General features: G+C 45.1%; 1 protein-coding gene across 6 annotated transcripts; it reads left to right on the plus strand.

Moving 5' to 3' along the window:
- Positions 1–39,854: 39,854 nt before the first annotated feature.
- Positions 39,855–112,479, plus strand: WIZ (WIZ zinc finger). 6 transcript variants are annotated; one of them, XM_073653895.1, is made up of 13 exons: positions 39,855–39,987; positions 52,498–52,836; positions 52,949–53,006; positions 54,828–56,353; positions 61,846–62,079; positions 91,723–91,848; positions 96,191–96,454; positions 96,832–97,581; positions 100,886–101,239; positions 102,077–102,919; positions 103,024–103,380; positions 106,799–106,988; positions 108,294–112,479. In XM_073653895.1, the coding sequence occupies exons 2-13, from the start codon at positions 52,608–52,610 to the stop codon at positions 108,451–108,453; spliced, it is 5,091 nt and encodes a 1,696-aa protein (XP_073509996.1). In that variant the 5' UTR covers positions 39,855–39,987; positions 52,498–52,607; the 3' UTR covers positions 108,454–112,479. The 6 variants fall into 6 exon arrangements, with proteins under 6 accessions (XP_073509996.1, XP_073509997.1, XP_073510001.1 ...); XM_073653896.1 differs by having other exon boundaries at positions 106,802–106,988; XM_073653900.1 differs by lacking the exon at positions 100,886–101,239.
- Positions 112,480–144,179: the final 31,700 nt, after the last annotated feature.

The raw sequence follows: 144,179 nt of genomic DNA on the forward strand, positions 1-144,179 counted from the left end.
GTTTCTCTGGGTCCATTCGCAAGCCTGTCTGGGAGATAACATAGCCCATGAATGGAAGAGAGGTCTGCTCGAAGAGGCACTTCTCGTATTTAGCATAGAGGTGGTTCTGCCTGAGCCTAAGCAGGATCTGACGAACATCCCTCCGGTGTGTGGGAAGATCCGGAGAGAAGACCAAGATATCGTCCAGGTATACCACCACGCAGGAGTAAAGAAGATCACGGAAGATGTTGTTGACCAGTTCTTGGAAGACGGCGGGAGCATTGCAGAGACCGAAGGGCATCACACGGTACTCATAGTGACCGTCCCGGGTATTGAATGCCATCTTCCACTCGTCTCCCTGCCGGATACGGACCAGGTTATATGCTCCACGTAGATCCAGCTTGGAAAAGATCCTGGCGCCTTTAAGGCGGTCAAACAACTCGGAGATGAGTGGCAGGGGGTATTTATTCTTTACCGTGATCTGATTGAGTCCTCTATAGTCAATACAGGGGCGTAGCGAGCCATATTTTTTTTTGACAAAGAAGAATTCGGCTCCAGCCAGGGAGGTAGACTTCCGGATGAATCCCCTAGCCAGATTCTCTTCAATGTACTCAGACATGGCCTGGGTTTCGGCCACAGACAACGGGTAAATACGGCCACGGGGTGGAGTGGCGCCAGGTACCAGGTCGATCGGGCAATCATATGGCCTATGAGGTGGCAATGTCTCTGTTTTTTTTTTACCGAAGACGTCAGCATAGGGCCAGTAAGGAGCTGGAAGACCGGGTAAATTAGCTGGGGTAGGTGGTGGACGAACCGGTACCAGGCAGGTCTTATGGCAGTCTGGCCCCCATCGGAGTACTTCACCGGATTGCCAGTTCAACACGGGTTCATGTGTCTGGAGCCAAGGTAGGCCTAGCAATAGGGAGTGAGAGAGTCCGGGTAGCACATGGAAGAAGATTTTCTCAGAGTGCAGCATTCCCACCTGCAGGGTTATAGGTTCCGTGACGAGCAGGATGGTCACCGGAAGGAGTCTTCCATCCACGGAGGCGACTGACAATGGTTCAGCCAGAGACTTGGTGGGAATACAGTATTTCTCAACCAGGGACTGAGAAATGGGGTTACCAGCAGCTCCAGAATCCAGGTGAGCGAGTTCAAAGTGACGGTTCTCTCCCCAGGAGATAGAGACAGACAAAGTCAGGGATGGAGAGGGTTTACTTTTGTCTAGGGCGACCTCTCCGAGCAGTCCTAGACACTGGAGTTTCCCGGCCTCTCCGGGCAGGAACGGATCAGGTGCTCCTTACTGCCACAATAGAAACAGCTCCCCTCGGCTCGGCGCGACTCTTGGCGAGATTTGACCATCTTGGTCTGGTCGATCTGCATGGGCTCGGGTGAGTGCGCCCGGGGAGTGACAGATGAGGAGACAGGTCTCTGGAAAGTAGGAGCAAGGCGGGGAAACCTTCTCTCACGGGTGGTCTCTTTGCTGCGCTCTTGAAACCGGATGTCAATCCGGGTAGCCAGCTACACCAGGTCATCCAGGGTGGTAGGAATGTCCCGACCGGCGAGCTCGTCTTTAATCCGACCGGAAAGGCCCTCCCAGAAGACGGACACCAGGGCCTCGTTATCCCAGGCAAGCTCAGAAGCGAGGGTGCGGAACCGTATGGCATATTGGCCCACGGTGAGACTCCCTTGGCGGAGACGTAGCAGAGAGGAGGCTGATGAGGTCTTACGTCCTGGTTCATCGAAGACTTTCCAGAAAGCAGTGAGGAAAGACGACAGGTCGGACACCAGGGGGTCCCCTCTCTCTCACTGGGGATTTAGCCAAGCCAGTGCCTCCCCAGTGAGATGGGACATGATGAAGGCCACTCTGGCCCGGTCGGAGATAAACTGATGTGCCAAGAGTTCAAAGTGCAGGGTGCACTGGTTTATGAAACCTCGAGCCAAGGCGGGGTCTCCACCAAAACGAGGCGGTGCAGAAAGCCGGGGACCGGGACCGGATACCATGGTATTGATGGGCAGCGGTGCTGCCGGGGTGCGAGTCGTGCAACTAGAGGCGGGTACTGGTGGAGCAGTCAGTGTGTCCAGGCGGGAGTTGACATTCCGCAGGTGGCTCAGGATGGGATCTCTGACGGGAGACTTCGTGGTATAGGTCAGAGAGCGAGGGAGCTTGGGTGCCACCGGGTTCCATGGCCCGAGCAAACTGTTACGGGTCCGGGTTGTGGAACCTCTGTGCCGTGGTGCAAGGAGGGACCCAGAGGGGCGTAACTAAGTATCAACCCGAACTGACCCTGGTCGGACGGCGGCTAATGACTCCGTGACCAGGGAGGATCCGGGCAGAGGTACTAGGTGCTACTCTGGAGACGACCTTGTAAGAGAGCAGGTGGCTCCCACGGGTCAGAAGGCAGGGACTGACCGGTAAGATGGATGGACACAGCAAGCAGGCGGAAGTCTCTGGTTAGCTGACGGGTGGTCACGGTACGTGACAGCAGAGCAAGTGGTAGTCTCTAGGTTTACCAGGCAGGTGGTCACAGCAAGTGACAGCAGGAGCCTCCAGGTAGGCCATCAGGTGGTCACGGCAAGTGACGGCCAAGCAGGCTGAAGTCTCTAGGCTAGCAGGCAGGTGGTCACGGCAAGTGACGGCCAAGCAGGCTGAAGTCTCTAGGCTAGCAGGCTGTTGGTCACGGCAAGTGAAGGCAGAGCCTCCAGGTAGGCTAGCAGGTAACCGATGGGTAGCAGGCGAACGCTCCCAGGTGAGCGGGTTAGCAGGCACGGCAGGTAGCAGGCGGGTAACTGGCAGGTGCTTCCTGGTAAGCAGGTGGACTTGCCCATAGACAGACTGGCGGATGACCGGAGGCAGACTGTCGGGCTGGAGAGAAGACAAGCTGGCAGACAGGACTGGTAATCAGGCTGGCAACGGGACCTGAGGGCTCTGAAGCAGAGGTAAGTATACTTGTGCAACAACTTTTGCTCGGGCACCTCCATTTTGGAGGAGGTGCCTTAAATATGGGAGGTCCTCCGGCAATTGGCCGGGGACTCCTTAGGACGGCGCGCGCGGCCCCTTTAAGAGAGGAGGAGCGCACGCGCGCCCTAAGCACAGTGCCCGGTCACTGCAGGAAGAGGAGCGCTGGAGGACGCCGCGTGGGGAGCGGGGAGGTGAGAGGGACGGCGTCTCGGCCTGGCAGGAGCCAGAGACGCCGATGCTACAAATATCCCTTTAATGTTAGTAAGAGAACAGTTCATATTAGCTAGATGAACAATGCTGAAATCCGATGGCCTGAAGGAAATGAGGAGATCATGACAAGGAACCGGGTAAAACTTCATCTGAAGAATCCTGCAGTAATAATCTGGGAGTTTTCAAGGACCCAAGACTGGGATTAGGCTATGTGCCCACGATGCGGAAATGCTCCGGATTTTTTCCTGAGTGTTTCTGCATCTCCCTGGCATAAAAAACGCATGCGGATTACGCATGCGGATTGTGCATGCGAATTGTACATGCGCTTTTCCTGCCAGGGACATGCGGATGTGAAGCGTTCTTCACATGCATTTCCGCATGCGGGTTGACAAGCCCTTTCCAAGCGATTTTAGCATCACTTGGAAAGTGCTTGACAACTTGGTCACACTATATAAATCCATGCAACCGGCATGGATTTATATAGTGAGACCGAAAGAATGGTAAAAAATAAATATTATACTTACCTTCTGATGGCCCCCGGAGTCTTTATTCGATGCGTCTAAGCTTGCCGGCAGCTCGCGGTACACTGAAGGACCTGCCGACGTCAGTGGTCGCATGACCCGTCACATGACAAAATGACGTCACCGCAGGTCCCTTAGTCTACTGCGAGCTGCCGGCAAGCAGAGACAAGCACAATGGGGGCCATCAGAAGGTAAGAATAATATTTATTTTTTATTTTATTCTTTTTTTTACAGCTATTGTACCCGGGTCTGGAGGAGAGTCTCCTCTTCTCCAAACCTGGGTACCATCCGCACATTGAAACGCATGGAATCCGCATGTACAGATTCAGTGATGTGGATTCCATGCTTTCCGGAATTGCCGCTGCGGAAACGCTAAAAAAAAGCATCGTGGGCACATAGCCTCAGTCACAATTCCATCAGTGACTGCAGCGGTTGATTCGGAAGGAGACACAGCGGTGTGGTCAGAGCACTAGCCCAGGAGATGTTTCTTTTTTTTTTTTTTTTTTTTTTTTTTTACCTCTTTCATCCTGTTAAGAGGGTAAACTCCTTTAAGCTCCCCTTCACATTTCAGTGTTTCCACTAGGTGAGGTGACAGTTTTCACACGTACTGGAGACACTTACACACCCATTATAAAACCCTCTCTGTCCACAGAAAATCGCGGGGACATGTCCAATTTTGATCCAAGAGTTGGATCAAAATTGGCAAGGCAAGTCTATTGGTCCGTGAAAAAAATCGGACCATACTCAGATAACATTGTCAGTGAAGTCTGATTTTTACGGACTGTCAGAATGGGGAAGGTGGAGAAATTATTACTTTTTTTAATTTCTCCACGTATGAGAAAACCAGATGACACTGCCATCAGAGTCTGATCAGAATACTCGGTCCGTTTTTCTCATACGTGGAAATATCAGACGTGCGAATGAGGCCCTACAAGTCATTTTTACAGCCCATTACACGCTGTGGAAAGAAAACTAAAAAACTTTGGTAGAATTGTGACCTTTTTTTATCTTAAAAGAAAAAAAAAACATTTTCAATCCACTTAGAATTTATTTTCTTGTTTATTTTTTTTTATACATTATATGGTAAAGTGAATTGTACCTTTCTAAGCTAAAACTCGTCAGACAAAAAATATACATATGTATGTGTATAGACATATCTCTCTCTCTCTACATATATATATATATATATATATATATATATATATATATACACACACACACACACACACATCTATATATAAATATGTATATGGTTATGGTTCTTCGAAGAATTGGAGAAAAAGGTGAAAGTACAACAAAGTGCATGGGAAAGGTTAATAAAGATGAAGCTAATTACAGACATTTGCTCTTTGTACTCCACTCAGCTTTAACTAATTACTGATTAAGTAGAAAAAAAATCCTAAACTTCTCCTTGAGTGAGTTGACCTCATGTTCCCAGGACATGGATGAGACATTTTGTAAGGTACAAATATTCACATTGGTGAGTCCAAAATCAACATCATGAAGAATTGTGACGTCTTTTTAGGGAGGAATTCCCACACTACAGATTTTGTTGCTGAAAATTTATGCAACTGAAAATTGTTCCCTTTCACCGGAATGAAATTGTTTCCGATGAGTAGTACAGTTGTGTAAGTTTCTGCAGCGGGCCTCGTTCACACATCCCATGTCTTTGTATCTGTGGTTCTCACGGATAGCCCCCGTGCCTGTCATAGTCTATGGGGCCATTCACATGTCTGTGATGTTTCACGGACCGTACAATCCGCACAAAATTGCGGAGACCTGTCCTATTTTGACGCTGGATCAAAATCGTCAGTGCAAGTCTATGGGTCCGTGAAAAAAACTAAACAGTACTCAGATGACATCTGAGTGAGGTCTGGTTTTCACTGACTGTCAGAAAGGAGAAGGTGGAGAAACTTATTTTATGTTGTTTTCACGTATGAGAAAAACTGATGTCACTCGTACCACATTGATCAAAATAATCCGTCCGTTCTTTTTGTACATGGAATATACTGAAGTGAATGAGGCCTTAGTGTACATGTTTGTGAATCACTGCTTATGCCAGTGAAAAGTTATATATTTATATATATATATCTCCTTATTGTATACTGATGGTATATTCCCTCCAATCTGATCTGCTTTGGACTTTCCTCAGCACATAAATTGTGCAGCTTTGTAGAGGATCTCATTATGGAAATGCTACGGATTAGCCACTGATAAATCCCCAGTGATTTGGTAAAACCTCATCCAGAATGCCGCTATTGTATCGTGCTGCCGATTTTTGTAACATATTTTCACATGGGTATATCACTTAAAAGGATGTTCGGACATTTCAGGAAAAAAATATTTTTTCTTTTTTTTTCCAGCATCGCAGGTTAGCCACAATCACTCGTCTAGGAATGAGCTGCAATATCTGGTACAGCCCAGAGAAAAGTATGGCGCTGTTAACGAAAAATGGATGTTTTTTATTCTGACCTAGGAAATACTGTTTTGGGCTTTGTGCATACAGAGTATTTTAAAGGCGTTTTCGTAGTGTAAACTCTCGAAATCCTAATCCAAATCTCAAAACTCCTCTAAAACTATTTGGAGCAGGTTCTGCTCCAAAAAGACTCCATCTGCAAATACCTCTAGAATCGGATTCAAAATCTTGTATGAAAAGAAGGCACATGGAGCCATAATAAGTCTGCGCTGGTGAGACCACATGGTTGCAGCAGGCTGCGCAGCGGCAACTACTTCCTCCTGTTGGCCAAAGGCTGCATGATCTTATTTCAAAGTAGAGCGGCCATTGGCCAACAGCAGGAGGGAGAAGTTTCTGCAAGACAGCAAGCTGACTGTGTCTACGCCTTTAAAGTTCATTCAGACGTCCCTGCAAGTCGGAACGCGATGCTCCGACTGGCCAGTCTGTGCATTAGCGGTCCGCGCTCGTATCGAATTGTCAAGGACTTCTGAATAAGCCTTTAGGCTAGGGATTTTAATCTGAGACTTGGATCAAAAGGTAACATGTCTCTGTTTTTCTTTTTTTGTGGATACTCGGTTCACAAAGAAAATGCACAGTTTGGGTCAGCGGCGGAACCTAGCTGCTGATCCAATCTGTCAATTAATCAGAAGCGCCCCACCGTCAAGAAAGCGGGTAGCCAGGAGTCAGTGGAGCAGTGTGTTCTTAAAGACAGAACATGGGACAAACCCTTTAAACAGCTGAAAAAAATAAACGAACAAAAAAAGGAGCGCCAGCCGAAGAGCACAGAAAGCCCACACGGGAAGTTGGGGAGTTGAAAGACTGAAGCGCTCCAACTCCCCGTGTGGACCTACTGTGCTCTTTGTCTAGTGCTCCTTTTTTTGTTTGTTTTTTCAGCGGTTTTACAATATGGCGCCTGATTAGGATGTCCGGAGCTGGTAGCAGCAGGCTGATTGAGCTGTAACAAAGTTGTCCACAATCAAGATATCTATTTAGTGTGTTTTGTTGTTTTTTCGTCCCCTCTTCCTTCCTCAGAAGCGCTCCTATTGAGCATTTTTCTTGCTTTTTACTTCAAACACTTTAAACAATCACTTTATTTTACAAGGTAACAGCTGTGTAAATCGCAAAATATCACAGCCATTGCAATCAAGCAATTGCTCGTCAAATCTACACCCAGCTTTACATTCACTCATATTTTTGAGAGACTCGGCTCAATTCATCATTTGGATTTTTTAAGTTACTTTTTTCTTTTTTTGTTGTGTTATATTCATCGATTTTTTTTTTTTTTTTTTTGCGCCAAACTATTCAAAAGGAGTTCATGAATTTTGCGCAAAATCAAAAAATGTTCATTTTTTTTTTTTTTTTTTTTCCTTTTATCTTTTTTGTGGGGGACTGGTAGATACTCTTTGCACAAATATTTAGAGTCTTGTTAGAAAGTTGAAATCAAAGAATCATCCGCAAATATGTGGAAACCAAAAAATATACCCACAATAGTGAACATAAAAAAAACAAACAGGGTAACACATGAATAACAGATTTTGAAAAGGTGCAAATTAAAAGAACAAATAGGTGCAAATCAAAAAAACTGCTGAAAAACTATATAAAAATTAGACAAAGAGAGGGCGCAAATGCCGTAGTGGATTCAGCCCTATATTTTAGTTTTTGCCTGATAATTTTCATCTTCTAAGGGTCTGTGAGTTTTTTCACCTTGAAAAGAATTCCATTAAAATATGGATGGGAGAGTCCTGAGCCAGATGTCATGCACCATGTTAATTAAGTTGTTTAGACACTTTTATACGTCACCCATCAAGGGGCATCACTTAAAGGGGTTGCCCAGGCTTAGGGTTGAAGTCTGCAGTCATTGTATATGACTGCAGACTTGTGAATCCTCACAGCGCGCACACTGTCAGGATTCTCTGGTGACTGTTCTGGGAGCGGGTGGGCACATGACTTCAAGTATATGATTTGCATACATGCGTTCACATGCCGAATAGACTTGCGCAGCTTCGATCAATACAAGCTGGAAATGTGTAGTAACAATGTTATCAGAAGTATGAAAACCACGTACTGGCAGTCACATGAATGCCCATTTTTGGTACTGGAGGATCCTGACAGCGCCCAATGCGTGCTGTGAGGATTCACAAGTCTGCAATCACATGGAGTGACTGCAGAATTGAGCCTTAAGCCTGGACACCCCCATTAAGATCCCTCATAATGAACCAAAATGTGGACACAAAAAAATGGTCTACACTAAGTTTTCCAAGATGTGGTATAAAGTCTAAAGATGCCAAAAATTCATGATCCTCGTGAGCCACTCTGATAAATTTTGCTCTTCTTCTTGTAATTCCAAACTGCTTAGATTTAGAACACTATGAATAGATGTGCCCCAGTGTATCTATGCCCAAGCTATACACAAGATCTTCATACTCAATGGCAATCATCAGCGGGAGATGCATCATGCACATTGTCATGGGATATTGAAGCAATGGAGCAGCGTTTCCTGGAGGGATGAATCCTTCTTCACCATCTGGCGATCTGATGGATAAATCTGGGTTTAACAGTTGCCAAGAAAATGTCTCATGAGACTCATGACCAAAAGTGTAGTGCCAGCTGCAAAGTCTAGAAATCTAGTTAAGAAAGAATAATAGGTCTTTTTCATGAGCCCCTTACTTTATATTCTTACCAAGCTTCTAAGTATGTGGGGGGTATTAATGAAGGAGTTTACTTAGGTGCCCCACAAAGAAAAAGGTTTAGGGCTCACTTACACGAGTGTATAAATAGGACGAATGCAATGCGAGAAAACATCGCATTGTACTCTGACCAATGTTATTAAATGAGTCAGTGCTGATCTTCGAGTTTTTCTTCAGCTCTAATCGGACTGAGGAAAAAATTGCAGCATGCTGCAATTGACTGCATATGTGCGGCCCCGGCCGGGCCGCTGCGGTCACGGTATTGGCATACGGTGGTCCGAGTGCTGGTATGGTCCGACCGGGGGAGCTCGTCAGTCTTCATCAATTGTGGGGGTTAATAATAAAATAATAAAAAGGTTTGTGACGCCAGTTGGGATGTTCGGCCTGGTATGGCCGGGCACTGATGAGGGCCCCTGGGAGTTAGGTGGTGATGAGCATCCCAAACAGGGCTGGCACCCAGGGGAGTTTTGAGCAGGAATGGCACAGCAGGAAATAATTAGCTTTAGACAGAGTAATAACCAGTTTGTACCTTTTACTGGAATTCTGCACACAGTTCCAGAAGCTTCTATGCAATTCACATACAGGGTTTTGGACAGACCTGCATGGTGGGGGGTCAGATTCTCTGCTGTGAGGTTGTGTAGCCTTTCTGCTGCTAATTATACCTCTGGTAGACGATTCCTTGTCTCCCCAGGGGTCCAAGGTGAACAGTTACTGGATCTGTGATCCCTTCCAGGGAGGAGACAACATGAATCCTGTTAGAACACTCATTTTCTCTGGCTGCAGTGTCTTTGACTCCATGCAGTTGCTGAGCTCCGAGGAAAACACTTCACTGCTCGTTATATAAAGACCAGCAGACTCAGTTTAGCACAGACTCTGGAAGTCTCTGTGCTCTAGGGACTGGACCCTGCTTGTACATACAGAGAGTACACTTCTCTCCCTTGCACAGAGAACTCCATGATGCTACTTTCTTACTCATACTACAACTACTCAAGAACCTCCTCCACTCTGAGGGATCGTGCACAACTTCCTGGTTTGGTAAAAGTGCACAATCCTCCAATAAGGGATCGGGTAACAATGTGTGGATGTAATGAAAACAGCAGAGAACTTACCCTCACCATAAATGGCAATACATATGAACCACATTATACATGCAGGCATTTTGTGGCGCTATAGACACGGGCGCCATATTCCCCCCTAGTGAAGAGTAGCACGTCCTCGGGCTACTTAGCCAGTAGGCAGTCCATAATAAAACAAAATAGCATTAACCTAAACATATATAAATAGTTGTATTAATCTGGTCGTGGATTACAGCCTAAAACCACTCCTGCGGGGCATACAGACCATAATATAGAATTCACTGCACTGGCTGTTTTGGATGTCTCCTTGACAAAGGCACGATGTACCAGGCTCCTTTCAGTTCATAAGTCCTTACAAGAGTTCTTGTATTAAAAGAAAGCGTAATGGCTGCTGAAATCTCACATTAGTCCACGTGGGCACATCTTATTTTTCAACATTTTCATTAACGTTACATAAAGCATAGTTCAACATAAATACAAATCAAATATACTTATTGGTGTTCCTTGCACTATGAATCAATTCTATAGCGAGAAGGGTTCTGTCCCTGTGTACTACGCTGTGATTTGTGCAAAATTGGAAGGCTAGGCAATTTTCTACCACTCTTTGAACTTACCTCAGGTATGGCAGGCTGACCGCTAGCAGGGGGCAAGTTTTCTGGGCTTTGAGCATGCAAAGCGTCAGGGGCTGGCATAAGCTGCTGCTCTCCTTCAGAAGGGTTTGGTGTCTCTGGTAAAGACCGTTGTGGAAACAACATCACTGGGACTACTACCGCATTGTCGACTTGCAGCCAAGAATGAGGAAACTCACCTAGGATGGTGCAAATCTTTGTCAGTCTCTTCTATTTGCTGAGGGACTTCCCTAGTTTCAATTCTTTCACGCAATTGGGCTGGACATATTTTCAGATTGTCCCGGGATACAGGAGTACACGTTTTTCCGCCGTCTTTGGAGATGGTACACACTCTGCTGTTGCCATGGTTAGATGGTAGAATAGTGTAAGGCTGGGCCTCCCATTGGTCGTCCAACTTGTGGTTTCTTCTCTTTTTCTTCAACACTTGTTTACCTGGTGATAGGGGGGTTGCCAGGGCATGCCGATTAAACTCTCTTTCCTGTCTTTGTCTAGATGGGCAAGACTCTGTTCTACACATTGCTGAACCTTTTGATACTGCAGGCCATTGGTTAATTTCTTCCAATGGTAGGATCTATAATAAATTGATGACCAGATGATTACATTTTTCGCAAAGACTGTTGCCTTGTGGGTGGTATGGTTTGCTTCTGATCTTTTTACACCCGTATATGGAGCAAAATTCCAGAAAGACTTCTGCCTTGAAGTCTGTCAGCACTTGATCTGGGTATCCATGAGGTCTACAGAAATACTCTTGAAATTACTTTGCAGTGGTTCTTGCCATTTGGTCTTTCACTGGAACGACCACTAGGAAACGAGAATAATGGTCGACTATGGTTAGAGCATAGTTATACACTGATTGGCTTGGGGATAGTTGCACATAGTCTAGGGCCACTAGCTCCAGAGGTTGCATAGTGATGATGGACTGCAAGGGGGCCTTTTGACTGGTGGGATTCTTCCTTCTAAGATTACATGGGCCGCACTCCCTGCACCACTGTTTGATGGACCGTGTCATGCCAATCCAGAAGAAGCGGTCGCGGATGAGAACTTCTAGCTTTTTCCACCCAAAGTGTCCTGCTTGGTTGTGATAAGCTTCTAGGACCATGGGCACATCTCTTCTTGGGACCATAATCTGCCATACCAGGTCATGCTGTGGGTTAATGGCTCTTCGGACCAATTTGCCTTCATAAGTAAACAGCTTCTTTCGCTCTTTCCACAACTGTTGGGTGTCTGCAGATGCATCCCGAGCTGAAGATGAATTTGCTGCACCATCTTTGACATTGCATATAGCGGGGTCACTGCTCTGCGTCTCTTCCCAACCATGGTGGGGTAGCGGATTAAGGGACTCTTCTTTGACGGCTAGACTCCTCCCTGTTAAGCGGTTAGAGCCCTGGAAGACATCCTGGCTGTGGAATGCTGGCATCTTTATCTCCTCCAGGCCAACCAGATCTTCTTCTGAGTCAGGAGGATTCGGCATGCGGGACAAGGCATCTGCATTCGCGTTTTTGACACCAGCTCTGTATTTAATGACGAACTCGTAGTTGGATAACCGAGCCATCCATCTTTGTTCCAAGCCGCCAAGCCTGGCGGTATAAAGATGTGTCAAGGGATTGTTGTCCATGTAGATGGTAAATTTGGAAGAGGCCAAATAGTGTTTTGAACCTCTTGGTCACTGTCCAAACGACCGCCAAGAATTCTAATTTGAAGGAGCTATAACTGGCAGAGTTCCTCTCAGTAGGACGAAGCTTCTGACTCGCATAGGCGATGACTTTCTCTGTACCCTGCTGTTCTTGCGATAGGACAGCCCCTAGACCAGTGTTGCTTGCATCGGTGTGGAGGATAAATGTCTGATCATAGTCTGGATAAGCCAAAATTTCCAATCCGGTGAGTGCTTGTTTTAGGCTCTTGAATGACTCATCCAATATAGTATCCCACTCCACCAGGGGACTCTTATTCCTGGTCTTTTTGGACTGGCCACTAGGAGGTCTTGTAGGGGGTTGCCAATTTACTAAAGTCCTTCATAAAGCGTCTATAGTAGCCCACTAGCCCCAGAAATTGTCGGACCTCTCTGATGGTGGTGGGTACCTGCCAGTCTCTGATGACAATCACTTTATCTGGGTCTGGTGCGACTCTCTCTGCGCCAACTACATGACCTAAATACTGTACTTTGGGCTTCAGTAGATGGCATTTAGATGGCTTTAAACCGAAGTTGGATAACGCCTCAAACACCTCTGCCAAGTGTTGTAGGTGTTCTTCCTAGGTCCTGGAATGTACAGTAGCGCCGTCTCAAAGTTCTTATGTCCAAGGCAACACTCCATAAGTCTCTGGAATGTCCCGGGTGCATTACACAATCCAAATGGCATACAGTTAAATTCACATAGCCCCATAGGAGTAGTGAAAGCAGTCTTTTCTTCATCAGCCTCAGCCATGGGAACCTGCCAGTACCCGCTGGTTAGGTCTAGAGAGGCGAAGTACCTAGCCTACTTTAACGCTGCGAGAGTCTCCTCTATGCGCGGTAGGGGATAAGCGTCCTTGTGGGTGATTTTGTTAACCTTTCTGTAATCTACGCACATATGCATTGTACCGTCTTTTTTTCTAAGTAACACAAGGGGAGCTGCCCAAGGACTGCAGCTGTCCCTGATTACCCCTGCTTGTTTCATTTCTTTTAGCATACTTTTTGCACACTGATAATGAGCGGGAGGTATGGGACGATATCTTTCTTTGATAGGTGGATGATCTGCTGTGGGATATTATGTTGGATGCCCTTTACCTGTCCAAAATCCAAGGGGTGCTTACTGAAAACCCGCTCGTACTCCTGGATCACTCTATGCACCCCATTTTTCTGATGTGAAGGAGTGGAGTAAATGCCAACATGCATCTTTTGAACTCAGTCCTCCAACGGAATTAAGGAGCCGTTGACTCGGGACGGAGCCAAGGGTCCTGCAGCCAGAATATCATTTTTGCTGACTGTAAACAGTTTGGCTACAGTTGCATAACGGGACAAGCATGCTTCTTCTTCCCCACAGTTCAGGACACACACTGGTACCCTGCCCTTTTTAACATCAACAATCCCCCTGGCTGGCATAACAGTAGGTCGGCTGTCCGAATAGACTGGTTCTAATAGAGCCTGGTAATCCTGGCCCGATACCTATGGCGGCTCTGCACTAGATGAAAGTCTCACTCCTGAGGGGAAGCATAATGGAGTTGGGATCGCTCACCCTTACGCTACCGATCTCTCCACCAGCTATCTCAACCTGCTGTTGCTGCACGAGAGCCTTGATTTCTTAATTTAGAGCATACTTCTCTTTGGAAGGGGCGGAATCTGCTATGTCTATGAGTAAATTCCCCTCTTTCCACATCTACTACCACAAGGCCTTGACATTTAAGTTCTACCCTCCCCACTTTAATGACAACCTCTTTGTACCCCACCTGTGTCAATGGTTGACCATTACTTGCTATTAATGACAAGTCTCCATCAGGGCGTCGGATGAAATCAGCATCAGCCCAATATCTCTGGTACAGTGTGTGGGGCATTGTGGTTACCTGCGAACCAGTGTCCAGAAGGGCAGTGAAGGGGATACTGTCGATTACAACTGTTATGAATGGAAAATACAGACATACTTCCTTCACCAGTTCGTTGGACCAGACTGTCTTACTCCCGGGGGCTGGTCCGCTCCCCCAGGAGTCACTCATTTAAAGGACACTCTCTATCAATATGACCAACCTTGTCGCATCGTCTGCAGATGGGTCGTCCTGTGCGGTCAAATTATTCAGAAGATCTCCTGCCAGTGCGGGTCAGCTGTCGCTGCCATGGTGGGATCATCCTCTGCTGTTGCCATGGAAGATCATCTGGGCTGGAGGCTAATTGGATCCTCTCTGTGAGGGAACAAGCCTGGAGAGTCTGCACAGTTTTACAAAAAGCAGCCACACTCTTAGTCAGTTAATGTACTTGTAGCCGTAAATCTGCAGAAGGATCATCAACTTGGGTCTGGGTATACTGTACCTCAGGCACTTGGGAGGAGGACACAGCTCCGTGGTGGTACATAACTGCTGGGTGTTTAACTGGCTCACTGCAGACATAGGTGGATTCTCGTAATATACGGATGGATCTGTTCTTAAACTGAGCAAAGTCCATATCGGGGTTTTGAAGCAACATCATGCGCAGCTGGGCCTTACTGGAATCAGACCAAAGGCCCTCAATGAACTGCTCTTTCAGCATTTTGCTTTCATCTTGTACACTGTCAGGGTCAATACACCTGATGGCCCGCAACGCCTCCTGCAGATTAAGTGCTTAGTCTCTAACAGTGTCTTGTGCTTTCTGTCTACAACTGAAAAATCACATCTTTATTTCTGAGGCAGTAGGGGTATCAAAGGTATCTCTGAGTTTAACAAAAATGTCTTTTACAGTCTTTTTATAAGTAGCTGGCCAAGATTTGACTTCTCTTTGGGCGGTGCCATTGAGCTAACTCGTAAGTATGGTAACTTTCTGCTCTTCTGACATGGGGTAAAGTTCAAACAGACTGCCCAGCTTCTCTTTGAAGTCGCTTAAGGTGTGTGATTCGCCTGTGTACTGTGGCAGCCATGCTGCACCCGGTATATAAGGCATAGTTAGCAGCAATATGGGAGCCGCAGCTGCTGCCCCACTAGGGTTGCTGGGATTAGACATTTCCCCACTTGTTAACCCCTGCATGGGTGTGACTCACTGCTCCTGTTGCTGTGGTCTTTACTCTGATGATGCGTTTTCCAGTGGGATTCCGGGTAGCCGGACCTCGAGCGGTGTGAGCTAGCAGTGCTCCACCCACCACGAGTCCCGCCACTGAATGCACAGCCGATCACCGGAACTCCCTTGCTGCTGCAGGGACTTGAAACAAAACAGAGGTTCCTTAGAATAGTTAGGGTCCTTAGGCGCACAGGATCCTGTTCGTGACACCAGGAAAGAGTCTGTGGGGCCCTGGCCGGGCCGCTGCGGTCCCGGTACCGCTGCACGGTGGTCCGAGTGCTGGTATGGTCTGACCGGGGGCGCGCCAGTCTTTATCAATTGTGGAGGTTAATAATAAAATAATAAAAAGGTTCATGATGCCAGTTGGGATGTTCGGTCTGGTATGGTCGGGCACTGATGAGGGCCCCTGGGAGTTAGGTGGTGATGAGCAGTGCCAGATGATTAACCCATCCCAACCAGGGCTGGCTCCCAGGGGACTTGGAGCAGGAATGGCACAGCAGGAAATAATTTGCTTTAGACAGGGTAATAACCAGTTTGTACCTTTTACTGGAATTCTGCACACAGTTCCAGAAGCTTCTATGCAATTCACATACAGGGTTTTGGACAGATCTGCATGGTGGCGGTTCAGATTCTCTGCTGTGAGGTTGTGTAGCCTTTCTGCTGCTAATTATACCTCTGGTAGACGATTCCTTGTCTCCCCAGGGGTCCAAGGTGAACAGTTACTGGATCTGTGATCCCTTCCAGTGAGCAGGCAACATGAATCCTGTTAGAACAGTCACTTTCTCTGGCAGCAGTGTCTTTGACCACATGCGGTTGCTGAGCTCCTGGGAAAACACTTCACTGCTCGTTATATAAAGACCGAGCAGACTCACAGTTTAGCACAGACTCTGGGAATGGACCTGCTGGCTGGACCCTGCCTTGTGCAGCTTGTACATAGAGTACACTTCTCTCCCTTGCACAGAGAACTCCATGATGCTGCTTTCTTCCTCATAGACAACTACTCAGGCACCTCCTCCCCTCTCTGAGGGATCGTGCACAACTTCCTGGTTCGGCAAAAGTGCACAATCCTCCAGTAAGGGATAGGGTAATAATATGTTTATGTAATGAAAACAGCAGAGAACTTACCCTCACCATAACTGGCAATACATATGAACCCAGGGGCGGACACAGACTGTAGTGGGCCCCTGTGCAAGAATTTTTTTTGCCCCCCCCCCCCTGCCCTTTATAGGGGGCATGAAGGGCCCCCCCGTGCATCTCTCATCCCCCCGTGTATCTCTTATTCCCCCCACTCCTAGTTAATTAATTGTATTTAAAAAAAATAAAACTTGTTATACTTACCCCCAGGGCCGGCTCCAGGTTTTTGTGGGCCCTGGGCGACCGTTTCAGTGGGCCCCTTTAACACATACCACGACTCATGTGACGCGCCCCTGGGCCTGTGTCGCGCTGCGTTGCGCACGCGGGAGCTTACCCGGAGCCGGATCTGTTTAGGGTTGTAGTCTCGTGGCGGTGACCCGGTCCGTGCCCAGGGAGTCAAACTGGACGGCAGTCTGTTAGCGGTAGAAAATGGTTGATGACTACGCCACCCGTTGAATGCAGCCAGGGGGGCTGCTGCTGCAGGGCAGACCGCTGAGGCCGGTGGAAGGATGGTGCAGCGTGATAGTATAACCCCCAACGGGAGGGGTATGGCCTCAGGCAGCCGACGTGGATGATGGGGTTAGCAGGAACCACTCAGAGACGGTATGGTAGCGTTCAGGGTCTTTACTGGTAACAACGATAGACCCTCCCGGAGTACTTGCTAGCGAACGGGGCCTGGTCAGTCCTTGAGCAGATGGGATCTCCCCTGGCCAGGCGTAGTTGTAGGCCTCCCAAGCTGACTGTACTCTTCTGGCTACCTTGCTAGAAGCTGATGTAAGTAGCCCATGTCCCTGAGTGTACCGTGTGGTGCTCACCCGTATGGCCGGTGACTCGGGGCCTTCTAATGGCTTCCGCTCCACGATGGCGGTGCTGGTCCCACGCGTGTGACCGGGCCTTCGGGCTTCTGGGCCAGGGGACCTGAAATCCCCTGCCTGACGGATTCTGCTGCTGGGTAGAAGTTAGTCCCCACAGCCTCGGACTCCGGGTCCGGTAAAGAATCTTCTTAGTCAGGGCGAGCTCTTTAGCTGCCAGCCCCTGACTCCTTGTGACTCTGCTGCTTCCAATGCTGCTCTTGTCTCTACTCTTCCTGGACTCACTAACCCTGCCTCAGCCCCGGGTTTATACAGGGGAAGCTCTTCCCCTCCCAAGGCTGGGCAGGAGGTGTGGCATGCACAGGATCCCTGACCAAAGGACCTCCCACCTGCTCTCAGACGTAATATCTCTATCACTGTGACAACCAGACCCCTGGGGTGTCACACATGATGCACAGATAACGCAGAGAAATATATATATATATAGCACAATGCAAAGATTTCACTTACTACATTACATGAGAGATATCCTCAGCGCACAGTGCAGACAGGACAGTATAGTCCTCCATACAGTATTATGGCCCCCATATAACGCTCCATACAGAATACTGGCCCCCATATAACGCTCCATACAGAATACTGGCCCCCATATAACGCTCCATACAGAATACTGGCCCCCATATAACGCTCCATACAGAATACTGGCCCCCATATAACGCTCCATACAGAATACTGGCCCCCATATAACGCTCCATACAGAATACTGACGCCCATATAACGCTCGATGCAGGCTGCCCCCCCCCTTATAATGCCCCATGCAGGAGGTCACACACCCACCCTCCTTATAATGCCCCATGCAGGATGTCAATTCCCCCCTCCCCCTCTTATAATGCCCCATGCAGGATGTCACACCCCCTACCTTCTAATGCCCCATGCAGGATGTCACACTTCCCCCTCCCTTGTAATGCCCCATGCAGGATGTCACTCCCCCCCCCTTCCCCTCTTATAATGCCCCATGCAGGATGTCACACTCCCCACCCCCATATAATGCCCCATGCAGGATGTCACCCCCCCCTCATATAATGCCCCATGCAGGATGTCACCCCCCCCCCATATAATGCCCCATGCAGGATGTCACACCCACTCTCCCCCCACCATATAATGCCCCATGCCCCCATACATGAAAAAAATAAAAAAATCCAATACTCACCTCACTTCTTACCTGCTGCTGTCGCTGCTCCGGACTCCAGCGTCGTCCGCATCTTCCCGCCCTGCACTGTGACAGGTCAGGAGAGATCGCGCGCGGTGTAAAGACATCACCGCGCCCTCTGACCTGAGACGTCACAGTCAGAGGACGCGGAAGATGCTGCGGAGGCACGGGGAGGGGTAAGTATTGTGCCGGCGCCGTCACATGAGCGCAGGTACATCTCCGGTCATGTGACGGCGGGGGGGCCCCATGAGGAGACGCACAAGAGGGGGCCCCGACCGGCCTGGCCCCATGCTGGAGTCAGGGCAGTCATGCCCTGATGGCGGCCCTGCTGGAGGCTGGAGGGGCCCCCTCTCCCTCGGGGGCCCCCGTTCAATGAACCGGCTGCACGGGGGGTAGGTCCGCCCCTGTATGAACCACATTACACATGCAGGCATTTTGTGGCGCTATAGACACGGGCGCCACACTTATATCGGGTGAGACTCGGCAATGCAAGTCTATGGGTACGAGAAAAAAATTGGACAGCACACGGACCATGTGTATGCTGTCCAATTTTTACGTACACATCTCAAAGTACAGTAAATTCACAACCAGAACCCTCAGGATAGATATAGATAGATAGACATTATCTATCTACCTAATACCCCCTACATATAATAAAATTGCACCCTTTAGTGCCTTTCATGTGGCAATAAAGTGTGTTTAACCTTATTTAACCTATTAAATATATTTAAAAAAAATGATGTGGGATCATTTTTGATAACCAGCAAAGGTAAAGCAGACAGCTGTGGGCTTATATTATCAGGCTGGGAAGGTCCTTGTGCATTTCCCAGCCTGAAAAAGACAAGCCCGCAGCCACCCCAGAATTGGCACATCACATTAGATGAACCAATTCTCGTGCTTTGCCCTGCTCTTCCTGATTGCCCTGGTTAGATGGCAATTGGCGTAATGGTAGTTGGGGTTGATGGCAGCTGTGATTTGTCAAAAATAGGAGCTGCCATCAAGTCCTGGGGTTAGTAATTGAGAGGTGTCTATCAGACACCCCCATTACTAACCCATTAATATAAAATTAAAACACACACACACACACACACACACAACAAAACACTTTCTTTGAATAAAGACTCCCCCACATTATCCCTTGTTCACCAATTTATTGAAAAAAAAAATCCCATGCAGGTCCACTGAATCCAATGTAGTCCAGAAATGGATACCTGAAAAACAAAAAAAAAGACATAAATTGTCATGGAGATATTAAGAAGAATATTAAGGATTTCTCTCTTTCCCTGAAACCCCTCTTCATCTCTCTCCCCTATACCATTTGTCAAAAGACCAAGAGCTGACACCTGGACCATCTGCACCTATGCAAATTAACACACAGGAGAAGTGCCTTGTAGTAAACAAATGCTAGATGCTGCCAACCTAATTAAAATGTGAGGGAAGTTTCCTCTGACACAGACTTGTGATAAATGGAAATCTAGCCAAGGAAGATTAGTTCCCGGGAATTCAACAGAGCTCTGCAGACGTCCAGAGCAGATAAAAAATATGGAATATCTCAAGTTCCATAATTCTGATGGTAATGGGAACTATGTTTTTAGTGGCAGGGTCAGCCGGGGAACAGTGTGGATGTTTTCCCGTCACTGTAAGCCCCTCCGGGGGGCTGTGGCACAAAAGTAACAAAATAGCAGACCGCAACTATGTCATGTGTGGTCTCTAAAGGAAGGTAAATTCATAACATAAAAAAATGGTATTACTTCCGGGCTTCTGCGATCAACGAGTTATCGCAAAAGCCAGATATTGTAATAAAAATATGAAGGCTGGAGACCAGCCCCCGTGATGTCATCCCAGGGGGTGTGTGGGCAGGTCTTCCCTTAGGCATAAAAGAATCCACGGAGGATGGATGAGTACTCCTTGCCGGGAGTATATATTTATTATAGCAAAGGGTCACGTTCGAGAACGGTCAAATCTGGAGTGCCTCTCCTCCACCTATACTGAGTCGTCCCTGCGAACTGTATAGTAAGTTTCCTCTTAAATCCTGTTTATTTTGCGTAACTGCATACTCTGTAGTAATTGTCCCCTTTTGTAAAATTTTGCATATTTTTCCTAAACATTACCTCCCTTTTGGATTATATATAAAATTTAATAGTTCTGTTTCTTTTGCTCTGTAATCGTTCCCTCCCCCGAAGCCATACGCTACCAGAAGGCAGGCGTCTGACCAGGCCTGTATTATTTTTCCAATCTGGCTGGTGGTGGCAGCGAATAATAATAATTAGGCTGTCGTAGAGCTGGCAGTAACCGTACTGGGGCATATACACATATTCCATGTGTTGTAATCCGGAGGTGTGACGCCATACGCTTTCTGCTTGCTTGCCGATAGCTACGTAGTGAGTAGTCTGGATCGTGTGCTCGCTAATCCCTGACGAAATCCTGACAGAGTGACGGCAACGGTAAGATATTGTGTGGTCTCCCCGGTGTTGCCCGTCGCTGTGAAACCCTGACAGAAATAAAAACAAGAGACCAGTCTCTCATTCACCATTTTATTACCAAAAATGTTCCCATGAAGTTCCGATGTAGTCCATGTTTCCCGAATCTGGCTTTGACGTCTGTAAATAGCAGTAAAGTGACCGCTATTCACAGGCACCGGGTACTGACAACAACGCTCATCAGAGCCGCCGGTTCTCACAGACTGCAGACTTATATGGCATCCAGAGAGTTCTATTTTGGCCTCATCTGACCAGGCTACATTCTCCCAGTATTTCACAGGCTTATCTAAATGTTGTTGAGCAAACTTTAAATGTGCTTGAGCAGGCTTGGAGTTTGAGTGCATTAATTATTGTTTCTTTGAAACAAATGTACCTGCTGAGTCCAGGTCTTTCTGTAGCTCTCCACAGGTGGTCAATGGATCTTGGACAACTCTTCTGATAATTATTTTTACTTTTCTGTCTGAAATCTTGCAGGCAGTACACAGTTGTGGTCGGTTTATGGTGAAATGATGTTGTGACGATACATGGTAAAATCTTAATCATGCCAGACATACTTTTTGATGCCAAGAGCAGCATACCTTTATTTTTATGTTGACTCTAATCAGTGTTCTTCTTTAGTTGATTAACACAGACTATTATTTATATAACCCTGAATGTTATCTGATCTTTGATTCTGAAGCAATGATGTGTATTTACAAGAACCCCTGTGATACAAACTATGTAAATAAATTAGCTAGAACAATGAATGTTTGCTAGATATGTTAAATACAATTGTATGGTATTTGTCAGTCAATCTTGGGGGATGGGCTGTGGATACTCAAGCCCTGTGGAATAATAACATCCCTAAATCTTAACCTGTGGATGTGCATTTATAAAGGGACATGTGTTTCTGTAGGAGAGATTCTTGGGACAGAGATTCAGAAAGACTTTAGAAGGAGAATGAGAGACACTCTTCAGGACAGCAGAGGAATTGCATGGCATTATCCAAAGAGACACAGATTTGTATTCTACATGATTCTAGTCTAAGGATACCGGCCCTGACTGGAAAGATTTGGATCTGCTCCATTGAACCATCAGAGAGAGACATGGATACATTTTGGGGAGTCCAGGAGAGGACAAAGAAGTCACCTGGCCCCATGGATATGTTGTTTTGAGGTGGCTAGGAGGGACCCACCAGTCACCTAGAACCCATGGAGACATTTGGAGGTGCCAGGAGGGACCCACCGGTCGTCTGGCCCCATGGAAACTCTTGGAGAGGCCAGGGTGAGACCATTGGGTCTCCTGGCCTTGTACCTCAATGAACTGCTAGCTTCCTAAGCTTGCCACTACCCTCTCTCTGTGGGGGCCCGCCAGAAGCAGGGGGCCAATGGTTGAGGTAGTCGGCCCTGGAAGTCTCCAAAGTCGCAGCTGTTCTATCCCAGGCAGGCGGAGAAGGAAGGGTGAGACTGTGTAATGTTGTACCATCTTGGGTACTAGCTAGGACTGTTCTGTGTGTTTATTGTCCGCTTTGTGGTTCAATAAAGTATTGCCACGCTGTTTCACCCTCACCCTGCATTGTCTGAGTAGCGTTACGCCCACGGAAGAGCCCGGGTCTTCACAGATGTTTTTTCCACTTCTAGATTATGGCCCCAAAAAATCTCACTGGAACCTTATGCAGTTTATAAATTCTTCTGTAACCAATGCCATCAGTATGTTTTGCAACAATAAGGTTGCAAAAAGTCTTGAGACAGCTCACTGGTTTTAACCATGACAAGATGTTTCTTGTGTGACACCTTGGTAATGAAACACCTTTTTAAAGACGATCACTTGAACCAGCTGATATTATTTTTCACTAAGTGGCAGGCCTACTTTCTAATTACTGATAGATTTCAGCTGGTGTCATGACTTTCCATGGCTTTTTGCTCCTCTCTTTCTTCATGTGTTCCATGCTTTTTCCCTGTGACATCTCTCATTTTTACACATAACTTAATTTATGGACATCTATGATTTGATTTCTTTACCTGTGTGGATTGGATTGGATGGGTTGGTACTGACATCTAGTGAGAATTTCATGTCAATAGCACCATTAGAAATATATCTGCTTAGAAAATTGGTGATTTGTTCAATACTTATTTCACCCGCTGTATGTGTGTAATATATATATATATATATATATATATATATATATATATATATATATATATATATATATATATATATATATATATATATAATATATACACACAGTACAGACCAAAAGTTTGAACACACCTTCTCATTTAAAGATTTTTCTGTATTTTCATGACTATGAAAATTGTACATTCACACTGAAGGCATCAAAACTATGAATTAACACATGTGGAATTATATACTTAACAAAAAAGTGTGAAACAACTGAAAATATGTCTTATATTCTAGGTTCTTCAAAGTAGCCACCTTTTGCTTTGATGACTGCTTTGTACACTCTTGGTATTCTCTTGATGAGCTTCAAGGGGTAGTCACCGGAAATGGTTTTCACTTCACCGGTGTGCCCTGTCAGGTTTAATAAGTGGGATTTCTTGCCTTATAAATGGGGTTAGGACCATCAGTTGTGTTGTGCAGAAGTCAGGTGGATACACAGCTGATAGTCCTACTGAATAGACTGTTAGCTGCTTTTTTCTTGCCATAATACAAATTCTAAGTAAAGAAAAACGAGTGGCCATCATTACTTTAAGAAATTAAGGTCAGTCAGTCTGAAAAATTGGGCAAACTTTGAAAGTGTCCCCAAGTGCAGTTGCAAAAACCATCAAGCGTTACAAAGAAACTGGCTCACATGAGGACCACCCCAGGAAAGGAAGACCAAGAGTCACCTCTGCTTCTGAGGATAAGTTTATCCGAGTCACCAGCCTCAGAAATCGCAGGTTAACAGCAGCTCAGATTAGAGACCAGGTCAATGCCACACAGAGTTCTAGAAGCAGACACCTCTCTTCAACAACTGTTAAGAGGAGACTTTGTGCAGCAGGTCTTCATGGTAAAATAGCTGCTAGGAAACCACTGCTAAGGACAGGCAACAAGCAGAAGAGACTTGTTTGGGCTAAAGAACACAAGGAATGGACATTAGACCAGTGGAAATCTGTGCTTTGGTCTGATGAGTCCAAATTTGAGATTTTGGGTTCCAGCGACCATGTCTTTGTGTGACGCAGAAAAGGTGAACGGATGGACTCTAAATGCCTGGTTCCCACCGTGAAGCATGGAGGAGGAGGGGTGTGATGGTGTGGGGGTGCTTTGCTGGTGACACTGTTGGGGATTTATTTAAAATTGAAGGCATACTGAACCAGCGTGGCTACCACAGCATCTTGCAGCGGCATGCTATTCCATCCGGTTTGCGTTTAGTTGGACCATCATTTTATTTTTCAACAGGACAATGACCCCAAACAAACCTCCAGGCTATGTAAGGGCTATTTGACCAATAAGGAGAGTGATGGGGTGCTATGCCAGATGACCTGGCCTCCACAGTCACCAGACCTGAACCCAATCGAGATGGTTTGGGGTGAGCTGGACCGCAGAGTGAAGGCAAAAGGAACAACAAGTGCTAAGCATCTCTGGGAACTCCTTCAAGATTGTTGGAAGACCATTTCCGGTGACTACCTCTTGAAGCTCATCAAGAGAATGCCAAGAGTGTGCAAAGCAGTCATCAAAGCAAAAGGTGGCTACTTTGAAGAACCTAGAATATAAGACATATTTTCAGTTGTTTCACACTTTTTTGTTAAGTATATAATTCCACATGTGTTAATTCATAGTTTTGATGCCCTCAGTGTGAATGTACAATTTTCATAGTCTTGAAAATACAGAAAAATCTTTAAATGAGAAGGTGTGTCCAAACTTTTGGTCTGTACTGTACATAGAAAAGCTAGTAAGAAACAGATAGCAAAGCTGTGTTTGGTCTTAACACGTATCATGGGCCTGGTTGGATCCGATAGCACCAAAACCATCTCCCAAAAGTTGTGCCCTCCAAAGCTGGGTAGCAGGGTCCTAGTGTGAGGGACCAGCCGATACCCTCTACAGGTCCATTTTAGGGTCCTGGAAGTGTGCCCAAACTGGGCACAAGAAAAGTGTCTTCGTTGGTGGAGCAGTGGAAGAACTTAGGAGAAACCGAATTATCAGCTCTCCTGCTGGAGCCGAGTGTACAGTGCTATTGACCAATGACCGGAAACTTAGGCAATGGCAGAAAACTAAAGCATGAAAATTCCTTAATTTATTGAGAGCAGAAAGGTTTTTTTAGCTAAAGGTAAATTGCAAACTTTCTTGTTTTTACAAGCACTTTCAAACTTTGCGGCACACGGACAGATTTCTCCTCCTTTAGGTACGTTCACAATAATGTATTTTTGATCTGTGTGGCATAGGGACAGCACATGTGTTAGTTCACAATACATTATTCCACATAAAATAAGGGTCTGTGTGAGAAAAAAAATTTCAGCATGCGCTGATCTGATTTTAAGATGAGACTCCTCTTTATATTTCAATGGGTGTGCAAAAAAACCCCAGATGCAATACAGACACCATACTTTTTTTTCAATGGATCCAATGTGATTATTAAAGAGGTTGTCCACTACTTTTACATTGATGGCCTATCCTTAGGATAGGTCATCAATGTCTGATCGACCAGGGTCCAACTCCTGGCACCCCGACCGATCAGCTGCTATCGGGGTCGACGGCGGCCGCTGATAACAGCTGATCTGCAGGGGTGCTGGGGGTCGGACCTCGCCCGATCAGACATTGATGACCTATCCCAAGGATAGGCTATCCATGTAAAAGTAGTGGACAACCTCTTTAACATACACTGTGTGCAGAATTATTAGGCAAGTTGTATTTTAGAGGATTATTTTTATTATTGATCAACAACTATGTTCTCAATCAACCCAAAAGGCTCATAAATATCCAAGCTTAATATTTTTGGAAGTTGGAGTGTGTTTTTTTTAGATTTGGCTATCTTAGGAGGATATCTGTTTGCGCAGGTAACTATTACTGTGCCGAATTATTAGGCAACTTATTAAAAAACAAATATAATCCCATCTCACTTGTTTATTTTCACCAGGTAAACCAATATTAGTGCACAAAATTTAGAAATAAACATTTATGACATGCAAAAACAGCAACCAAAAAAATTAGTGATCAATATAGCCACCTTTCTTTAGGATGACACTCAACAGCCTTCCATCCATAGATTCTGTCAGTTGCTTGATCTGTTTTCGATCAACATTGCGTGCAGCAGCCACCACTGCCTCCCAGTCACTGTTCCTAGAGGTGTACTGTTTTCCCTCCCTGTAGATCTCACATTTTATGATGGACCACAGGTTCTCTATGAGGATCAGATCAGTTGAACAAGGGGGCCATGTCATTATTTTTTCTTCTTTTAGACCTTTACTGGTCAGTCACGCTGTGGAGTAGTTGGATGCATGTGATGGAGCATTGTCCTGCATGAAAATCATGTTTTTCTTGAACGATACGAACTTCTTCCTGTACCACTGCTTGAAGAAGTTGTCTTCCAGAAACTGGCAGTAGGTCTGAGAGTTGAGCTTCACTCCATCCTCAACACAAAAAGGTCCCACAAGTTCATCTTTGATGATACCAGCCCATACCAGTACCCCACCTCCACCTTGCTGGTGTCTGAGTCGGAGTTGAGCTCTCTGCCCTTTACTGATCCAGCCTCTGGCTCATCCATCTGGCCCATCAAGAGTCACTCTCATTTCATCAGTCCATAAAACCTTTGAAAAATCAGTCTTAAGATTTTTCTGGGCCCATTCTTGACGTTTTATCTTATGTTTCTTGTTCAAAGGTGGTCATTTTTCAGCCTTCCTTACCTTGGCCATGTCCCTGAGTATCACACACCTTGTGCTTTTTGATACTCCAGTAATGTTGCAGCTCTGAAATATGGCAAAACTGGTGGCGAATGGCATCTTGACAGCTTCACGCTTGATTTTCCTCAATTCATGGGCAGTTATTTGGCGCCTTTTTTGGCCAACACGCTTCTTGCGACCCTGTTGGCTATTTGCCATGAAACGCTTGATTGTTCGGTGATCACGCTTCAAAAGTGTGGAAATTTCAAGACTGCTGCCTCCCTCTGCAAGACATCTCACAATTTTGGACTTTTCAGAGCCTGTCAAATCTCTCTTCTGACCCATTTTGCCAAAGGAAAGGAAGTTGCCTAATAATTAAGCACATCTTATATAGGGTGATAATGTCATTAGTCAACACCCCTCCTCATTACAGAGATGCACATCACCAGATTTACTTAATTGGTAGTTGGCTCTCAAGCCTATGCAGCTTGGAGTAGGACAACATGTATAAAACGTATCAAAGTGATCAAAATACTCATTTGCCTAATAATTCTGCAGACAGTGTAGATCACTGCACTTAGCCTTGTATCAATTTTTTTTTTTACGATTGATGTATAAAAATGGACGCCATAAGGATATCAAAACAGGGTGATTTTTCATACGCTGATGTGAAGAAAACCATACGCCTCATTTAGACGTACATTTTTTTACACACGTGTTGTGTCTGAATTTTTCACACAGATTGAACATGTACCTATAAGGCCATGTTCACACGTTCAGTATTTGGTTCGTTTATTACCTCAGCATTTGTAAACCAAAATCTAGTAATCAGAGAAAAGTATAATAGAAACACGTCACCACTTTTGTATTTATCACCCACTCGTGGTTTTGGCTTACAAATATCGAGGTAAAATACTGACCAAATACTCAACGTGTGACTGTGGCCTTAACAGTCTGTGGGGTTTGTTGACACGTGTTTTTTTTTTTTTTTTTTTATATCAGCATCACGGATCAAACTCATCCATTGAAATCAATGGGTCTGTGAAAATATGGACTGCACACGGAGGCCATTCATGTGTCTTTCTAGCGCTGTCTGTTCACAAGGTCATGTTCACAAGTTTCCTATGACTAAGTGCTGTAAGGCAGCGCTAGTCATCATCCTGGGGGATACTCGCTGCACCGGGTAAATTAAGCACACGTGCAATGTCCTTCCGGTATTTTCTCAATACAGCAGTTTATTATATTATCATAAACCGCATATCACACAGTCCTTCTTAGTTTATCACTGGCATGTTTACACACTTAACATCCGGGAGTCTCTCAAGTAGCAGACAGGCCCAATTGGCCCAAGTTACAGCCTTCAGCAAGGTACTACTATAGCAATGTCTATATAAGTGTCCATATAACAAAGTGTATTACCTTTGCCGGGTTTAGTTGCTGCAGTCCATTTAATCCGCCACCACTGTGGCTTTAAGGTTTTCCCAGGTGGGGGTCTCTAGCCGTCGTCCCGTCTAAGGCTACTGGAATGTTTCACTCACACCCATCCAGTCTGCGCCTTTACGGACTCTTCACCAAGCCGCTGCCTTCCAAGGCCACTGGCATCTACACAAGATCCAGCCTCGACCTTTCAGGCTGCCAGGCTTCACGGTATCATGGTGTCCCACACACACGGGGAACAGGCCTCACGCCCAACACACCGAACACACCTGTCTCCCATCAAGCAGGGTTTATATATGCATCCCGTGCACACACACACACACACACACTGATAGGACCTTGTTGATGTCACAGTCATGTGATCAGACAGACATTCTGTGCACGCAGGACCTGTGCTATGTCACAGTCATGTGACCAGTCACCTGAGGGGGAAGGTACATGGTCAGGTAAAACACATCCTGGACCATTACCGTAATGCCAGCAAGTCGCTGCATTACAGTGCGTAGTGTACGCCAGAAACTCGTAAGGCAGGGATATCAAACTCAAACACACAGAGGGCCAAAATGAAAAACTTAGACAAAGTCACGGGCCAACCAGCATACAGTATAATGGGCCCCACATAGTCCTCCATACAGAATAATGGGCACCACATCGTCCTCCATACAGAATAATGGGCCCCACATAGTCCTCCATACAGAATAATGGACCCCACATAGTGCTCCATACAGAATAATGGGTTCCACATAGTCCTCTATACAGGATAATGGGCCCACATAGTCCTCCATACAGAATAATGGCCCCATATAGTCCTCCTTCTCCTCCAAAACCACCTTCTCCACCGTATTCTCCACCATTACGGAAGATCAACTTTCCTATTTACTCTCCAAATCACACCTCACCACCTGTGAACTTGACCCAATCCCGTCCCACCTCATCCCAAACCTTACCACTATCTTCATCCCAACCCTAGCCCACCTCTTTAACCTGTCACTAACAACTGGTGTCTTCCCCTCATGCTTCAAACATGCCTCAATCACACCCATCCTCAAAAAGCCCTCCCTTGACCCTTCCTCTCTGACTAGCTATCGCCCCATATCACTTCTCCCCTATGCCTCAAAACTACTGGAACAACACGTCCATTCTGAACTGTCCTCCCACCTCTCCTCCTGCTCCCTCTTCGACCGCCTACAATCTGGTTTCCGACCGCACCATTCTACTGAAACTGCACTGACTAAAGTCACCAACGACCTACTAACCGCCAAATCTAAGCGACACTACTCCGTCCTCCTCCTCCTAGACCTGTCATCTGCCTTCGACACAGTAGACCATTCCCTCTTACTACAAACTCTCTCATCTCTCGGCATCACAGACTTAGCCCTATCCTGGATCTCCTCATACCTAACAGACAGAACATTCAGTGTCTCCCACTCATGCACTACCTCCTCATCTTGCCCCCTATCTGTCGGTGTCCCCCAAGGTTCAGTCCTAGGACCTCTGCTCTTCTCCATCTACACCTTAGGCCTGGGACAGCTCATAAAGTCTCATGGCTTTCATTATCACCTCTATGCTGATGACACACAGATCTACCTCTCTGGACCCGATATCTCCTCCCTACTAACCAAAATCCCACAATGTCTGTCTGCTATTTCATCCTTCTTCTCTGCTAGATTTCTAAAACTTAACATGGACAAAACAGAAATCTTTCCGCCATCTCATTCAACCCCCCCAACTGACCTATCTATCAATGTCAATGGCTGTCCACTCTCCCCAGTCCCTCAAGCTCGCTGCCTTGGAGTAACCCTGGACTCTGATCTCTCCTTCAAACCACATATCCAAGCCCTTTCCACTTCCTGCCGACTACAACTCAAAAATATCTCCCGGATCTACACATTCCTCAACCATGAATCTGCAAAAACACTAGTGCATGCCCTCATCATCTCCCGCCTCGACTACTGCAACCTCTTGCTCTGTGGCCTCCCTTCTACCACTCTTGCACCCCTCCAATCTATCCTAAACTCTGCTGTTTGACTAATCCACCTGTCCCCCCGCTATTCCCCAGCCTCTCCTCTCTGTCAATCTCTTCACTGGCTCCCTATTCCTCAGAGAATCCAGTTCAAAACCCTAACCATGGCATACAAAGCCATTCACAACCTGTCTCCTCCATATATCTCTGACCTAGTCTCCCGTTACATACCCGCACGCAACCTCCGATCCTCACAAGATCTCCTTCTCTACTCCCCTCTTATCTCCTCTTCCCACAATCGCATACAAGATTTCTCCCGTGCTTCCCCCCTACTCTGGAACGCTCTACCCCAACGCATCAGACTCTCATCGACCGTGGAAACCTTCAAAAGGAGCCTAAAGACCCACCTCTTCCGACAAGCCTACAACCTGCAGTAACCACCGCTGCATGACCAGCTCTACCCTCACCTAATGTATCCTCACCCATCCCTTGTAGATTGTGAGCCCTCGCGGGCAGGGTCCTCGCTCCTCCTGTACCAGTCGCTGTCACATTGTGTTCAAGATTATTGTACTTGTTTTTGCTATGCATACCCCTTTTCACATGTAAAGCGCCATGGAATAAATGGCGCTATAATAATAAATAATAAATTAAAAAAATATAGTCCTCCATACAGAATAATGGGCCCTTCATAGTCCTCCATACAGTATAATGGGTCCCACATAGTCCTCCATACAGTATAATGGGCCCCACATAGTCCTCCATACAGAATAATGGGCCCCACATAGTGATCCATACAGAATAATGGGCTCCATATAGTCCCCCATACAAAATAATGACCCCACATAGTCCTCCATACACAATAATGGGCCCCACATAGTCCTCCATACTGAATAATGGGCCCCACATAGTACTCCACACAGTATAATGGGCCCCACATAGTCCTCCATACAGTATAATGGGCCCACATAGTCCTCCATACAGAATAATGAGCCCCACATAGTCCTCCATACAGAATAATGGCCCCACATAGGGCTCCATGCAGAATAATGGGCCCCACACAGTCCTCCATACAGAATAAGGGGCCCCGCATAGTCCTCCATATAGTATAATGGCCCACATAGTCCTCCAAACAGAATAATGGGCCCCACATAATCCTCCATACAGTATAATGGGCCCCACATAGTCCTCCATACAGTATAATGGGCCCACATAGTCCTTGTCAGGGGATACCCAACACACACAGTCAGGACGACACCGGGGAGATCACACAATATCTCACCGTGCCGTCACGCTGTCCGTATTCCGTCCGGAGTCGCGAGCACGCGATCCAGACTACTCTCTACGTAGGTATCGGTAAGCGACCAGTGAGCGTATGGCTCAACACCCTGGGTTCCACAGCCTGGAATCCATGTTTAACGCCTTCCGTACGGTCACTGTCAGCTTCACGATAGCCCAATTATTAATGCTCTCTGTCACCACCAGCCGAGTTTGAAATATAATACAGGCCTGGCCGGACGCCTGCGTTTTGGTAGCGTATATGGCTTCGGGGGAGGGAACGATTACAGAACAAAAGAAACAGAACTATTAAATTTTATATTTAATCCAAAAGGGAGGCAGTATTTAGGGAAAATATATACAAGGATGTTACAAAGGGGACATTAAAATACATACGCAGTTACATAAAATAAACAGGGCAAAAAAGTGAAACTTACGCTATAAAGTTCGCTGCGACGACTCAATATAGGTGGAGGAGGGGCGCTCCGGTTGGAATATGCTGTTATTGAACAGGACCCGTTGCTTATAATTCTTATTCCCCCCCTGGCAATGAGTCCTCCTCTCTTCTCCATAGATTCTTTTATACCTCAGGTGAGATCTGGCCACACGCCCCTTGTGGTGACATCATGTGGGCCGGTCTCCAGCCTGTACATCTTTATTAGAAACACTAACTTCTGCGATAACTCATCGCTCGTTGATCGCAGAAGCTTGCAAACTGCGCCATTTTTTCCATAATGATTTTATCCTTATTTTGATATCACACTTCGCATAGCTGCAGTCTGCCATTCTGGTGTTTTTGCGCTGCAGCTCCCTGATTTTGGTTACAGCCCTGGAAAAGTACCTACACATTCCTGGGCTGATTTGGTCACTACCCATTTGGGTCTCGTTATTGCCGGACGTATGGAACTCATAATATCTCATAATTCATATCGGAGTCATCATGTCTGCAAATTCCCCTTTGAAGCTCGGGGAGCAGCTTCAACAGTTACACGCAAATTAGTGCAATCCTGCATTTTAATTACCTCCTGCAACTTTCAGGGACAAGATGCTTACTTCCTAATGAAGTTATAACACTCCTTGGCTGGTCGTATTTGCATAAACTATTTACCAGGCGTGGGTTAATTGGGGCTTTTGTGCTGAGCAGAAGGGGAATTAGGGAGGGGGGTGAACATCTACGTCAGGCAGATATGGAAGAACATTTTGCTGATATTTATATTTTCCTTACAGTCCTCCATACAGAATAATAAGCCCCACATAGTCCTCCATACAGAATAATGGCACCACATAGGGCTCCATACAGAATTATGGGCCCCACACAGTCCTCCATACAGAATAAGGGGCCCCGCATAGTCCTCCATACAGAATAATGGGCCCCACATAGTCCTCCATACAGAATAATGGGCCCCACATAGTGATCCATACAGAATAATGGGCTCCATATAGTCCCCCATACAGTATAATGGGCCCCACATAATACTCCATACAGTATAATGGGCCCCACATAGACCTCCATACAGTATAATGGGCCCCACATAGTCCTCCATACAGTATAATGGGCCCACATAGTCCTCCATACTGAATAATGGGCCCCACATAGTCCTCCATACAGAATAATGGGCTCCACATAGTCCTCCATACAGAATAATGGCCCCACACAGTCCTCCATACAGTATAATGGCCCCACATAGTCCTCCATAGAGTATAATGGGCCCCACATAGACCCCCATACAGAATAATGGCCCCAAATAGTCCTCCATACAGAATAATAACCCCACATAGTCATCCATACAGTATAATGGGCCCCACACAATCCTCCATACAGAATAATGGCCCCACATAGTCATCCATACAGTATAATGGGCCCCACATAGTCCCCCATACAGAATAATAACCCCACATAGTCCTTCATACAGAATAATGGTTCCACATAGTCCTCCATACAGTATAATAGACCCCACATAGTGCTCCATACAGTATAATAGGCCCCACATAGTCCTCCATATAGAATAATGGCCCCATAAAGTCCTCCATACAGAGTAATGTGCCCCACATAGTGCTCCGTACAGAATAATGGTTCCCACATAGTCCTTCATACAGGATAATGGGCCCAACATAGTCCTCCATACAGGATAATGGGTCCCACATATTCCTCCATACAGTATAATGGCCCCACATAGTCCTCCATACAGGATAATGGGTCCCACATATTCCTCCATACAGTATAATGGCCCCACATAGACCCCCATACAGAATAATGGCCCCACATAGTCCTCCATACAGTATAATAGGCTCCATACAGTATAATGGGTCCCACATAGTCCTCCATACAGTATAATGGTCCCCACATAGTCCTCCATACAGTATAATGGTCCCCACATAGTCCTCCATACAGAATAATGGGTCCCACATAGTCCTCTATACAGAATAATGGGCACCACATAGTCCTCCATACAGTATAATAGGCCCCACATAGTCCTCCATACAGTGTAATGGGACCAACAGAGTCCTCCATACAGAATAATGGGTCCCACATAGGGGTGGGGGTTCTGGTGTCGAGGGCCAAATAAAACCGCCCTGAGGGCCAGATTTGGCCCATAAGCCAGAGTTTGACATGTGTGGTGTAAGGTTTTATCCTCATGAAGGATCTGCCTGTTTGTTAATCTTTTTATTAGAAATTATTTTATTTTATGAATGTTAGTGCAAGAAAATCCTTTTCTCTTCTTCGGTTCTGTGCTCACAGGACAGTATTTTTGGTCGGAGTAATGTCCGTGATAAAAACCTGCATCACACGGCCAATGTCCTTCGATGGGGCTGTTCTGAGACCCGTGTGAAATAAACAGTAGCGTGCAGCCGTCTTCTCCGTATTGCCAGATGACATTCGCCCGTCTGTGGCTGCGCGAAGAAAATCTCACCCGATACAGGTCATCCATATAAGATCCGATTCTTTATGGATACATCGCAATTATCAACCCAGGAAACGGTAGTTGGTCTTGTACATTTTCTTCCCTACTGATGTATAAAGCCACGTTCACACGTTCAGTATTTGGTCAGTATATTTACCTCCGTATTTGTCATTATTTTACCTCAGTATTTGGTCAGTATATTTACCTCAGTATTTGGTCAGTATATTTACCTCAGTATTTGTCATTATTTTACCTCAGTATTTATCATTATTTTTACCTCAGTATTTGGTCAGTATATTTACCTCTGTATTTGGTCAGTATATTTACCTCAGTATTTGGTCAGTATATTTACCTCAGTATTTGTCATTTTTACCTCAGTATTTGGTCAGTATATTTACCTCAGTATTTGTCATTATTTTACCTCAGTATTTGGTCAGTATATTTACCTCAGTATTTGGTCAGTATATTTACCTCAGTATTTGGTCAGTATATTTACCTCAATATTTGTCATTATTTTACCTCAGTATTCGGTCAGTATATTTACCTCAGTATTCGGTCAGTATATTTACCTCAGTATTTGGTCAGTATATTTACCTCAGTATTTGTCATTATTTTACCTCAGTATTTATCATTATTTTTACCTCTGTATTTGGTCAGTATATTTACCTCTGTATTTGGTCAGTATATTTACCTCTGTATTTGGTCAGTATATTTACCTCAGTATTTGTCATTTTTACCTCCAGTATTTGGTCAGTATATTTACCTCAGTATTTGTCATTATTTTACCTCAGTATTTGGTCAGTATATTTACCTCAGTATTTGGTCAGTATATTTACCTCAGTATTTGGTCAGTATATTTACCTCAATATTTGTCATTATTTTACCTCAGTATTCGGTCAGTATATTTACCTCAGTATTCGGTCAGTATATTTACCTCAGTATTTGGTCAGTATATTTACCTCAGTATTTGTCATTATTTTACCTCAGTATTTATCATTATTTTTACCTCAGTATTTGGTCAGTATATTTACCTCTGTATTTGGTCAGTATATTTACCTCAGTATTTGTCATTTTTACCTCGGTATTTGGTCAGTATATTTACCTCAGTATTTGTCATTATTTTACCTCAGTATTTGGTCAGTATATTTACCTCAGTATTTGGTCAGTATATTTACCTCAATATTTGTCATTATTTTACCTCAGTATTCGGTCAGTATATTTACCTCAGTATTCGGTCAGTATATTTACCTCAGTATTTGGTCAGTATATTTACCTCAGTATTTGTCATTATTTTACCTCAGTATTTATCATTATTTTTACCTCAGTATTTGGTCAGTATATTTACCTCTGTATTTGGTCAGTATATTTACCTCAGTATTTGTCATTTTTACCTCAGTATTTGGTCAGTATATTTACCTCAGTATTTGTCATTATTTTACCTCAGTATTTGGTCAATATATTTACCTCAGTATTTGGTCAGTATATTTACCTCAATATTTGTCATTATTTTACCTCAGTATTCGGTCAGTATATTTACCTCAGTATTCGGTCAGTATATTTACCTCAGTATTTGGTCAGTATATTTACCTCAGTATTTGTCATTATTTTACCTCAGTATTTATCATTATTTTTACCTCAGTATTTGGTCAGTATATTTACCTCTGTATTTGGTCAGTATATTTACCTCAGTATTTGTCATTTTTACCTCAGTATTTGGTCAGTATATTTACCTCAGTATTTGTCATTATTTTACCTCAGTATTTGGTCAGTATATTTACCTCAGTATTTGGTCAGTATATTTACCTCAATATTTGTCATTATTTTACCTCAGTATTCGGTCAGTATATTTACCTCAGTATTCGGTCAGTATATTTACCTCAGTATTTGTCATTATTTTACCTCAGTATTTATCATTATTTTTACCTCAGTATTTGGTCAGTATATTTACCTCTGTATTTGGTCAGTATATTTACCTCAGTATTTGTCATTTTTACCTCAGTATTTGGTCAGTATATTTACCTCAGTATTTGGTCAGTATATTTAACTCAGTATTTGGTCAGTATATTTACCTCAATATTTGTCATTATTTTACCTCAGTATTCGGTCAGTATATTTGCCTCAGTATTGGTCAGTATATTTACCTCAGTATTTGGTCTGTATATTTACCTCAGTATTGGTCAGTATATTTACCTCAGTATTTGGTCAGTATATTTACCTCAGTATTTGTCATTATTTTACCTCAGTATTGGTCAGTATATTTACCTCTGTATTTGGTCAGTATATTTACCTCAGTATTTGTCATTTTTACCTCAGTATTTGGTCAGTATATTTACCTCAGTATTTGTCATTATTTTACCTCAGTATTGGTCAGTATATTTACCTCTGTATTTGGTCAGTATATTTACCTCAGTATTTGTCATTTTTACCTCAGTATTTGGTCAGTATATTTACCTCAGTATTTGTCATTATTTTACCTCAGTATTTGGTCAGTATATTTACCTCAGTATTTGGTCAGTATATTTACCTCAGTATTGGTCAGTATATTTACCTCAATATTTGTCATTATTTTACCTCAGTATTCGGTCAGTATATTTGCCTCAGTATTGGTCAGTATATTTACCTCAGTATTTGGTCTGTATATTTACCTCAGTATTGGTCAGTATATTTACCTCAGTATTTGGTCAGTATCTTTACCTCCAGTATTTGGTCAGTATATTTACCTCAATATTTGTCATTATTTTACCTCAGTATTGGTCAGTATATTTACCTCAGTATTGGTCAGTATATTTACCTCAGTATTTGGTCAGTATATTTACCTCAGTATTTGGTCAGTATATTTACCTCAATATTTGTCATTATTTTACCTCAGTATTGGTCAGTATATTTGCCTCAGTATTGGTCAGTATATTTACCTCAGTATTTGGTCTGTATATTTACCTCAGTATTGGTCAGTATATTTACCTCAGTATTTGGTCATTATTTTACCTCCAGTATTTGGTCAGTATATTTACCTCAATATTTGTCATTATTTTACCTCAGTATTGGTCAGTATATTTACCTCAGTATTTGGTCAGTATATTTACCTCAGTATTTGTCATTATTTTACCTCAGTATTGGTCAGTATATTTACCTCTGTATTTGGTCAGTATATTTACCTCAGTATTTGTCATTTTTACCTCAGTATTTGGTCAGTATATTTACCTCAGTATTTGTCATTATTTTACCTCAGTATTGGTCAGTATATTTACCTCTGTATTTGGTCAGTATATTTACCTCAGTATTTGTCATTTTTACCTCAGTATTTGGTCAGTATATTTACCTCAGTATTTGTCATTATTTTACCTCAGTATTTGGTCAGTATATTTACCTCAGTATTTGGTCAGTATATTTACCTCAGTATTGGTCAGTATATTTACCTCAATATTTGTCATTATTTTACCTCAGTATTCGGTCAGTATATTTGCCTCAGTATTGGTCAGTATATTTACCTCAGTATTTGGTCTGTATATTTACCTCAGTATTGGTCAGTATATTTACCTCAGTATTTGGTCAGTATCTTTACCTCCAGTATTTGGTCAGTATATTTACCTCAATATTTGTCATTATTTTACCTCAGTATTGGTCAGTATATTTACCTCAGTATTGGTCAGTATATTTACCTCAGTATTTGGTCAGTATATTTACCTCAGTATTTGGTCAGTATATTTACCTCAATATTTGTCATTATTTTACCTCAGTATTGGTCAGTATATTTGCCTCAGTATTGGTCAGTATATTTACCTCAGTATTTGGTCTGTATATTTACCTCAGTATTGGTCAGTATATTTACCTCAGTATTTGGTCATTATTTTACCTCCAGTATTTGGTCAGTATATTTACCTCAATATTTGTCATTATTTTACCTCAGTATTGGTCAGTATATTTACCTCAGTATTTGGTCAGTATATTTACCTCAGTATTTGTCATTATTTTACCTCAGTATTGGTCAGTATATTTACCTCTGTATTTGGTCAGTATATTTACCTCAGTATTTGTCATTTTTACCTCAGTATTTGGTCAGTATATTTACCTCAGTATTTGTCATTATTTTACCTCAGTATTGGTCAGTATATTTACCTCTGTATTTGGTCAGTATATTTACCTCAGTATTTGTCATTTTTACCTCAGTATTTGGTCAGTATATTTACCTCAGTATTTGTCATTATTTTACCTCAGTATTTGGTCAGTATATTTACCTCAGTATTTGGTCAGTATATTTACCTCAGTATTTGGTCAGTATATTTACCTCAATATTTGTCATTATTTTACCTCAGTATTGGTCAGTATATTTACCTCAATATTTGTCATTATTTTACCTCAGTATTCGGTCAGTATATTTGCCTCAGTATTGGTCAGTATATTTACCTCAGTATTTGGTCTGTATATTTACCTCAGTATTGGTCAGTATATTTACCTCAGTATTTGGTCAGTATCTTTACCTCCAGTATTTGGTCAGTATATTTACCTCAATATTTGTCATTATTTTACCTCAGTATTGGTCAGTATATTTACCTCAGTATTGGTCAGTATATTTACCTCAGTATTTGGTCAGTATATTTACCTCAGTATTTGGTCAGTATATTTACCTCAATATTTGTCATTATTTTACCTCAGTATTGGTCAGTATATTTGCCTCAGTATTGGTCAGTATATTTACCTCAGTATTTGGTCTGTATATTTACCTCAGTATTGGTCAGTATATTTACCTCAGTATTTGGTCATTATTTTACCTCCAGTATTTGGTCAGTATATTTACCTCAATATTTGTCATTATTTTACCTCAGTATTGGTCAGTATATTTACCTCAGTATTTGGTAATTATTTTACTTCAGTATTTGGTCATTATTTTACCTCAGTATTTGGTCAGTATTTTACCTCAGTATTCGGTCAGTATTTGTAAGCCAAAACCAGGAGTGGGTGATAAATACAGAAGTGGTGACGTGTTTCTATTATACTTTTCCTCTGATTGTCCCTCTCCTGGTTTTGTTTTACAAATACTGAAGTAAAAAGCTGAACAAATGCTGAGGCAAAAGTACTGACCAAATACTGAGGTACAATACTGACCAAATCCTGAACGTGTGAACGTGGCCTAAAAGTTGATGACATAAGGACAATATTATGATAAAATCTGCCGTTTTCTTTCTGGATTTATATTGGACAGTATTTTTTATACACGAGTGTAAACTTAGTCTAATAATAAACGGACGCACGGTCCAGAAATTGATAAAAATCGAGTCCAGCGACGAACTACAGCCCATTGTTGAGGTTTTAGGACACATTCACAAGTAGTCTTTTATGGGGAGGGGGTGTTTTTTTAGGAGAGGAAGGATGTTTATTCCATTTTATACAGAAAACAACCAGGTGTAGTATGCTACAGGTGCCGGCTTTTTTGTACATTGACATTTACTGCTCCATGGTGAAGTCATACAAGTGACTAATGAGCTCCATGACTGTAATAAAACACTATACACTATGATAGACCCGAAGACCCTGGCGCTGCACATTGCACGTTAGCCACGCCTACTGCCTTGCCTCCTTCAATATGGCGACGTGCCCAGGTCAGCGTCGCCGGTGACGTCACTTTCTTGCGCCCAGTCTGTATTCTCCAGCTCCCCCCTTGTCTCCTGTCTCCGGACGGATCGTCTTGTACCGGAGCCGCTCTTAAAGGGGCAATGCAGCGAGATCGAGCCCCGACACCCGGCCTGGGGGGTGAGACACTGGGTTGTAGAGTGGGAGGAGGTATAAGAAGGGGCAAAACTGCTACTTTAACAGCTGTCACTAGGGGGAGGGGGAAGGAATTGTGCGGGGCAGCAGGGCAAGTGTTTATCCTGAGCTGCCGGCATGTGTGCAGTCACTGATAACTGCTGTTCAGGGGGCACCTGTGCCAGATGTGCAGTGGTCCTGAGCCTGGCACTTATTAATGGAGTGTGATGATGAGGGTGATAGTTGTGTCTGTGCCAGGGCTCATACCCATCATCAGTGCAGGAACGGTGCCAATTTTGGAAATTTGTAATTTTTAAAAAAATATATATATTTTGACAGTTGTACTTTTTACAAAGTTTGTTGTCAGAGATCCGGCGGATCCTGCGTGGGTGATATGATTTCACGCGGCCATATAATGGGGTGCGTGGTATGGTCTATGCTGGTACCTTTAGTTCTACCGGATGATGGAGACCTGTTATGATCTAAGTCCAATGCAGTTAAGCATCAGGTCTATAGCTACTATAACGCTGCCATATAGTGCTACCTGAACCATAGTGTGTACTAAATTATTTACCCCCCCCCCCTCGCCCTCCCATTGCAAAATTCACAAACTTTCTGCTGTTTGTTCTTATTTCATTGGTTTAGTGCAATGTGAATAGGACGTCACAACTAATAAAACAAAACAAGGTTTCTCCAATTTTGGCCCCAAAATGCCACTTATACTGACTACTGTAGTCTCCAAATTATTCCATTCTTCATGACAAGCGTCTTTAGTACTTACTTAGCCCCTCTGGCTGTTGTGACCTGTTACAGACGTGATGGTTAAGCAGACGCCAGCTTCTGGCAGCGTAGCTGAGGAATCCTCGCCCTTTCCACTTGGGCAGTGAGTGGCCTCCAGATCACTAGTATTTTTTGGTTGCCAATAGTAATCCAAAAAGGACATAAGAGGACAAGGAAACGGATAGAGAAGGACACAAAGACATTGAATGTTACAGCTGGAAGGAAGGAGAGTTCACAAAATAAAGTTCTAGGAACACCGGCCACACTACCTGGACCTGGAGGAAAAAGGAAGCTGCCGCCGGTGGCCACCAGGTTCCTGAGGAGGCAGATGCTCAAACACCCTCCAGTGACTGCAAAAGACCGGCCGCAAGATCTGGTGGTAGCAGCGCTGAGGTTTCTCAGTTTGCACAGTAAGGAGCATACTAAACATTGAAGGTCTCCATGTCCGAACTGCAAGACGTCTCCTTTAAGGACCCAAAGCACAAGAAAAGTCATATAAATAAGCCACAGAAGCTTTAGGGTAAATTAAAACCGCGTCATTATCTGGCTTTCAGTTTCAAAAATGTCATTTTTTTCAAGCAGTAGACTTCTTTTTATTTTTAGCATTTTTTCGGGAGTTTCCTGAGCACTTTTTTTGAACGTCCCCACCCCCGGCATCTTATTTTGTCAGGTATTTTCTGCACATCTTTTAAAACCATTAAAGGGGCTGTCCAGGTTTGGCACAAAAGTCTGCAGTTACTCTATGTGTGAATCCTCATGTTGCGATCTGTCAGGATTCTCCGGGAGCAGGTGGTCATGTAACCACAAGTATGCGATATGCAATACTCAGCCACAATCCATCTAGACTTACAAGTGTATTGAGTGATGCCAGATACGTCTAGTCAGAATGTGGCCGGAAGTATGCATGTCACATCCTTGTGGTCACACGTCCACCCGGCACTGGAGAATCTTGACACTGTGCGCTGTGAGGACTCACAACTCTACAGTCACATAGAATTTTTGGTCTATAGATCAGCAGTATGTCTGGGGAGGAAAAATGAAGCGTATTCTGAAAAGAACACCCTGCCTACTTGGGGAGCATCTCAGTAGCTCGGTGATGCCTACAGTGAATCAGTGCGGTGGCTTGGTAATGCCTACAGTGAAGCATGGCATTGGCTCAGTAATGCCTACAGTGAAGCATGGCGGTGGCTCGGTGATGCTCTCCCACAGTGAAGCATGGTGATGGCTCAGTGCTGATCGTGGCTCATTTGCATTTTCTGGCACTGAAAACCTGAATGTGGAGGTGAAGATGGATTCAATCAAGTATCACAAAATCCTAGGAAAAATCGCCCTTCTTCTGTGAGGAAGCTGAAAGTTGGGCAACATCAAACCCCCCCAACAGGACAATGATCCCAAAGGATCTCACATTTCACCAAGGCTTAGTTTCAGAAAAAGTCCTGAAAGTTTCTGGAGTGGTTGTCACAGTCGCCTGACTTGAACCCCATAGAAAATCTTTGGTAGAATTTGAAGAAGACGATTGTAGCAAATCCAAGAATATTAGTGACTTGGAGGCCAATGCCAATGAGGAATGGTCTACGGGAGTTGGTGTCTGGCTATGCATTACATTTGTAGCCGTTTACAACAGCCAGAGGTGCTCTACTAAGTATTATAAATGCTAGTTATGAAGGGATGAATAATTCAGAGTCTGCAGTAGTCAGTTCTTGGCATTTTGCCCTGAATTTGGAGAAACTACTTGTTATATTGGTTGTGTTGAACTATTTACATTGTTCTTGATTCATTGGTTTATTACAAACAGCAGAAAGTTTGTAAATGTTGATGCTAAATCTAATTTGCAATGGGAGGTGGGGCGGACTGTGAATAATTTTGATTGTCCACGTCTGGGCACTATTTTTTATTTTTCAACTTAAATAAATGCATGTATTCTGGGCTAGAAATCATTTTTGCATTACAGTTTGAAAGTTTTGCACCGTTTGGCTTCTACAGGCTTTTTGTTTCCTTGCACTTTCAACCCTTATGTGGTCATAAATCAGAAAAATAAGAGAAAAACTCTCCCATTTGACCGTTGGAATGAGCTCACTGATGGATTGCCAGTTAATTCATTCTGCAGCCTGTAATACAGTACAACACATAGGCCTTAGAAGGCAGATTGAGCAACATTCTTAATGAAACCCAATTCCAAAAATACATGTAAGAAAAAAAATAATGTTGGACATTCCGAACCCATTGGTCATCATCTAGATGTTGGTTCTTTAATATAGACCCTAATGTCTGGCCATGACTTATATGTTGGTGATATAGATGCTGAAACTGGTATATTCTATAAAAGTGGTAATGACATGGTGTAAATTACCTCTAATCAGTTGAAGGTTCACCTGTTGCTGCCATTTTTTTTCTTATTTTCCGATTTTTAAAATGCTAACTTCTGGTGGCTTATAAGGTAAAGGGAGTATGACTACAGGATCTGACTACACAAGGCGTGTTTGTAGTCTGTCACCATGGAGACTCATAGCGCCACATAGGAGAACAAAGCGCGCTTTAGTATGTCAGAAAAAAATGTTTTAATATAATGTAAATACTCAAAAAGTGTAGGTGACTTTTCAGAATAGCTGTCTTGTGTGTTTTTCCCTTTACGGGCTCTAGCATTCATTTTCAGTTGTCTCCGAGCTGGTGAGTGGCAACTAGCTACTGTGATGCCTTCCATACACAGTACAAAAAGACAACAATGACTCTAGCTCTTCTGTAGCATGTTCAGAAGACGACATTATACAGCAGTACTGAGCAGTGTAGATATGAATCCAGCACTGGGATAAGATCAACTTTTATTAGAAAGCAACAGTATAATCTGCCTGTGTCTCTCACTGTCTACTCCGCTCTATTCTCCCCAGCCCTTTCCATAGACTTCAATAGGCAGCTGTAATCTGACCCCTCAGTGAGCTTACATCTGTATTATTTAGACTGAAGGCTCATTCAGACATCCAATTTTCGTGTACGAGTTCTATGCCTCACCGACTGCTAGATGGGCCAAGATAGAAAACTAATTCTGTTTGAGTGTTTTCCGAATGTCATCAGTTTGGATGAGAAAAACCAATGACTCTAGGAGGAAACTGTGCACAAAATCACTGATTAAACTAGGAATGTTTTTCTGGTACATGAAAAAAGGGACGTCTGAATGAGCCCTTAGACAGAATTTTAGTTTTTTTCTGAGTGAATGATGAGTTCACGAGGAGAAGTGGAGAAATAAGTATTTCCTGTGATAGGATATATTTGCTTGACCTATTATTGATGTATGTAAGGTATATTGACACAGCAGTGACTATTTAAAGAAGTTGTCCACTACTTTTACATTGATGCCCTACCCATAGGATAGGGCATCAATGTATGATCAGCTGGGGTCCCGCACGCGGTCAGCTGTCATCGGTGGCGGCGGCCGCCGGCCGGAAGTGCTCACCTGCAGGGCTCCGCCGTCAAGTGGTGGTGGCCGCTGCTGTGTACTGCAGATCCGCCTCCCATTCAATTGAATAGGGGGCGGATCTGCAGTACACCGCCGCGGCCACTGCCACTTGACGGCGGAGCCCCGCAGGTGAGCACTTCCGGCCGGTGACTGTTGGCACCGATAACAGCTAATCGGCGGGGGTGCCACGTGTGTGACCCTGGCCGATCATACATTGATGCCCTATCCAACGGCATCAATGTAAAAGTATAGAGAAATCTATGGAAAAAATGCCAGAAAATATACCACACTTACCAAAAATGCTACAAAAAAAAAAGCAAATGAATAGAGACTTTGGAATATTTGACTGTAGAAATTGGGGGAGGAGAACAAAAAGTTATCTGGAAAAAACCAAATGACAAGTGTCATAATCCCGTGTAATCAGCTTAAAAGTTGTTTTCCGTACATTAAAGGGAACCGGACAGCTGATACATGCTGCCTGTGTATGATCTCAGCCATGTATGGTTAACTCTGAAACACTGTGGTGTTTCAGAAAAAAGCTTACTTTAAAAGCTGCCGAAGACCAATCGGACAGATGGGCCCCCTGTGGCTTCTCCCCACCCACTACCAGTGATTGACAGGTCTGTTCCTGCATTAGTGTATAGGGAACAACCTCTTTACTCCAGCGTAGCAGGCGGGGAGAAACCACCAGGGACCCGTCTGTCCAACTACTCTCCAGCGGAGCTCCGTAGTCTGTGGTTCTTAAACTTTGTTTTTTTCCCGAAATGCTGAGTCCTACCACTGGGACCCCCACAGAACGGCAAAGCGGGGAACCTTTTATCCCCATAAAAATGTAGTAGTAGTGCACGTGCTCCACCGCCGCTCCATTCATTCCCTATGGATCTGCTTAGTTCTGCACTCTGCTTTTTTTCGGTAGCCCCTTAGGCTATGTTCACACCATGTTTTTTTTCAGCGTTTTTTTTATGGAAATTTACAGCTGCGTTTTGCCGCACCAGCACAGTCTATGAGAAACCAGAATTCTCTGTTCACACATCATGTTTTTTTTTGTTCAGGATTTTTTGCTTTGCATGTTTTTTTTTGGTAACTATAGCACGTCACTTCTTTCAGCGTTTTTTTCTCCCATAGGAAGTAATGGATGGTGAAAAAAAACGCTGAAAAAACGCACCAAAATTTGTTTCAGCGTTTTTGATGTCAAAATAGAATGTTTTGTTTTTTTCCACAGAACTTTATGTACATGCGTAAAAAGAGACAGATGGACAGTGAAAAAAAACGCTGAAAGAACTCACCAAAAACGCATTAAAAAACACCAAAACTGCAAGAGAAATCCTGAACAAAATGCCCCTGAAGATCAGGTTTTGCTGTAGAAAATTGACGCCTAAAAACATGATGTGTGAACATAGCCTTAGAGCATGAATGTTGGGGCAGTTGGGGGTCCGACCTGCCGCGCTACTTTAACTGGGATAAAAATTCCCGATCTGTCAATCAGTGCGGGTCCCATCAGTCAGACACCCACCGATCAGCAGTTAGATCAGTAGTTATCACCTATCCTATAGATATATCTCTTTAATAGACATTGGGTGAGCCCTTTTATTATAAGTCGGGTTGATAACATGTAGTATTTCTATCATCGTGGATTAATTATCATTTAGGCCTCACTAATAAAAATTGTCTAAAAAAATAAATAAGTAAAACCTGTCTTTTTTTTTTGTAGCAACCAATCAGAACTAGGGTTTTATTTATTGAGCTGCTCTGAAAAACATGAAAGCTGAGGTCTAATTGGCTGCTGTGGGCAACAAGAACAGTTTCACTATTAAGCAGCTTTGATCAACGAAGGCCCAGTAGGGTAGAGTTATGAATCCTGTCTGTTGCCCATAGCAACCAATCACAGCATGGCTTTAATTTTTTGAACTGCTGTGATAAAATGAAAGCTACTCTGTGATTTGTTGCTATGGGCAATAAAGACTTGTTTTTCATTCAGATAATTTTCATAAATCTGAGTCAATGTGTTTGTTTCCCGGATAGCCAGCACCACTGCTGGATGGACTGTCTTCTGTACACTTTTAGCTTCATTCTAGATGCCACTTCTAGTTATAGGGTCTGTACTACAGCAACAGGACTTAGAACTCCCCACAGTTTTATATACATATTTAGGACACCACAATTTAAAGGCGCAGTCAAAAAGCCGTATAAACCGGGCCAAGATCATACCGTAGTACACGGACTGGCCAGCAGCTCTCCTGACCCGAGCTTGACTGCTTCATATATTTCTATGCGGCTGTCGGGAGAGCCACCGGTCAGTCCGAGCATTGCAGTCTGATCGTGGTCTTATTTATACGGTCGTCTGACTGCCCCTTAATTCAGTGGAACCATAGGGGGCACAGTTCATGCAGTCATGATATGGACGATAAATTGTGGTCGACAATATGGCCAAAAAATGGTCATCTCGCCTCTCAATCTTGGCGCTTTGATGACATATTCCTGCTGACACATGACCATGTATAAGACCTCGTTGAAACGTCCGTGTATGAACGACCGTGAGTCTTCCAACCCGAATGCAACAGTCTCATCTATGCCTATATGGCTGTCAGGTGACCTGTGGCTGGTCCGTACTCAGACTTTGATTCAGAGACGCCTGAATTTTGCCTAAAATGGACCATTGTTTAGTCCATCAATCTAATTGGCTTCATTGTAGCACTTCTTTAGTTTAGTCATCTGCAAACATGGTCATTCCACCAATTATGGGGCTGGATTGTGGAAGAATAAGATAAAGGAACTTCATGGGGAAAAAAAAATTCCCTTGCTCCCTAATTTAGGATAGGTTCCTATATATATATATTTTTTTTTGGAGGAAACCCATAAGGTGAAATGATCCACCTAAAGCCCCATGTGAAAGCAGCTTAATAATATTGATTTATTAATAAGACTTGTGTAATACCACGAGTAAATAGTCAATGATATTTGACTGGATGACCCTTGAAGTTTTGCACTTGGGCCTAAGTGAGGAACGCTGTGTTTTGGAACAGTAGCTGGGGGGTAAATAACTAGCAGTTGTAGAGAGGTCTAAAACAGGTAAAGCCGGTTTCACACAATCCAGTGTTCATGGACCATACCAAGATCGGAATATCCGGCCTGACCACACGGTCTCCTGTCCTAAGCTGCTAATCGGGAAAATTGACCATCTCAAACTGGCCTAACCCTGGACTTTCCAATTATGCTGGTCATACACTTTAAATATCTATTGACTGACAGCTATTCCTTCCGATTCCCCATACACAAGCACATTTGGCTCTATTTTCAAAAAGAAAATCAGAATATGCCACTTCGAGAGACCTCTGGTGGTGGTGGTACGTCACTTCAGTATTGTCCAAAATTATAGAAAGACAATTTCCCCCCCTCCCCCGTGGAACCACTTGTCTTGTTCACTTGTCCTGCATTGATGACATGCCAAAGCTTGCTCACATTAGCACTAAAACCAATTCTTGTCCTCGGTTGTCTTCTGCCATACATGCAAGTACCATTTCAGAGGCCAATGATTGTCTGCAGTGGTCACGTGCACATGGATGGAATGTCGTCACTGCAGGATGAGTCAGTGGGACCACCGGAGCAATGGTGGAGAAGTGTTGGAGGATTTACAAGATGAAAATAAGTAAGTTAGTCCTAATTTTACCACCTTCCTGCCTTTTAGTATTTTCTTTTCTTTTTTAAAGGGTTTTTTAAAGGTTTTTTTTTTTGAGGTTATCGATAGGAGAGGTGATAAAGAAGGTGGGTTTGGGTTGAGCGGTCCCACAGGAGTGAACGGAGTGCTAGTCACGCATTCGCGTTCCCTCCCCAGTAGCACGCCGGTGTTGGACCCTGTTTTCGATTTAACATATCCGACCCTTCTTTCCTCCAACTTGGATTCAGAACACCACCATGCGGATTAGATGGTTGGCCAAAATAAGTGGGTTCAGACAAAATATATTTAATGTGTACAGCCATCTTCGGAGCTAAGTATTGGACGGTGGTTTTCTTTGGTGTTTTTTTGAGCCCCTGTGTCATGTACCATCACGGTAGTAGACCCAACAGTGTAAGAGTTGTAGTAAGAATGTTCTACTCAGAATTTCCATTATTCTTGAGTTTAGTGCGAAAGGTTCTTCATCTTCCTTTTGTGGACGGCTTCTATTTATATACAATGGAAAGGAGATGACGGATGGAAATGATCTGCACTTAAAGCACAGGATGTCTACACTGATCTTTCGTGAGGGGCATCAGAGTTCATCCATGAGATTGCCACTTCAGAAATTAATGGACTGCTTTCTATATGCATGGCTACTTCTGTGAAATGCGTTTCAATAGCTAATGTGTGGATAGCATTCCTGGCATGACCCAAGAATCAAACAATACTTGCAGTTTTTTCCTCATTCCTAGTGCTGAATCATCTAGTCTAGATAAGTCTATAGGCCAGCATTTTTGTAAGGAGCCTTAAATTGGACTGAGACCAACCCCCTCCCCAACCACTAAAAAGAAGGCTCCTTTGTTCTAGTAGTCTTGTGGGTCTCTGGATCTAGAGCTCTTTGGAAGATGAATGTTTGATGTGGCCACTTGAAGGATATGTTCTTCAAACGTAGCTCCAATCCTATGTTTTAAAGGGAACGTGTCATCAGAAAATAACCCATATAGACGTGTGTGTGTGTGTGTGTGTGTGTTGATAAAATGGTGATGTCACAGCTCACCTCTGCCCCCCTCCCTGCATAATGACCTCTGCACAGATCACCAAAAACACATTCAAGTCTCCCATCCAAGTTAATGAACCTCTCCAGATTAATGGTCCATGTGGCGACTGTAAAGCGTATTTCTGAATCCTCATAATCATGGACATTAAAATATATAATAAAGAACTCTACCATCTGAAAATGTATTAGAAAAAAAAATACTTTTGGTCTAGTTTTAATTTGTAAAAAATAAGCAATTGCTATAGCTCCCAACGGCACTCTGTGTCCTGATGAGTTGCAGCCAATGGGTTATCATGGCTGCTGGTGTTGTGATGAAGGCCCTGATGGCTGTCATCTTGGTACACCGGCTGAGCTTCATAGAAGACCATCATTTATACTATTTACTGCTATACCGTGGTATTACAGTATATACCGGACAAGCAATGAATCGTATTGGGTTCAAGACCCATAAGGCGACTAAAATAATTTTTACCTTTTAATATATATAAATGTTTAAATCGCCCCACTGTTCCCTGTTCAAAACTAAAATAAAAAAAAATATTTATCGGTCATGTCCAATCGATCAAAACTATTATAAAATAGTTTAAATCATGTATTAAGGCGGAAAAGAAAAAAAAATCCCGCTTTTCAGTCAGCGATCAAAATATAGTATATACACTGAAATGGGGGGCAGCATGGTGGCTTAGTGGTTAACACTGCAGCCTTGCAGTGCTGGGGTCCAGGGTTCAAATCCCACCAAGGACAACATCTGCAAGGCGTCTGTATGTTCTCCCCGTGTTTGTGTGGGTTTCCTCCAGGTTCTCCGGTTTCCTCCCACACTCCAAAGACTGATAGGTAATGTAGGTTGTGTCCCCAATGGGAACAGTGCCGATAATGTATATAAAGCGCTATATAAGTGAGTAAAATAAATAAAAACATCAGCTCAGCTTGCAAAAAACAAACCCTCACATGGAAAAATAAAGTTACTGGTCTCAGAAAATAGCGACACATAAAATTCCTTTTTTTTGAATTGAGGAGGTTTTTTTAGTCATTTAAAATATAAAATAAAACCTTGAAAGTTTTGGTATCGCTGTAATAATTTTGACCTGAAAACTCATGTTACCGCACAATGAATGCTGTAAAAACAAATCACAAAGGCAGAATTGTTTTTTTTTTTAACAATTTTTCTGCATTTATAATTTTTTTTCCCTTATTTCAGAACATTGTATGGTGGCAATCAAAACTATAAGGCTATGTTCACATGTTGCGTTTTTGCTGCATTTATTAATGCAAATTTTAAGCTGTGTTTTACAGTAGCAGAAAAAGGTAAGAGGTTTCAGTAATCTCATGCACACACATTTTTTTTTTTTCTGACTGATTTGGAAAACTGCTGCGCTTTTGCAAACTGCAGCATGTGACTTCTTTCTGCGCTTTTGCAGCGTTTTTTTCACCTAAAGAAAGAAATCAATAAAGTGCAAAAACCTGATGCCTACATTTTTTTGCTGCGTTTTTCGTGCAAAAACTTAAGGAAGTTGCATCATCAACAATAAAGAGACAATAAAAACGCAGCAAAAATTCAGCAAAATTTGTTTTTTTTGAAGCTTCTTCTTTACTGCCAAGAGAGGCAGGTTTTGCCTGCGAGAAAAAAACGCAACGTGTGAACAATAGCCTAACTCCTCTCACCTAAAACAAACTTCATACAGCGTCCAACAGAGAAATAAAAAAGTTACAGCTCATGAAAGGAGAGGGGAAAAACAAAGCAAAAACAAATAAATCGACAAGTCTTGTAACGGGTAAGGTGTAGATAAACCTTTACATGTTGGATATAGTGGAGGCCCTTAAATTCCTTGGTATGTGGTTTGGGTCCTAGTTAACAGTGTACCGGCCCAATAGAAAGTCTAGGGTTTTGTATGTCCCTATGTGCACAGTCGTGCAGGAACTGGGCGCATCAACACAGCGGTTTGAGCGATATGAACCAAGAGAACTATGAAGGAACTAATGATCCCAATGAGATGTAAAATATCAATCTTTATTATATATAAATTTTAAAAAATTTAACAACAATATATGTATAAATGTGGGATAAAAACGGGCTGCAAAGACCATCAAAGTATAGCCAAATTGAATTGTCACATACTCATAGTATAGGTTGATTAAATTAAACCCTAATATTGTCTGTCCCCTAAGTTGGCTGCAAAAAATAAGCCACTCCAAAATGCTAGATAGTTTATTTTTTCAGTATTATACTGTAACCTAATACAGTGGCATGGGAAATGTCATAGATATATAGACATATCAAATACCTGTAGTCAAGAGAGTGAGTATATCTGGTCTGCTTGTGAGAACCCTTGACGCGCTTTTCACCGCTGCCGAAGTTTCGTCAAGAGATCAGCGGTTTGAGCGATAGGTGGGGGTCTCGGAACCTGGACCCACCCCCCTTTTAGCTACAGGACTCTTTTAGGAGCTTTCATATATGTAAAAAAAAATTATAAAGGTTTGGTAATCCTTGCACATAGGCTGCCATTGTTCTCGGCTGTTTACACTGGACGATGCTCTGCCGAGAACAATGATCTTGTGTGCAAACCACAAGATCATTCCACCCAATGAATGAGCATTTTGCTTGTTTGTCGGTTGATCGTCTGACAATTTAGACTACACGACTACCGGTAAATGAGCGTTCCTGGAAACGCAGTATAAATGCCCCTTTAGATTGTATCTAGCACTCCCGTTTAGTTCTGGACTCCTCTCGCCATTTACGTATCCCATTGTAGTGCAACAGTTTTAAACATTGAACCCAAAGTTAATCTACCCGGTTGGCTTTGGATGGGGGAGGGGGGTTGTCCTTTTCTACGAACATCTTGTCTAGACTAGTCCTTTATAGAAACTCCTCGTGCTGCATTCCAACTGGAACTTGACTCAAGTGCCCCGCATACTTCTGCAGAAATACTTAAGGGAAGAACAGGAAACCTGCAAAGTTTTTCTTTGGAAAGAGTACAAGTCAGATCAGTCACGGGAAGCATGAAGTTGCCTGTGTGAAGACTATAGGGATATATTTATTTTCTGTCATTATTTTGAAGAATGACTAGACTTGGGGCTCAATGGAGAACTTGGGTTAAATTTTTGGGGGCATTGCATGCTCTAGTATCACATGGAACCACCAACTTTTCAGCCACTTTCTAGAAACTTTTCCAAAACTGTTAGGTTCTAAAACTTTTGAAGTACAACCTAATACTGGGAGTCAATACTTTTCATCTCTATTTGGCTTGGCCAAGCGTGAAGTGATTCAGTGTGCATGGAATGTTTGCTAGGAGTTACTTCTCAGTCCCTTCCTCCTCGTATATGGTGGTTATTTGTTGCGACAAGCCTAGACCTTTTACTTCTGATTCTTTGTCTATTTTCATAATATTTAGCTAAATTAATAATTTGGTGAATTTTGACAAAGCTTCCAAAAGAGAGAATTTTGAATCTAGAGTGCAAAGTTTAGAAATAATCAAAAATAATACACTTTTTAAACCTCAAAGACTAATTAGTACTTCCCCCTCCCCCCCTTCTTCTCTCCTTTCTCCATCATCATCCAACTCGACCATCTTTTAGGTCTGTCACGTTCTTGTCCTTGATTTCACTGTGGTGCTCAAGGGCCCCATTTCCGTTTTGTTGTCCACCTTTTACTCTTTCTGGTCTTCCTTTCTTAAACCTTCCTCCTCATGGAGGACGTTCCCTCCACATACCTTTCTGGACAGGATGATGTGGATCACTTACAGTACGCACTGCCATCCATTGGGCAGAATGAAGCTTGTGCCCCAATGGCATGTCCAGGAGGTGTAGAGATTGTCCTGGTGGGAGGTGGAGAAGCCAATGTTGGAGCATATCCTGAAGAAGGTGGTGTCCTCACGTCCTACCCGCACTTGGGATATAGAGAAGACAACAAAGAAGGTGAGCGGTGTATGTGATTTAGGTAACACATGTATTTGTTTTATTTTTTTATACAGTTTTTGTTCCTTGTTAGATGTAATTTTGCTTCACAGTGGTTTCTTTCACACTTTAGGCATCAGACTGACCCACTCAAGGGATTCGGATGGAATCAACTGTGGCATTATGGGGCGGTAAGGACTAGTGTGCAGCTTCATCACTTGTGTAAAGGCTATAAAAGTAAAATATATCAAGGTAAGGGCGGTTACACATGTCTGTGAAACGCAGACCATGTTTGGTTTAGAAGACCAAGTCCAACCGTTGGGTCTCCTGAGTTGAGCTAGCTGCTTTACGTATGCTTATGTGGAGTTAGCTTAGGAGGGTAGACCCATCCGGTACGCCGGACCTTCCGATCCAAGCAAGGACTGTATTTCACGAACGTGTGAAACAGGCCTAATGCAATATTTAGATACATTGTGCGCCTTCTGCAATGTAAACCTCCAACTTTCTTGTATTTTCTGTCTCTTGACAGCTAGCCGATATATTTCTGCCCACCACAAGTGCTGATCGGCAAAGTACCTAGTTGCTTGGTGCTAATTTGCCTTTGCCAGCTGAAAACCGCATCTCCTGTTACGCAGATGTACTGACCCTAAGAGTTTTCTAGGCCGAAGATGCAATCAGATGACTAATGAGCATATGCTCAACTCATCGGTTGATCATCTCACTTTTGCACTATTCCGTGTTCTTACAAAATCTCATTTGTCTCATTATCGACCCAATTAGAGGGGTCTTGCCTTTGTCCAGTAAAATCTTGCTGTCCATGCAAATTGTAGGTTGAACAAAGTAGCCACCCTTCCCCAGTGATCAGAGAGGTAGCACTGCCTTCAGAAAGGAAAGTGAAACAAAGCTTCTGTGGTGGACATTCAGACCATGTCCTCTAAGAAGAGTGATAGTCCCTCTTAGTGCCCCTACACATTGGGTGAACGTTAGGCCGAACCTGGCAAATTTCAATCGGACTGGCCAACTAACGTGTATAGGCGCCATCTGATATTGATGTTGGAGGAAAAGCTAGATCAGGCAGGTTGTTTTTCGATGTGCCCAATCCTTTCCTTCTGAAAGAGCTAGTCTGGCAGTGGCTTTTCCCCTCTCACCCATGGTGCAATAGCTGTTAGCGGTTGCCAAACGGTATCATAGGTGTATTGTCAGCCTGAGATTTCATCTCCTTAATGTTTACTCAAGCAACATTTCATGGGTGCGGCCATGTTAATAATAAGAACAGGACATTATGTGAGAAAGGCAAGGTTTAAAAAATGGAGGTAAAGGGCATTTTCCATTTCGTAAAGTGGTGGCATATTGCTAAGATAGGCCATCACAATGACCGAGGGGTTTGACTACTAGGACCCCAACCAATTCTGAGAATAAAGTTGCCGAGTTATTCTTAATTTTTCCCTTTAAGGCTCCCACATTTGAGGGTTGGCCTCCCAGCAATCATGACCTAGCTATGTGCCATCTCTTTGCGAAAAAGGATTTCAAAGGGTATTCCCATTTCCAAGATCCTATCCAGATATGTAGTAATATTAACAAATGCATCCAATTAGAAATGTAGTATAGTTCTTCTGATTTGCTATGTCACTTACCCCATGTGCAGGGCATTGCAGTAGCTTAGGTATCAATGGTTATGACCACTCATGTAGTGACAGTTAAAGGTTGTAACCATGGATACCTAAGCTACTGCAATGCCCTGCACATGGGTTAAGTGACATAGTGAATCAGAAGAACTATACTACATTTCTAATTGGAGGTATTTGCTAATATTTTTAGTATTACACCTACTACATATTGGGACAGGATCTTAGAGATGGGAATATCCCTTTAACCCTTTTTGTAATAAGTTACAGTTTAGCATCAGGCCAACGGGAAATAAACTCCTCATAGTTGGGAATGTTAGCATGAAGTCCTGCTGAAATTACACCCAATCTTTACTTTGCTTATCTTGCCTGCCTAATATTTTACAGCCCAGACCAAGACCACCATTCATCCTCTAAATATACCCTTCCACCATCTGACCATCGGACCTTACACCACCTTGGGTCACCCCAAACAGGAGCCCACACCAGTCCTTGGGGGTATTCATCTTCAGATACTCATCAGGATGGTGAATTGACTGATGGAATGACTGCAGAAGATCAGTACTTGCAGAACAGAAGGTACGAGTGGTCTTCAGGTTTGGATGATGGAGAAGAACATTCACAATTAATGATGCTCCGATCAGAACCAACACCCATTAACATGCCAGCCTTTAGAAGAGCCCTGCAACTGGGAAGAGCCCATGAGGCCTGGCAAGGAGGAAACTACTCCGAAGAGGATGCACATGTGGAAGTGGAGGAAGAGGAGGAGGACGAAGAGGGATCAGTTTACACTTGTATTGAGTGCAACATTTACTTTAAGAAAAAAGGCCACCTTTTGGAACATATGTTCCAGCACTCTCAAGAAGCAGAAGGAGAGGGGGTGCAGGCTGGTGAAGGATCTCACACCTGTGGTGAGTGTGGAAAGGGATTTGGAGATGAGGAGAGTCTGGAATCTCATCGTCAACTTCATCAGGAGTCCAGACAGAAAATAATAGAAGAAATTAGTAAATTAGAGAATTTAGCAGACGAAGGACGTGATGCCCGTCTTCAGTGTCCCAAATGTCTCTTTGGTACAAATTCTTCCAAAGTTTTTGTTCAACACGCAAAGACCCATGTGAGGAAGGTGAGCGGAGACACTCGGGGAAATCCAACGTCTTTCAGAGCATCTTCCGAAATTCTTGAAGGAGGCGAAACCCCTGAAGTGGCAACTAACGTAATGTGGAAGAGTTCAGATGGCGAAACTACAACTGAACAGGGATGGAGATCTGATTTACACCAAACCGCAGTGCAGGGACCCAGTAAGATAAAAAGAAATATTTTGAATAGAGAAGATTCGGAAAACTCTATGCCTGAGAAGCTTTATACCAAGGGAGAAAATAGTAAGACCACAAAGGCTTTCCAACTTCCAGAAGCTGCAGTAAAGCTAAAGAGGAGGTTTCGAGAGGTCCTCAGATCAGGTGTGGGATGGGAAGAAGAGCAGAGGCAACAGTTGAGAGATCAGATTGCTGTCTTGGTTCTTGAGAACATTGGCGCCAAGAAGAGGATAACAAAAGGACATCAGCCTTTGGGTAACGGAAAAAAACTTTCAGCTGCAGCCAACAAAGGTCTGCTGTCACGCTCTGAACGCTGTCTACCCAGAGACGACTGGGGAGAGGTGGAAGAGGATGTACCTTTAGATGCTCTGTTGATGGATCCTAAATATGCAAGTCAGCTTGAAGCTCTCGGGCTGAGGAGCGAAGAGAGGGAATGTCCATATTGTCCAGATCGCTTCCACAATGGGATAGGTCTCGCCAACCATGTCAGGGGCCACTTGAACCGGGTCGGAGTTAGCTATAACGTACGCCACTTCATATCCGCAGAAGAGGTCAAGGCCATTGAACAAAACTACTCCTTTCAGAAGAAACGCAAGAAAGGTAAGACATGCTGGTGATTTACCTGGTCAAGGGTCTATAAAGATATCAGTATGTTGATGCAGATTAATCTTGTCAAAGTCAACGATTAAAGAAATGGGCTGGCTCTGCAAAACTATACATTCAGGGTGGTGGTGGTGTTCCCATGTCATTATTCCTGTAAATGCATTGTGGCAGTATTTATAGAAGGAAACGGTTCTGTTTTTCCAACCATGGTCATCTTCTGAAGACAAATCCAATAAGATATGTAACCAAAATTCATAGACTTAAATAGGACCCGTCACTTGCCATGAAAATGACATTTTTTATACCTGGTGTAAAGGCCATTGTTTTTCTTTTGCTCATGCTCCTCTCCTGAGATACGGCCTCCTCTTCCCTTTCTGTAAGACTTATCTTGTTAGCCAAGTGGGTGTGGTCCTCAACTCTTCTCAATGGAGGTGTCATGAGTACCACACCCATATAACTAAAAATACTAGCTTTATATATAGGGAAGTAAGGGGGTCATATCTCAGGAACAGAGGGGCACAGGAACAAAAGAAAAAGTATGCCAGATTCAGGAGAACAGCGGCATTTACTCAGGATAGAAGATGACATATTTATGGCAAGTGACCGGTCCTCTACCAAAGGAGAAAAACACATAACCAGATGTCTGATACTAGAACCGAGATCAGCTTCTAACTATCTTTGGGCAATCAGGAGAATTTGTGAATGGATTTAAAGAGATTGGACCATAACCAACATTTATCACCCTTCCACTATGTAGGTGATGTGTATGGTCTCGGGGACCCCCATAGTCATAAAACCCCACTGCTCCATTTATTGTCTATGGGACTAAGTGCTGTATTTGGTGATCCTTGTCGAGTAGAGCGACAGTGCATGCATGAACACCAGCCCCTTCAAATGGGGGGACAAGGCGTTGTTGTTGTGATCAGTGAGAACAATGTGTTTTTTGCCATTGTTGTATTTTTTTTAATTTTTTTTTTAAAGGGGAACCTGTTATGATGAAAATGGTTACCACAGTAACGTCCCACTTTTGTAACTTGAAAACACAATATAACAACTTTTTCAGGGTTATGATTATTACCCATAAAATACAGAGATCCATACTTAATATTAAAATCTACAATAACCTTTATTCAACATATTTAAAAATATACAAACTTAAAAACCGAGATGTCTCTAAAACAGGGATGTCAAACTCAAATACAGAGAGGGCCAAAATAAAAAACTTGGACAAAGTCGCAGGCCAACCTTGATATGAATTAACAGCCCTCCACATAGTCCTCCATACAGTATAATGGGTCCACATAGTCCTCCACACAGTATAATGGGCCCCACATAGTCCTCCATACAGTATAATGGGCCCCACATAGTCCTCCATACAGTATAATGGGCCCCACATAGTCCTCCATACAGTATAATGAGCCCCACATAGTCCTCCATACAGTATAATGGGCCCCACATAGTCCTCCATACAGTATAATGGGCCCCACATAGTCCTCCATATAGTATAATGGGCCCCACATAGTCCTCCATACAGTATAATGGGCCCCACATAGTCCTCCATACAGCGTAATGGGCCCCACACAGCGTAATGGGCCCCACAAAGCGTAATGGGCCCCACACAGTCCCCCCCCCCCCACACACACACAGCGTAATGGGCCCCACACAGTCCCCACACACAGCGTAATGGGCCCCACACAGTCCCCCTACACAGCGTAATGGGCCCCACACAGTCCCCCCACACAGCGTAATGGGCCCCACACAGTCCCCCCACACAGCGTAATGGGCCCCCACACAGTCCCCCCACACAGTGTAATGGGGGCAGTGTCGGGCATTCCAGGCCAAATATAATAACCCTGCGGACCAGAGTTTGACGTGTTCTCTAAAAAAACACATTGAGCTAACTGAACTAATACCTAATTGATTCAAATGAATTCCGGACTCGCCTTTGGAATCAATACACTAACATTTTTCGTGAATCAAGCACAGTGGCTATTCTATAAGATAAGCTCTTGATATATTGGCAATCTTCTTAGGATATATCAGGTGACTATAGAAATTGGTTCTCAGATATAATGATAATATTAACCAATACATAGAAGGATAAAGAAGTAGGATTTTAATATAACAATAGTAATTCTCCTTACATATGTTTGGGAAAATGAACATTAATAAATACAATTGATATTCCATTTGTAAAGAGTGTGCATCATACACATGTTCAATACTTTAATAGCCTATAAATATAGCTAGGTATATCGTTATACTCTGTACCCAGAAAGCATATACAAATTGGACACTGCCCAAATAGGAAAAATTAAGCCACAAACTTTCAGATTCCCCTAGTATGTACCAATCTTCCACAGATAAAGAAAGTGAGGAAATATGGTAAGAGGTGTACCAAATGGACTGACAAAAGTAATATATAATCCAAAAAGAGAAACCAATTGTTACCTGTAGCAATATCACAGAGGACCGGAAAGGTAACTGTTGCTGTGTCCCCCTTACCCCGACACACGTTTTGCCTCGCTTCTTCCAGGGGCGTTTTCAATCTCACCATGAAAATGGTGTCTGATCTGCGGCAGAAGGAGCTGGTCAGATATGTTTTAGTAAAACTTGTATTTTATTTAGTGAAATCCCTGGTGTTTGTAGGCACATAAGTCCAATGGGCGGTCCTACTCAGTGACTGACAGTCTTTCCTGTATGACTGCATGCAGAGATAGCTGTCAATCACTAGTAGGACTGCCCACTGGACTTGCCAGCGATATCAATGAATAAAATACTAGTTACGCTGAATCTTTTCCAACAAACCCATGTATCATCCCGCTCAGCTTCTCCTTCTCTATACCGCGCTGTCCACAGATTATACTGTATGTACAACCTGACAGGTTCCCTTTAAACGTACGATCGTTGAGACTCTCACCAATAACAAGAATGGGGGTCCAGAATCCCCTGTGTGAATAGAGACTTAGTGAGGATATATGACCACAGCTCCATTCTCTGTCTAAGGTAGTGGTGGTCGCACATGCTTAATACCGCTCCTTTCACACAGGGGACTTTGTAGCCCCATTCTCAGGATTGGTGAGGGTCTCGGGGACTAATGCATTTATCATCTATCCTATGGGGAGGTAATAAATGTTGTTTGTGGTCCAAATGTTGTTGGAAATGGCGTCCCCAATTAATATTTTACTATGAATAGTCTTACAGAGCCAGTTTCATGGTATTTTATGTTTGCACTTTTGACGTTTGTTTTGAGTGTAGTTTGTCTTTTTGTATTGAAATATGTAAAATTATATTTTTTCTTTAATGGCTATAACTGGTATTAAAAGAAAAATGTCACCTTTATTGCAGATTGCTGATGATCATTTTGTCATGTAATGCATTGAATACTGAAATCCGTGTTTTAGGCATGTAGACTGGTAGAGATAGAAGGAGCCATGCGGTCAGGATCGGAGAGACTAGTCCAGCTGCTTGTGGGATGACCGAGAGCGCCCCCTTAGGGTAAATGCACACAGTGAGGTTTTGGTGCTGATTTTCTGTCCGGATTTTGCACTTAGAAAATCTTCAGTAGCAGAAAATTGTTTCTTGCACCTAGATTGACTTCCACATGTCAAATCTATCTGAGGACTTTCATTGCGGATTCCTCCATGCAGACTGTTAAATCGGCTTAAAATAAAATCTCAGGCGTCTTTGCTGCAGAGAAGCTACAAAAAAAAATCTGCATCCAATCCGCTACGTGTGCATTAACCGTGAGTGGTAAACTCCCAGTCAGCAGATTTGTTGCAGAAATTTCTGTGATTTTTCGTTCATCTGAATAGTAGGTTGTTTTTTTGCATGCATTTCTGCAAGCTCTATTCAGATAAATGAGTCAGGCCGGGGTAAGGTTAAGAGGACGGTGTACAGCTAACACACGTTGCAAATTACTTTCTTTTTCTTAATAGCCACGCAGTTGTGCAGAAAGTGAGCCGCCATTAACAAAAAGCAAGCAATTTGCAATGAATTTATGAGCACGTAGCTGAAGGACACTGACTTTTAGGAGGCAGCTGCATGCCACGTACCAGCTGCTTTGTGGGACTCGGCCTCACAGAAATTTCTGCATCTAATCTTCCATGGTTTCACACTGAAAAGGCCGATGTGTTGGGGTAGTCGACTCTAGCCTCATATGTAGGTGGGGGTATGGGCCTGGGAGGAGCGGGTCTTATTCAGAATAGCTTACATTTATCTTGGGCAGAAGAGCAGGTACAGGAGAGGCGCTGTGGTCACACTCATGGCAGTGTAAGGGGCAGCGGTGTACAGTACAGGTCAGACAGTTGGTTAGGAGACTGGAACGCCTAGATGAGGCACATTTTTGTGAACTGTACGAACTATCAGGTGTAATGAGTCCCTCTATCGTCCTCCGCAGGGACTGTGCTGGGGGGGACATGTTGAGTGTTGCTATCATAGGTAAAGGGACGTCAGTGGGACAGAGAACAGATTCGCTGGGAGGGATGGTAGAGGGGACGCGGCTGGGAGGGAACTGTAGGGGGGACGCGGCTGGGAGGGAACGGTAGGGGGGACGCGGCTGGGAGGAAACGGTAGGGGGGATGCGGCTGGGAGGAAACGGTAGGGGAGATGCGGCTGGGAGGAAACGGTAGGGGGGATGCGGCTGGGAGGAAACGGTAGGGGGGACGCGGCTGGGAGGAAACGGTAGGGGGGACGCGGCTGGTAAGAAACGGTAGGGGGGACGCGGCTGGTAAGAAACGGTAGGGGGGACGCGGCTGGTAAGAAACGGTAGGGGGGACGCGGCTGGGAGGAAACGGTAGGGGGACGCGGCTGGGAGGAAACGGTAGGGGGACGCGGCTGGGAGGAAACGGTAGGGGGGACGTCGCTCCACAGGGACTTGCTGGGGGGGGGGACATTGTGAGTGCTACTATCCTAGGTAGAGCGACCTCAGTGGGGCAGTAGAATGGCGTAGCTGAGTGTGACGGTACAGCCTGGGACGGTAGGGGGGACGTCGCTGGGAAGGACTGTAGGGGGGACGTCGCTGGAAAGGACGGTAGGGGGGACGTCGCTCCACAGGGACTGTGCTGGGGGGACATGTTGAGTGTCGCTATCATAGGTAGAGGGACGTCAGTGGGACAGTAGACCGGCGTCGCTGGGAGGGACGGTACAGCCAGGGACGTCGCTGGGAGGGACGGTAGAGGGGCGTCGCTGGGAGGGACGGTAGAGGGGTGTGCTATGTTGAATGTTTCCAATCTGAGAAAAATTGGGATTGTGCATGGCGGAGTTAGTCTGAGCTAAGGAGAATTGGGGGACATTATAGTTGGTGAAGTGAATTTGAGATTTGCAGGATGAATGGGCATAGTCAGCTAATAGAACCGCACAGGGGGGCGGTGGCCCCGGCTTTGTAAAGGAGTCTGGTTGCCTCATTGGTTAGTGAGTAGGGTTTAGTTGCAGAGGAGGCCGGGTGAGCAACATTGAGACGCCAGGTGATCTCATCTGTCCCTCTGCAGTGGCGAACTTCGACCCCAGTACCTTCAGCCTGATGCGATGCGAGTTCTGTGGTGCTGGTTTTGACACTCGTGCTGGCCTCTCCAGTCACGCCCGTGCCCACCTGCGAGACTTTGGTATCACCAACTGGGAGCTCACAGTGTCTCCCATCCATGTCCTTACTCGACTGCTAGCCCGCTCACCCGGTCGTCCACTGCCGCCCTTTACACCTTGGCACCAGGACACCGATACAGACGGTAAGAAGCCTTTGTGCCTGTGTTATGACATCACTGATGACATCATATTGCATCATCACCAGCCTGCAATCAGACCCTAGTGTGTATCTGGCTTTTTTTTTTCTTTTACCTTTCTCTGCTAACAACCTTACGTGTGTGGCTCTGCATTTCTTCCTTCTACCCTTGATCCTCACTCGCAGTGATAATGTCTCAAGCCGTTAAGCTGCTGGTGGCATCATCACACGGCCATCCTCCTGCTCCATCCCTGATGCACAGAAATAGAAATGGCTCTACAGAGTAAAAATTAGAGGCATTTTTTCGAAATCGTAGGCATTTTATGAAGTTGTGACAGTGATTAAAGGTGGATAGGAAGTCCGACATTCCATAAAAAAAAAACGTGCAGAACATTCCCATATAGATTTTATGGCCAATACCATGGAAAATGGAGGTTGTATGGATTACAAAGGGGGAAATGTGAGACAAAATTGTCAGAAAAACACAAAAGGACTTTGCTGTGGGTTTATGAAACAAAATTTTGTTAGTTTTGGACTCGCCCTGCGTGTATTTGCGACATACTTTGACCATTTAGGACTAACTAAATCCCCTTGCCTATTTATACGGGTAATTCCAATGACACGTTCTTGGCATGTGATTAGGGTCATATATTTTACTAGCTGTACTACCCGGCTTCGCCCGGTTTAATAACTGCTGTTCGCAAAATAGAATGTGTTATCAAAAATGTATTCTCCACACAAAACAAATAGATAGAAATGTAATTATTAAAAGGCAAAAACTAAGCTAATAGAAACATTTCACAACATATATTTCAAGACCGGAGATATTCCACACAGATTTAACTAAATTGGCCAAGTAATGTGAAGTAATCTTCTACTCCTTATTCGAGAGCCTTTTGATAAATGACATTCTTAGTTCTTCCTTCTGGTGCAAACACCAACAGATTTTTGGCTGTTCCAACTCTTGAACAGGCCACATAAAGTTGACCATGAGAAAAGCATGGGATTGTAAATCGATTCCAGCTACTTTCAAGGACTGTCCCTGAGCCTTGTTGATGGACATAACGAATGTCAGTCGAACAGGAAACTGGAGGCGCTTAAAATCAAAAGGCAAATCGGATGGAATGAGAGAAATTGTTGGAATGAAAACATCTTCTCCTGTGGCACATCCTGTCAAAATGGTTGCCTCAATTACATGTGGAAACAGGTTCTTAATCAAGAGTCTTGTTCCATTACACAGCTTTGGTGGATCCAAATTTCTCAATAGCAGAATAGGTGCTCCAGGTTTTAGAAAGAGGTTGTGAGGAGGAAGTCCTTGTGGCTCCAAGGAATTGACGAACTCAGTTGGATAAAATAATGCTTGAGCAGGGTCTATTACTGTATCCACTGACTTGTAGGTTGTGCAAACACCTGGAAGGAGATTTAGAATTTGAAGATTGATCTTGTTGACACTGTCATTTTTGGGAGCTAGAATAGCCCTTTCACACAGCCAGCCAGAATTTTTGAAGTGGAGTTGAATGTTTGGAAAAACCTTTGCTTTCAACTCCTCAATGGAAGTCACAATGCAACAAAAGTTGCTTGGGAAGGTGATCTGTCCAGTGGTTGAGTTTACTGGTTCCTTGCCATCTCCAATAGTCAACAGCTGGCTCGAAAACAGTCCAGCAGAAACATCGCCTGTCATGTAGACCCTCATGTTTGTGTTCAGTGACATTTTCTTTACTTTTCTCCAAAGGTACTATGCTTTGAGACAAGCATTCAGTTCGTCTGCAGGGGTTGATCTTGGAATAACAGGTAGTGTTTGGCGGAAGTCACCTGCCAAAACAACAACTACTCCTCCCATGATATATTTGTTGCTACGCAGGTCTTGCAGCAGTCTGTCCACTGCTTCCAGAGCCCTTTTGTGTGACATGGTGCATTCATCCTAAATGATGGCACTGCATTTTTGAAGCTATTTGGCCAGTCCTGATCCCTTGGCAATATTACACACGGAGCTGTCACTATGAGACAGGTTAAGTGGTAGTTTGAATGTCAAATGTGCTGTCCTGCCACCTTTTAAAAGCGTAGCTGCAATTCCAGAAGATGCCACTGCAAGTGCAATCTTTTTTTTGTTGTCGAAATTTTGCCAGGAGCAAGTTGATTACAAATGTCTTTCCTGTTCCACCTGGAGCATCAAGGAAGACAATCCCACCTTTGTTGGTTTCACTGAAACTTCAAAGGGACGCCTATAACTACATTTTATCTGGTACCAATATTGGCTCGTTCTGAGACACAAATGCTGTCAGTTCATCAATATTGTAGTTTGTTTCTAGGTAAATCTCCCTACACATTTGGATGCCTTCAGGATTTCTTATTGGAGCAGGCAAACCAAGCAACTGTAAGGCTTTTCCTGACATTGCTATGCACTGATCTTCAAGGAGCATTAAAGTTTCATTGAACATTTCCTCAGTGAAGTTCATGAGTTGCTGAGGATTTTCCCTTCTAATCTGTGTGACGCCTCGCTCCCGCTCGCTGGCCCTACCCTGAGAGATGGGGGGGTGCTCGGAACCGGGCCTCCTGGTGTACGGTGGATGCAGTCGTGGCCTAGGCCCGGCCCGTGCCCAGGGTCGTCACAGTAAAAATAAGGGGCCAGGAGGGACGGTGGTAATCCAGTGGATTAAATGACTACGACACCTGTGGAGTCAGGTGATTCGCCACCAGCGCTGCAGCAGTCCTCTGAGGCGGGATGTAGTGGCAGCAGAAGATGGTACTACTCCCCACAGGCGGAGCAGGGCCTCAGGGCAGAGAAGACGGATCAGGGGAGTCATAGTGGGTGGTGCGGTGTGGTGTCGCGTTGAAATAAGGGACCGGAGGACAATGGATTCAGTCTTCCAAGCTTTACTCACGTTGTTAGGTGTCAGCTGCAAGGCTTCTCCTTGCTCCTCACGGCGCGCTGCGGCCACCAGGAAGGGGTTCAGCACACTCCGGGTAGCTCGGGTGCATCAAACAGGACCCCCTGCACCAGAGTGTTCCTAGACTTTCCCACTAGGTCCTCTCCTGTCCGTATGTGGTGCGTGTTACAAGGCTGGGTCTCCCTCTGGCTATACACAGAACAAGGGTACGGGTGGCGACTCCGCTCCGTCCGTTACCCGGTGGGATCCTCCAAGCCTCCAGGCTTTTCTGACTAGGACATGAAGTAGCAAAGCCAGATATCGGGGGCCGGTTCCCCTTTTGCAGCAGGAGTCCCTCTGACTAGGCCAGAATAGTGAGGACAGGTGACGTATGCCGCTCCGTCTGCATCCCTCTGGGATCCTTTTGCCTGTGGAGCTTGTCTCCTCTGCTCCCCTCCAGGCCTTCTTAGGTAGGGACCTTGACCGGGTAGAGACAGCCGTTAACTCTAGCCCGCTCCTCGCCTCAAGGCCAGAGGACGAGGACCGTGTATCTTCAATCAGCTGCAGGTTCACACAGAAAGCCACTTTCAGTGATGAAGACCACAATCAAAGGACCATAAGCCCAAGATGGCCGTTTATTAAATATGAATTTTGTGGTGTAACCTCTAAGTGCGTCCTCCACTCTCACCCACTACATGGTTCCCCCCTATCTTTTGGTTCCCCCCATCTCCTCTATCCTGGATGGGGCAGCACCCTGGTGCATATCAGCCCCCCTCAGGTGGGAGAGGTGTAGTGTTGGATGGATGGCTGAGTCCTGAGAGGTGCTCCACCCTTACATCAGAGAGGAGATACCACACCTCGGTCTGAGGTGCAGTACCCCTGTGGCAACTGAACCCTTAGGGGCGCCACATCTACATGAGGATGTCCTCACTGAGATCAGTTTTGTACTTTGTCCAAATCTCAAGAGGATTTGAAATGCTACAGGTTGTTAGAATAATAGCAAAGAGGTGTCTTGGTCGCTTTGGGGTTTGTGTGGCTGCTGCTTCACTGAGGGTCATGTCCCAGTGTCCATCATTTTCCAAAAGTCCTTTTCTTTGGCAAGCTTCCCTGAATGTTTCACACACATGGCCTCCGACGGTCTTCAGGTCAGAAAATGAACTAGGGCCTTTGACAACATGAAGTAACATGCGCAGGTAGAAGCACTCTGCATTTGACGGATGAACAGTGTAGACGCGACCAAGAGTATCAGTTGCTTTCACCCCTGGATAGCCTTCAATATCAAGCCCCCGTTTCCTCCGTTCCAGTGTTTTTCTGGAGGCATTCCAAGTGTAGTACTTTGGTAAATCACAGTAGAGAATTGTTTTTGCAAAAGGGTCTTGTTGACACAGCTCAAAAAATGCTAAGAGGGTGGTCTTAGGTGGTGTTAGGAGCTGCTGCTGCAAGTTTGCTGGGTTAAAGTAAAGTCTCTGTCCATTTTCCAAGTGCACACTCAGATGCACAACTGGTGGGTAGCGCTCATGAATGGAGAATCCTAGTATTCTCCAAACAGCTTCATTGCTGCTTATGCACCTGCCCATCTGGAATGCCTCCACTTCATCAATAATAGGTCCATTTTTCTGGAGTTCAAAAACTGATTGATCACTTCCTTTTTGTTGACATATTTGCAGATATACTTGATTGATTTCACAGAGTGGCAAGATTCGACATTTATGTGGGCCTGGAAGATTTTTGCGAGCAAAGGGTTGTAAGGCACTGCCCACCTGTTGTCAATTTCTATCTCTTGGAGTGATGATCCAACACGCATTTTGAGCTTTGCTATGAAGCCACCATCCCCTGGCTTTCTTCTTTGGTAGACTGGATATCCATCTTGTCCTGTTTGGGTTTCTTGGACCAGGGATCGTGTGTAATGCTTTGAAAACCTGCCATCAATCATACAGGGAGAATTTTTGTTCAGACTCCCACACGGACCATGGATCATGTTTTTTGTGATGGTGTCAAACAGCAATGGGTCAATCTGAGGGTCTGGCAATTCAGCACTGATGATATTGTCAATTTCGGTAGGCTGTATTTTTTGCTTCAGCCAAATCAAGATGTGGGCGCGAGGAAGGCCTCTTTTTTGCCACTCAACTGAATACATCCAGCACTGCGTCTCACCATAAATATGTGATTTTGTGATGAGATTAGTCATTTTTGAAAGTTTCTGTTTGAAAACCCGAGCAATAAGGTCATGGCGATTCACTGTTTTTTGGCCCGGCAACAGGTGCCCTCCAATTTCCTCCTAGGCAGGATTGCAAGTAAAGGTGATGAAAAGATCTGGACGGCCATACTTTCTCACATAAGTGATTGCATCCTGTGTGTATTCATGCATGTGTCGTGGGCTTCCAGTGACAGTTGATGGAAGAATAACCATTTTCCCCAACTCTTTTGGATCAGCATCATTTGCAACAGCATCTCTAAGGTGAATATATTCCTCTGCCCTGAGCTTCTTTTGATTTAGTCGGATATATAAAAGACGTTCACTCTCAATCTTTGCATACATGTCAACAATAAAATTGGAGGAAGAGGTGTTTGCATTTCAAGATGTGATTTTCCTCTGCAAATCTTGTCATGATCCTATATGCATAGAAGGCCATGGCAGACACTTTTTTTCCTGAAGGGTTGCTTGTTGTAGGATCTGTCTGAGGTATTCCAAACTGATAGCCATCCTGTCCCTGCCAAAAGATGATTGGATATTGCAGAGCATCATAGGACCTGTGCGTTTCTGCTACTCGTTGCAAACTATTGTTCCTTTTCTGAAGCACAATGTTACGGCTTTGAAAATCATTACCTACAATCAAGATGGCTACCTCATCAAATGTGGGAGCATTGAAACGTCGCTGATGTTCACCTTGTGGTGGTTTGTCAGCTTGAATGACAACCCTGTAATCGTCATTTGGCATGCATTCAAGTGCAGTCTTGAAAAGTTGAACATATAGATTGTTAGAGTGAAGGAACTGCTGCAAAATAGTGACAATATCAAGGCGAGTGTTAGGAATTAAAGAGCATCTCCGCTGAGCCTCTGCTTCTGCATTTCCCATAAAGAAGAGTTGAAGAAATTGAGGTTCTTCTCCTTGTATTGGAAGCAGTGAGCCAATTGAGTGGTAAACCTGTCCTTGAACTTTAAATGTCGGCATAAATCCTGTTGTAAACATTTCTTTTGTTGCAACAAATGATGTCATTTTGAAGCAGGAGTTGTACTTCCTAATGTTGTCGAAGAAATGCTTTGATATTGTACTGGTACCTGTCATCAGAGACTTTAGGGGATCTAGTGGTGACAGGAGAGGTGGAAGTTTTATCTTGCCATTTGCACAGCATAAACCTGGCGGTTCATCTTTCCATTTCAGGGCACTGCCGTACATGCAGACCACATCCATTTTTCCTATCTGAACTTTAGGATTATCCTGATAGTTTATGTCTGACTGGTAACAAAAGGCAGCATGGTTCAAATCTCCAACCATTTCCTGTGCCCTGGTGGAAGAAATAGCAATTCTCTTAGTGGCAAGTCGGCCTTCTCTCTGCTGAGATGACTCATTGGCCCTTGAGGAAGCAGCTCTTCTTCTCTTATCTGCAAGCCTCGCTTCCCTCTCCTCAGAAAGTTCATTGGCTCTTGAGGAAGCAGTTCTTGTTCTCTTGTCTGCAAGCCTAGCTTCCCTCTCCTCAGAAAGTTCATTGGCCCTTGAGGAAGCAGCTCTTGTTTTTATGTGTGCAAGCCTTTCTTCCCTCTCCTCAGAAAGTTCATTGGCTCTTAAGGAAGCAGCTCTTGTTTTCATGTCTGCAAGCCTCGCTTCCCTCTGCTCAGAAAGTTCATTAGCTCTTGAGGAAGCAGCTGCTGTTCTCATGTGTGTCAGCCTTGTTTCTCGGTCTTCACATTTTTCATTGGCCCGTAATGCAGCTTTTCTTTTCGCATCAGCTGACATTCGTGCCATGAAATTCCTTTTCTTATGAGGCATTATTGTCGTAAAAATAGTCTGTAACTGGCAGTTTCTATATCCTCTCACATAGAAGTAATGTGACTGACATCAGCCTTTCCACCAACACACAATAACTGACATCTTATTACCTTACACAAGCTTTGTTATACTGAGAATGTCCTTTGTTGCCTATATTAACCAATCACAGCTCAGATTAATTAACTGTAGCAAAATAGAAGCTGAGCTGTGATTGGTTGCTGTTGGCAGCCTGATAAATCTTTGTGAGATGCGTTTTGTGTGTGCGGAGGGTGGTATATGTGTTCAAGCACATGGTAGTGTGTGGCGCATTTTGTGTGTGTTCATATCCCCGTGTGTGGTGAGTATGAGTATCCCATGTCGGGGTCCCACCTTAGCAACTGTACGGTATATACTCTTTAATTCTCCCTTGTTCACATGTGGCAGCTATCAATTTGCCTCCAACACTTTAACTTTCACTTTTTCCCCATTATGTAGATAGGGGCAAAATTGTTTGGTGAATTGGAACGCGTGGGATTAAAATTTCGCCTCACAACATAGCCTATGACGCTCTCGGGGTCCAGACTTGTGACAGTGCAAAATTTTGTGGCTGTAGCTGCGATGGTGCAGATGCCAAACACACACACACACACACACACACACACACACACACACACACACACACACACACACACACACACACACACACACACACACACACACACACACACACCTTTATATATTAGATTAACCTTTTTGTTTTTCTTTCTTTTCATTTTTGGCATTTTTTGTTTTTGAGACGATATAAAAAAAAAATTGGCAGTATAATTGCAGCAAGGTATGTCGTACTCTAAAACACCGCAGTATTTCAGGAAACAAAACTTAGTTTCAAAAGCCGGCCAGGGCCCAAAGGGAGAGACCTGACTAGTACGGCGAGGCCCCTGTCCTTCTCCCCGCACCACTCCTGTCCTCTCCCCCGCGCCTCTCTCGGTCCTCTCCTCTCCCCCGCGCCTCTCTCGGTCCTCTCCTCTCCCCCGCCCCCGCGCCTCTCTCGGTCCTCTCCTCTCCCCCGCGCCTCTCTCGGTCCTCTCCTCTCCCCCGCGCCTCTCTCGGTCCTCTCCTCTCCCCCGCGCCTCTCTCGGTCCTCTCCTCTCCCCCGCGCCTCTCTCGGTCCTCTCCTCTCCCCCGCGCCTCTCTCGGTCCTCTCCTCTCCCCCGCGCCTCTCTCGGTCCTCTCCTCTCCCCCGCGCCTCTCTCGGTCCTCTCCTCTCCCCCGCGCCTCTCTCGGTCCTCTCCTCTCCCCCGCGCCTCTCTCGGTCCTCTCCTCTCCCCCGCGCCTCTCTCGGTCCTCTCCTCTCCCCCGCGCCTCTCTCGGTCCTCTCCTCTCCCCCGCGCCTCTCTCGGTCCTCTCCTCTCCCCCGCGCCTCTCTCGGTCCTCTCCTCTCCCCCGCGCCTCTCTCGGTCCTCTCCTCTTGTCTGGTGAATTCCAGCCTGTTTTGACTGCACGATTATCGTAAAAGGATTATGGTAAAATCGAGCGTTCCTAGGATAATTGTGCAGTGTAAATGGACCTTTAAACTTTTCTATGTAGACTGGGACGGGATCAGCGGAGGCTGGGAGAATTTATGGCGACTTAATTGTACTGCTAGAAGCCCGAGATAGAACAAGATAGCTACACAATACACATACATAAGACTTCATAAACAGCAGCCAACATGTCAAATAACCCAAAAAAACGGGTTAGAATCCTGGATAACCGGGCCTTACCCAGACAGCCTACTCACAGCATATATAAAACCAAACAGAGACAAGGAGTATAAATGGCTTACAAAAGAAGATTGTTTATTAATAGATAAATATACAGTACAAGAATACATTTTAAATATCATAAATGTAGGAGAAGGGGAAAAAAAGTGCAAAGTGCCTAAACCAAGGTCCCCAAAAGTTCACTGCATCCCATCCCAAATGCTGAGGAAGTTGCGGCCATCAGAATTTCAAGCCACACTCGCAGTAGTGGCCCAAATGGATGTGGGAAAACCCCACTTGCCAAGTAGGAAACAGTATATACTTACCGCAAAGTGGACGGGAACGCAGGGAAGGTTAATGGAGCCCAGGAGCTTTTCTCATTGTAGACACTAAAGCCATAAGTTGTGATACCAGCTCTCTGGTGTGTCCTCACCGTTTCTGTTGCTACAAGAGTCTTGCATTACTACATTCTTTATAATTTGCAAAAGTCCGAGACCCCCATGAGGTTTAGTCCATTTCCAGTCCAAATGGTCAATAAGTAAAGTTATTTATTCTTCGGCACCAGGAAAAAAAATAAATTTCATGCTCCATCTTGTCAGTATTACGGCCTCCATTCTTTTTGGGAGATTGCCCTTTTTTTTATTTTTTATATATATTTAACTATGTTTTTTTACGCTTTTAAATAAATACATATTTTGGATAAAAGTCAGGCATCTAATATGTTCGGGAGGAGCCCCATTCTTTCCTAATTGTCATAGATCTCATGGTGGGCAGTGGTCTACCAGGTCTTGCAGGGACGATCCAAGTCTTTTGCATGAACCGTTTCCTGTTCTGCACTGAAATGTGCAGTTCTTGCCAAGGTCAGGCTCAGAAACTCTACGACGGTCAGGGCTTTGGGAGTTTAGTGCCATTAGTGAGATAGGAGATGACAGGTGGTGCTCATAAAGTTCTATGGAGAAGGAGGGGGAGGAGCTAGAGGCCAACACAGACATTCTGCTGCAAGTTCTCCTGAAAGGACAGTTACAGTTCTCCATAGAACCTTATGAGCACCAACTGTCACCTCCTATCTCTGTAATAAGAGAGTCTGTGTTCACTGAGGACAGATTTTACAAATTAATGGAGAATGAACGTTCAATCCAGGAGGGGAAAGAAGGCGATTTATCTGATGATATATTATAACGTTTCTTATTTTTACAATGTGCTATTGATTTATAGGGAAAAAAAAATTAAAAATAACAATAAATTTAAGATAACAAGCTTTTTAGGTAAGTACTAGAACGTGAAGAAGCCAGGATCGTGGCACCTTGTCATATTGCCTATGAAGGGTACTTAAAGGGTTATTCCCATCTTAATAGAAGGATATTGTCGGACAGAGCTTGTAAAAATAAACACTTTTGCTATTTACTGCTTGTTAAAATTTGCAGCCGTTTTTGAGATGTTAACATTTTTTTTTTTTTTTTTTTACAACTGGTTGCCTAGGAGACCGACCACCGCTTGCTGTTGTCTATCTTGTAAGCACTCCGTCGAAGCTGGCCGGGATTAGAAGGTAACAGCTTCAAAACAAGGCTTACAAGCTCAACAGAAAAGAGCTTGCAAGCACCGTGCATGATTGGTGGTCGGTCTCCGAGGAAACGAGCTGTCAATAAAAGAAAAGTGTGAATATCTAAAGAACGTCCGATTGCAAAATTGCTTGTATTTACAAGTACTATCCAACAATACCCATTTATACAAATGGGAATAACCCTTTAAGGGGTCCAGCACCCACACCCATCGGCTCCGGCCAGATGTAAATATTGAGCGGAGCTCCGTACACCTTGGAGTGACTGCTGCCGAAAACTTCAGCTCAATTGAATAAGACCCCACTGATGTGGTATTGATTTCCGGTCTTAACGGTAGGTCATTAATATCGCGAGGCCGGACAACCCCTTTAAGCAGTTTAAGCTAAACTGACTCTTAACTTACTATTACTGCTCTGAGCAGTAGGTTTGATACTCCCTTATTAAGGCCTCATGTATTTTGCCGTCAGCTGTAGTAGGGCTCCCATTATATTGTATGGCACCTCTACTGTATGGCCTTCACATTTGCAGCATGCTCCTTTGTGGGGCTGTGTATTTAGGTATTTTTCCTGTATGACCATTGCTTCTCTGGGAGGTGACACGTACTGGAATAGAATACAGAATAGAAATTAAATATTTAGGTGTTAAAGATGTGCAAAGATAGAGGTAAATAGATAGATATCCGTGAGATATCTAATTAGTGTCTTGTATGTGTAGTTTACTGTACTTGTACCCTTTTGTGATAACCAGCCAAGGTAAAGCAGACAGCTGCGGGCTTATATTATCAGGCTGGGAAGGTCCCTGGTTATCGGGCTCTTCCCAGCCTAAAAATACCATCCTGCAGCAGCCCCAGAATTGGCACATCAAATTGCCAATTTTTGCGCTTTGCCCGGCTCATCCCTATTGCCCTGATGCGGTGGCATCAACCCACATCAATTGGCAATCATTGGTAGTTGGGGTTGATGTCAGCTGTGATTTGTCAAAACTCACAGCTGCCTTCAAACCCTGGGGTTAGTAATGGAGAGACACTCCCATTACTAACTTTTATTCAAATCTTTATTCCATTACTAAACCCTGGGTTTGATGGCAGATGTGATTTTTGACAAGTGACAGCTATCATCAACCGAAACTACCTTTACCCCGCTTGTCACTGCACCAGGGCTATCGGGAAGAGCCGGGCAAAGCGCCAGAATTGGTGTATCTTGCGTGATGTGCCACTTCTGGGGCGGCTGTGGGCTTGCCTTTTTTGGGCTGGGAAGGGCCCAATAACCAGCAACTTTCCCAGCCTGATATCAGCCCATAGCTGTCTGCTTTACCATGGCTGGTTATCAAAAATAGGTGGGACCCCACATCGTTTTTTTTTTCTGTACAGTAAAGTACACACACACGGCACTAATTATATATCTCACGGATATCTATCTACATCTTTGCACATCTAACTCCTAAACATTTCTATTCCGGTACATGTCACATGGACGGCACAGGGATGTCACGCTGTACAGTCATGGCCAAAAGTTTTGAGAATGACACCAAAATTATATTTTCACATGATCTGCTGGCCTCTGGTTTTTATTAGTGTTTGTCTGATGTTTATATCACATACAGAAATATAATTGCAATATTATGAGTACCAATAGGTTATATTGACAGTTATAATGAGTTAATGCAGCAAGTCAATATTTGCAGTGTTGCCCCTTCTTCTTCAAGACCTCTGTAGTTCTCCCTGGCATGCTCTCAATCAACTTTTTGACCAAATCCTGACTGATAGCAGTCCATTCTTGCATAATCAATGCTTGCATTTTGCAAGAATTTGTTGGTTTTTGTTTGTCCACCCGTCTCTTGATGATTGACCACAAGTTCTCAATGGGATTAAGATCTGAGGAGTTTCCAGGCCATGGACCCTAAATCTCTATGTTTTGTTCCATGAGCCATTTAGTTATCACCTTTGCTTTATGGCAAGGTGCTCCATCATGCTGGAAAAGGCATTGTTGGGCGCCAAACTGCTCTTGGACGGTTGGGAGAAGTTGCTCTTGGAGGACATTCTGGTACCATTCTTTATTCATGGCTGTGTTTTTAGGCAAGACTGTGAGTGAGCCAATTCCCTTGGCTGAGAAGCAACCCCACACATGAATGGTTTCAGGATGCTTTACAGTTGGCATGAGACAAGACTGGTGGTAGCCCGCACCTCTTCTTCTCCGAATAAGCTGTTTTCCAGATGTCCCAAACAATCGAAAAGGGGATTCATCAGAGAAAATGACTTTGCCCCAGTCCTCAGCAGTCCACTCCCTGTACCTTTTGCAGAATATCAGTCGGTCCCTGAAGTTTTTTCTGGAGAGAAGTGGCTTTTTTGCTGCCCTCCTTGAAACCAGCCCTTGCTCAAAGAGTCTCCGCCTCACAGTGCATGCAGAAGCACTCACACCAGCCTGCTGCCATTCCTGAGCAAGCTCGGCACTGCTGGTAGTCCGATCCCGCAGCTGAAACAGTTTTAAGATACGGTCCTGGCGCTTGCTGGTCTTTCTTGGGCGCCCTGGAGCCTTTTTGACAACAATGGAAGCTCTCTCCTGGAAGTTCTTGATGATGCGATAGATTGTTGACTGAGGTGCTGTAACATACCTGGCGGCGTCCTTGCATAGTGGTCCATCTCCCACTGTGCAGGAGCGCGCACTTGATCTCCTGTCCAGAATGTCTCTCTGGCTTCCCTCCATGCTGTCTGTTTGTGTCTGTCTCTGCTGCTTAAGGGCGGCGCCCGATCACTTCCTGCTTTTTGTACCTGCTGTGGGTCACACCCCTTGTGCGTCCTCAGCCTATTGCTGTCTGACACTTGGTATATAGCTCAGCAGCTCCCTTCTATCCCTGCCTGAGCATAGTGTTTCCTTCAGTGTGTGCTTGCACTCTGAAGGTGCCAGGTCCCGTCTTTGTTTCCTTGTCTGCCTTTCCTGGAGGCTGTATTTCCAGGCCTGTCTGAACTTAGTCCTGTATGTCTCCTGCTTTGCGGTATCAGCTCCCGTGTCTGAACTTAGTCCTGTATGTCTCCTGCTTTGCGGTATCAGCTCCCGTGTCTGAACTGTGTCCTGTATGTCTCCTGCTTTGCGGTATCAGCTCCCGTGTCTGAACTGAGTCCTGTATGTCTCCTGCTTTGCGGTATTAGTTCCCGTGTCTGAACTGAGTCCTTTCTGTGTATCTTGTCTGTCCTGTCTGAACACGCTCCTAGCCTGTTCCTCCCGCCTTCTAGGGGCCGATTACCTAGACCCGCTCCTGTATCTTGTCTGTCCTGTCTGAACACGCTCCTTGCCTGTTCGTCCCGCCTCTCTGGGGGCAGTATTCCCAGACCCGCTCCTGTATCCCGCTGCAGTGTCGGTCTCCTCCGTACACTCAGTTCCAGTCTGAACTCTCTCCTATCCTTTACCTGTTTTGCCTCTATGTCCGTTCCCTTCCTTTTTCTGCAGAGTCTGAACTCGTACCTAACTCCTGCCTGTTGTCTCTGTACTCCCGTTTGTGAGTTTGTGGTCCACTCGCTACTTCACTGCAAGTACCCTGTGGGTGTCTGGCTCTGTCTTTCCCTTCCTGTCTGTTCCGTGTGAACAGAGTCCTGTCCTGCTTCTGCCCGCTGCTCCGGCAGTCCTGTCCTGCCCTGCTTCTGCCCGCTGCTCCGGCAGTCCTGTCCTGCCCTGCTTCTGCCCGCTGCTCCGGCAGTCCTGTCGTGCCCTGCCTGTACCCCTCTGCCTGTAATGTTCCTGAGTCCCAGTGTGTACTGGGCCCTATCCCGCCTGTGTTCCTACCTGCTAGTGCCTCCCTGTCTGCACTCTAGCTGTGCTTGCCTGTACCCCCCCTGCCTGCTTACCCGCCTGCCTGCATACCAGTCGTGCCTGCCTATACCCACCAGTCTGTGTGCCAGCCTACCAGTCTGTTCCTGTATTCCCCTGTGTGGGTCAACAGCCGTGTCCGGGGTCTGTCCTGGAGTAGCACCTGGTCCCTCTGCTCGGTTCCTCCTTGGTGCACTGGCGTCGTATGCCGTCGTGCGACCCTGGTCGGATCGGGTGAATACCTAGTTACGCCCCTCCAGGCATTCACTCTCCGGCACGGTCCAGTGGAATCACTACCAATCACCCGCACACGCCGCTTAGCCCGGGCGTGTGCATAACAGGTGCAATCTTTGTAGCTGCGATACTCTTCCCTGTTAGGCCATTTTTGTGCAGTGCAATGATAGCTGCACGTGTTTCTTTAGAGATAACCATGGTTAACTGAAGAGAAACATTGATACCAAGAACCAGCCTCCTTTTAAAGTGTCCAGTGATGTCATTCTTACTTAATCATTACTGATTGATCGCCAGCCCTGTCCTCATCAACACCCACACCTGTGTTAATGGATCAATCACTAAAACGATGTTAGCTGCTCCTTTTAAGGCAGGACTGCAATGATGTTGAAATGTGTTTTGGGGGTTAAAGTTCATTTTCTGGGCAAATATTGACTTTGCAAGTACAGTAATTGCTGTTAAGCTGATCACTCTTTGACATTCAGGAGTATATGCAAATTGCCATTACAAAAAATGAAGCAGTAAACTTTGGAAAAATTACTATTTGTCTCATTCTCAATACTTTTGGCCATGACTGTATGTCATCTGTGTGCGGGACATATTAACATCCGTGCTGCAGGAAAAAAAACGGACATGTCCATGCGTGGGTCACACGGACATGTTCGCAGCCCCATAGATTATAATGGCTGTGTGTGTGAAAACAGCCACCACACAAACTGGAAACACTGACGTGTGAAGGAGGCCTTAATGACGAAAACATAAGGCAGCAGAGCCCAAAATGTAGTAATATTTTAATATGCTCAGATTCCATCATATTTGTTGAGAAAAAAAGGTTTTTTTTCTTAATATTTTTTTTCCATCAAAACATTGAACCCCATTATAAATGCTGTTAGTTTCCATCGTCCAATCAGTCCTGCAGAGCATCGTGGCTCCTGCCTATAGTCTAAACCAGGGTTCCCCAACTCCAGTCCTCAAGGCCCACCAACAGGTCATGTTTTCAGGATTTCCTTAGTATTGCACAGGTGATGGAATTATTGCCTGTGCAGGTGATGCAATTATCACCTGTGTAATACTAAGGAAATCCTGAAAACATGACCTGTTGGTGGGCCTTGAGGACTGGAGTTGGGGAACCCTGGTCTAAACCACAATGAAGATGCGAACAGAGCATTAAAGGGGTTTTCCACCTTAAGAAAAGTGGATCCCCAAATGCTTTTATACATAACCAGAGAAGGTATTAACCCACCCCAGGTCCGTTGCTGGTTTTTTGGGCTCTGTTTGGCTGCAGTGGTGACGTCACACAGACAGTGCTCATCGGCAATGCAGCCAATCGCTGAGCTCAGCGGCTATTGCCATCTTTGGTATAGCCGAGCTTTGTGATTGACAGCAGCGGTGTGGTGAGCACTGCAGTTATAACTTTAAGACTGGAGCCAGTGCTGGACCAGGGGAGGGTGCTTAGTACATTTTAGTAGTATGGTACTAGTAGTATGGTTGGGAGGAATGGGACGGCTCGTTGTGCCGCCTCTGTATTCAATATCGCGCCCTACACTAATCATAGAGACTAGAGTCGGGCGGATCGATTTGTGGGATCGGCCAGGTCAAAGCTCTGTGACCGCTGGACAGGAGGCTCGCCAAACTCTTGCCTTCTGGGTTTTCTGGCACGGCTTTTGATTAGCCAACATTACCTATGCGTCACTCTGCATTGATGTCGTCGCACCAGCCGAAATAATCAAAAGCTGCTTGGGGGATGGGATCCCGGAAGGTAGGAGATTCGCAATCCTCGTGGCCAGAGACTACTGACCTGGTTGGTGGACCTCAGTCCCGCAAATCGATCTGCCCAATTCTAATACAAGGTCACCATCCACATTAGATGGCCGTCGGTGGACCAATCTCTCTCTCGTAGAGCTGAGGCCCCCTGTGACCTCCATCACCAGACATCTCCTGTGGTGGCTAGAGACAATACGATCGGCAGTGTGAAATCAGATATGTCGGATCAATGTTTCCTTCAGTCAATTGTCCGGGGGTCCCATCCACATTAGACTGTCAGCAGAACCCGTCACTAGCTGCCTTATTGTGTATGGGGGGCTTTACACTTGGAAAGTGTGTGCTGCCGGGATCTGTCCTGCTCCATCTCTGCTTGTGGTCAGTGAATGGAAACTCCTCAGAGATTTGTGAATCCTTATTATTAGGGATGAGCGGAGCCGTGGAAGCTTAGGTTCTGGTAACCGGCCCGAACTTCAGAGCAGGAAAAAATCTCTCTCTCCTTTTTTCTCTCCCTCCATTTTTTTTCTCTCTCGCCCCCTCTCTCTCTTTTTCTCTCGCCCCCTCTCTCTTTTTCTCTCGCCCCCTCTCTCTCTTTTTCTCTCGCCCCCTCTCTCTCTTTTTCTCTCGCCCCCTCTCTCTCTTTTTCTCTCGCCCCCTCTCTCTCTTTTTCTCTCGCCCCCTCTCTCTCTTTTTCTCTCGCCCCCTCTCTCTTTTTTTCTCTCGCCCCCTCTCTCTTTTTTTCTCTCGCCCCTTCTTTTTTTCTCTCGCCCCTTCTTTTTTTCTCTCGCCCCCTCTCTTTTTTTCTCGCCCCCTCTTTTTTTCTCTCGCCCCCTCTCTTTTTTTCTCTCGCCCCCTCTCTTTTTTTCTCTCGCCCCCTTTCTTTTTTCTCTCGCCCCCTTTCTTTTTTTCTCTCGCCCCCTTTCTTTTTTTCTCTCGCCCCCTTTCTTTTTTTCTCTCGCCCCCTTTCTTTTTTTCTCTCGCCCCCTTTCTTTTTTTCTCTCGCCCCCTTTCTTTTTTTCTCTCGCCCCCTTTCTTTTTTTCTCTCGCCCCCTCTTTTTTTCTCTCGCCCCCTCTTTTTTTCTCTCGCCCCCTCTTTTTTTCTCTCGCCCCCTTTCTTTTTTTCTCTCGCCCCCTTTCTTTTTTTCTCTCGCCCCCTTTCTTTTTTTCTCTCGCCCCCTTTCTTTTTTTCTCTCGCCCCCTTTCTTTTTTTCTCTCGCCCCCTTTCTTTTTTTCTCTCGCCCCCTCTTTTTTTCTCTCGCCCCCTCTTTTTTTCTCTCGCCCCCTCTTTTTTTCTCTCGCCCCCTCTTTTTTTCTCTCGCCCCCTCTTTTTTTCTCTCGCCCCCTCTCTTTTTTTCTCTCGCCCCGTCTCCCCTTTTTGTCTCTCTCGCCCCGTCTCCCCTTTTTGTCTCTCTCGCCCCGTCTCCCCTTTTTGTCTCTCTCGCCCCGTCTCCCCTTTTTGTCTCTCTCGCCCCGTCTCCCCTTTTTGTCTCTCTCGCCCCGTCTCCCCTTTTTGTCTCTCTCGCCCCGTCTCCCCTTTTTGTCTCTCTCGCTCCGTCTCCCCTTTTTGTCTCTCTCGCTCCGTCTCCCCTTTTTGTCTCTCTCGCCCCCTCTCCCCTTTTTGTCTCTCTCGCCCCCTCTCCCCTTTTTGTCTCTCTCGCCCCCTCTCCCCTTTTTGTCTCTCTCGCCCCCTCTCCCCTTTTTGTCTCTCTCGCCCCCTCTCCCCTTTTTGTCTCTCTCGCCCCCTCTCCCCTTTTTGTCTCTCTCGCCCCCTCTCCCCTTTTTGTCTCTCTCGCCCCCTCTCCCCTTTTTGTCTCTCTCGCCCCCTCTCCCCTTTTTGTCTCTCTCGCCCCCTCTCCCCTTTTTGTCTCTCTCGCCCCCTCTCCCCTTTTTGTCTCTCTCTCTCGCCCCCTCTCCCCTTTTTGTCTCTCTCTCTCGCCCCCTCTCCCCTTTTTTGTCTCTCTCTCTCGCCCCCTCTCCCCTTTTTGTCTCTCTCTCTCGCCCCCTCTCCCCTTTTTGTCTCTCTCTCTCGCCCCCTCTCCCCTTTTTGTCTCTCTCTCTCGCCCCCTCTCCCCTTTTTGTCTCTCTCTCTCGCCCCCTCTCCCCTTTTTGTCTCTCTCTCTCGCCCCCTCTCCCCTTTTTGTCTCTCTCTCTCGCCCCCTCTCCCCTTTTTGTCTCTCTCTCTCGCCCCCTCTCCCCTTTTTGTCTCTCTCTCTCGCCCCCTCTCCCCTTTTTGTCTCTCTCTCTCGCCCCCTCTCCCCTTTTTGTCTCTCTCTCTCGCCCCCTCTCCCCTTTTTGTCTCTCTCTCTCGCCCCCTCTCCCCTTTTTGTCTCTCTCTCTCGCCCCCTCTCCCCTTTTTGTCTCTCTCTCTCGCCCCCTCTCCCCTTTTTGTCTCTCTCTCTCGCCCCCTCTCCCCTTTTTGTCTCTCTCTCTCGCCCCCTCTCCCCTTTTTGTCTCTCTCTCTCGCCCCCTCTCCCCTTTTTGTCTCTCTCTCTCGCCCCCTCTCCCCTTTTTGTCTCTCTCTCTCGCCCCCTCTTCCTTTTTGTCTCTCTCGCCCCCTCTTCCTTTTTGTCTCTCTCGCCCCCTCTTCCTTTTTGTCTCTCTTTCTCTCGCCCCCTCTTCCTTTTTGTCTCTTTCTCTCGCCCCCTCTCCCCTTTTTGTCTCTTTCGCCCCCTCTCCCCTTTTTGTCTCTTTCGCCCCCTCTTCCTTTTTGTCTCTCTTTCTCTCGCCCCCTCTTCCTTTTTGTCTCTCTTTCTCTCGCCCCCTCTCCCGTTTTTTTTTCTCTCGCTCTCGCCCCCTCTCTCTCTTATGTATATTGTAAACACTTCTCTGTCCATGGACTCCATCATTACCCAGTGGAGATAATAGTGCAGTGCGATCACTATTCTACCAGCGAGCGGTCGGAGCCCGTTGAGTCACTGGGGTCCACCAGTCGTTTGTAGTATTGGTGCCAGCACTGCATTTGGGGTTTTTTCGTTGTGTGGACCACCATAAACTTTTTTTTCTTGTGTGGTTTCTATTCTCTGACAGCAAATGCCTTGAAATGAAAATAACTTGTTAGAAAGTTCCTGCACTTGTTACAGTATTAGGCTGAAGATGCTGTGGGCATTGATTTCATTGTAGTCTGCCATGACTGTGACCAGACCAGGAGAGACGGCCTGCCGGTGTGTACAAGGCTGTAGAATGACGGGCTGCTCCCGGGAAGGCATGCTGGGAGCTGTAGTTTCCCACCAGAGCCTTGCCGTGTAGATGGTTGCTCTGTGCTCCATTGCTCCCGCCTGCTTCAGTGTCTGTCTATGCGTACTGCGCCCTACCTTCCCCCTGATTGGCTACTCCCCGATTCTCGGCGCTCCATTGAGGCGGCCTGTCCTCGTTCCCACCCCCTCTTTCTCAATTACCCGTCATGTCTGCGCCCTGCGAGCGGACAAAGGAGGCCGGGACGGGCCAGTCAGCAGAGAGCGCGGCCCTGCGTGCCGGCGGCTCAGGGGAGCTGGGGACACCGCCGGAAAGGAGGGGCCAACAGGAGGAAGAGCAGAGCGCGGCGGGAAGAGGCGGCCGTCCGTGGCTGCGGCGGGAGGAAGCGGGGCCTGTGCTGTGGGGAGAAGCGGAGGAGGCCTCCGGGGATGACGACTCTGACGGTGAGACTGCGGGAAGAGTGACCAGCGGCCGTAACCGGGGATCCTGGGGTATAGCCACACAGCCTGCGGGTGCACGTGTTATATACACCGCCTGGTGACGTCACACACCGTCCTCTATACTGTATACACGGCCCGGTGACGTCACACACCGTCCTCTATACTGTATACACGGCCCGGTGAAGTCACACACCGTCCTCTATACTATATACACAGCCCGGTGACGTCACACACCGTCCTCTATACTGTATACACGGCCCGGTGATGTTACACACCGTCCTCTATACTATATACACGGCCCGGTGACGTCACACACCGTCCTCTATACTGTATACACGGCCCGGTGACATCACACACCGTCCTCTATACTGTATACACGGCCCGGTGATGTTACACACCGTCCTCTATACTGTATACACGGCCCGGTGATGTTACACACCGTCCTCTATACTGTATACACGGCCCGGTGACGTCACACACCGTCCTCTATACTGTATACACGGCCCGGTGATGTTACACACCGTCCTCTATACTGTATACACGGCCCGGTGATGTTACACACCGTCCTCTATACTGTATACACGGCCCGGTGACGTCACACACCGTCCTCTATACTATATACACAGCCCGGTGATGTTACACACCGTCCTCTATACTGTATACACGGCCCGGTGACGTCACACGCCGTCCTCTATACTGTATACACGGCCCGGTGACGTCACACACCGTCCTCTATACTATATACACGGCCCGGTGACGTCACACACCGTCCTCTATACTATATACACGGCCCGGTGACGTCACACACCGTCCTCTATACTATATACACAGCCCGGTGATGTTACACACCGTCCTCTATACTGTATACACGGCCCGGTGACGTCACACACCGTCCTCTATACTATATACACAGCCCGGTGATGTTACACACCGTCCTCTATACTGTATACACGGCCCGGTGACGTCACACGCCGTCCTCTATACTGTATACACGGCCCGGTGACGTCACACACCGTCCTCTATACTATATACACGGCCCGGTGACGTCACACACCGTCCTCTATACTATATACACGGCCCGGTGATGTTACACACCGTCCTCTATACTATATACACGGCCCGGTGACGTCACACACCGTCCTCTATACTATATACACGGCCCGGTGACATCACACACCGTCCTCTATACTGTATACACGGCCCGGTGATGTTACACACCGTCCTCTATACGTATACACGGCCCGGTGACGTCACACACCGTCCTCTATACTGTATACACGGCCCGGTGACGTCACACACCGTCCTCTATACTATATACACAGCCCGGTGACGTCACACACCGTCCTCTATACTATATACACGGCCCGGTGATGTTACACACCGTCCTCTATACTATATACACGGCCCGGTGACGTCACACACCGTCCTCTATACTGTATACACGGCCCGGTGACATCACACACCGTCCTCTATACTGTATACACGGCCCGGTGATGTTACACACCGTCCTCTATACTGTATACACGGCCCGGTGATGTTACACACCGTCCTCTATACGTATACACGGCCCGGTGACGTCACACACCGTCCTCTATACTGTATACACGGCCCGGTGATGTTACACACCGTCCTCTATACTGTATACACGGCCCGGTGATGTTACACACCGTCCTCTATACTGTATACACGGCCCGGTGACGTCACACACCGTCCTCTATACTATATACACAGCCCGGTGATGTTACACACCGTCCTCTATACTGTATACACGGCCCGGTGACGTCACACGCCGTCCTCTATACTGTATACACGGCCCGGTGACGTCACACACCGTCCTCTATACTATATACACGGCCCGGTGACGTCACACACCGTCCTCTATACTATATACACGGCCCGGTGATGTTACACACCGTCCTCTATACTATATACACGGCCCGGTGACGTCACACACCGTCCTCTATACTATATACACGGCCCGGTGACATCACACACCGTCCTCTATACTGTATACACGGCCCGGTGATGTTACACACCGTCCTCTATACGTATACACGGCCCGGTGACGTCACACACCGTCCTCTATACTGTATACACGGCCCGGTGACGTCACACACCGTCCTCTATACTATATACACAGCCCGGTGACGTCACACACCGTCCTCTATACTATATACACGGCCCGGTGATGTTACACACCGTCCTCTATACTATATACACGGCCCGGTGACGTCACACACCGTCCTCTATACTGTATACACGGCCCGGTGACATCACACACCGTCCTCTATACTGTATACACGGCCCGGTGATGTTACACACCGTCCTCTATACTGTATACACGGCCCGGTGATGTTACACACCGTCCTCTATACGTATACACGGCCCGGTGACGTCACACACCGTCCTCTATACTGTATACACGGCCCGGTGATGTTACACACCGTCCTCTATACTGTATACACGGCCCGGTGATGTTACACACCGTCCTCTATACTGTATACACGGCCCGGTGACGTCACACACCGTCCTCTATACTATATACACAGCCCGGTGATGTTACACACCGTCCTCTATACTGTATACACGGCCCGGTGACATCACACACCGTCCTCTATACTGTATACACGGCCCGGTGATGTTACACACCGTCCTCTATACGTATACACGGCCCGGTGACGTCACACACCGTCCTCTATACTGTATACACGGCCCGGTGACGTCACACACCGTCCTCTATACTATATACACAGCCCGGTGACGTCACACACCGTCCTCTATACTATATACACGGCCCGGTGATGTTACACACCGTCCTCTATACTATATACACGGCCCGGTGACGTCACACACCGTCCTCTATACTGTATACACGGCCCGGTGACATCACACACCGTCCTCTATACTGTATACACGGCCCGGTGATGTTACACACCGTCCTCTATACTGTATACACGGCCCGGTGATGTTACACACCGTCCTCTATACGTATACACGGCCCGGTGACGTCACACACCGTCCTCTATACTGTATACACGGCCCGGTGATGTTACACACCGTCCTCTATACTGTATACACGGCCCGGTGATGTTACACACCGTCCTCTATACTGTATACACGGCCCGGTGACGTCACACACCGTCCTCTATACTATATACACAGCCCGGTGATGTTACACACCGTCCTCTATACTGTATACACGGCCCGGTGACGTCACACGCCGTCCTCTATACTGTATACACGGCCCGGTGACGTCACACACCGTCCTCTATACTATATACACGGCCCGGTGACGTCACACACCGTCCTCTATACTATATACACGGCCCGGTGATGTTACACACCGTCCTCTATACTATATACACGGCCCGGTGACGTCACACACCGTCCTCTATACTATATACACGGCCCGGTGACATCACACACCGTCCTCTATACTGTATACACGGCCCGGTGATGTTACACACCGTCCTCTATACGTATACACGGCCCGGTGACGTCACACACCGTCCTCTATACTGTATACACGGCCCGGTGACGTCACACACCGTCCTCTATACTATATACACAGCCCGGTGACGTCACACACCGTCCTCTATACTATATACACGGCCCGGTGATGTTACACACCGTCCTCTATACTATATACACGGCCCGGTGACGTCACACACCGTCCTCTATACTGTATACACGGCCCGGTGACATCACACACCGTCCTCTATACTGTATACACGGCCCGGTGATGTTACACACCGTCCTCTATACTGTATACACGGCCCGGTGATGTTACACACCGTCCTCTATACGTATACACGGCCCGGTGACGTCACACACCGTCCTCTATACTGTATACACGGCCCGGTGATGTTACACACCGTCCTCTATACTGTATACACGGCCCGGTGATGTTACACACCGTCCTCTATACTGTATACACGGCCCGGTGACGTCACACACCGTCCTCTATACTATATACACAGCCCGGTGATGTTACACACCGTCCTCTATACTGTATACACGGCCCGGTGACGTCACACGCCGTCCTCTATACTGTATACACGGCCCGGTGACGTCACACACCGTCCTCTATACTATATACACGGCCCGGTGACGTCACACACCGTCCTCTATACTATATACACGGCCCGGTGACGTCACACACCGTCCTCTATACTATATACACAGCCCGGTGATGTTACACACCGTCCTCTATACTGTATACACGGCCCGGTGACGTCACACACCGTCCTCTATACTATATACACAGCCCGGTGATGTTACACACCGTCCTCTATACTGTATACACGGCCCGGTGACGTCACACGCCGTCCTCTATACTGTATACACGGCCCGGTGACGTCACACACCGTCCTCTATACTATATACACGGCCCGGTGACGTCACACACCGTCCTCTATACTATATACACGGCCCGGTGACATCACACACCGTCCTCTATACTGTATACACGGCCCGGTGATGTTACACACCGTCCTCTATACGTATACACGGCCCGGTGACGTCACACACCGTCCTCTATACTATATACACAGCCCGGTGATGTTACACACCGTCCTCTATACTGTATACACGGCCCGGTGACGTCACACACCGTCCTCTATACTATATACACGGCCCGGTGACGTCACACACCGTCCTCTATACTATATACACGGCCCGGTGACGTCACACACCGTCCTCTATACTGTATACACGGCCCGGTGACGTCACACGCCGTCCTCTATACTGTATACACGGCCCGGTGACGTCACACGCCGTCCTCTATACTATATACACGGCCCGGTGACGTCACACACCGTCCTCTATACTATATACACGGCCCGGTGACGTCACACACCGTCCTCTATACTATATACACGGCCCGGTGACGTCACACACCGTCCTCTATACTATATACACGGCCCGGTGATGTTACACACCGTCCTCTATACTGTATACACGGCCCGGTGACGTCATGTACTGTCCTCTATACTATATACACAGCCCGGTGACGTCACACACCGTCCTCTATACTATATACACGGCCCGGTGACATCACACACCGTCCTCTATACTATATACACGGCCCGGTGATGTTACACACCGTCCTCTATACTGTATACACGGCCCGGTGACGTCATGTACTGTCCTCTATACTATATACACGGCCCGGTGACGTCATGTACTGTCCTCTATACTATATACACGGCCCGGTGACGTCACGTACTGTCCTCTATACTATATACACGGCCCGGTGACGTCACGTACTGTCCTCTATACTATATACACGGCCCGGTGACGTCACGTACTGTCCTCTATACTATATACACGGCCCGGTGACGTCACGTACTGTCCTCTATACTATATACACGGCCCGGTGACGTCACGTACTGTCCTCTATACTGTATACACGGCCCGGTGACGTCACGTACTGTCCTCTATACTGTATACACGGCCCGGTGACGTCACGTACTGTCCTCTATACTGTATACACGGCCCGGTGACGTCACGTACTGTCCTCTATACTGTATACACGGCCCGGTGACGTCACGTACTGTCCTCTATACTGTATACACAGCCCCCCGGTGACGTCACGCGCCGTCCTCTATACTATATACATAGTATAATATTCCTGTCCTCGTATATTTTTATATTCAGTTATCGCCAAAAGTTTTGAGACTGACACAAATTTTGGTTCTCAGTTTTGCTCCTTCAGTGTTTTTAGATCTTTGAGTCGGATGTTTCTATGGTCACTGACGTACAGTTATCAGCATTTACACTTTTCTTGACAAATCCATCAAGTTTATGCAAAGACTTTGTATTTCCTGTGCTGACCCTGATGTTACAAGACTTCTGCTCTTCGTCCTGGCAGCTGGATAGCAGCTGGATATTTGGCTTCTGGGCCAAATCCTGACTGATGACCCATTGTCTAATTTAAGTGCTCGGGGGATTATCACCATTTCTGTGTTTTTGTTTGTCCTCCCACATTTTGAAGATTGACTACAGGTTCTCAATAGGCGGTTCCTGTCCTTGGACACACAATTTCAGTGTTTTGTTCACCGAGCCACTTAGTTATCACTTGTGACCTGGTCTCCATCATGCTGGAAACTGCATTGTTCATCACCAAATTGCTCCTGGATGGTTGGCAGAAGTTCCTCTTGGAGGAGGTTTAGATCCCATTCTTGGACTTTTCATCCATGGAGAGGGCTCACTCACAATTTTGCCTAAGACCATGGCCATTAATAAAGAAAATGATCTAAACCTCCACCAAGAGCAACTTCTCCGAAGAATCCAGGAGAAATTTGGTAATGAACAATGCTTTCTCCAGCACGATGGAGACCATGTCACAAGGCAAAAGTGATAACCAAGTGGCTCGGTGAACACAACATTGACATTTTGGGTCCAAGGTCAGGAAACAGAACCTGTGATCAATCTTCAAAAAGCAGGAGGACAAAGAAAACCACAGAAATTGTGATAAACTCAAAGCTCTGACAAGACCAGAATGGGTCATCAGTCAGGATTTGGCCCAGAAGCTGCCGGGGGAGGGGGGGGCAGAAGTCTGGAGAAATATTGATGCCCCAATTAATCAAAGTGTTTTATACTAGAAATCTGGTGTAAAACACTTTTAAAACTTCCTGTTGTGCAAAACATTTTGTGACTTTTAGTGTTTTCACTCCCATTTTTTTCTGCCTGTGCCAAAATGGGTGTAATGACACCTGCCCATCTAACTCATGGAGTTGTGGCATATGGGCCTTGTGATTCCATGGTTTGCTCCCTGTACTTGTTACATTTATATTTTTGTCTATTGAATGTGTTTATAGTGTGTGAATCGCCGTTTTGAAGATCTCTGTCCTGTCAGTGAATGAAATTGTATCCCATGTGTACAATCCTCAGTACAATGTATCAGAACCTTGCCTAGACTGGATGCAAATGTAGCAAATTGTGCTGGGACTGGGAAAGGAGATCTGTATAAATGTGTTATATGTTGTGGAGGCATTAGCCTTTAAAGTTTTGATTAGGCTGTGTGCCCACTATGTGTTTTTTAAGCATTTCCGCAGCGGCAATTCCGCTACAGAAACGCTTAAAAAACACTTGGTAGAAGGTCTGCAATGTTCCCCAATGACAATCCACATGTGCTGTGCACATGCTGCGGAAATTTCTGCTGCGGATTATCAAATCCACAGCACTACCAATTATTTTGCGTAATCGCTGCTTTTTTGCCGCCATTGACTTGCATTGAAACGCTTAATATCTGCATGACTATATGTGCACATGTGGATATTAAACAATTCAATGTGCGGATGGTACCCGGGTCTGGAGAAGACGAGACTCCTCCAGACCCGGGTACGATAGTACCTATTAAAAAAAACAGAATTAAAATAAAAAAATATACATTATACTCACCTTCTAATGGCCCCTGGTCTCCATAGCGATGCGTCCGGTCTCCCCAGCAGCTCGCGATGGTCTAAAAGGACCTGCCATGACGTCATGTGACAGGTCACGCGACCGCCGAATTTGGTGGTCGTGTGACCTGTCACATGACTAAATGACGTCATAGAAGGTCCTTTTACACAATCGCGAGACATCGGGAAGACCGGACGCACCGGAGGAGGAGACCAGGGCCCATCGAAACATGAGTATATGTGTGTTTTTTTTTTTTATTATTATTTTTTACCACTTTTATTCTTTTTTTCAACTATTAACTTGGTCACACTATATAAATCCATGCCGGTTGCATGGATCAAGTTGTAAAGCACTTTCCAAGTGATGCTAAAATCGCTTGGAAAAGGTCTTGATAACCCGCATGCAGAATTGTATGCAAAAAACGCTTGACAAACGCTTCTACTTGGCGGGAAAAACTCATGTACAATCCACATGCCTTTTTTTCTGGGAGATGCGGAAACGCTCAGGAAAAATCCGGAGCATTTCTGCATTGTGGACACAAATTATAAGGCTATGATCGGCCCACCGGGATGTTACCAGAGATGCCATGATGTGGCCGATTTAACATGCTCAGACTGGTGAAAGGTCATCTTTAAAGGGTTGTCTTGTTAAACATGTTATCGCCTGTCCACTATATCTTATTGATCGATGCGTATCCAGAATTGGGGAGCCTTAATTCCCGCTAGAATGGCTTGGCAGTGCGTATTCTTGATTGCTTCTCCACTCGTTCCCTTTGGAGCAGCTGAGTGCTGCCATCAGGTTTTTCGGCAGCCCCTCAGAGAGTGACTGGAGCGACGTTCGGGTGTCCGACCTTCCGCTCTGTTCTATGGTCTCTGGTCAGATCCCCCCCAGTTGTCACCTATCCTTTGGATACATCACTTGTTTTCACCAGAAGACCCTTTAACTTTGTGTCTTTGACTGGTTCTTGCTAGTTTTCGTTTGCTGGGGGTGTCACTGCTGATGTAAGCCAGGGCTGTGTAGTACAATAATCTCCTTTGTGGTGTTGACTTATGTAAAGTGGTGACACCAGGATCCAGTGTTATACCAGTGATAAGATCTCACTGTGAAAACTGGTTGCACAATGGGGGAGGGGGTGAAGCCAGTTGTAGGGGGTAACTCAAGGTTACTCTGCTGGTGGTGAAGAGGACAGATTCTGCTGGAGTGAGTTGTGTGTAATGTCTCTTTGGTTTCCAACCTGTTGCTCTCCAGCAGACACAGGTTATTGCTGTGTAGTGCATAGATGGAATTGACCATGATGAAGAAAATGACCAAAATTTGGCGCCTGGCACAAATGGCATATTTCTGATGGAGCCGTAAGTCCTCCCCAGGGTGGTGTTTATATACCGACCAAACTACGGTGTATTCGGACGTGTAGATTTTGAACCATCAGTGCACCTTAACAAGCGCCAATCGGTCATATATCAAGCAGTTCAGTTCTTCATTACTGGACTGTTTACACATAGCGGGGGACAGAGCGATCACTAATGTGCTTACCCCTGTCTCAATATCGTTATCAGAAACCCCCCCCTCTGTACACGGCCAATGTGCTGTCAGATACAGGGACTATTGTTCTGAAAACCTTCACCCAATGGACATGCATTTTGCTTGCCCCTAGTGTGATGGCGGGCAAGTTTACAGCTGCAGATAATTGTGGCTGATCATGTCACCACCAATTATGTATTGTTAATGCGGATTACGGTACATTTAGACATGTATTTTTTCAAAGGCTTGAATAGGTAAATAGGTAACCCTCCATTCTAGCTCTTCATCCCCAATTCTCCCCACTTAGGCCATGGGAGGCGAGAAAAAAAAATCCATGATCTTCTACTGACTAACGTCGCTCCTCAACACTCCTCTTCTTGTCTCACGGCCACAGCAGCATTTTGGGAGGGGGTCGTTTTGTGACCGCCGTAGCCTTCACAGTCCATCTGAGACGAAAGAAACAATATTTCCCGGCACCAACTTCCGGGTCCCCCAATGATCCTGTTAATAAAGGGGACGTAGCTCAGATAAAGCGTCCCTTTCACAGATTGTTGGGATTCCTTCCTCTCTAAATAGGTGATACATTTTGCCTAAAGCTCCCCCCACGCACATTACATAGCTGCGTGTCCCGAGAGAGACACTGCCAGACTCCTCATGGCGGTGGCTCATAGAAAAAAAAGTGTTGGCCGCGTGGGATCAACTTTTGTCAAAAAGATTCGGGAGGCTCCCATCCATTCAACAACTTATCAATATAGGCGGGTTCGGCCTACCTAAGTACAGATGAAGTTTACTCACTATACCTGTCACCTACAACCCTGATGCAGCTTCTCCGACCTCCTCCATTCCCGCTTGTGCCATACAAGAGCCGAGCTGCTTGCATGTCACTGTCTTATGTTGTGTAAGGGAAAAAGCACCATGTGTGGGGGCCATTAGTTATCTAGCGTCTGTCACTTGTCATTCACAACTTTCATAATTTTTTAAACTTTTTTATGAGCGACAAGAATTGCGGAAAGCCCATCGCTAACCCACCCCTCCCCCACCCTTCTCCGATATTGATTCCCGCTCCTATGTTACCTGACTATACCTAACTGCTGGTGATAATTGGATTGTCTGTGTTTTTGTTTTTTTCTCCTCACCCCCTCCCTTCTTTTCACACTTTTCTCAGCATTGTCAGATGAAGATGACAGCACACCATTAGATCTGGGACGACCGCAAATCTCTAAACCAGATCAGGGCAGGGTTGAGAAAATGGCGTCGGATCAGAGCGGAGACAAAACGGAAGAGTCTAAAGGTACGTGGCCTCTGTGTCTCGTCTGGCTTAGGTATAAGGCCCCTGTAGCTCCGCTGCTTCTAGCCCTAAGACTGGATTTGTATTTGTATTTTTGATGTAAACTTTGAACCGAAGGCATAATTGGATGTAAAAAAAAAAATAAAAAATTCTCATACATCTCCATTCTTTTTTACCCGCTTCTGCCTTTTGGATAAAAAAAAAAGTTTCAACAAAAAGCACAAGTATTATACCGGACTAGGTCATCCAATGTGCTAAACAGGAGCTGAAAAGAAAGCACTATTTACTTTTACCGTATTTTTCAGACTATAAGACGCACCTTTTCCCCAAAAAAATGTGGGAGGAAAATGGGGGTGCGTCTTGTAGTCTGAATGTAGCTTACCTGGCTCTCTGTGGAGCAGGGTCGCTGCTGCAGGTAGCCGGCGGCAGTCTCCAGCAAAATTGTGGCCATGTGCAGATCGAGATCTTAACTAATAATTGAGTCGAGATCCCAATCTGCGCAGTCGCCGTTTTACTGGAGACCGCTGGAGGTTAATTTGAACATACGACGCCCCCAGCGCCATTTTGCTAGATAACACTGGGACATGAATGTGCGCACGGGCGAAATTTAAAGAAGGAAGCTCATACAAATCGTGGGGATTTAGATGAACCTCCTTTTTAAATTCCAATGCGGGGGCCACCTGTCAACATGGCCCTGCAGCTGTAGCAAAACTACAACTCCCATCATGCTTGGGTAGGTTGAGATGATGGGAACTGTAGTTTGGCAACAACTGCAGAGCCACACAGGTTGTGCAAAGCTACTGTCCCCATACAAGAGTGTTGCACAACCTGGGGTCCTCCAGCAGCAGATTTCCCCCATAAGTGTCAGCAGACATGTTAAATATTTTTGCCACATTTCTTCAAAACATTTTTTTTGCCTATTTTTCTGCTCAAAAACCTAGGTGCGTCTTATAGTCTGAAAAATACGGTATGTAGAGGAGTCCTCTGATGTATCACATGATTATCTTCAGCCTATCGGCAGCTCTGATCGGGAGTCAAAATTGCACAAAAAGTGGAGTAAAACTACATCATGTGTAGGGTTTTATTTTTCTAAGCTGCTGACTGGCTGAGAGCAGTCATGTGATACATCACACGACTCCACAAAACAAAGTACTTTCCTATTCCAAAGTGTTTGTTCCGTTTTCATTTAGAGATTTATAGCAGGTCCAAATGGATATTCCAGAAATACCTTATTTTTATAGAGAGTTCAATCTTCCTGCCATATTTAATGATGCTGGGGGGAAAATCTCTTTATATCCAGAATTGTACCGCAGCACGGAGACGCTGTATGACAGGACCTTTAAAGAGACTCTGTCAGCACAGAACGACTGTCCAAACGAAGTCCCATCGCCCGGAGCTTCATGGCGGGGCCAGTTATTTATGTACACCTCCCCACTTGCTTGTTTTCCCTCTTATCTCCACCCGCCTTCTTATTTGATTGACAGCTCTGGCTTTATAGAGCCTGAGAAGTGAGGAGATAGATGCAAAACAAGCAGGTGGGAAGGTGTATATAAATGTTAGTCATCACCATGAAGCACCAATCGCCTGTACTTGGTTTGAACAGTCATTCTGTGCTGGCAGTCCTTTCAAGGCCGGATTCACATGTCCAACACTCATGGTCCGTGTACTAACCGTGATGTCCGGAGCAGACTCAGAGCTCCTGACCTAAATTCTGGGGGGCATATGAGGCTGTTGAGTTTGGGTGGCGAGACTTGCGGTTACTCCATACCTGGACTGTGGATGTCTGACATGTGGAGCCGGCCTAATGAAGCCATAACTGTCAGTGGGCAGTAGTGGTTCTTCATAATTTCTTGTAGTCATAAGACTTGTCCCTGAAATCTGATGTATTGGGTTAGATCAGGCCATGGCCCACGGCAGTAGAAGTTTGAAGAGTCCTCAAGTGTCGCCCATGAGGCTTGTAGCATTAATCAGATTGTGTGGACCTGTAGGAGCAGACACTTATCAACTACCAATGTAATAGATGTGCTGGGAACAAAGTCTATGCCAAACGCAGCTATGTCTCTGACTTTCTAACTAGTTACCGTACATAAAATTAGTTAAAGGTTTTTTTTTTTCAAGTTTGGAAGTTATTCCCTATCCATGAGATAAGTGATGACGTCCCGATCGCTGATGATTTGACTGCTGGGATCTTCACCCATCCTGAGAACTGGGCTCTAAAGAATGTGTGACCGGAGCGGAGGTCGATCCACTGCCGCTCCATTCATTCTTATGGGAGACCCATTAACCATAATGGCGCTTCAGTGTGCACATGGTTGACCTCTGCTTCGTTCGTGGGATCAGTAGGAGGAAGGCGGTGTGTCCCAGTGATCGGAAAATTAAGCTCTATCCCAAGGATAGGGGATAACATACAAACTTGATACAACTCCTTTAAGATGACTTCTTGTTTCTTTTTTTGTTGCTTGTTTTTAACCCTCTTATATAGTATTACTGACATCTCCACTTTTAACATTACAAGTAGTTGACAACTTTTCTATCGCTAATGGGGAGATGATTGAGTTGTACCTTAAGGTGTAAGACTTTCAGAAAACTTTTGGAAGGTCACGGTGACCCATCTGAAGTTTGATTGATTAGGGGAACAGGTGGGGACCAAGTGAGGAGACTCTTACTGATGGCCAATATAAAGGCGCTTAGGTGCCCACCTTAAGGCCACGGCCCAACTATCAGTATTTAGTCAGTATTCGGTCAGTATTTTTTCTCAGGAGTGGGTGATAAATGCAGAATTGGTGACTTGTTTCTATTATACATTTTCTCTGATTGTTCCTCACCTGGTTTTGGCTCCCACTCCTGAGAGAAAATACTGACCGAATACTGATAGTGGGGCCGTAGACTAAGCGCTGCTCTCCTTTTAAGGGTGGACTCGCGCTTAATAGAAAGTGAACAGCAGCCGTCTCTATTTTAGCGAGCTGCCTGGTTGTCCACACCTAGTTTCCACCAATCAAAATTTTTCAAATGTCAAAAATTTTCTGAAAATGCACATTTTTAAGGGCCATTGTAATCCCCCCCCCCTTCCAGTTTTCAGAAGTGCATAATTTACAGCTTTTTTTGGCTTTTTCCATATTTCCCATTGTATGGTTTAAGGGTTTCCAACAAGAAGTGATAAATGGCATACATTTATAAGAAATGCAATGAGATTATTTATGTAATTTTTCTTTTATTGTACGTGTAAGAATGAGCAGTATAGTTTAGGTCAGTAATTTAGTCTGGTGTCCAAGGTGTATGCACTTGCACATGATGTAGACCTCTTTTCTCTTCAGGTCATTATTTGCTCAGGGTCTCCTGTCACTTTTCACTTAAAGAATAGGGCTCCTAAAGGGAGCGTTGGCTGCGTTCGCTCATCTCCTCACAAGGACGGGGACATAACCGGGTGCGTGGCTTCACATCCCAGCTCCTGATAACTTCACAGCTGTCTTAGGATAAGGAGGCCAATCACAAAATTACCGCTGCAGTTTTATGATTGTTTAACAAGCAATTGATTTTAAGTGGGAACAAGTGTTCCTCCTGCAAAACTATGTGGCCATTAAAGTCGGCCGCACTTTTTTTTGGGGGGGGAGTGAAACGTTACTCTCTTGGAAAGTCAAGTGACTGGTTAACAGGAAAATTGCAACCCTTTTGCCCGTAGTGTAGGGCCAGGCGGTGCTCTGGCAGTGCAGCCGGTCAATGATCATATAATGGAGAGGTAAATGGCCATCATGGTGGGTGTACTATCGGCTTTTATGACTTTGCACAAGGGTAGTAGTTATGCACAGGTGATATTTATTATGTAGCACATGCCAATTCTCTTCATATATAAGGTTGTGTTCACACGTGCAGGTTTCATGTATTGCATGTAAGACCTTAGTGGCTAGGAATAACAGAGGAATTTCGTAAGGGGATGCAGTCGTTTGGCTGACAGCTGTCTATCACTGTCGGCTTAGGTTTCCTTGTAGAATGACTTTGATAACCTTTAAGAAGTCATTTCATGAGTCAATAGTCTGCAGAGGAAGCGAGGCCATTTCTTCCCAACTCCTGGTAGCTGAGACCCCATCAGTGTGAGGACAAGTTGCCCACCATGTACCTCTGATACACAGCAGTGCATTTATCGAGAGGAGTGCTATGATGCACGGACTGCTGATCAGACGGTATCACATGGTGGGCCGCTGTGTGCATGGCTTATAGTATAATGTCTTCCACTAGTCGCAAGATTGCTTAGAAACCTCATTTGCTTCATAGCCATAATACTCTTGGGTGGATTGTGCTAATGCATGCCCACTTTAGTAATTCAGTTTGTGATTGGTACTCCTGCCAGGCCCAGGTTCCACCACATGCGAGTTATGTGGAGCATGCTTCGAGACCCGGAAGGGCCTATCCAGCCACGCACGCTCCCACCTGCGGCACTTGGGGGTGCCAGAGTCGGAGAGCAGTGGGGCGCCCATTGACCTGCTGAACGAGCTGGCTAAACAGGGCAAGCTGCCGAAAGACGAGAGTTTATTGGGGGCCAAGAAGGTGGCCAGCCCCCAGCCGGGATCCCCCAAGACCCAATGGGGGGAGGAGGACGGGCCTCTGAATCTGAGTGAGTGGTGTTGGGGGCCACTTTGGCCACAAGGGAAGGGACGTCGTCCTTATATTTTTCATGGCTTTTGGGTGGGTTGATGCAGGCACCTCTTGTACTATGCAGCCTATCTTGCCCCTTTCTTACTTCATTCCTTTCTTCTTTCCTTGTTTCCATCCTTTCTCATCATCTCTTCTGTTGCATGTTTCCTCCTCGGATTATTTCCTTCCTCCTTATGTCCATAAACACTTTATTATATGTATATTTTTTTTAATTGTGTGTGTGTATACGTTTTCCATGCATCATCTTTCATCTCTCACCCATTTCCTCATTTCGTTTGTGTTGTCTGTGATTTTTTTTTTTCTTCTTCGTTCCTGTGTCATTCCTTCATTTCACAGCTGTAGAAGGTGAAACCAACAGAGAAAATGACTGTCAGTTTTGTGGTGCTTGGTTTGAGACTCGAAAGGGCTTATCCAGCCATGCCCGCGCTCACTTGCGCCACTTGGGAGTGAACGACCCGGATGCCAAAGGCTCCCCAATTGCGGCTCTCAACTCTCTAGTCAAAAGCGAAGAGTTCAAGAAGAAACTGTCCGGGCACGTGCCGTCTGATGACGGTGGTCCTACCAAAGCTCCTGCTGATGACACAGCCAAAGAACCTGGCACAGAGCAAAGCCCGCCAAGAGAAAAAGAAGCCAGCTTGCTCGTCATGAGGGGTGAAGGAGCCAACAAAGGGAACGATGATGCTTCTAGCGAGATGTCTGATGGCATTCCTCGCTCTGTGCTGGCAGAGAGCAGCCGGAAATTATCTGACAGCACGGGACCGATAGAGACCTCGGCACACTTCAAATGTCCCAGTGGGTCAGGAAACAGCACCCATATTAAAATAGTAGAAGCCGGTGCCCCCCATATTCTGTCATCTGATGTTGGTCCCCGCACCAAACTAGTGGAGATTGGACGCTCCCATGGAAAGCCAGATCTGGTACGCAAGATGGGGTCTTCTCACCAACCCAAGCCCTCCATGCTGGGGCTCGCTCATCCAAGGCCATCTCCATCCCATGCCCCACCGACTAAAAAGCTGAAGATGTCTCCTCCACCCAGTATGGAGGCTTACTGGTCACCAAAAAATGTGTCGACTCCACTTAATTTATGTAAGTATAACACTGTCTGCCTATTACATCAGGAAAGACGCCACAAATATTGTCAGATTTAGTCTTGGGGATGAGTGGGAAGGGTGTGAGTTCTTCCGTGCTTGAGTTTAGTTTATGGCCATCTTGTTAAGGGGGAGGAGGCCATCTAGGAGGCAACAAGAGCACGTCCACACGTTGCTTACTGTCTGGATAAACTTTTAGTCCTTGATTATTTGATGTATCTTTGCTTTGTAGGGTGATGCCACACTCTGGCTGAAGGTGTCCGAACCTGTGCCCACCATGAAGCCCAATGGCCGAATGACTCGGTTTCAAAATCTTGCAGCCGTTGGGTATCATGATGGATGGCGGGTTGGAGACTTTCAGCAGGTGATGCCACCCTTATAAATTGCCTTATATAGAGAGCACTGTAGGGTGATGGGTCACTTTAGCTGAAGGAACTGGAGTGTAGGCTTTCATTATACCATGGTTTACCTCTCATTAATGGAGCATTGATAGGTTTATATGTTGTGTATGGCCAAAAACTCAGAGGACACGATAGTTGGATCCCCACCAGTAAGGAAGTTATGGCTTCTCGTCATATCGCTATTGTGTATTAACCTTGTCACTGGGGGGGGGAGGGGTAGTAGGTGATAGCCATGCTTTATAGTAGGAAGGCGACATACTAGATATGTGTAGACTCCAGGGCTGTTCTGAAACCCTAATTTCCATTAAAAGGGTATATTTATACGTAGCAGAATTTTTAGCAGTGGTCCTGTGTATATGGCTGCAATATACAGAAATCCAGGCAGCCCTATGGCGGAGATCTTCAGTGACGTAGTAATCAGTAGGTTTCATGTAGTGGATATAAAGTAACAGGAGACCTCACCATTGCATTTAGATTAAAAGGGTGCTACTCTCAATTGTGTAAAGGCATGATTTATATAAAGACACCAAAATCATTGTTGCTTACGCCACTCCAGTGCCGCTGCTTCTCGTCGTTTTTTGTGGACACAGCTGCAGTGGTGACATTCGACAAAGCAATCTCGCGCCGTCTGATTTGTCATGACCGCTGAGCCCGGTGGTCATCTGCTGTCAATGTGACGCCACGTGCAACCGCATCCACAAAGAACTGGCAGAAATGGAACGCTGGATCGGCACGGGGCGGTAAGTAATAATGATTTTGTTAGTGGTGATAGTGAATTATTACTCCATTATTATAGCTACTCTGTATATATCTCCTCTGAGCCAGCAGTGAATACACCATTTCTGTAGCTAGGGCAGTGCTATCTGTACTTTTATGTCACCAGATCTTTGCTGTGTCATTATTAATATGTAGCATTTTTCCCCTCTGCCGCATGGTTTTTGCTTTTTGGAGATTTTGCACTGATTTATGCTCCTGTACTGTATGGGCTTTATATAAATATATATAATGTGTTCTGCTTACACTGACTTTCTTATTTCTGCAACTAATTGTATTGCCTGTGCAATGTTTTGGCTTTTAACCCATCCACCCCAAAGTCTCTGTACTGTTGGGAAAGCTCCGGTTCTGCACTCAGGAGCACGGACCCCTCTTATGTTAGTGTTAATGGCTATCCCAGAAGGCAGAGTGTAGTCGTGGCTTATACAGACTCCTGCTAAGAGTGTGGGCTGCCATTGAACCCATAAATGTCACCGACGTATAGATCCACTATTAAGGACAGTTCATAAGATGCTCGTAGGTATAGGGCGGGGATGTCAAACTCAAATAGAGAGAGAGCCAAAATAAAAAAAGTTAAAGTCACGGGCCAACCTTGATATGTATTAACAGCCCTCCACACAGTATGATGGGCCCCACATAGTGCTCCTTACAGTATAATAGGCCCCACATAGTCATTCATACAGTATAATGGGCCCCACATAGTGCTTCATATTGTATAATGGGCCCCACATAGCTCTCCACACAGTATAATGGGCCCCACATAGCTCTCCACACAGTAGAATGGGCCCCACATAGCTCTCCACACAGTAGAATGGGCCCCACATAGTCCTCTATAGTGGGGCAGTTCCAAATATAATCACTAGTGATGAGCAAGTATGTCTCATTAACCCTTTCAGTGAGAACGCTCGGGTGCTCGCCGAGTATTTTGGCGTGCTTGGCGTTTCATTCATTGTAGCTGCGCCTGCAAGTGTCACGGCTGTTATACAGCTGTGACACATGCAAAGATAGACAGCCTGGCGAACAGGCTAACAGCCATGACACTTTCAGGCACGGCAACAATGAATGAAACGCCGAGCATGCCAAAATACTCGGCGAGTACCCGAGCGTTCTCGCCAAAAGGGTTAAAGAGGCATGCTCACTCATCACTAATAATCACCCTGTAGGCCAGATTTGGCCCGCGAGCCAGACTTTAACATGTGTGATATAGGGGCTCCCCACCATATGATTGCTGCCACCACACCACATGCAGTTGGCATACAGCAAGCCGTTTTCATCATCCCCACCACCGAGGCGCTAACTGGCCTACAAAGCAAATCACTATGAGCATCTTCTGCTCCCTGTAATCGGGGTTTGTCTGATGGTTCGGATCTATAGCCATCATAGAGGGGGCGAATCGCTCACATGTCACTCTATTTTCCAAACCATAGAGCAGCTCCCACTTTGTGACTTGACAAAGCCACCTATAGTCACCTATTTATAAGTGTTATAATGCCCTTCTCATTCAGTGACTGACTACCTGGAGGCAGACCTGTGGCAATCAATCGATCGCTGCGATGGGACATGAGGTTGTATTGACCCCTGAAATTGGGCCCTACCAACTTTTTTGGGGACAAGTAATTTAAGACGCTCTATAATATACTGTGGAAGTCGCCAGCACATGCATTAGATTGTGCAGTAATATGCTGTATATATTTTTTCTGTTTTTGCACCCTGTCTTGCATGGCTTAGGAGAGCACCTTGGCTTTACCCTTCAGTTCCTGTATCGCTTTCTCTGCTTGCAGATGGTGTTCTTTTAATTTATTCATTTTTTATCTATGGTACTGATGCCGGAGAGGAGACTTAACGCTATGCTTCGCTACTTACTATTGAATCTCTATGCTTGTGGTGTCTCGTGCGGCGCCCACCTCTGCTTTATACAGGTGGCTGCGGGTGATGAGGGCACTTCCGCGCTCCTCTTCTCATAGGAACCCGACTAATACAAATGTGTAAATTATTGTGGGCATCATGTTTTATCAGTATAGGTTAAGCCACCTGAGAATGTGGAAATCCTATTACTACCCCATGCCCCCCCTTTTTATTATTATTTTTTATGGCAATCCATTTATTTGTCATCCCCTCCTTCCTCAGCCCCAAGTTCGGAAGAAGTCCGCTGCGAGTTCTGCGGCGAGTTCTTTGAGAACCGAAAGGGCCTGTCGAGCCACGCGCGCTCCCACCTGCGCCAGATGGGCGTCACAGAGTGGCATGTCAACGGCTCGCCCATCGACACCCTGAGGGAGATCTTGGCCACAGGGAACTGCCCCAGATCGGCCAACAGAATTGGAAGCCCCAACTCCTCGGACAAGCTCCTCTCGCATCGTCCTCCCTCTTCCCCCTCCAGACCCCACCCGTTCAGTGGGTTGTCTCCAACAATGCAACGCAAGCCTCAGCATCCCACCTTCACGGCCAGCGAGTGGCCTGCCGATCTGTCACCTCTGAACTTGTGTAAGTGGGCCGGTGATCCGCAAGCTCTACATGTACATTGCTTCGTCATCTTCATCGCTTCCCATCTTGTCTGTTGCGTTCATCTTTTCAGTCCAAGGTCCCTTCCTCTCACTCATGATTTTGGTTTATTGGCACCAGTTTAGAGATTTTAGTAGGTTTTTAGCTATTTTGTGTTCTTACTGTGCTTTGAAAGGTAGTAGTCCTTCTTCTATTTTTCTTTATTTAAAAGAGGACAGGTTTTGTGTACCGTGCAGCTGAAGTGGCTTCTGATTTATATAGCTTGCCTTCTGAGGTACTGTTTAAGGTACTTGTGGTCTATAATGCCAATTTTAGGGTGTTTGTTGACCCTATTGGAGTAATCAGTCAGGCAAAGGGAAGCAGAAAAGTTCTTGCATCATGGCGTCCCACCCAAAGTTTGATATTGACTGATGCCCAGCTTTTTGACTATAGCAGAAAGTTTAGTAATCTGCAAAAATTGTGTCTGCTACACTTTAACCACATATCCCCATTAGTAGTAGCCATCAGGTTGTACAGTGTTTAGGGATAGGTTCTGTCTTTCCATTGAAGCAATTTTTCCTTTATTTCCCTTTTTTATACTCCTTCGGATGGTCGGACACGTTTTGGGGTGCATGCGTGTGCGTGTGTGACGATCTGCCTGCTTTGTGTGAATAGTGGAGCTTCTTCGGCTATTGTTCTGTGTACTTTTTCCCTTTTTCAGTGTGATCCTTCTCATTTGCTTTTTCATTATTGAACTATTTTTTTGAGCTTCCGTTTCATCCTTTTTTATTATTATTCTGTCGTCCTTCATAAATTTTCATCCTTTTTTCTTCTCTCCAGCTTCTCGGGCAGATCCCACTCGCGACATCCGCTGTGAGTTTTGCAATGAGTTTTTTGAGAATCGCAAGGGACTGTCTAGCCATGCCCGCTCTCATCTACGCCAAATGGGCGTCACTGAATGGCACGTGAATGGTTCACCTATTGATACTTTGCGGGAAATTATACGCAAAAGACGCCCGGCGCCGCCACAGCAACAGCGGCCACTTGCTACCATTAAAAAGGAGCCTCGTAGTGATGATGAACCACACAGTCCATCACAGAGACTTTCTCCCCTTGGGATCGGCTCTCAAGGAATGGCTCGAGATCTTTCTGTTTCTTCTCATGCACGTCCTCAAAACAACTTCTTGTCTCCAATGCCAGCTAAAAGGCCATTGTCCCACGGACCAAGACAGCCTGATCCAAGGGGCTATGTGACTATAGAGCCAAAGTCTTGCAATCAGGCTAAGTCTTACATACAGGGAGAACCTAGGCCAAAAACTTACATTCAAGAAGACGGTAGGCCCAAGACCTTCCTTCAAAATGACGGGAGACCCAAACATTTTTTGCAAAGTGCTGACGGCCAGCCAAAGACTTTTATTCACGAGGGAAGACCAAAGGGCTTTTTGACAGGAGAACACAGACCCAAGGCTTTTGTACATGGAGAGCACAAGCCCAAGGCATTTTTGCAAGGTGAAGGTAGACCTAAGCCTTATCTTCTTGGGGATGGAAAGCCCAAACACTTCATAAATGTTGACGGCAAGCCCAAGGTTTATTCACCAGATGGCAAACCAAAAGCGTATATCCAGACGGAGCTTCCATTCAAGGTGAAGGTGAAAGCGTCTCCAGAGAAGACAGTGACTTCGTGTAAGTAGAACATTTTATGATCTTCTTTCTCAGTTTTGTATAATGTTGTCCTCGTCGTAACTTCCATTTCACCCTCCCCAAACCCATGGTCTTTCCTTCTGCAGTGGAAGCATGCTGTGAATTATGCGGGCTCTTCTTTGAAAACCGGAAGGCACTCGCTAGCCATGCCCGAGCTCACCTTCGTCAGTTTGGAGTCACCGAGTGGTGTGTCAATGGATCCCCGATAGAAACACTACGTGAATGGATGAAGCAGCGGCCTCAGAAGGCCGGAGCTTACCTCAGCTATATACAAGGAGGACGTCCCTACACTAAAAAGTTTAAGCGTGCTTTGCAATCACCAAAACCTGTACTATCTGAGAGGGAGAGTCCGGCCGTCATCCCTGGGAAGGTGGTGGAAGCAGAACGGACTGTCACAGCACAGGGAATCGCCGTCGAAAAGCCGTCAGAAGCACATAGTCACAGTAAGTGTAAAGATATGTGCTCTCTGCAACTTTTATTTTTTTTTTTTTTAAATATCCTACACTTTTATATACAGTGGGTACGAAAAGTATTCAGTCCCCTTTACATTTTTCACTCTTTGTTTTATTGCAGCCATTTGGTAAATTCTAAAAAGTTCATTTTTTTCTCATTAAAGTACTCTGCACCCCATCTTGACTGAAAAAAACAGAAATATAGACATTTTTGCAAATTTATTAAAAAATAAAAACTGAAATATCACATGGTCATAAGTATTCAGACCCTTTGCTCAGACACTCCTATTTAAGTCACATGCTGTCCATTTCCTTGTGATCCTCCTTGAGATGGTTCTACTCCTTCATTGGAGTCCAGCTGTGTTTAATTAAACTGATAGGGCTTGATTTGGAAAGGCACACACCTGTCTATATAAGACCTCACAGCTCACAGTGTATGTCAGACCAAATGAGAATCATGAGCTCAAAGGAACTGCCCAAGGATCTCAGAGACAGAATTGTGGCAAAGCACAGATCTGGCCAAGGTTACAAAAGAATTTCTGCATTACTCAAGGTTCCTAAGAGCACAGTGGCCTCCATAATCCTTAAATGAAAGAAGTTTGGGACCACCAGAAGTCTTCCTAGACCTGGCCGTCCAGCCAAACTGAGGAATCGTGGGAGAAGAGCCTTGGTTAGAGAGGTAAAGAAGAACCCCAAGATCACTGTGGCTGAGCTCCAGAGATGCAGTAGGGAGATGGGAGAAAGTTCCACAAAGTCAACTATCACAGCAGCCCTCCACCAGTCAAGTCTTTATGGCAGAGTGGCCTGACGGAAGCCTATCCTCAGTGCAAGACATATGAAAGCCCGCATAGCTCAAAAACACATAAAGGACTCCTGGACTATGAGAAATAAGATTCTCTGGTCTGATGAGACGAAGGTAGAACTTTTTGGTGATAATTCTAAGCAGTATGTGTGGAGAAAACCAGGCACTGCTCATCACCTGCCCAATACAATCCCAACAGTGAAACATGGTGGTGGAAGCATCATGCTATGGGGGCATTTTTCAGCTGCAGGGATAGGACGACTGGTTGCAATTGAAGGAAACATGAATGCGGCCAAGTACAGAGATATCCTGGATGAAAACCTCTTCCAGAGTGCTCTGGACCTCAGACTTGGCCGAAGGTTCACCTTCCAACAAGACAATGACCCTAAGCACACAGCTAAAATAACAAAGGAGTGGCTTCAGAACAACTCTGTGACCATTCTTGACTGGCCCAGCCAGAGCCCTGACCTAAACCCAATTGAGCATCTCTGGAGAGACCTAAAAATGGCTGTCCACCAACGTTCACCATCCAACCTGACGGAACTGGAGAGGATCTGCAAGGAAGAATGGCAGAGGACCCCCAAATCCAGGTGTGAAAAACTTGTTGCATCATTCCCAAGAAGACTCATGGCTGTACCAGCTCAAAAGGGTGCTTCTACTCAATACTGAGCAAAGGGTCTGAATACTTATGACCATGTAATATTTCAGTTTTTGTTTTTTAATAAATTTGCAAAAATTTCTACATTTGTTTTTTTCAGTCAAGATGGGGTGCAGAGTGTACTTTAATGAGGAAAAATGAACTTTTTAGAATGGCTGCAATGAAGCAAAGAGTGAAAAATGTAAAGGGGTCTGAATACTTTCCGTACCCAGTGTATACAGCTCCTATGCTGACCTATATGACTCCATATTAACAAGCTGTGTAGTGTAGTGGTGCTTTTCCTTTTTATTTTCTAACATGCACACATTGGGGGCGAATAAATGATCTAACACAAGACTGCAGGGTCAGAGTGAAGACAAGGTTTGCTGTATGTGACATGGGGCAGCATAGGAGGTGCTCACATAACATGGTAAAACATCAAAATATTCTATTGCAAAGGGTGTTTTTTTAGATATTTAATTTTAAATTAACCATTGTATGGTCTTTAAGAGCGTGGCACCATCTAGTGGACGTGCATCAGATAAAGCGCTGAGACTTGAGTAGAGCTGTTGCATTTCTTCCACACACACAACAGCTGTCATTTGACATTTTGACATATTGCAAAGACCGGGATAAACTCTGATGCAAACTGTTCATGCCCATAAGATACCAATATCACCAGTGTCTTATGCAATAATAATTATTATAGATAGAGATATATATAGAGAGAGAGAGATATCTATCTATCTATATATATATATATATATATATATATATATATATATATATATATATATATATATATAATCTATATATAGAGAGAGATATATCTATATATATAGAGAGAGATATATCTATATCTATATATAGAGATATATCTAGAGATATAGAGATATATCTATATAGAGAGAGAGAGATATATATATATAGAGAGAGAGAGATATATATATATATATATCTATAGAGAGAGATATATCTATATAGAGAGATATATCTATATATACACTGCTCAAAAAAATAAAGGGAACATAAGACATATTTTCAGTTGTTTCACACTTTTTTGTTAAGTATATAATTCCACATGTGTTAATTCATAGTTTTGATGCCTTCAGTGTTAATGTACAATTTTCATAGTCGTGAAAATACAGAAAAATCTTTAAATGAGGTGTGTCCAAACTTTTGGTCTGTACTGTATATCTGAGCACTTTACAAGTAATCGAAGGATCACATTTACAGGCCCCCTAGTGGGGCTTAAAAATAATTACTAGAATGTTAAAAAAATATATATACGTACGTGCATATATACGCATACCTGCACAAACATACACACATACGTACACATGTATGTTCAGTCCAAAACACCCCTTTTTCCCTTTTATTATGGAATAATTTCAAATCATGAAAACTTTTAGTCCTCATGTTAGTATAGCGACAGAAAATGATTAAAGTTATGGCTCTTGGAAAAAGGCAAGTTGAAACAGTTGTTGCCAAAATGCCAAGGAGTTTAAAGGGAATGGGTCACCCCCTGGGCGATATCAGACCTCTACTATGGCCAGACAGGGTATAGAAAAATCTATTCTTACCTGTATGGCCCATAGTGGCGCTTTGCACATGCCTGGAAGTCAGGGAGCACAGTGCACGTCACAAGGCCTGTCACAGGGCCCTGTGATGTGCAGGGGAGGGTGGGAATATAGTAATTAAGCAGAGAGGCAGGGGTTTGGGGGAATAATAAGCTCATAGGCGGGGATTGCTTGGCGTCCCCCAGACGCCAAGCCTGTGGAAAAAATACTTGATTAAAGTGCTTTTCTCTGCAATCAGACCTCTGCTATGGTAAGCATAGATTTACTTTTCTATACCCTGTATGGCCATAGTAGACATCTGATATTGCCCAGGGGGTGACACATTCCCTTTAAAGAGCTGAATAAACTGGGAAGACAACTAAAGTACTAACATGTTCCCGCTTCCACCAGAAGTCGAGAAACGTCATCCTAAGCCTGCTGAGATCCCACCCGCACGAGAGGACACTGTCTCTGAGCAGCCTTCCAAAACTGAGGAGCCACGACCACCTGTAAGAGCTCGTCCTGTCCCATCTCTGGTGCCAAGACCCCCGCAGACGTCTTTGGTCAAGTTTGTGGGGAATATTTACACGTTAAAATGCAGGTGAGGGATCGGACTGTGTGCCGTTTTGATGTATTGAATATCTCGTCTATCCTCACTGAAGAATATTTTCAATTCTTCCTTCGGCGTGTGAATGTCTATTAGAGGTAGAGCAGGCAGATGTGTGTGAGATCAGCATGTATTTACTCCTCTGCTCGATACTTGCTGAGTGGGCGGGATCTTCTGGTGTGATGTAAGAGCTATGAGCCAATCATACGTCTCCCTTGTGCTCCTCCTACTCCACATATTGAGAAGCTGCAGTTGCACATCCCTCCTCTCCCTCTTGCTTCTGGAAATTATATGACAGAAGTGTGAGGGAGAAAGGTGAAGATGTCATATTAGGGAGAAGTGACATTTATTTGTACACATGGCCACTTCACCTGTTCTCCAAACTGGTTGCTCCTCCTCACTACTGTGTAGTAGATAGAGAATGGCATTAGTTGGATTTATGTGGTGTATTGTAAGGCTATGTGCCCACGATGCAGAAATGCTCCGGATTTTTCCTTCGCATTTCTGCATCTCCCTGGCAGAAAAAACGCATGCGGATTGTACATGCGTTTTTCCTGCCAGTGACAAGCGGAAGTGAAGCGTTTTTCACATGCATGCAGGTTGTCAAGCGCTTTCCAAGCAATTTTAGCATCACTTGGAAAGTGTTTGACAACTTGGTCACACTATATAAATCCATGCAAACAGCATGGATTTTATATAGTGTGACCAAGTTAGTTAAAAAAGAGAGTAAAAATGGTAAAAAAAAAAAAAATACTCACCTTCTGATGCCCCCCCGGTCTTCTTATTCCATGCGTCCGGTCTTCCCAGTGTCTCGCGGTTGTGTAAAAGGACCTTCCATGACGTCATTTAGTCATGGACAGGTCACGCGACCGCCGACGTCAGCAGTCCCGTGACCCGTCGCATGACTAAATGATGTCATGGCAGGTCCTTTTAGACCATCGCGAGCTGCCGGGGAGCCCTCGCCCAACATCTGCTGTTGGATTCGCGTATCTCTTAGGTCTCGTCTCTCATCCGTTCCTACCCCAGTAATCAGGACAGCCTCCCCTCTGAACAAATTTTTCAGCCATGGTCAGGTACCCCAATTGTAATAGGTAAATTATCCTTCCCCTTAATCAATCCCGCCACTACCTGGACATTAACAAGCAATGCTATACAGCTCAGATTTGCTGATAGGACTTATAGGCGCCACTGCACTTCACCCAAACTGTGGTTGTCCCATATGTATCGAGTCCCTATCTGTAAGACTGGTCAGTCATTATTGGTGAATACTAACATTTTCTTTCCTGTGCGTCTTTTCAGGTTCTGTGATATCCAGTTCCAAGGTCCACTTTCCATCCAGGAGCAGTGGGTCCGTCACCTCCAGCATCACATCCTGGAAATGAACTTTTCTAAAGCCTCCAGCCCACCACACGCTCTTTCCCCACCGGAGCCACAGCCCGAGCCTGCCAAAGCTCAGTAACTCTGAGCATCCACGTTGCATACATATCCAATGGGCAATGGCGGCGCGCAATTTTTAACAACTCTGGCGTAAAATGTACGACCCAATGGACCTTGTAAAGGATGGGGGAAAAAAGTAGAGGAATGGTCTGGGCTTTATGTAACGAGTACAGAAGCACCTTTCGTGGTTTTGCAGTATGTACAGAGAGGGGTAGAGAAGTGATCGTAGTTACGGGACTCTCAATCAGTGGGGAATGTAAGTTTTGTTGGACAGTACGTTGTTTTTTTGTTTGTTTTTATATAATGCTGGTAAGTCATAAATCCCCCACTCCTTGGCCGCAAGCAATGAAGAATGTTGTATATTCATTACAAGGTGTTAGAATAAAGCTGTGATCTGGTGACGTCTGATAGGCGGGTGGTTACTGTCCCTTGGAAAGCTCCACACCACCGGCTCGTTCCCTCACTTGAGGCTCGATTTTCCGTTTTTACAGCAGCGGTTCACTTTTTTATTTTGTGACCTTACGGTAAATTGCATCTTCCGCTCGTGGAATGGAGAACAGTGTGGTATTACAAACCCCCGGGGTAACGTGGGTGCTTTCTATAAGGTTTGCTCATGACGTAACTGAAGGACTTGGTCTGTGACTACAGTTAGGTGCTGTGTGTGGCCCCCAACCCTGCTCCACGTCAACGCTGGAAAAGGATAGAGATTGTGTCAGTACTACTGTTATCGAAATCTGGTCCACAGGCCTGGTCATGCTCACCAATTCGGCAATGTGTGCCCACTTTATAGGTATTGCACACTTTTTTTTTTTGGAAAACCTTTTGCTATTTTTTTTTTCCTTAATGCATCTCAAAAATAAGCAAACTGTGTAAGTAGTTTTGATTACAAGTCTCCTGCCGTTGTGCGTATACAGCTCATATGCAGACCTGTGTGACTCTGGGTATATTAGTGTAATGTATAGTCTGATCCTGCAGTCTGCGACATCTTACATAGGCTTTAGGTTATAGAGAAGAGAGGTAAGGCCCCCATACATATCACACCAAAGGCGGCTGAATCGGCCTCTTCCCCTAACAGATGATATTGGGTAGGACTCGGCAACTTTGCCTAAAATTAAAATCTCAAGGTTTTATAGGTTGTTTGTTTTGTTAGGACTGGTCAATCACAAAGTGGAAGAGCGAATAGAGCAGACAGCCAAGGGGTCAGAAACAAACTTTATTCCAGTTAATTAGGGGCCGAGGGGAAAAGATATATAAGGGGGCACGTGATAGGGTTAACTCTTACCCCCCCCTACAGGACAGAAAAAAAAAGCTGGATGCTGAAGGAAAGCGATAACCCTCTTACATGCTGGAGGGGGCCCAGATAGCATACTTCAGCACTGAGGAATAGTGGAGAGATGATATAGAGATGCAGTAATTACTTATTTGCTGCTCTTCAGACACTTAAACAGCTTTCCTGAGCTTTGCTCTGGCTGTTAGGGGGTTAATACAAGTGGTGTCTGTGCTACCTAGAACGCTGACCACGAGCTCCGCCAGACCTCCGCTCCTGACCGATGACCAGACAGCTTTTCCTCAGGATTAACATGAGTGCAGGATCAGATCATACCGATTGTATCCTGGGAATCACTGAAACATGGGTCTGCACGGGATCTGTGTACACAATATTGGATATTCTTTGAGCAGTAACAATTGATACATGGTGGCAAAACTGCGCATATAAGGATTGGAATTAATAAATCACCTCTCATGGGGACCACTGTGGATGGAGCCATGTAGGGCCACGTCCCGAGTGATGTACCAGTGTACCATGCCCTACCATTCCTCAGTATGGCCACTGAACAGTCATAGATGGCAACGTGCAAGCTACACCAGATTGCAGCCGTGTGACACTTTAACGCACAACCCCATCAGTTCTACTTCATTCATTATTTTCTAAGAAAAGTTAAAAAGAAACCAGACGGTTAAATAAAGCAATGCATAAATTATTCTTTGTTTGTCCCTGCAGCAAACACTGTTGACTCGCTGGCCTCGTGCCTAATGTTTTACTGACCAAAAACCGAGGTGCTGAACGGTAGAAAGTGCGCACAGCGGTACAGCTGCCGAGAGTCTGCGCGCCCGGCCCCCGGAGAGTCTGCGCACCCAGTACTTTCCTGTTATTGCATGGGCGCCTCTCCTGGCCATCGGCACTTGCCCCTTTCCAGGCCCAATAACTGGAATTAGAGGGACACTATAGTAACCTGACAGACTTGTTGCCAGTGATATGCTGCGTGACGACTTGTGGGTTGGGTAATGACCCCTATTACCCAGGCTGACAGAGGTAACATTGTCGCTGCTGGCAGTGATGGGAGTAATAGCACTAGTACTCACCGTGTCACTCCTGATGTCTTCCTTTTTGTGTCTTTTTTTTTTTTTATTATTCTTTACCTAAACATTTAGGTAGAGAACCTCTTGTAGGAATTGGGCTGAGGTTAATTGTGGCATTTAAATAACCTGTGCTTTGTGGCAATGCTGCAATTAACCGGTGACTGTGTATTCCTAAGCTGATCCTGCAGTAATATCTGGGCAGGCTTCAGAGTTATACTCTGTTGCCTAATACCGGAAGTGGCATGTTTAGGAGTTTGTTCTCTGGCTGTCTCCAGGAGCACACCGCTCCCCTTCCTGCCCAGCACTCCTGAATGATTGACAGGTCGGGCCGGTGGCATGGTTGAACCACTGGCCCCAGCTACTTTCCACTGCAATGCTTTTTCTCTGTAGGGGCTCTAAAGCTGACCGGGTCCTGTGATTCCCACCAGTTTCAGAACATCGCTGGTCCGTGCCCTGATCCTTGTCTAGAATACCGGCCACCGCTGATAAACCACAGAGGTGGCCGGTAAACCATGGAATTAAAAATCCCTCCGTTTTTTAGAATAAAGGAAGTTGCAAGTTGCTTGTTTTTTACCCATTTATGACGATTAGACAATTCCTTTAAAAAAAAAAATCCAATTGTAAACCCATAATATTAATTTTACGTGACGTTGAGTACCAACAGCCCAATTAAAATGACTGTATTTTCCAGGTCATCTATTAGGTCTGTTTTGATGGGGCAGAATCCAGTCTGGTGAGGCGGTCCGAGACAAGATTTTTTTCTGTGGTGGTAGACAGTGCCCACCTGGGGGCAGACGGCATTATTGGAGAAGGACCGGTGCCGCTGTGTAGAAGCCATTACCGGCGTTGTACACATTGGGGCAAGTGTCCTACAACATATGGGGACAGTTACAGGATGGTCTGGCAAGGAGCCTATGTATATAATATATACGTTGTAATATTGTGGATGTATATCTTGTCACTATCCCCTCTCCCCTTATTTGGGGCCTCACATCCTATGATTCTAGTTATTCTGTATTTTACACAATCTACATCTAAAATCCGTTGACCTTTTTATATCCAAGGACAATATGACTTTCCCTTCATGTGTTCACAACTTTCACAAAACTTTTTTTTTTTTTTTTTTTCCGTACCCTAATATGTAGTTGGGGTGTATTATAATTCTCCTCCTCGCGAATGTGGAGGGCTGTTATTTATTGGGGCTATATCGCCATGACATCGATCCCTCCTCCCTGGGTCCCTAGTCTTTTGGGGTAGATATCATTTTAGCTCCTGCTTTCTACCATGCGTCTTCCACTGTTCCTATGTGAGTTATCACTGGAAGCTGTTACAGAACATTTCCTACTCGTGACTACAGGAGGGACGTCCTATAGACCGCCATTGTGTATATTGTCTAATAGCGGGATGCCAACGCACCCACCTTATGATGTAGCTACTATATATAGGATTTGTTCTCCTTTCCACCCCATAAAATGGGGCCTTTCATACATTTTGATATAATTTTATTTTTTTCTTTCTCCACGTTTTGAGCTGAAGACGACGATGTGAAGCCATTTATCGCCTCCCATACCTGTACTGTATGACATTCTTCCTATGGTAACCTGCTGTTTAATTTCCAGATTCAGTTCACTTTAATTTACTATGTTAATGTGTAGAATTACAAGTAAAGCATTCAGTTTTTACCCTCCATGATCCGTCTGGTTATTTTTAAGCTAAATACATGCATTTTGCAGGAAGATTTGGGTTGGTTCACCATACATACTCTGCATTGACATGAAGATGTACTTTAAAGGGAATCTGTTCGTAACATCCCCCCCCCCCCGAAACCAGACGCATATATGGGTACACAGGTCTTTTAAATGTAAATCCATCAACACCTTTATATAATCTATCTGTTGCTGCATTTCTGAGAAAGTAGATTTTTTATTTCTATACAAATGAGGAGGCGGTGGCTCTTTAAGTGCTGTCATGCCCAGAGCACTTAAAGCGTCATTTAAAAATGCTAAGTTCTTGGTAATGCAGGAACAGATAAAAGTAAATCCACTGACACCTTTTATATCTTCTATCTTTTGCTGCTTTACAGAGAAATTGGCATTTTCAAATGATACTTTAAGTGCTCTGGGCATGACAGCATTTAAGGAGTCACTGCCTCTTGACGTGGTCTCCCCAGCAAACATCAGCCACTTTAGCTTGATTTATCGCTCACCGTCTGGGTGACGTCAGGCAATGGACAAGAAATTCTGTCTAAAGAGGCTGGTGTTGGATAGGGAAACAACCTCAGAAGGTGATGGTTCCTTAAGTGCTCTGCCATGCCCAGGGCACTCAAAGCGTCACTTGAAAATACAAATTTCTCGGTAATGCAGCAACAGATAAAAGTAAATCCACTGATACCTTTTCTATCTGTTGCTGCAGATCTACTAGAAACAGCACAGGACACCTTCAAGAAAAACTTCTACCGCCCCCGCAATAGACGTTGGGTTTCCTCTTGCTGCCTTAGTCCACAAAGAGGATGTCCCTTCTGGACTTGGCGATTTTTTTATTTTTATTTTTTTTTTTACATTTTTGTGCTTTTTTTTTTTTTTTTTTTTCCTGAACTGGGGTGCCAAGTGCCCACCCGTAACATTGAGTCTGGTGCCCCACTGTTCAGCTACATGCAAATATCACATTACCATCACTCGCAAATTTGCCTATATTTCTATGTAATAATAATCGGGGTAGTTTTTAACTAATTTTTAGGTTAATTAATGTTTAGATGATGCCCTTGTCTGTACATAGTGAAACAAATGTAGTGTGCCAACTATTTCTCATATAAGTGGTGTGGAGAGCCCACTCCTACATGGGGGCCCACCGGAGGATTCTCCTGTATGCCAGTCCGAACCTGCTTGGATGTTTGTGTGTATAAACTATATAGATAAAATATATATATATATATATATATATATATAATATTATATTATATTCACTACATCTAGTATGTATCAAGTCAGTGATAAATCTTTTCAACAGAATAAGTTGGAAGAAGAACAAAGAAACTTCCCTAAGTACCGCACTTGTTCACAATGTTCTGGTCACCATGTCCATGGTCAACAAGAAAGTCAATCAGAAAAGTAAGGACGTAACCATAAAACTATTAATACAGGAAAGTTTCAGAGATGTGTATGATAATATTCACTATTAGTTAGATAATAAGCTTTATACCTTAAGAGCTAATTTTATATTTTAATGGATTGGACTTTAACGGATTTGGCGATACCAGATATGCTTTTGTTTTTTACATTAACGGAGGTGATTTCTTTTGTTAGTTTTTTTTCCATATCTTTTAAAAACTATTTTATGATAAAATGGATGGTGTCATTCAAAAGTACAACTAGTCCCGTCAAAAAAAAAAAAAAAAAAAGCCCTCTTCTGGCTTTATTAGTTGGAAACATTTTTTTTAAAATAAGTTTCAGCTCTTGGAAGAAGAGGAAAAAATAAAAACGCAAAAATAAATTGCTCGGTCCTTAAAAAACCCTTTACAGCCTGGTACGCAATAGTACGCACCAAGCTGTCGCCCCCTGTTTAGCGTGGGCTCTGGCGTTGAGCCCGCACTGAACCGGGCATATGTCAGCGGATTCTTACAGCTGACATGTGCCCGCAACAGCTGTGGGTGGAATCGCGATCCATCCGCGGCTGTTAACATGTTAAATGCCGCTGTCAAGCTCTGACAGCAGCATTTAACATCGCCGCGCCGGAAGCGCGTCACTTATCCCGCCCATCGGTGACCCCGTCACGTGATCGCGGGTCACTGATGCATGGGCATGACAACCCTGGGTCTGCAGCAGACTCCAGTGGTTGTCATGAGCTGATTACTATGAGCGCCACCTAGTGGTCGACGCTCATAGCACAGGAGCATTTCTGCTACATAGAGGTGTTCTGCTGATCACCTCTATGTAGCAGAGGCGATCAGACAAGTGCTGCTTCTAGTCTCCTATGGAGACTATAGAAGCAAGCAAAAAGTGAAAAAAAAAAGTTTTTAAAAATATTTAAATATAAAAGTTTAAATCACCCCCCTTTCGCCCTATTCAAAATAAAATAATAAAAAAAAATAACCCACATACACATATTTGGTATCGCCACGTTCAGAATCGCCCCATCTATCAATATAAAAAAAGAATTAATCCGATTGGTAAATGGCGTAACGAGAACAAAATTCTAAACGTTTTTTGATCGCCGCAACATTGCAATAAAATGCAATAATGGGTGATCAAAACATCGGATCTACCCCAAAATGGTATCAATAAAACCTTCAGCTCAGTGTGCAAAAAATAAGCCCTCACCCGGCCCCAGATCCCGAAAAATGGAGACGCTACGGGTCTTGGAAAATGGCGTTTTTTTTTTGTTTTTGTTTTTTTGTTTTAAAGCAAACGTTGGAATTTTTTTTTCACCACTTAAATAAAAAAGAACCTATACATGTTTGGTGTCTACGAACTCATAATGACCTGGGGAATAATAATGGCAGGTCAGTTTTAGCATTCAGTGAACGTGGTAAAAAAACATCTGTGGTATTGCACTTTTTTTGCAATTCCACCGCACTTGGAATTTTTTTCCTGTACAAGATATGGTAAAACCAGTAATGTCGTTCAAAAGTGCAACTCATCCCGCAAAAAATAAGCCCTCACACGGCCATATTGACAAAAAAATAAAAACGCTATGGCTCTGGGAACAAGGGGAGCAAAAACGAAAATGCAAAAACGGAAAATCCCAGGGTTGCGAAGGGGTTAAAGGGTTCAAAGCAATCTATTCTTTCCTGTTATCAGCGGCTGATTTTAGCATCCCTCAAAGCGAGGAACCTGTGCCCCTTCCTACACAGATCAAGTGTAGCTCTTAGTCAGATATATATAGCATATGATAATGATATGAATAGACCTCGTATACCTACATATGCACTGCCATGTAATATATACAGTGGGGAAAATAAGTATTTGATACACTGATGATTTTGCAAATTTTCTCACCTTCAAAGAATGGAGAGGTCGGTAATTATTATCGTAGATACACTTCACCTGTGAGAGACAGAATCTAAAAATAAACACCATAAAGTTACATTGTATGATTTATAAATAATTAAATTGCATTTTATTGCATGAAATAAGTATTTGATCACCTACCAACCAGCAAGAATTCTCGCTCTCACAGACATGTTAGTTTTTCTTTAAGACGCCCTCCTACTCTGCACTCATTACCTGTATTAATTGCACCTGTTTGAACTCGTTACCTGTATAAAAGACACCTGTCCACACAATCAATCACACTCCAACCTCCCCACTATGGGCAAGACCAAAGAGCTGTTTAAGGACACCAGGGACAAAATTGTAGACCTGCACAAGGCTGGGATGGGCTACAGAACAATAGGCAAGCAGCTTGGTGAGAAGGCAACAACTGTTAGCGCAATTATTAGAAAATGGAAGAAACACAAATGACTGTCAATCTTCCTCAGTCTGGGGCTCTTTGCAAGATCTCGCCTCATGAGATAAGGATGATTCTAAGAAAGGTCAGGAATCAGCCCAGAGCTACACGGGAGGACCTGGTCAATGGCCCGAAGAGAGCTGGGACCACAGTCTCAAACACACAACTAGAGGATTACGATTTAAAAAAGTTGCTACAACTGTATACAACGAGACATTTCAAAATTAATGGAATCTTACCTTCAGTAGTTGTTCACTGAAGCTAATGCAGTTGATTATTAAATATGAGGATCTGGAACTGATTAAAATTAAATCAGATATAAAAAATATTGAATCCTCTTTGGAAAAGCATGTGCACTTTTACCACTTCGCGCCAGAGCCTGTTTTTGCCTTCGTGACCAGACTAATTTTTTCAATTCTGACCACTGTCACTTTATGAGGTAATTACTCTGGAACGCTTCAACGGATCCCCCTGATTCTGAGATTGTTTTTTCGTGACATATTGTACTTCATGATAGTGGTAAAATTTCTTCGATATAACTTGTGTTTATTTGTGAAAAAATCGGAAATTTGGCGAAAATTTTGAAAATTTTGCAATTTTCAAACTTTGAATTTTCATGCCCTTAAATCAGAGGGATATGTTACACAAAATAGTGAATGAATAACATTTCCCACATGTCTACTTTACATCAGCACAATTTTGGAACCAACATTTTTTTGTGTTAGCAAAGCTATAAGGGTTAAAAGTTGACCAGCGATTTCTAATTTTTCCAACAAAATTTACAAAAACATTTTTTTAGGGACCACATCTCATTTGAAGTGACTTTGAGGGGCCTTTATGACAGAAAATACCCAAAAGTGACACCATTCTAAAAACTGAACCCCTCAAGGTGCTCAAAACCACATTCAAGAACTTTATTAACCCTTCAGGTGTTTCACGGGAATTTTTGGAATGTGGAAGAAAACAATGAACATTTAACTTTTTTTCACAAAAATGTTACTTTAGACCCAATTTTTTTATTTTCACAAGGGTAACAGGAAATAATGGACTACACAATTTGTAGTGCAATTTCTCATGAGCGCGCTGATACCCCATATGTGAGGGAAAACCACTGTTTGGGCGCACAGCAGGGTTCGGAAGGGAAGGAGCACCATTTGACTTTTTGAATGTAAAATTTGCTTGAATAATTAGCAGACGCCATGTTGCGTTTGGAGAGCTCCTGATGTGCCTAAACAGTGGGAACCCCCCACAAGTGACACCATTTTGGAAACTAGACCCCTTAGAGAACTTATCTAGATGTGTGATGAGCACCTTGAACCCCCAGGTGCTTCACAGAAGTTTATAATATTGAGCCGTAAAAATAAAATTTTCACATTTTTCCCACAAAAAATGTTTTTCATCCCCTAATTTTGCATTAACATAAGGGTAACAGGAGAAATTGCACCATGAAATTTGCTGTGCAATTTCTCCTGAGTACGCCGATACCCCATATGTGGGGGAAAACCACTGTTTGGGCGCACGGCAGGGTTCGGAAGGGAAGGAGCGCCATTTGACTTTTTGAATGTAAAATTTGTTTGAATAATTAGCGAAAGCCATGTCGCATTTGGGGAGCCCCTAATGTGCCTAAACAGTGGAAACCCCCCACAAGTGACACCATTTTGGAAACTAGACCCCTTAGGGAACTTATCTAGATGCGTGGTGAGCACCTTGCACCCCCAGTTGCTTCACAGAAGTTTATAATATTGAGCCGTAAAAATAAAATTTTCACATTTTTCCCACAAAAAATGTTTTTCATCCTCTAATTTTGCATTACCATAAGGATAACAGGAGAAATTGCACCATGAAATTTGTTGTGCAATTTCTCCTGAGTACGCCGATACCCCATATGTGGGGGAAAACCACTGCTTTGGTGTACGGCAGGGTTCGGAAGAGAAAGGAGCGCTATGTTGGCTGGGATAGGTGGCAGACACCATGTCACATTTGAAGAGTCGCTGACATGCAGAAACCCCCACAAGTGACCCCATTTTGTAAACTACACCTCTCAAGGAATTCATCTAGGGAAGTAGTGAGTATTTTTAAATTTATACCATTGGGCAGTGAAGAAAACATAATTATATTTTTACCACAAAAAATGTTTTACCCTCAGATTTTACATTTTCACACAGGGCAATGGGTAAAAATGGTGCCGAAATGTGTCACACAATTTCTTCTAAAAGTGGCAATACCCCATATGCGGCTGTATCGTACCACTCAGCCATACGGCGAGATCTGGGGGGGACGGAGCGCTATTTGACAATTGGAGAACAAATTATTGTAGAATAGGCATTTGGATTTGGGAGCACAAAATTTTCTGAATTTCTTTTGGGGGGCAAGGGCCATTTCGCTTTTCCAGAGCCTTTCTGCTACCGGTAACTTGGAAGTCCCTTATATTTTTAACAGATGACGGACCTGAGTGGGGACTAGCTTTTTTTGAGGACTGAGTTGAAGCTTTTATTGGGAACATTTTACGTAACATTTATCCGCCGCTCTATGCTGAGCACTTACATCGGGGTTTCCATCTAAATTTCCAAGTGATGTAATTCAGATGAAGCCCCTGCGGGATCCATTCACTGTAATGAGGCAGCAGAGTTACTCTGGACTCCGTCTGGTCTCTGTTTAGCGGTGCCCTTTTTGTCAGAAGTGCACAAAACTGTGGCCAGCCGCACTTTTATGCACGCCTAAAAAAACTGACACCGTGGGATCACAGGCCAGACGGCATCCACAGTGGCCTATATCTGCCTCATTACAGGGAATCTTCCGTCATGGGTTCCGGCTGAATCACATATTTCAGAGATTTACACGGAAACTCTGGTGTAAGTGCTCAGCACAGAGCGCAGGATAAATGTGAGCAGAGCCTTACTGCGATCTTTGGGAGACATAATAAATAAAGCAGTAGCAGGTGAAGAATTGGTTTTATACAGGTGCAGTATAAGTGATTAGATTACTTTATTCTTCGGGTCGGTGCGATTACAGAGATACCAGATTTATATCGGGTTTTTATGACTGACAGCTGTCACACACTAAGAGACGCTTTTTTTTTTGCAAAATCTAGTTTTCGCCATATTTTGAGATCTATAATTTTTCCATATTTCGGCCGACAGAGTCATGTAACGGCTTGTTTTTTGCGGGACGAGTTGACATTTTTATTCGTACCATTTTTGGGTACGTGACATTTTTTGATCGCTTTCTATTCCGTTTTTTGGGAGGTAAAATTAACAAAAACCAACAATTCAGGAATTGTTTTTTGAGTTTTTTTTTAATGCCGTTCTGCGTGTGGTAAAAGTGATAAGGCAGCGTTATTCTTCGGGTCAGTATGTTTACAGCGATACACTTACTGTATATTTTTTTTATGTTTTGGCGCTTTTACACAATAAAACAATTTTATAGGAAAAAGAGCTATAACTTTTTTATTTTTTGGCTGATGGAGCTGTATGGCGGCTTTTTTTTGTGGAACAAGATGACGTTTTCAGCGGTACCATTTTTATTTCCATTTTGCTTTTTGATCGCATTTTTTCCACTTTTTGTTTGGCGATATGATGAAAAAGCATAGTTTTTTGCTCCGTTTTTTATTTATTTTATTACGGTATGCACAGAAGGAGTTAATTACTGTGACAGTTTTATAGATCGGGTTGTTTCGGACGTGGCGATACCAAATATGAGTACTTTTTTTGTTTTTGCATAAATATACGGATTTATTGGTTTAATATTTTATTTATTTTCATTTATTTTGTGATATTTTTTTAACAGTTTGAAAACATTTTTTAGACTTTTTTTTTAATTTTTACTTAGTCATGTATGGGACATTAATTTTTATTTTTCTAATCACTGTTCTCATGCAATGTAATAGACATGTATTGCATTGCATGAGAGCTTTGCTGACAGTTTCACACTGTCTGTCTCCTGCTAGACTTCAGCTGCAGGCTGAGTCTAGCAGGACACCATACATGGCAGATCCGGAGGCGGTCATGTGACCTCCGGCTGCCATGACAACGGCAGGTTCTGTAAGACATCAGGAGGCCGTCGGAGAGGTAAGTGGACGACCCCCTCTCCTCTCACTATCTTCTAAATGCCGCGATCACTATAGATCGTGGCATATAGAAGATAGCAAAGGGTTAACATCATTGGGACCTGATCCAATCAGGTCCCGATGATGTCCCCTGTCAGAGCTGTCGCTCTGCACCGCGCCCGGAGCACTGGCAGGACCCTGGGGGTCCTTAGGGCTGTGGGACCACCGACCGTTCATAAACTTCGGCACTGCACAGAGCCCAGGCAGCGCCGTCGTTTATGTACAGTGGGCGGTCGGGAAGCAGTTAAAGAGTTTAATGTTTACAATGACAAACTTAAATCCAACTTGGCTAAACTGGAAAACATCACAATGGACACGAATAAATCCAAGTTTAAACCAGACCGTGAGGATTACGCTCAGAATAAAGTCTATAATTGGAATAAAAAATTACCCTCTATCCTAAAAAAATGATTCCACAGGCGCCCATCCAAATTTGGAAAAGTCAGTTTTAAAGATGTTGATGTTAATAAGTTAGCACGGAGCCTTACCATCAAATGTCACTTCCAGAATGCGGACAGTGAATATGTCTTAACATCTATTAAGGAAATTCATAACACTGACCTTGACTCCATTAGACTTTTTCCAGAACAACAGTCATTGTTACAATTGAAACTATTGGAGACGGAGTCTAATACCACCCTAAATAATGATTTTTATATCCACTCCAATCACGGCCAGTTGTCCTGAATAAATTCCAGGACGTGATTGAAAAAGAACTAGTGGACTTAAAAAGAGAAATATCCAAGAGTAAAATCAAGAATGATAACCTGACACAAGCAGAAAGAATCGCACTGAAGAGTTTAAAGGGCGGTACTATAGTAGTCCTAAATGCTGGTCTCTAAAAGAAATTGGATCTGGAAACTATTTATGTATATTTAGAACTGTCTAAGGATCCTACTAATGACTTTAATCTGGAATTATCTGATATGTTGCAGGAAGGCTTACATACAGGGGCACTGGATATGAAATTAACTGAGTATCTACATATTGATAACCCCGTTATCTCGATTTACCCCTCTTTACCCAAGATACACAAGAACACCTTCCCGCCACCCTTGAGACCTATAGTGGCGAGCATTGAGTCACTAGAGGAAAGACTTAGTGAATGGGTGGATTTTTATTTACAATCCCTAGTATGTGAAATCCCTAATTATATCAGGGATACATAATTTGTAGCCACAGTTTTTGATGATTTCACTTGGCAGAACCATTATAAGTGGCTTTCATGTGATGTGGTAGCACTTTACCTGTCTATTCCTCATCACGTAGCATTAGCATGCTTGACATACCATTGAGATACCTTTAGTACATACACTTTAGAGATTAAAGAATTTATAATAATGGCAGTCAGATGTCTTTTGGATCATAATTATTTCTGTTTTGACAGTTGTTTCTTTCTACAGAGGAGAGGTGTTATTATGGGCAGTACATTTTCAGAGTCACTAGCTAATATTGTCATGTCGAGATGGGAGGAAATATTTCTATATAGTGACAATAGTAGGTACAGTTCCAACATTATATGGTATGGTCGATTCATAGACGACCTCCTCTTGGTTTGGGGTGGTTCACAGGCGGGGATAGAGTGCTTTGTGCAATATATTTGCTTGAATAATTAGCAGATCTGCACCTGATGTGCCTAAACAGTGGAAAACCCCCACAAGTGACACCATTTTGGAAACCATACCCCTCAGGTAACTTATCTAGATGTGCGGTGAGCACCCTGAACCCCCAAGTGCTTTACAGAAGTTTATGACATGGAGCCATGAAAATAAAAAAATCAAACTTTTTCCACAAAAATGATGTTTTAGCCCCAATTTTTTTATTTTCACAAGGGTAAGAGGAGAAAATGGACCCTAAAAACTGTTGTGCAATTTCTCCTGAGTACGCCAATACCCCATATGTGGGGAAAATATAGTGTTTGGGCGCACGGCAGAGTTCAGAAGGGAAGGAGCACTGTGTGACTTTTTGAGCGCAAAATTGGCTGGAATTGAAAGCAGACGCCATGTCGTGTTTGGAGAGCCCCTGATGTGCCTAAATAGTGAAAACCCCCCACACAAGTGACCCCATTTTGGAAACTACACACCTCAATGATTTTATCAAGGGGTATAGTGAACATTTTGAACCCAGAGGTACGACATAGAATTTGATAACATTAGGTCATCATATTGAATAAGTTGTCATTAGTCTTGAGTGCAAGTGCTCGCTACTTGAGTTTGCATCGGGTACTCGGTTATGCACTATGTATCACGCGTGCTCGAGTGACATGCTCGAGTCCCCACTCGTGCATGGCAGGCAATCCCCGCAAGGTTTTTTAGGCCACGAAGCATATGGGGCAGAGACTCGAGCATGTCACTCGAGCACCCGCGATACTCGGTGCATACCCGAGAACCCAATGCAAACTCAAGTAGCGAGCACTTGCGCTCAACACTAGTCGCCATATTGTCTTTTTTTTTTTTTTTTACTTTTGAAAAAAATCCTAGCCCAACCCTAACCCGAACCCTAACACAACCCTTACTCTAGAGTTTATTTTTTACGCCTTTCCTCGTGCGGTATAAGTGATTAGACGACTTTATTCTTCGGGTCGGTGCGATTACAGAGATACCAGAATCATATTGGGTTTTATGATTGACACCTGTCACACACTAAAAGACGCATTTTTTTGTAAAATCTAGTTTTTGCATCGCCATATTTTGAGAGCTATAATTTTTCCATATTTTGGCCGACAGAGTCATGTGATGGCTTGTTTTTTGCGGGACTAGTTGACGTTTTTATTCGTACCATTTTCAGGCACTTGACATTTTTTGATTGCTTTCTATTCCAATTTTTGGGAGGCAGAATAAACAAAAAACAGCAATTCCGGAATCAATTGTAATGACTTTAATCTAAAATTCACACATAGCTTTCAGCATTCGTACATCTATTTTCTTAATTTGGAGTGAAAATAATCCCATATAGGAAACAAACAGCGAGCCATTCAATTTTACTTGCCACCCGCCACATATCAAAAACAATATTCCCTATGGTGAACTTATTAGGACAAGACGTAATTGTACAGATATTGATATATTCTATTTGGAGTCAAAAGTTGTGATAGATTATCGAAAAGAGGTTATCCAGATTGGTCCTTAAAGAAGGCAAATAATTTGGTAAATAATAATAATTAGAATATAGGTAATAAGAACAAGAATACCAATATCACATTCTGAACCACTTTCAGTCCACAGTACAACAGGATAGTGTCTATAATTAAAAATACATTCCAATACTATACCAAGATCAACATTTTAGGGATATTCTTAATGATGAGATTGGGCACTTTTTTGTCACCTAGCCTTTTTGAAAGCGATCCTCATAAATTTTCCAGACATTCAACTTGCCTGAGTTTGAGCGGATTTTTCAAATGCGGAGCGAATCGCTGTAAGGCCATGTGCCCACGATGCAGAAATGCTCCGGATTTTTTCCTGAGCGTTTCTGCATCTCCCTGGCAGAAAAAAACGCATGCGGATTGTACATGCGGATTGTACATGCGTTTTTCCTGCCAGGGACATGCGGATGTGAAGCGTTCTTCACATGCATTTCCGCATGCGGGTTGACAAGCGCTTTCCAAGCGATTTTAGCATCACTTGGAAAGTGCTTGTCAACTTGGTCACACTATATAGATCTATGAAAACGGCATGGATTTATATAGTGTGACCCGAGAGAATGTCAAAAAATAAAAAAATAAATATATACTTACCCTCTGATGGCCCCCGGTGTCCTGCTCTCCCTCCGTCCTGGCTGCCGGCAGCGGTACACTGCACTGAAGGACCTGCCGACGTCAGCGTGACGTGACCCGTCACATGACTATGACGTCAGCGCAGGTCCTCCAGTCCATCGTGAACTGCCGGCATGAAAGGGCGAGTGCAGCGGGGGCTGCCAGAAGGTAAGTATATATTTATCATTTATTTTATTCTTTTCTTTTACAGTTTTCTATGGTACCCAGGTCCGGAGGAGAGTCTCCTCTCCTCTAGACCTGGGTACCATCCGCACATTAGAACGCATGGAATGGGCATCTACATATACAGTGATGCGTAATCCATGCGATCTAATGCAAGTCAATGGCAGAGAAAACGCAGCACTTCCGCAAAATAATTGGTAGTGCTGCGTTTTTTTCCGCAATGATAATCCGCAGCGGAAATTTCTGCTGCATGTGCACAGCACATGCGGATTGTCATTGGGGAACATGGCAGACCTTCTACCATGCGTTTTTAAGCGTTTCTGCAGCGTTTTTGCCGCTGCGGAAACGCTTAAAAAAACGCATCGTGGGCACACAGCCTAAAGCATGTTCATATGTTACTGAAACGGACAGGTTTACATCTTTACTCAATAATCAAACTTATACGATTCATGATTTTTTAAATTGCAACACCCCCTTGGGTCATTTAATTTATAGAGTGTATCTCATGTAAAATTCAGTATGTGGGCTGTACCACAGGACCCTTGAAAGTACGCATAAGAAGGCATTTGGCCGATGCGGTTAATCCCCTAGCTATTAACACATCTGCAGCTTCGAAGCATTTTTCAATGAAACATAAGGGGGATGTATCAGCCTTCAGATTTCAAGGGATAGAGAGAGTTTATAAACACATACGTGTGGGGGGATCACAAATGCAAGATATGAAGAATCACATAATTATACACAACACGACACAGAAATAATGCAATAGATGAGACAAGTGACGTGAAGCAGAACTATCATTATGGGAGAGATAAACAGTTGTGGCCGCAAATATTGGAACAGTTCATAGTTAAGGAGTGTGAAAGTTTTATTGGCCAGTGATTGAGGTCTGGTCCATGGATATGGAAAGTGACGCCATTTTCCTATATATGTTCTGTCACCATTTGAATGACCGGACCATGATAAAGACTAATGTCGAAACGCGTAGATCCTAATTTTTTAAATTGCACTGTTGCCAATATGTTGTGGAGTATCATGTTAAAATAGCTACCGTAATTAAAAGCTAAGTTTTATTCAAAGGACTGAAGCCTTTTTTGCTGGATCATTTCCTACATTTCCATAGTCTCAAACATTACGTTTGTAACACATTACGCTTGTAACACATTACGCTGTCATGGATTAAAATTGTGAAGGGCACACAAGGTCCTCCTACTCACACCAGCACATGTCCAGGCCTGTTTGAAGTTTGCCAATGGCCATCTGGATGATCCAGAGGAGGCATGGGAGAAGGTCATGTGGTCAGATGAGACCAAAATAGAACTTTTTGGTATCAACTCCACTTGCCGTGTTTGGAGGAAGAAGAAGGATGAGTACAACCCCAAGAACACCATCCCAACCGTGAAGCATGGTGGGGGAAACATCATACTTTGAGGGTGCTTTTCCGCAAAGGGAACAGGACAACTACAGCGTAGAAGGGAGGATGGATGGGGTCATGTATCGCGAGATTTTGGCCAACAGCCTCCTTCCCTCAGCAAGAGCACTGAAGATGGGTCGCGGCTGGGTTTTCCAGCATAACAGTGATCTGAAACACACACAGAGGGCAACTAAGGAGTGGCTCCGTAAGAAGAATTTTAAGGTCCTTGAGTGGCCTAGCCAGTCTCCAAACCTGAACCCAATAGAAAATCTTTGGAGGGAGCTAAAACTCAATGTTGCCCAGCGACAGCCCGAAACCTGAAAGATCTGGAGAAGATCTGTATGGAGGAGTGGGCCAAAACCCCTGCTGCAGTGTGTGCAAACTTGATCAAGAACTATAGGAAATGACAGAAAATACCCAAAAGTGACACCATTCTAAAAAATGCACCCCTCAAGGTGCTCAAAACCACATTCAAGAACTTTATTAACCCTTCAGGTGCTTCACACGAATGTTTGGAATGTGGAAGAATAAAATTAACATTTAACTTTCTTCACAAAAATGTTATTTTAGACCCAATTTTTTTTATTTTCGCAGGGGTAACAGGAAAAAAATGGACCCCAAAATTTGTTGTGCAATTTCTCCTGGGCACGCAGATACCCCATACGTGGGGAAAAAACACTGTTTGTGCGCTCGGAAGGGAAGGAGCGCCATTTGACTTTTTGATTGTAAAATTTGCTTGAATAATTAGCAGACGCCATGTTGCGTTTGGAGAGCCCCTGATGTGCCTAAGCAGTGGAAACCCCCCACAAGCGACACCATTTTGGAAACTAGACCCTCAGGGAACTTATCTAAATGTGTGGTGAGCACCTTGAACCCCCAGGTGCTTCACAGAAGTTTAGAACATTGAGCCGTAAAAATAAAATTTTCACATTTTTGCAACAAAAAATGTTTTTCAGCCTCCAATTTTGCATTTTCATGAGGGTAACAGGAGAAATTGCACCATGCAATTTGTTGTGCAATTCCTCCTGAGCATGTCAATACCCCATATGTGGGGGAAAACCACTGTTTGGGCGCACGGCAGGGCTCGAAAGAGAAGGAGCGCCATTTGACTTTTTGAATGTAAAATTTGCTTGAATAATTAGTGGACGCCATGTTGCGTTTGGAGAGCCCGTGATGTGCCTAAACAGTGGAAACCCCCCACAAGTGACAACATTTGGGAAACTAGACCACTCAGGGAACTTATCTAAATGTGTGGTGAGCACCTTGAACCCCCAGGTGCTTCACAGAAGTTTAGAACATTGAACCGTAAAAATAAAATTTTCACATTTTTGCAACAAAAATGTTTTTCAGCCCCCAATTTTGCATTTTCATAAGGGTAACAGGAGAAATTGCAACATGCAGTTTGTTGTGCAATTTCTCCTGAGTAAGCAGATACCCCATATGTGGGGGAAAACCACTGTTTGGGCGCACGGCAGGGCTCGGAAGAGAAGGAGCGCCATTTGACTTTTTGAATGTAAAATTTGCTTGAATAATTAGCAGATCTGCACCTGATGTGCCTAAACAGTGGAAAACCCCCACAAGTGACACCATTTTGGAAGCTAGACCCCTCAGGGAACTTATCTAGATGTGCGGTGAGCTCCCTGAACCCCCAAGTGCTTTACAGAAATTTATGACATGGAGCCGTGAAAATAAAAAAATAAAACTTTGTCCACAAAAATGATGTTTTAGCCCCAATTTTTTTATTTTCACAAGGGTAAGAGGAGAAAATGGACCCCAAAATTTCTCCTGAGTACGCCAATACCCCATATGTGGGGAAAATACAGTGTTTCGGCGCACGGCAGAGATCAGAAGGGAAGGAGCACTGTGTGACTTTTGAGCGCAAAATTGGCTGGAATTGAAAGCGGACGCCATGTCACGTTTGGAGAGCCCCTGATGTGCCTAAATAGTGGAAACCCCCCAAAAGTGACCCTATTTTGGAAACTACACACCTCAATGATTTTATCAAGGGGTATAGTGAACATTTTGAACCCAGAGGTACGACATAGAATTTGATAACATTAGGTCATCATATTGAATAAGTTGTCATTAGTCTTGAGTGCAAGTGCTCGCTACTTGAGTTTGCATCGGGTACTCGGGTATGCACCATGTATCACGCGTGCTCGAGTGACATGCTCAAGTCCCCACTCGCATGTTTCACGGTTATTAGACACCAAAAAAAAACCTGCGGGGATCGATCGCGCATGGCAGTCAATCCCCGCAAGGTTTTTTTGGCCACGAAGCATATGGGGCAGAGACTCGAGCATGTCACTCGAGCACCCGCGATACTGGGTGCATACCCGAGGACCCGATGCAAACTCAAGTAGCAAGCACTTGCGCTCAACACTAGTCGCCATATTGTAATTTTTTTTTTTTACTTTTGAAAAAAATCCTAACCCTAGCCCAACCCTAACCCTAACCCTAACCCCAACCCTAGCCCAACCCCAACCCTAGCCCAACCCTAGCCCAACCCTAACCCTAGCCCAACCCTAGCCCAACCCTAGCCCTAACACAACCCTAACCCTAGAGTTTATTTTTTACGCCTTTCCTCGTGCGGTATAAGTGATTAGACGACTTTATTCTTCGGGTCGGTGCGATTACCGCGATACCAGAATCATATTGGGTTTTTATGATTGACACCTGTCACACACTAAAAGATGCATTTTTTTGTAAAATCTAGTTTTTGCATTGCCATATTTTGAGAGCTATAATTTTTCCATATTTTGGCCGACAGAGTCATGTGATGGCTTGTTTTTTGCGGGACGAGTTGACTTTTTTATTCGTACCATTCTCAGGCACTTGACATTTTTTTATTGCTTTCTATTCCGATTTTTGGGAGGCAGAATAAACAAAAAACAGCAATTCCGGAATTGTTTTTATGGGGGTTTTTTTATGCTGTTCCGCGTGTGGTAAAATTGATAAGGTAGCTTTATTCTTCGGGTCAGTACGTTTACAGCGGTACCACATTTATATAGTTCTTTTATGTTTTGGCGCTTTTACACAATAAAAGCTATTTTATAGAAAAAAATATTTTTTTGCATCGCTTTATTCTGAGAGCTATAACTTTTTTATTTTTTGGCTGATGAAGCTGTATAGCGGCTTGATTTTTGCGCAGCAAGATGACGTTTCAGTGGTACCATTTTTATTTATGTTTGTCTTTGTGATCACGTGTTATTCCATTTTTTCTTTGGCGGTATGATGATAAAGCATTGTTTTTTGCTTCGTTTTTTTTTTTCTTTTTTTTTTTACAGTGTTCACTAAAGGGGTTAACTAGTGGGATAGTTTTATAGGTCAGGTCGTTCCGGACGCGGTTATACCAAATATGTGTACTTTTATTGTTTTGTTTTTTTTCACAATAATATTTATTGTTGGGTACATTATAGTTTTTTTTTTGGTGGATTATTTTTTAAACATTTTTTAAATATTTTTGCAAATTTTTTTTTTTTTTTTTTTTCACTTTCTGACACTTTTTTTTTCTTTTACACCTTGTCCCACTATGGGACTTTCACTTTTTTTTTTTTATTCTGATCGCCTGTATAGCACAGGGATGGAGCACCATCCTTGTGCTATACAGGCTGTCAGCGCTGCAGAGGCAGAAGATACTTTGGTCATGCATTGCACATGACCAAAATATCTTTCTGCTGTCTGGTGACCCGGATGGTACCGAGATGAGATCCTCAGACCCCTTGTGAGACCATATGCTGGTGCGGTGGGCCCTGGGTTCCTCCTAATGCAGGACAATGCCAGACCTCATGTGCCTTAAGTGTGTCAGCAGTTCCTGCAAGATGAAGGCATTGAAGCTATGAACTGGCCCGTCCGTTCCCCAGACCTGAATCCGATTGAGCACATCTGGGACATCATGTCTCGCTCCATCCACCAACGTCACGTTGCACCACAGACTGTCCAGTAGTTGGCGAATGCTTTTGTCCAGGTCTGGGAGGAGATCCCACAGGAGACCATCCGCAACCTCATCAGGAGCATGCCCAGGCATTGTAGGGAGGTCATACAGGCACGTGGGGGCGACAGACAATACTGAGCCTCATTTTGACTTGTTTTTAAGGACATTACATCAAAGTTGGATCAGCTTGTAGTGTGTTTTTCCACTTTAATTTTGGGGGCGACTCCAAATCTAGGCCTCCATTGGTTAATAAATTTGATTTCCATTGATGCTCAAATAAAAGGGAACACTCAAATAACACATCCTAGATCTGAATGAATTAAATATTCTCATTGAATACTTTGTTCTGTACAAAGTTGAATGTGCTGACAACAAAATCACACAAAAATCACTTTTGAATGTTGGTTGTGCTTTCACACTCGTGGTAGCATGAGACAGACTCTACAACCCACAGAAGTTGCTCAGGTAGTGCAGCTCATCCAGGATGGCACATCAATGCGAGCTGTGGCAAGAAGGTTTGCTGTGTCTGTCAGCGTAGTGTCGAGAGGCTGGAGGCACTACCAGAAGACAGGCCAGTACACCAGGAGACGTGGAGAGGGCCGTAGGAGGGCAACAACCCAGCAGCAGGACCACTACCTCCGCCTTTGTGAAAGGAGGAACACTGCCAGAGCCCTGCAAAATGACCTCCAGCAGGCCACAAATGTGTATGTGTCTGCACAAACGGTTAGAAAACGACTCAATGAGGGTGGTATGAGGGCCCGACGTCCACAGATGGGGGTTGTGCTCACAGCCCAACACCGTACAGGACGCTTGGCATTTGCCACAGAACACCAGGATTGGCAAAGTCGCCACTGGCGCCCTGTGCTCTTTACAGATGAAAGCAGGTTCACACTGAGCTCATGTGACAGACGTGACAGAGTCTGGAGACGCAGTGGAGAGCGATCTGCTGCCTGCAACATCCTTCAGTGTAACATCCCTGGTGGCGTGCTGGTGATGCGCTCCCTGGGTCGTGGGGTACCCGGTGCCGGGTCGGTAGATGCTGCGGGAATGTCACAGTGGCGGTGACCTGGTCCGTGACCCAGGGCGGTCAATAAAAGGGGTTATGTATAGGGGATTTATAGAGTTTTTATAGAGTTTGTGACGCCATCTGTGGAATGCGGCTAAAGGGAGCCACCGCTGCGGAGCACTCCTCTGAAGCTGGTGTTACTGCAGCAGGGATGGTGCGGCTCTCCACAGGAAGAGCTAGCTCCAGGGCAGTGTAGTTGATGTTGGTTGTGCTGGGTGTTGTAGTGCAGGGGTAGATGGCGCAGCAAGAAACACAAAGACAAGGAAGTGCAGTCCTCAGGGTCTTTACTCACGGTTATTGCAGTCCAAGTTACAGACGTCAAAGTAACTTCCCGTGCCTTGCTGCGTTTACTCAGTGAGGGGCTCGGTCCACCCCCAGGTAACTCCGGAGTACATAGCAGGACCCTCTTCTGTGTCTTCTCCCTGGCTGTCTCCCTGAACCTCATACCAAGTGTCCCAGTCCAGTACCTGCGGGCCTTGGCAGGCGACGTCTGTTCCGTCCCCTGGGTCTTATATAGCTACCTTCCTAGAGAGACTGGTATGGACTGTTGGCTACAGGACATGAAATACTGCAGCCTCCGGTTTCTAATTAAGACGTACAGTCTTCCGCTAGCTGAGGGACCGGTTCCCTCTATGCAGCCTGACCCCTCCACCTCCCAGTAGATGCGGGCGTACGGGTGGCCTTCTGCACAGCCCGTACCCCTAGGGTCCTTTCTTCTGGTTCCTGGAGCCTTCCTGCTCCCTCTCCTCTCTTCTCTCCTTCCTCTCAGACTTGGGCCTCACTGTCTAGGCCCGCCTCTGGAGTAGAGCTGCTGCAGAGCCTCTTGCTCCTTTCTCTTCTCCTCTTCTGACTGAACTCCAACTCTCTAAGATGGCTTCCCATTTTATATCTTTCTCCACCCACACCCACTATGTGGTTCCCCTTACCAGCTAGGTTCCCCCCACTCCAGCCAGGAAAGGGGCTCAGCAAGTACGTGGGAGGCATCTTGCCCCTCCTGCTGGCCTGGAGTGGTGTGTTGGATGCAGGTGTTAGGGTCCTGAGCTGTACTCCTTCCTTACCTGAGAGTGAGATGCCACATCTCTGGCTGAGATGCAACACCTCTGTGGCGACCGAACCCTCAGGGGCGCCACACTGGCATGGCTTACCACCTCCCACCATGCAAGACCGCCATCTTACCTATCAGTCCAGGCTGCACACTTTGCTCCTGTACCTGCTGTGTCTCTTGTCTGCTTAGGGCAGCAGCGCGGTTACTGCCTGATTCTTATAGTTACTGTGTGCGCACTCCTAATACCTCCCCAGCCTATTGCTGTGTGTCACTGGATACTTAAACCCCCTCCACCCAGTAGGGGGTGCCTGAGCAACACTTTCCTTCAGTGTGTTCCTTGCAACTGGGTTGCCAGGTCCTGTCCTGTATCTTGTCTGTTTCCGCCACCCTGGGGGCTGTATACCCAGGCCTGTTGCCTGTATCTGTGACTTCTAGTCTGTTTCCGCCACCTGGGGGCTGAGTTCCCAGGCTCGTTCCTGTATCTTGTTCCTGGTTCAGTTCCTGTCTGAAGTGTGTCCTAGCCCGTTACCTGTTTGTCTCTATGTCCGAACCTTCCCTTTTCCTGCAGTGTCTGAACCTGCACCTAACTCCAACTCGTTGTGTCTGTACTTCAGTTTGTGAGTGTTGTGTCCACTCGCTACTTCATTGTAAGTACCTTGTGTGTACCTGGTTCTGCTTGTCCCATTTCCCTGCCTCTGTATCTACCTCCTGTGTTCAAACTATCTTCCTGTATTTTCCAGTCTGTTCCATGTGAACAGAGCCCTGTCCTGTCTGCCTGAACCTTCTGCTTTGTTCTGCTCTGCTAGTTCACTGCACCTGCAGTTTCGCTCTGCTCTGCTTGTCCACCGCACCTACGGTTTCTCTCTGCTCTGCTTGTCCACCGCACCTACGGTTTTGCTCTGCTCTGCTTGTTCACCGCACCTGCGGTTCCGCTCTGCTCTGCTTGTTCACCGCACCTGCGGTTTCGCTCTGCTCTGCTTGTTCACCGCACCTGCGGTTTCGCTCTCCTCTGCTTGTTCACTGCATCTGCGGTTTCGCTCTGCTCTACTTGTTCATCGCATCTGCGGTTTCGCTCTGCTCTGCTTGTTCACCGCACCTGCAGTTTTGCTCTGCTCTGCTTGTTCACCGCACCTGCGGTTTCGCTCTGCTCTGCTTGTTCACCGCACCTGCGGTTTCGCTCTGCTCTGCTTGTTCACCGCACCTGCAGTTTCGCTCTGCTCTGCTTGTTCACCGCACCTGCGGTTTCGCTCTACTCTGTTTGTTCACCTCACCTGCGGTTTCGCTCTGCTTGTTCACTGCACCTGCAGTTTCGCTCTGCTCTGCTTGTTCACTGCACCTGCAGTTTCACTCTGCTCTGCTTGTTCACCGCACCTGTGGTTTCGCTCTGCTCTGCTAGTCCACCGCATCTGCGTTTTCGCTCTGCTCTGCTTTTCCACCGCACCTGCGGTTCTGCTCTGCTAGTCCACCGCACCCGCGGCTCTGTTCCTGTATCCCAGTCTGTACTGGTCCCTATCCAGCCTGCGTTCATACCTGCCAGTATCTGCCAGTCTCTATACCAGCCGTGCCTGCCAGTACCCGCCTGTCGGCATATCAGCTGTGCCTGCCAGTACCCACCTGTCTGCATACCAGCCGTGCCTGCCAGTACCCGCCTGTCTGCATACCAGCCGTGCCTGCCAGTACCCACCTGTCTGCATACCAGCTGTGCCTGCCCGTTCCTGCATTCCCTGGTGTGGGACAACAACTGTGACCGGAGTCTGACCTGGAGTAGCACCTGGTCCCTCTGCTCGGTTCCTCCCTGGTTCACGGAGTCGACTGAGCCACCGTGCGACCTTGGTCGGACCGAGTGGATACTTAGTCACGCCCCTCCAGGCACTCCTCGGTTCATGGTCCAGTGGGATGACTAACCACGCTCACGCCAGTTAGTCCGGGCGTGAGCGCAACAGTTTCCTCAGGCCATGGTCCCCGTTGAGCCCCACGGCTCTTCGCTCTCGGAGACATTTGAATCTTTTTCTGGCGAATACGTGCACCAAGGAAAGAAAATTTTCACAAGCTGAAGTCCAGGCGATTTACGCACCAGCCCAAATGGAACTATCAGCACTCGTTCCTGCGGATCCACCATGGTACTATGGGGATCCAAAACAAAGCCGTGCATTTGTGGAGCAATGCATGCTGCATTACAAATTCTATGCTCACTATTTTCCCACTGATCGGGTTAAAGTAGCATTTCTGATGTCCTACCTAGCAGGTGATGCCTTTAATTGGATCACCCCCCTATGGGAAGCATGGGATCCTATCGTCTCTGACCTGCAGGCCTTCCTGGTGGCCTTTCTAATGGTCTTCGATGACCCTAACCCTGAAGCTTCTGCTAAAGCTTCCCTTCCCAGTATCCTGGAGCAGTCCTGATTGGTGATGCGTGTAGGTAGACCACCAGTTCCCCAGCCAGAAGAGACTGCTGCCCACACAGAATCCACACAGGATGATAATGCTCCACAGAATACTTCTCTTCCCAACCTCAAGAGGCAGTCAAGACATGCAAGGCGTAGAGGTAAACAGTCACGCCAGGTTCTGTCCTCCCAAAGAACTCCTGTTCCCCAGCCTGTAGAGGCAGCTACCCACACAGAATCCATGAAGGATGACGATGTTCGTCAGGCAAAGCAGAGGCCGGAACTCAGTCACAAAATCGGATTGCGGTCCCGCTGCGGTTGTTTTGGACACCCTGACGGTCTTTGTCCAGCGAAGGTTGGAGAATCCCAAGACATTAGGCCTGTAGGAGAGGCTGCCCTTGGCGTTGGTGTTTCCTCTCCACAGATGACTGTGACTGTCTCCGTGGCAAGTGAAGGCCTCGGATTAACCGGAAGTTTCGGGCATAAAGCCTTGAAGAGTCGGTGTCTGATTCCCGTCCGACAACTCCAGAATCCGGTTTGGGCATTGTCAGTGGAAGGACGAGCCCTACTCAGAAACAGTCAAAATATGTCTGTACAAATTAAGCTCCAGATTGGAGCATTACACATGAAGAAGTTCACATTCCAGGTGCTGTCTGGTTTACCCACAGGTCGTCCAGAGCCAAGAGATCTAGTGCCCGCTCAGGTCTGGAGATCCTGCATGGTGTTTTCTGGGGGACTGCTGAGGTACAAGGGGTGTCCAGTCCCCATATCTTCAGGACAGTCAGCAGTGTCTTCTTTTTCTTCTTCACCAGATCTGCTAGTCGCTGACTCGCTGTGCGCAGAAGTCTCCGAAGGAAGGGAAGCGGAGGCATTGTCCCCACTCAGTCTCGACGATTATACCAATGATCTGGCTTCAGGTACCACCCCGCCTCGCAGACGTGTCATCTCAGAAACCAGACTGAAGTTGGTCCCTAAGCAAGGATCCTCCATCTCTAATAAATCTGGCAATAAGTCCATCAAGGCGGTGGCTACCTCCAAGTCTCTGCACCCCTCCAACCAGGCGGAGGACTTCCAGTTGTCTCCTGAATCCTCCGGGGTGCTACCTGATAACAAATGGAGAGAGACTTTTCTGCACTCTGTACCTGGTACTTCGCCCACTTCATCCAGTAAGCTTGGCAAAGTGTACGTCGAGGTGGTGGTTACCCCCGAGTCTCTGCACCCCTCCAGCCCGGTGGAGGATCTCCAGTTGTCCCGTGAATCCTTTGGGGTGCTACCCGATATTAACAAATTGAGAGAGACTTTCCTGTGTCCTGTTCCTGGTACTTCACTCACTTCATCTGTTGCTGAGGATGGCTCGATGGGAGGAAGCATCCTAGTCACCAATATGGTGAGACCAGTTTCGTTCCCTCCAGTGAACAGAAGAGGTAATCTTGTTGAAAAGAAGGATCGGCCTCCAAATTCTCTGCAGAAAATCCTTGCAGGCTTGAAGAAGAGGGGGCGTAAAGGATGGGGGGTACTGTAACATCCCTGGCGGCGTGCTGGCATGGCTTACCACCTCCCACCATGTAAGACCGCCATCTTACCTATCAGTCCAGGCTGCACACTTTGCTCCTGTACCTGCTGTGTCTCTTGTCTGATTGCTTAGGGCAGCAGCGCGGTTACTGCCTGATTCTTATAGTTACTGTGTGCGCACTCCTAATACCTCCCCAGCCTATTGCTGTGTGTCACTGGATACTTAAACCCCCTCCACCCAGTAGGGGGTGCCTGAGCAACACTTTCCTTCAGTGTGTTCCTTACAACTGGGTTGCCAGGTCCTGTCCTGTATCTTGTCTGTTTCCGCCACCCTGGGGGCTGTATACCCAGGCCTGTTGCCTGTATCTGTGACTTCTAGTCTGTTTCCGCCACCTGGGGGCTGAGTTCCCAGGGTCATTCCTGTATCTTGTTCCTGGTTCAGTTCCTGTCTGAAGTGTGTCCTAGCCCGTTACCTGTTTGTCTCTATGTCCAAACCTTCCCTTTTCCTGCAGTGTCTGAACCTGCACCTAACTCCAACTCATTGTCTGTGTACTTCTGTTTGTGAGTTTTGTGTCCACTCGCTACTTCATTGTAAGTACCATGTGTGTATCTGGTTCTGCTTGTCCCATTTCCCTGCCTCCGTATCTACCTCCTGTGTTCAAACTATCTTCCTGTATTTTCCAATCTGTTCCATGTGAACAGAGCCCTGTCCTGTCAGCCTGCACCTTCTGCTCTGTTCTGCTCTGCTGTGGTTTCACTCTGATCTGCTTGTCCACCGCACCTGCAGTTTCGCTCTGTTCTGCTTGTCCACCGCATCTGCGGTTTCGCTCTGCTCTGCTTGTTCACCGCACCTGCGGTTTCGCTCTGTCCTGCTTGTCCACCGCATCTGCGGTTTCGCTCTGCTCTGCTTGTTCACCGCACCTGCGGTTTCGCTTTGCTCTGCTTGTTCACCGCACCTGTGGTTTCGCTCTGCTCTGCTTGTTCACAGCACCTGCGGTTTCGCTCTGCTCTGCTTGTTCACCGCACCTGCGGTTTCGCTCTGCTCTGCTTGTTCACCGCACCTGCGGTTTTGCTCTGCTCTACTTGTTCACCGCACCTGCGGTTTCGCTCTGCTCTGCTTGTTAACCGCACCTGTGGTTTCGCTCTGCTCTGCTTGTTCACCGCACCTGCGGTTTCGCTCTGCTCTGCTTGTTCACCGCACCTGCGGTTTCGCTCTGCTCTGCTTGTTCACCGCACCTGCGGTTTTGCTCTGCTCTACTTGTTCACCGCACCTGCGGTTTCGCTCTGCTCTGCTTGTTAACCGCACCTGTGGTTTCGCTCTGCTCTGCTTGTTCACTGCACCTGTGGTATCTCTCTGCTCTGCTTGTTCACCGCACCTGCAGTTTCACTCTGCTTGTTCACCGCACCTACGGTTTCGCTCTGCTCTGCTTGTTCACTGCACCTGCGGTTTCGCTCTGCTCTGCTTGTTCACCGCATCTGCGGTTTCGCTCTACTCTGCTTGTTCACAGCACCTGCGGTTTCGCTCAGCTCTGCTTGTTCACCGCACCTGCGGTTTCGCTCTGCTGTGCTAGTCCACCACATCTGCGGTTTCGCTCTGCTCTGCTTGTCCACCGCACCCGCGGCTCTGTTCCTGTATCCCAGTCTGTACTGGTCCCTATCCAGCCTGCGTTCATACCTGCCAGTATCTGCCAGTCTGTATACCAGCTGTGTCTGCCAGTACCCGCCTGTCTGCATACCAGCCGTGCCTGCCAGTACCCGCCTGTCTACATACCAGCCGTGCTTGCCAGTACCCGCCTGTCTGCATACCAGCTGTGCCTGCCCGTTCCTGCATTCCCTGGTGTGGGTCAACAGCTGTGACTGGGGTCTAACCTGGAGTAGCACCTGGTCCCTCTACTCGGTTCCTCCCTGGTTCACGGAGTCGACTGAGCCGCCGTGCGACCTTGGTCGGACCGAGTGGATACTTAGTCATGCCCCTCCAGGCACTCCTCGGTTCATGGTCCAGTGGGATCACTAACCACGCTCACACCAGCTAGTCCGGCAGTGGGTCAGTAATGGTATGAGGTGGCATTTCTTTGGCGGGCCGCACAGCCCTCCATGTGCTTACCAGAGGTAGCCTGACTGCCATAAGTACGAGAAGAGATGCTCGGACCCCTTGTGAGACCATTTGCTGGAGCGGTTGGCCCTGGGTTCCTCCTAATGCAGGACAATGCCAGACCTCATGTGGCTGGAGTGTGTCAGCAGTTCCTGCAAGATGAAGGCATTGAAGCTATGGACTGGCCGGCCCGTTCCCCAGACCTGAATCCGAATGAGCACATCTGGGACATCATGTCTCGCTCCATCCACCAATGTCGCGTTGCATCACAGACTGTCCAGAAGTTGGCGGATGCTTTAGTCCAGGTCTGGAAGGAGATCCCACAGGAGACCATCCGCAACCTCATCAGGAGCATGCCCAGGCATTGTAGGGAGGTCATACAGGCACGTGGAGGCCACACACAATACTGAGCCTCATTTTGACTTGTTTTAAGGACATTACATCAAAGTTGGATCAGCCTGTAGTGTGTTTTTCCACTTTAATTTTGGGGGTGACTCTAAATCTAGGCTTCCATTGGTTAATAAATTTGATTTCTATTGATGATTTTTGTGTGCTTTTGTTGTCAGCACATTCAACTTTGTACAGAACAAAGTATTCAATGAGAATATTTCATTCATTCTGATCTAGGATGTGTTATTTGAGTGTTCCCTTTATTTTTTTGAGCAGTGTATATATATATATACACACAAACACGCGCATATATGTATGTATATATATATATATATATATATATATATATATATATATATAAAACACAGCGTAGCATATATAGGCACACAATGTCTATTCATATTATTTTTTCTTTTACCATAAGAAGATAGGTAGATGAGGCCTAGTTGAATGGTAGCCCCCCCTATACCCCAATAAAAGGGGGGTCTCATGGGAACATGGACACTGGATTGATTTAAGTTTTATCAGTTTATGGTTTGCAATACAGTTTAATAATCGCTTGTGTATGGCTTTTTGGGGTCAAAGGTTATGCTGTGGTCTCTGGTGTCCACGAGCAGGTTCTAACCAGTTTGAGACAGTTATTCTTGGCGCTCTTTTGTGACCTCCTGATTGGTTGTTTCAAGAAAGTGCGGGAATTTCAAATGTATAAATAGAACAGCGTGTCTGGGGTCCCCTTATTATCCTGTCAAAAGAGCGAAGACTGAAGAACTGAAGACTGAGGATGGAGAGCTTATTGCAGCAGCTGCTTACCCGGGCTGGTGAAGAAGACGAAGCCGAGTGGGTCCGGAACTGCCTGGCTATAAAACCTTCCATGGCAGCTCCCGAAGTTACCTCCTTACCTCCCGGATCTCGAGTACTTCTATGGTCTGCTTCTGACTTCTCACCGCGGGATAGTTGAAGCCACAGTCTATGCCGGAATCCCTGGGCTCGTGTATCCTATTCCCCACCGGCACCAACACCGAGGGCTGCTGGGCGTGCACAGGAAGTGCGCAAGCACCATCATTGCCCGCCCTCCCGGAAGTCGCGCAGTCCGCCGCGAGAAGAAGTCCGCCGGGATGTCATAGAGGCGGCATCGTCATCAAGGGGTACCGGTGACGTATTTACCCACCGCGGTCGTAAAAGCGCTGCGGTGGTCCAGGATTCATTACCGGCTTCATCGGATGCCCAGTCCCTCCCCCTGAAAGAGGACCGTCCGCTGAATCAGCCGCATCGCTCTCCTGGAGAAACACTGACCAGGGAGCTGAAGAGGAAGAGGATCAAGCGGAGCAGCTTACGGTGCAGCCGCGCTTGCCCTCCAGGCGGGGCTTGAGCGCTGGCAGCACAGAAGATATGGACCCGGTTTTAAGCAGAGGGGATGAGATTTTCCATGTGCCCCTGTCTGTCTCCCATAATGACTTAAAAGATCTAATTACAAATGTGCTGCTAGAGGTGTTGGGCAGGTCAGATAAATCTGGCTTGTCTGAACACTCTCAGCAACTCTTATCTCCTGGTCATACTGCTGTCAATATCAGGCCTGGTTTGCCTGAGACACATTTGAAAGAAGCACTTATGTGTGAGTTATCCCCTTTGGGATTCCATTTAAGTGCGTCTGTCAAGGATTTAATTTGGAAAAGGGAGTATGTAGATTTATTTTCTTTGCTCCCTAATTCAAAAGAACAGCCGAATAAATTTGAAAGGAAGGAGGATAAAGCCAACCCTGAGGATAAGAAACATGTCAGCTTGTCAAAATCTTTTAACAATTGGTTACAAGCTTTTTCGATTTATTCTGCTGTTCTTGGGGAAAAGTTTCCACATCTCTGTAGTGGGTTATTCCAGCATATAGACATAATACTGGAAGCCTTCCGTAATTTTGGCGGCTCAGCCTGGCTTAGATATGATGAGGCTTTCAGGCAGAAGCTGACTGTATATCCAAATCTCAAATGGGGGGCTAAAGACGTGGGGCTCTGGCTTAATCTGATGCTCCCTCAAAGGCATTCCTTCTCTAGGCAAATTGCTAATGATCTAAATAAAAAAGGAGTTTGCTTTGCATTCAATGAAACATCTTGCAAGTGGCTTCAAAATTGCAGGTTTCGGCATGAATGCTCCTTCTGCGGAGGATCACATCCCATGTCTAAATGTTTCAAAAAACAGTCTCGGTCACAGCAGAATTCTGGAAAAGAAAATAATTTTAAAATCCATGACTCCAGTGAATCTGGAAAAAATGTTACCGTGGCTAGAAATATACCCAGACCAGGAGAGTAAGGTTTTGTTATACCAAGGTCTTCTCAATGGGTTTTATATCCCCCATTTTTTGGGTTCGGGTTGTATTATAGTTGGTAATTTACCTTCTATTAATCACTTTAAAGATGTAGTAAGAGTAAAATTAAGTAAGGAATTGGAATTAGACCGTATTGCTCGTCCTTTTGATTTCCCTCCATTTGAAAATTTTCGAATTTCCCCTCTGGGAATTGTCCCTAAAAAGGAATCTGGTTCCTTTAGACTCATCCACCATTTATCATACCCTCAGAGTTCTTCTCTAAATGATGAGGATGATAAATCTGTAGCCTCTGTCAAATATTCTTCTTTTGATATGGCGGTGGATGTTCTTAAAAAATTTGGTCACAATGCCTTAATGACAAAATCTGACATAAAATCTGCTTTTAGATTGCTTCCTGTTAACCCTTCTGGTTTTAATTCTTTGGGTTTTTATTTTGATAACAAGTTCTTTTTTGTCTTTTTTGACAAATGCTTGCCTATGGGCTTTTCCCTTTCTTCTTTTTACTTCGAATCATTTTCTTCTTTTTTACAATGGGTAGTGGAATACGAATATAAGGAGGGAGGTGTCCTACACTACCTGGATGATTTTTTATTTATTGGTCCCCCAAAATCCCAGGTTTGCCTAGATTTACTTAACAAATTTATTTCTATTTGTAATAATTTTGGAGTTCCTATTGCGTATGAGAAAACAGTTTATCCTTCTTTATCCTTGGAATTCCTTGGTATAAAAATAAGGTAAAGAATATTTATACCGTGTTAGCCAGTAGATAGAACAATATTGGAATCTGAGAGTCCTCAGTGGTTGATACCTTTTAATGGCTAACTGAAAAGATGGTAAACATAGTAAGCTTTCGAGACAGCTCAGGTCTCTTCTTCAGGCTAATAATGACACCAAATCTGAAAACACAATCGAACTGGTCCTACTAAAACTCTGGATAAAATCGAACTGTGCAGTGACATGGAGGATTACTTCAGGAGACTACGCCTAAGGGAATTTTTCAGCGACAGAGAGTATTCCGAAACCAACTGGGCCGAAGGAAGAAAGATCCTGGCAACCAAGAAAAGGTCAGACTTTACACCTGATCCTAATCGTAACTCCTATTTGGATAACTATATAGACACTTTCAGACATTTGGTAAAATCCACCATTCTAGATAAACACAAGAGTCAACCATCCAACATCAATGTCCAGGAGAGAAGGGCCATACAATCTTTGAAAACCAACAAAGAAATCGTCATTAAACCTGCAGACAAGGGTGGTGCAATAGTGATGATGAACAAATCAGACTACCTGAAGGAAGCAAACAGACAACTGATGGACACACACTACTACAAGAGATTGGAGTCTGACCCCACACAGGACTATCACAAGGAACTAAACAAGCTGGTTTCTGGTCTACCTGACATATCCTTAAAAGCTGGTGACCTGATACCAGAAAGTCCAAGAACAGGCACGTTTTACATGCTTCCCAAAATCCACAAATCAGGAAATCCAGGAAGACCAATCATTTCATGTGTGGGCACCCTCACCGAACAAATTTCTGGATGGGTAGAGGGTGTTCTCAAACCCCTGGTAAAAGAGACACCCAGCTGCATTCAGGACACAACTGACCTATTGAATAAACTGTCAGCAATAGGTCCTCTACCAGAAGGAACCATCCTCGCCACCATGGATGTGGAATCTCTGTACAGTAATATCCCACACGAGGATGGATTGAATGCCTGCAAAACCTTCCTGGAAAACACAGGAATTGATGCTGACTCTGTGGTGAAACTTACTAAATTCATCCTTACCCACAACTACTTCACGTTTGATGACAACATATATGTACAGGAGACCGGCACAGCAATGGGAAGCAAAATGGCACCACAATATGCAAATCTTTTCATGGCCAAGCTTGAAGGCGACTTTTTATCCTCTTGTCCTATCAGACCTCAGGCCTACTACCGCTATATCGATGACATTTTAATTATCTGGACGGAGTCTGAACAGCAGCTGAAGACGTTCCATGAACACTTTAATCAGTTTCATCCCACCATCAACTTAACACTCAACTACTCACGCACTGAAATCAGCTTTCTGGATACCATCATCAAACTACGAAACAATGACATAGAGACATCTCTGTACCGGAAACCAATTGACTGTCCAACATACCTCCGATGGGACAGTTTCCATCCAAAGCACATAAAAAACTCTATTGTGTATAGCCAGGCTATCAGATACAATCGGATATGTTCCAACCCTACTGATAGAGACAATCACCTTGAGGACCTCAGAAAGACTTTTTTGAACCAGGGCTACCATCCAAGAGCAATTGAGAACCAGATTACAAGAGCCACCAGAAAATCAAGGAATCATCTCCTACTTTACAAAACTAGAGAAGACAACAACCGGGTTCCTCTCGTAGTCACCTACAACCCTAGTCTGGAGGTGCTAAGAGGAGCTGCACGGAAACTGCAACCACTCCTACAAAAAGATGCCCTACTAAAATCAATATTTCCGGATCCCCCACTCTTGTGTTCTAGACAACCTCCGAATCTAAAGAGCATCATTGTCAGAAGTGCCCTGTCCTCTCCAGCAGTTACAGGAACCTTTCCCTGCAACCAGAACAGGTGCAAAACCTGTCCATCTATAATGACAACGGACAAGATAAAGATTCCTGGGACAGATCAGGACTACAAGATCCCAGGTAACTTCAGTTGCATCACAAGCAATGTGGTGTATTTAATTATATGTACCAAATGTCCAACAGGTCTGGTGATGTGCATCTCTGTAATGAGGAGGGGTGTTGACTAATGACATCAACACCCTACTGTATATAAGGTGTGCTTAATTATTAGGCAACTTCCTTTCCTTTGGCAAAATGGGTCAGAAGAGAGATTTGACTGGCTCTGAAAAGTCCAAAATTCTGAGATGTCTTGCAGAGGGATGCAGCAATCTTGAAATTTCCAAACTTTTGAAGCATGATCACCGAACAATCTAGTGTTTCATGGCAAATAGCCAACAGGGTCGTAAGAAGCGTGTTGGCCAAAAACGGCGCAAAATAACTGCCCATGAATTGAGGAAAATCAAGCGTGAAGCTGTCAAGATGCCATTCGCCACCAGTTTTACCATATTTCAAAGCTGCAACGTTACTTGAGTATCAAAAAGCACAAGGTGTGCGATACTCAGGGACATGGCCAAGGTAAGGAAGGCTGAAAAATGACCACCTTTGAACAAGAAACATAAGATAAAACGTCAAGAATGGGCCAAGAAATATCTTAAGACTGATTTTTCAAAGGTTTTATGGACTGATGAAATGAGAGTGACTCTTGATGGGTCAGATGGATGGGCCAGAGGCTGGATCAGTAAAGGGCAGAGAGCTCCACTCCAACTCAGACGCCAGCAAGGTGGAGGTGGGGTACTGGTATGGGCTGGTATCATCAAAGATGAACTTGTGGGACCTTTTCGGGTTGAGGATGGAGTGAAGCTCAACTCCCAGACCTACTGCCAGTTTCTGGAAGACAACTTCTTCAAGCAGTGGTACAGGAATAAGTCGGTATCGTTCAAGAAAAACATGATTTTCATGCAGGACAATGCTCCATCACATGCATCCAACTACTTCACAGCATGGCTGGCCAGTAAAGGTCTAAAAGAAGAAAAAATAATGACATGGCCCCCTTGTTCACTTGATCTAAACCCCATAGAGAACCTGTGGTCCATCATAAAATGTGAGATCTACAGGGAGGGAAAACAGTACACCT

Source organism: Phyllobates terribilis, unplaced genomic scaffold, assembly GCF_046119375.1.
Source record: "Phyllobates terribilis strain yellow unplaced genomic scaffold, ASM4611937v1 Scaffold_11__3_contigs__length_659146591, whole genome shotgun sequence".
Lineage (NCBI taxonomy): Eukaryota > Metazoa > Chordata > Amphibia > Anura > Dendrobatidae > Phyllobates > Phyllobates terribilis.

Coding starts and splice junctions, on each gene's coding strand:
- WIZ (XM_073653895.1), top strand. CDS start 52,608: ATGGAGGACGTTCCCTCCACATACCTTTCTGGACAGGATGATGTGGAT. Junction 101,240..102,076: donor TCTGTCACCTCTGAACTTGT/GTAAGTGGGCCG, acceptor TCTTCTCTCCAG/CTTCTCGGGCAGATCCCACT. Junction 102,920..103,023: donor AGAGAAGACAGTGACTTCGT/GTAAGTAGAACA, acceptor TTCCTTCTGCAG/TGGAAGCATGCTGTGAATTA.